Here is a 135,710-nt window from a genome sequence, read left to right as displayed (position 1 = left end):
CTTTACTGCTGATAGACTCTGTTTTCCTGTGATGGTCACAAAGTCATGTTGCAAGTAAATCTACTTAGCTTTTAAACGTTCCTTGTCTTGACTTTCATTGCGCATCCATAACGGTGTCTCAGTGAGCTGAAGTCAATACCTGGAAAAGAGGAAGAGTACACCCTGCTCACACAGCTAACTAAGTGTTAAATGTATTCACACTCATGCTCATCAACAGTTACATAATTGATTAATAATGCCTAGTCTGTGGAATAACACCTATAAGAACAAGGTAAGATAAAGCCAAAGAGAGGGATCAACCAGTTACTACTGTAGAATCCCCATGAGCCCACAGTCAACATGTCTTAGCTTTACATCTATAATGTGTATTTGGGACAATAGACGAGTAAATCTTTTGGCTTTTTTTCAAACATCTAAGGCTGGGGGATCCTTTCAATACTTAATATATTACTTCATAATTATTTAAACAAAGCAACAATTGCATATATCATGTATTATATGTAGGCTATTATTAACCTATTCCCATTGGAGAACCGAGGACCCGCTGTCCGGAAGTATTTTCCTCACATGTCTTTTTATGATATCCTCCACATACCTCAACACAAAAACACTAAAGTGTCCTTGATTATTAAACAATGCGATGGGTTAATGTTATTGCCATCACTTTTAATTATTTCTCCTTCGATTATGAGAAATCAGTTATTTTTGTCAGTTTTGGTTAGGGAAGGCTACATTACCCATGATCCTCAGCCACCGTTGCTATGGAGACGAAGCCAGTCGGCGACTCCGCTATGCTATGCTACCATAGACTGTATAAAATAGTGCCTTAACTGTTACAAAACCATTGCCTGATATCAGTCTGGACCCAGGCAAACAAAACCGTCATTTATTTAATGATTTCATGAAGTCGCCCCCTTCACACACACGCGCGCGCACATGTAGAAGGCTCCACGCCCAGGGGTGTCTGGACACTAGAGGACAGCCGACAGCGGGCACTTGGCCGTAGGCCCGGATCCCACAGACCTCCCGCCCCCGCCCACTTTCGATTACTGTTTTGGCTTAAATATCTGAAATAAAACAACATATTCCCTTTTTGTTAACGTGTATCATCTAGATGCAGTGTAATTACTAGTTCGGCTGTACTAGATATTTCATATAGTCGGTAGATTTATCATTATACGACCCTATCTACAACCCTACTTCAGAAACCGGAAGTACTACAACAATGATGTTGATTTGTATCAAGCTACATGGCGTGCCTCTAGGGAATTGTAGTTTTTTTTTTTTTTAAAAATTAGCGTTTTCCCTAGAATTTGAAGTTGTAAATACTGAATTGAGAGTACACTTAGCAGTTTACACATATGTGTTTACCATCACCTTAATCAGATTTTAAATATCTAATTGTTAAATGGGTGAAAATTAATTTTAACCATATTTGACAGCGCCCCCAGTTGGTGACTATACTCACATGATAGCTGAGGTCAAGAGCTCTCTAGAACAGTTTCTGCTATGCCTGTAGCCCCTTTTTTTTTTGCTGAATTATAAACCTTCCAACTTGCACTGGGGTCAAGGTTCAAAGGTCAGCATTTCAAAGCAGGAGCCATGTAGAATGTTCATACTGACATAATGTTACTCTCCAGGTCGAGACCTTTCCAGTGATGTATTTGGTTTAGCTCCACAGCAAAGTTTTAATTTTCTCGTTTCATGGACGCACACCATCCCAGGCCTAGTTTCAGAGAGCACTTTGAAGGCCCAGTATATTAAATGAAGCTGTTTGTTTATTGATTTTTTTTAGTGGAAATAGTGACCAACATGAGTCACTTTAAGAGTTTACAATACTGCTGAGAATCTAGGGCCTTACTACAGGCTTGGAGGAAGGCCTGGGTTAGGGTTAGGGTTACGACTGAAAAGACCAACCTGTTTTCATTCCCAGGTCATCAAATAGCGATGCATGCATAGGCTACTATTTACACAACCCTGGAGATTTAATGTATCTTTATGATTCTTGGTTTTGGGAATTCATGTCAGTGTGACATAGCAATTTAATCAGAATCCGTTTTATTAGCCAATGCAAGCATACAGAATGTGTCTTCATGTTTGCTCCCAAAAAAAAAACTCCATGAACCAGGTGCACACAAAATCTTAATTAGTTTGAAAAACATTGAGCATCATTTCCAAAAATAATTACAGAAAGTGTCTTATATTGCCACAGGTGGGTTTAAAACACAACATACACAGTAGCTGTGGGTTATCACAAAATACTGCCTACAATTCCAATTACTGTACTATCTGGACTGAGCTTCTGTAAGAATGGTCAAATTCCCATAAACACGCTCCTAAACCTTGTGGAAAGCCTTCCCAGAAGAGTTGAAGCTGTTATAGCTGCAAAGGGTGAACCGCCGTCATATTAAACCCTATGGATTAAGAATGGGATGTCACTTAAGTCCAAATGTGAGTCAAGGCAGGTGAGCGAATACTTTTGGCAATATAGTGTATACAGTGACGTGCGGTCAGGAGAGGCAGGGGAGGCAGAGCCTCACCTGTCATCATGGAAAAAATAAAATATATAATAAACAAATTAAATTGTTATATTTATCAAATGGTTTGAACTATAAACTAATTTTCCATTTAACTTAAACAATTTGGATTGTTTTTTATTAAAAATCGCTGAATTTTCGCATTCCCGTTCAAATACGGGGAAGAGACGCACGGTGAGGCAGCAGCAAGCTGAGCCTCACCTTGGATTGCGCAATCCCTCACAAACTGCTCTGCCATCCAATGAGAGCGTGTTAATATCTCTCTGTATGTCGCCAATCAAATGTTTTAAACACTTTTAATATATGCCCCCCCTGACTTCCCATAGTTTAGCTGATGTATATAATATATGTGTATAACCTGTTGTGTGCTCAGCGATCTTACAACGGCAGTGAAGAGGCACTGGGTGAGGCAGGCAGTTCTCTTGCCTCAAGGTAGGGGGCACTCGTGAGCCCAGAACTTCTAAATGCTACTCCGCCGCTGCAGAGTAAGTGACAGCGAGCTAGCAACAGTCTCCATGGTTAGGAGCGAGTCAAGTGCAGGGATATGTTTCCCCCTCTCGCCCCGCCTGGATTTATAATGGAGGATTTTATATCCAAGCTCAAACAATTTTCTAAAATGCACTTTCAATCGAAACAGGAGGTAATAAATAAAGGAAGACCAACACCTGAGCTGAGTTATGCTAACTCATAGTTAGCATGCTTGGAGAATTGTTTTGATCTGAATGGTTTTGATCTCTGAAGTCTGAAAACCTTATGTCATGCACATACTGTATGTTGACACAGAGGATGAGAAAATGATTTGTGAAATTTGATACCAATCTGTCTTTGTATGAGGCAAAGAAGATGAAAAAATGGAAAGTACAATCAGTAATCATCATCAATTTAGGAGTGGAATTTGCTGGCCGGCTCCCAGGTCTCCTCCCAGATTTTGTCACTGTAAATAGTGCACAAGTCACCTTACACACAGCATATACAATATAAAAATATGGTATTGTGTTGTACTAAATAGTTTTCTAGGTCATTTCTTTTATAATTTGTTTTCACACTTTGTCCCTTTCAGCTCTCAAAGCGAACTCAAGACCAGTGACTCAGCATTTTGTGCGCATATGTGCCTTCCAACCGAAATCAGACCCCTTCACAGAGAACAGTTAGCATCATAGTCCATGGTACAGTTCGTGTTTTGTGTACTGTTAACAACACAACCCTTCCCATAGGCCGCTGGAACATGCAGACCAGCCAGCAACTTCGGGGTGGGGCTGGTCTTCTGTCTCAAGTTTGAATATAAGTCATCTGAAGCTGATAAATAAAGGTTTGCCCTTTTTCTGTTAGCTAATTTTATTTGGTTTATTTTATGTGGTGTTTGTCAAATAGCAGTCATTTTGTTCCTAGTGAAAACTACTGTACCCATAATGCAGCAGAGATCTCCAGAGGGGAGAAGTGTGAACAGAAAGAGGACTGAAGCCCAATTCATGGTTACATAATGACGCAACACACTGGACACTCAGTCGCTTGGACATAGTCATGACACCTTTGAATTTCTGTGTCGGGTTAACCGTGTCGCTATGCAACTCATCGCCACAACGGTAGGGGGCACGGAAATGTGGTAGGTGGACCCTTACAATAGTGTCTGGCTGGCACCACAGAGCCCTCTGCACTCTGTGTCAACATGTTACCCTGAATTGGGCTTAAGACTCCATCAGAGCTGAAGTGGACTAGCAAGTGATCTGAGTCCTCTTTAAGTCAACTCATTTTGTTAACACAAGGGGACCTGAGTTATTTTGCTTCAGTCCACTTCATGGCCCATTTTAAGAGGACTGAGTTTAGTTAATTATGGGTACAGCAGTTTTCACTTTGAACAAAATGACTGCAGTTTGGCAAACACCATATAAAATAAACCAAATAAACCAAAAACAATTAGCAAATGTAAAGGGCAAAGCTGGTTAGAATGTTAGCTTCAGATGTCATACGACCAAACCTGAGCCAGAAGACTACTTGTAGGCTGGCGTGTACTACATGTTCTCATGTGGTCTCAGTTCGGTTCACTTCAAGAGGGGTCTGAGTATGCTTGGAGTGTTCCTTATGCCCAAAATTGCTGAGTCACTCCTCTTAGTTCACTTTGAGGGCTGAAAGGGACCAAGTGTGAAAACACTAAGACTGTGTGTGCAGCTATGGTATATAATAACAAGTATATTAATATTATACTACCCATTTAAATGTGTAAGTAATACTCCATCATCATCTTTAAGTAAAACCGCAGTTACATTAATTCATAGGGCTAAGGGGATGGATGAATGAATGAATGAATGAATGAATGAATACGTATTACATATACAGAATAAGCCAGCACTTACCATGAAGGGCAAGGCAGCCAGCGCACCTTGACCTCTGCCTTCCCCTGCAGAAACACACACACACACACACACACACACACACTTTATCAGTTTAGTGAAATTACTGTAATGATTTTACCATTCAATTAATGGTGTTCACACTTGTCTCTCTACACTGGCTTGAAAGCTCAATAATAATAATAATAAAAACATCTGTTGTGGCGTCCATTTGCATTGTTGTTCTTGGCTAGTATTTACTGTATGTAACACTTGTGAGAGGGTTGAGACTTGAAAAGGGTTGATAACCTCCTGCTTCAGTGTCACTGTATTGTCACATGTGGAATGACAGATGAGCCAGACAAGGGTCAAGATATTATCAGACAGCCTAATGAAAAATATGGTTCTACATCTTACCCCATTCATCCGTCTTGCGATGATTTCGTCATATGGGAAGACTGTCTGTCGCCTGCATTTTTTGCAACCTTAAATGACAAAAGCAAAAAAAAGTTTGTCAAACAACAGATCAACAAGTAGCAGATGTTAGGTGATCCTGTGGGTATTCAAAGAGTGGTGGAGCAGTGTCATCCTGGGAAGCAGCAGCGCAGGCAGACAGAGCAATACAACAAGAGAGCTCGGGAGCAGCTGGCTACTGGCTACTGGCTAACAAGGGGGAAAGAGGTAAGAAGAAGCTGGCAGAGAAGTTGGATGGGACAATATACGCTGTTGTTTCTGTGAATGACACTACTCACACAAACAAGATCAATAGTCATTCAGGCAACATCAAGACTTAAACAGTCACTTAAACAGTTTCTTAGAGTAGCCTCATGCAGTCTTGTGTACTTTTGTAACACCTTTAATGTAACAATGCCTATGCCATAAAGTGCCCACAGGTACACAGTGAAGTTTGAGTCCAGCCTAAGGTCATTTCACAATCTCAAGTCCCAAGGGGCAAGTACATGCACATTGTCTGTAGTGACTTTAAAATGCTGAGCTGACACAAAAAGCTTAACCTTAAAACTGTAAGCTAGTATTGCTTACTTTATATTTCTTTGCAGCCTTAGTGCATTATCATAAACATTCACCTTTAAGTGAACCGAGCTAAGACCTTTTAAAGTGGACCAAAGCAAAAAGCACTCCATTCTATTTGTGCACACATTATGAGTTAATCTCAAAGAGGAGAACTCAGATCTCTTTCTGGGACACCTAAGCTCTGATGGGGCCTCAGTTCTCTAGTGCTTTGTAGGCCGTGTAGTTGCTCTGCACTGATTGTATCATCAACGTCCTTATATGCATGTTATGAACTCTCTGGTATTAGGCCATCGTCCATTATCAGCTTAATTCTAATGATGACAATATATCATGTTTAGTATTTTTTTTGCTTGTTTCACAAACATAAAAATAAGTATACTATTAATGTCTGGGTGTTTTCACATATAGTCCCCTTTAACTAAACCAAACCTAGTCATTTTAAACTGAACCAAGAAGTGGACCAAAGCAAAAAGAACTCAATAATCTTTATGTTCACATTATGAGTTCTCTGAAAAAGGACTCGGATCTCTTTCTGGTCTACTTCAGCTCTAATGGGATCTCATCCTATGCCTATTCACACTCACCTGCAGCTGGGGCTGGTGTGTCTCCTGAGCATGTGGCTTGGGCTGAGGGTGCAAGGGGAAAAGTTAAAGAATGACATTTTCAGATTCTTGGGAGAGGTGCTGGTCTTGGAAATCAAAACTGAGCTGGAGTGGTACTGCTATTGATAGCTAAAATAACAGTTTTCCCAAACGTTTGAGTGCATAGAGAGATAATAAGAAATGGTGAGCCATGTCACAGTATATAGTGTAGTTCACTGACTTATTTGTTGTTGGCATGATTAAAGTTATTCATTAAAATTAAGCATTTTCTGAAGAACAAACTTGTTGGTTACACAATTACAAAAGTAAACAACTTAAAGGAAAGGCAGCGGATTAGCTGCGTACATCAGACTGGCATGGGTGTATTTGACCATTTATTAACTAATTGGAACAGGTGAAGTTCACCTGGGTTAATTTGTTTTTGGCTAATACAACAATTAAAAAAAAGGGACAAATTTACACATGGGTGCAACAAATGTGTACTTACTCTGTCTTTTCTTTTTCTGTAGCTGCTCATTTTGGGGCTTTGGCTCTGCAGCTGGGGCTGAGGGTGCAAGGGGAAAAGTTAAAGAATGATATATTCAGAGTCTCGGGGGAGCGGCTAAATTAATTGAAAGAGATGGAATTCACCTTGTGTAACTCGTTGATGATTACAAAAAACATGGGACAAATTTACAGATTGGGTGCAACAAATGTGTACTTACTCTTTCTTTTCTTTTGACACTCCTGGGGGCTGTGGCTGGGGCTGAGGGTCCACAGGGTACAGGATTAAATATTCTTCGGGGAGGTGGTGGTCTTCGGGGTGGGGCTGGTCTTCGGGGAGGTGGTGGTCTTCCGGGTGGGGGTGGTCTTCGGGGTGGGGCTGGTCTTCGGGGAGGTGGTGGTCTTCCGGGTGGGGCTGTTCTTCGGGGAGGTGGTGGTCTTCGGGGTGAGTAAGCAAAAATTTCAATTCTGTACATATCGTCAGAAGAATCTACAGAAAACAGTAATTAACTCTGCATAAAACTAATCTTACCTTTTATTTTGAGTATAAACTCATAAGCCGTCTTCATGTTCTTCAGAAAATCGGTTGTGGTTTTATTTTTTGGCAGACTGGTTACTACGTCTGCCACCCACTTGCCCTTGCCATCCTTGTGGCTGGTGAACAAAATCGGCGTATAGCCCAAGGCGTAAAGTTTTTGAACCTGAAATGAAACAAGCACATTACCACTACATCATTAAACGACATTACTACATAAATTGTAGTCCATCTACTATTTAAAGACCCAATCTGGCAAAAAAGAGTTTTTATCACTTTCGATAAGTGTTTTCCATACATACTGTGAAAACTGATACACAGAACTATTCATTCATGAGGATTTTTTATTGCAACTGTCAATGCTCCATTTCGTTTGAAAATAATTGATCAGATGCTGTGACAGTACTAAAGATGGGTCCCACTCCACACTGGAGTGGATCATTATATTACTAGGTACACAATTGACATAATCAACTTCCTTTACAAATAATTTTCTTGTTTTTATCTTACACAAAACATTACCTTTGTACAACCAACATGTACATAGTGTAATGCGATCGGTGATGGTGGTGTAGTGAATAGAGGTCTGGGTTTCTAAACACTGTGAGGCTAGTTTCGCATCGCAAGACTCCCACCCCAGTGTGGAGTGAGGACAGTCTTGAACTGATACCCTAACCCTTTAGCAGTCTCTTTGAAATAAACATGGAGACTAAAGACTGAGTGTTACAAGTTTATGTGTGGGATAGTATGCAGTGGTTTACTAGTTTGCCTGTGTTGTTGGCCATTTACTTGGTGAAAATCTTGAGTAACTAAGAACAGGACTGACATAACTGATGGCTCAAGTGAAAAAATTAGGAAATATTTTTGGTAGAGTATATCAATTTTAGAAATTGTTTCGTGTTGTGTACCAGGATATTGTTAATGTTGCCCACAAAGCCATTTAGAATACATGCCGCATTCATTTAGGACCTCTGCCGCAGAAAAAAAAAGTCCACAGCTTATAAGGCCAACTTAAACTATCAAAGTGTTATATTTAAAAATCCTATATTTAAACCTCAACTTCTGTTAACTCTCAGAAAGAGTCATTGGCCATGGTCTGAAAAACATGATGGTATTGACAGAATTGATGGAATTGACAACCACATTACATACATTGTGGGCGAGTTGGAGCAGCGGTTAGCATCCCCGACTGACACCTGGGAGACTGGGATTCGATCATGTCGCTTTGGATAAAACATCTGCTAAATACCTGTCACCTTTACCTTTACATACATATTAGATGCTAGGTACTACTTGATTCTTGTTTTTTTATTCCCACCCCATATTCCAAAAAGCATGTATATTCCAGATGTTTATCTCAAGTTCATATTTAACAGATGAAACTATTTTTTTCCTTCTGATCTATGCGTCTACAGATGGGGTCCTTGCCCCATCACACATTATTAATGAAAAGTGACAGAAATCATGTTGGGGGGACTGACTTTCTAGAGGGAGAGAGATTTTATTTTCTGGACTGATGGAAATGATCCCCTTAGGACAGACGGATGGATGTGCATGTTAATGTAAATACTGTATGTACTTAGCCCCCACTCACTCGTGTGGTGGTCTCTTGATTTTTGCAGCTTATTGTTTTCGGCAAAGGCTTGCAAAGCAGGCGCTGCAGGATTTGCTGTTGGCCTGATTAGGCACCTGGCAGTAAGGACAAGGCTTATACTTTGGCTTTGTCATTCTGAAATGTACAACAAACACACACACAAAATATCAATATTATACTGTATTACAAACATTGATGCAAACACATGCATGCTCAAAAAAGACAAAGCATTCATGCACCTTCAGGCGGGCAAGTTGGAGCAGTGGTTAGCATCCCCGACTGACATCCAGGAGACCATGTCGCTTTGGATAAAAGCGTATACTACATACCTGTCACCTTCACCTTTACCTAACAAAAACCCTAAACAACTTGGACTCAATTTATGGTGATTATATTGTAAGTCCTGATTGCTCTGTTATATTGAAAAAATCTACTTTTGACACCTGACTCAAATGGCTGTTTGTTGCCCATCTGTGTGTAAAACTGAATATGCCTACAGCTTGGGGATGGGCCTATTGAAATAGCATGTTGAATTTTCAAGCTAACAGCCATATCCTGGCAATAAGTCCCCCTACGTTTTAGATAATAGCTTACTTTAACATCTACACCCAGCAAACAAGAGTAAACAAATGTAAAAGTTACAGTTATTTGGCATGCTACTTTATCCTGAATATTGGCCTAGTTGACATTTTCAAGACAGCAGTATGCTTAATTTAGCACTAATCTAACATTATCAAATGTTTGCTAGCTTAGAAGCACACTTAGCTAGCTAAGAGGCTAGCCTATATTGGTCAGCCTCATGCGCATTTCATTTGGTAGAACAATCTCTACCCCATTAAATTGATATAGTGCACTCAGAACGACAACAACGGTGGTTTAAGATGTAGGCTAAATACAGTACATTTTCAACTTATTGTTTGCATGCATGCTGTACTTCATAGACAGTAAAGTTGTACTTACTGGCAGAGTCGAAAAACGCAATGATGCTTGGGATCGTTGTACACGCTGTGTACACTGACGTGTCACGTGTCACCATCAAAGTAGTTGGCCAACATAATGTAAGAACTTGCGCAAAATAAATCATAATAAAAAATATGCATTCTTCTCAATTTCCTCAGCTCACTCCATCTACACCCGAGCCGAATAAAATTATAGGAAATTAAAATAGTCGATTTAAGGATATTTCATATTGGCCCTCTGCTTCTTAATTATGGAGAAATAATGACTTAAAATCAGCCCAAAATTTAAACACTTTTACAGAGAAATAGCCTATATTCTGTGGCCTGTTGTGACAAAAAATATTGTTCAGTATAGTTATTCACACCATGAAAACGAACGTCTGTAACCGACAGGGGGGATTTACATGCGGGTCTATGAGACAACCCTCTGCGTTGAAGACCAACGCAAAGGGGTACCCTCCTGCGTCAAGTATCGACGCGAGGGGCACTTGACCAAGCGTCAAGCGTCTGACGAATAGGGATGAGACTGTGTTGGTGTATTATTGCTGTGTTTCTGCTTTGTAATTCTACTGTGTTTCTATTTCTACAGTGTATTTGTGCTGTGGATTTCAACTGTATGCTGTGTATTTCTGCTGTGTGTTTCTACTGTGTGCTGTGTATTTTGACTGTCTGCTGTGTATTTCTGCTGTGTATTTCGACTGTGTGCTGTGTATTTCTGCTGTGTATTTCGACTGTGTGCTGTTAATTTCTACAGTGTATTTCTGCTGTGTATTTCGACTGTGTGCTCTTTATTTCTACAGTGTACTGTGTATGTATACCATGTGCTGTGTTTTTATATTGTGAACTGTATATCTATGCTGTTCATTCATACTGTGTGATGTGTATTTCTGCTGTGTATTTCTGTGTGCTGTGTATTTCTGCTGTGTGTTTCTACTGTGTATGTATACTGTGTGTGTGTGTGTGTGTATACTGTATATTTCTGCCGTGTGATGTGTATTTCTACTGTGTGATGTGTATTTCTGCTTTTTAATTCAACTGTGTGTGTTTCTACTGTGTGTTTCTACTGTGTTTCTGTTGTGTATTTCTACTGTGTGCTTGCTGTGTAATTCCACAGTGTTGTGTATTTCTGGCGTGTGATGTGTGTTTCTACTGTGTGTTTCTACTGTGTTTCTGTTGTGTATTTCTACTGTGTGTCTGCTGTGTATTTCCACAGTGTTGTGTATTTCTGGCGTGTGATGTGTGTTTCTACTGTATGTTTTGTGTATTTCTACGGTGTGCTGTGTGTTTCTGTGTTTCTTTTGTGTATTTCTACTGTGCTTCTTTTGTGTATTTCTACTGTATGATGTGTATTTCCATTGCGTGATGTGTATTTCTGCAGTGTATCTCTACTGTGTTTCTTTTGTGTATTTCTACTGTGTGTTTCTTTTGTGTATTTCCATTGTGTGATGTGTGTTTCTACTGTGTGCTGTGTATTTCAACAGTGATGTGTATTTCTACTGTGTGATGTGTATCTCTACTGTGTTTCTTTTGTGTATTTCTACTGCGTGTATTTCTACTGCGTGTATTTCTACTGTTTCTTTTGTGTATTTCCATCGTGTGATGTGTATTTCTACTGTGTGATGTGTGTTTCTGAAGTGTATTTCTGTGTTTCTTTAGTATATTTCTAGTGTGATGTGTGTTTCTTTTGTATATTTCTGTTGTGCGATGTGTATGTCTGTGTATTTCTACTGTGTTTCCACTGTGTATTTCTACTGTATGATGTGTATTTCTACTGTGTGCTGTATTTCTGCAGTGTATCTCTACTGTGTTTTTCTTTTGTGTATTTCTACTGTGTTTCTTTTGTGTATTTCCATTGTGTGATGCGTGTTTCTACTGTGTGCTGTGTATTTCAACAGTGTGATGTGTATTTCTACTGTGTGTGTCTGTTGTGTATTTCTACTGTGTGATGTGTATTTCTACTGTGTGATGTGTGTTTCTGTTTATTTCTGCTGTGCGATGTGAATTTCTGTGTATTTCCATTGTTTCTTTTGTATATTTCTGTTGTGCGATGTGTATGTCTGTGTAATTCTACTGTGTGTTTCTTTTGTGTATTTCTGCTGTGTGTTTCTACTGTTTCTTTTGTGTATTTCTACTGTGTGATGTGTATTTCTGCTGTGTATTTCTACTGTGTGATGTGTGTTTCTGCTGTGTATTTCTACTGTCTGATGTGTGTTTCTGCTGTGCGATGTGTATTTCTACTGTGTTTCTTTTGAGTATTTCTACTGTGTGCTGTGTATTTCTACTGTGTGTATTTCTACTGTTTTGTGTATTTCTACTGTGTGATGTGTGTTTCTGTTGTGTATTTCTGCTGTGCAATGTGTGTTTCTGTGTATTGCTACTGTGTGATGTATGTTTCTGCTGTGCGATGTGTGTTTCTGTGTATTTCTACTGTGTGCTGTGTATTTCTACTGTTTGATGTGTGTTTCTGTTGTGTATTTCTGCTGTGTGATGTGTATTTCTACTATGCAAGTCTACTGTGCTGTGTTTTTTTGTGTGTATTTCTACTGTGTGATGTGTATTTCTGCTGTCCGATGTGTATTTCTGTGTATTTCTGCCGTGTGATGTGTGTTTCTACTGTCTGTTTCTTTTGTGTATTTCTGTGTGCTGTGTGTTTCTCCTGTGTGATGTGTATTTCTACTGTGCAAGTCTACTGTGCTGTGTATTTCTACTGTGTATTTCTACTGTGTTTCTTGTGTATTTCTACTGTGCTTCTTTTGTGTATTTCTACTGTATGATGTGTATTTCCATTGCGTGATGTGTATTTCTGCAGTGTATTTCTACTGTGCTTCTTTTGTGTATTTCTACTGTATGATGTGTATTTCCATTGCGTGATGTGTATTTCTGGAGTGTATCTCTACTGGGTTTCTTTTGTGTATTTCTACTGTGCTTTTCTTTTGTGTATTTCCATTGTGTGATGTGTGTTTCTACTGTGTGCTGTGTATTTCAACAGTGATGTGTATTTCTACTGTGTGATGTGTATCTCTACTGTGTTTCTTTTGTGTATTTCTACTGCGTGTATTTCTACTGCGTGTATTTCTACTGTTTCTTTTGTGTATTTCCATCGTGTGATGTGTATTTCTACTGTGTGATGTGTGTTTCTGCAGTGTATTTCTGTGTTTCTTTAGTATATTTCTAGTGTGATGTGTGTTTCTTTTGTATATTTCTGTTGTGCGATGTGTATGTCTGTGTATTTCTACTGTGTTTCCACTGTGTATTTCTACTGTATGATGTGTATTTCTACTGTGTGCTGTATTTCTGCAGTGTATCTCTACTGTGTTTTTCTTTTGTGTATTTCTACTGTGTTTCTTTTGTGTATTTCTACTGTGTTTCTTTTGTGTATTTCCATTGTGTGATGCGTGTTTCTACTGTGTGCTGTGTATTTCAACAGTGTGATGTGTATTTCTACTGTGTGTGTCTGTTGTGTATTTCTACTGTGTGATGTGTATTTCTACTGTGTGATGTGTGTTTCTGTTTATTTCTGCTGTGCGATGTGAATTTCTGTGTATTTCCATTGTTTCTTTTGTATATTTCTGTTGTGCGATGTGTATGTCTGTGTAATTCTACTGTGTGTTTCTTTTGTGTATTTCTGCTGTGTGTTTCTACTGTTTCTTTTGTGTATTTCTACTGTGTGATGTGTATTTCTGCTGTGTATTTCTACTGTCTGATGTGTGTTTCTGCTGTGTATTTCTACTGTCTGATGTGTGTTTCTGCTGTGCGATGTGTATTTCTACTGTGTTTCTTTTGAGTATTTCTACTGTGTGCTGTGTATTTCTACTGTGTGTATTTCTACTGTTTTGTGTATTTCTACTGTGTGATGTGTGTTTCTGTTGTGTATTTCTGCTGTGCAATGTGTGTTTCTGTGTATTGCTACTGTGTGATGTATGTTTCTGCTGTGCGATGTGTGTTTCTGTGTATTTCTACTGTGTGCTGTGTATTTCTACTGTTTGATGTGTGTTTCTGTTGTGTATTTCTGCTGTGTGATGTGTATTTCTACTGTGCAAGTCTACTGTGCTGTGTTTTTTTGTGTGTATTTCTACTGTGTGATGTGTATTTCTGCTGTCCGATGTGTATTTCTGTGTATTTCTGCCGTGTGATGTGTGTTTCTACTGTCTGTTTCTTTTGTGTATTTCTGTGTGCTGTGTGTTTCTCCTGTGTGATGTGTATTTCTACTGTGCAAGTCTACTGTGCTGTGTATTTCTACTGTGTATTTCTACTGTGTTTCTTGTGTATTTCTACTGTGCTTCTTTTGTGTATTTCTACTGTATGATGTGTATTTCCATTGCGTGATGTGTATTTCTGCAGTGTATTTCTACTGTGCTTCTTTTGTGTATTTCTACTGTATGATGTGTATTTCCATTGCGTGATGTGTATTTCTGGAGTGTATCTCTACTGGGTTTCTTTTGTGTATTTCTACTGTGCTTTTCTTTTGTGTATTTCCATTGTGTGATGTGTGTTTCTACTGTGTGCTGTGTAATTCTACAGTGTGATGTGTGTTTCTTGTGTATTTCTACTGTGTGTTTCTTGTGTATTTCTACTGTGTGATGTGTATTTCTACTGTGTTTCTTTAGTATATTTCTACTGTGTGATGTGTGTTTCTGTTGTGTATTTCTGCTGTGCGATGTGTATTTCTACTGTGTGTTTCTACTGTGTGATGTGTGATGTGTATTTCTGCTGTGTATTTCTACTGTCTGGTGTGTTTCTGCTGTGCGATGTGTATTTCTACTGTGTGCTGTGTATTTCTACAGTATATTTCTGTTGTGCGATGTGTATTTCTGCTGTGTATTTCTACTGTCTGCTGTGTGTTTCTGCTGTGCGATGTGTATTTCTGTGTATTTCTACTGTGTGCTGTGTATTTCTACAGTATATTTCTGTTGTGCGATGTGTATTTCTGTGTATTTCTACTGTGTGATGTGTGTTTCTGTTGTGTATTTCTACTGTGTGATGTGTCTTTCTACTGTGTTTCTTTCGTGTATTTCTACTGTGTGATGTGTGTTTCTACTGTGTGATGTCTGTTTCTACTGTGTGCTGTGTATTTCTACTGTGTGCTGTGTATTTCTACTGTGTGATGTGTGTTTCTGTTGTGTATTTCTACTGTGTGATGTGTTTTTCTGTTTCTTTTGTGTATTTCTACTATGTGATGTGTGTTTCTACTGTGTGCTGTGTATTTCTACAGTGTGATGTGTATTTCTACTGTGTGATGTGTGTTTCTGTTGTGTATTTCTACTGTGTGATGTGTATTTCTACTGTGTGATGTGTTTCTGCAGTGTATTTCTAATGTGTGATGTGTATTTCTACTGTGTTTCTTTAGTATATTTCTACTGTGTGATGTGTGTTTGTTTATTTCTGCTGTGCGATGTGAATTTCTGTGTTTCTGCTGTGTATTTCTACTGTCTGATGTGTGTTTCTACTGTGTTTCTGCTGTGTATTTCTACTGTCTGTGTGTTTCTGCTGTGCGATGTGTATTTCTACTGTGTTTCTTTTGTGTATTTCTGCTGTGTGATGTGTGTTTCTGTTTATTTCTGCTGTGCGATGTGAATTTCTGTTTCTACTGTGTTTCTTTTGTGTATTTCTGTTGTGTATTTCTGCTGTGCGATGTGAATTTCTGTGTGTTTCTACTGTGTATTTCTACTGTCTGATGTGTGTTTCTACTGTGTGCTGTGTATTTCTGCTGTGTTATTCTGCTGTTTGATGTGTGTTTCTGTTGTGTATTTCTGCTGTGCGATGTGTATGTCTGTGTATTTCTACTGTGTTTCTATTGTGTTTCTTTTGTGTATTTCTACTGTATGATGTGTATTTCTGCTGTGTGATGTGTGTTTCTACTGTCTGATGTGTATTTCTGTGTATTTCTACTGTGTGCTGTGTGTTTCTACTGTCTGTTTCTTTTGTGTATTTCTGTGTGCTGTGTTTCTCCTGTGTATTTCTACTGTGTGATGTGTATTTCTACTTTGAAGTCTACTGTGTGCTGTGTATTTCTACTGTGCTTTTGTGTATTTCTACTGTATGATGTGTATTCCCATTGCGTGATGTGCATTTCTGCAGTGTATCTCTACTGGGTTTCTTTTGTGTATTTCTACTGTGTGTTTCTTTTGTTTATTTCCATTGTGTGATGTGTGTTTCTACTGTGTGATGTGTGTTTCTACTGTGATGTGTATTTCTACTGTGTGTTTCTTTTGTGTATTTCTACTGTGTGATGTGTATTTCTACTGTGTGTGTTTTTTGTGTGATGTGTATTTCTGCTGCGTATTTCTACTGTCTGATGTGTATTTCTGCTGTGCGATGTGTATTTCTGTGTATTTCTACTGTGTGATGTGTATTTCTGCTGTGTGCTGTGTGTTTCTACTGTCTGTTTCTTTTGTGTATTTCTGTGTGCTGTGTTTCTCCTGTGTATTTCTACTGTGTGATGTGTATTTCTACTTTGAAGTCTACTGTGTGCTGTGTATTTCTACTGTGCTTTTGTGTATTTCTACTGTATGATGTGTATTTCCATTGCGTGATGTGTATTTCTGCAGTGTATCTCTACTGGGTTTCTTTTGTGTATTTCTACTGTGTGTTTCTTTTGTGTATTTCCATTGTGTGATGTGTGTTTCTACTGTGTGATGTGTGTTTCTACTGTGTGATGTGTATTTCTACTGTGTGTTTCTTTTGTGTATTTCTACTGTGTGATGTGTATTTCTACTGTGTGTGTTTTTTGTGTGATGTGTATTTCTGCTGCGTATTTCTACTGTCTGATGTGTATTTCTGCTGTGCGATGTGTATTTCTGTGTATTTCTACTGTGTGATGTGTATTTCTGCTGTGTGCTGTGTGTTTCTACTGTCTGTTTCTTTTGTGTATTTCTGTGTGCTGTTTCTCCTGTGTATTTCTACTGTGTGATGTGTATTTCTACTGTGCAAGTCTACTGTGTGCTGTGTATTTCTACTGTGTGATGTGTATTTTTGCTGTGTGTTTCTACAGAGTGATTTGTTATTCTACTGTGTGATATGTGTGTCATAAAAAGGGTTCTTTGAAAAATGAAGAATGGATGGCTGGAGTGGCAGATATGCTTTGAGGTGCTTTTATTAAAAAAAATGTGAAAGAAATAATTGCGTCTTCTGCTGCAAACAGGAAAAAGACAAAAATTATATTACCACACAGGTTTTGGTCCAGTAACTTCCTTTTCAGTTTGACTTCCACCTTCAGACTGATTCAGCTCTCTCTCTCGAGGCCAGTGGTGGCCACAGGCTTATATATGCTCAGCCCCTCCCTCCAGACCAACCAACTGTTCTCAGTCAATTAACCCACATTTTAACACCAGAATTCACCATTCATGTACATTAATTTAATCCATGCCAATATACTTTACCATCACCCTGAAATCTCAAAAATAAACTATGTAGTTTTAACAATAAACACAATTTACCTCTCACTCAAACATGGTATCTCCCACAATCATCACACCTGAGTGTGCTCCCCCCTCCCTCCTATAAAGGAAGCACTCAGCTTCAGCTCCGGTTCACACCCTGAAGCTGTGAAAAGGACAAACTCAAAGATTGGTGAGATCCAAACAAACAAATTAAATAAACAAAATAATGAACTAATGTGTCTTTTTCTTTTAAAGCATTGAAATATTGTGAAATTGTAAATGGGGATTGAAACCAATTTTTTTGCAGTGCGTGCACTCACTACAAATACAGAGGGAAGTGTGTGTGTGTGTGTGTGTGTGTGTGTGTGTGTGTGTGTGTGTGTGTGTGTTGATAACCAGGTGTGAGTGTTTTACCAGGTTCTGTCCGTTAGTGACAACATCTTTACTGTGTATTTCTACTGTGTGCTGTGTGTTTCTACTGTGTGTTTCTCTTGTGTATTTCTGCTGTGTTATGTGCATTTCTGCTGTGTGATGTGTATTTCTGCTGTGTGTTTCTACTGTTTCTTTTGTGTATTTCTACAGTGTGATGTGTGTTTCTACTGTGTGTTATTTCTACAGTGTGATGTGTGTTTCTACTGTGTGTGTATTTCTACAGTGTGACGTGTATTTCTACTGTGTGATATGTGTTTCTGTTGTGTATTTCTACTGTGTGATGTGTTTCTACTGTGTTTCTTTTGTGTATTTCTACTGTGTGGTGTGTATTTTTACTGTTTCTTTTGTGTATTTCTACTGTGTTTCTTTTGTGTATTTCCATTGTGTGATGTGTATTTCTACTTTCTACTGTGTTTTTTTGTGTATTTCTAGTGTATTTCTTTTGTGTATTTCTAGTGTATTTCTTTTGTGTATTTCCATTATGTGATGTGTATGTCTACTGTGTGTTTCTTTTGTGTATTTCCCTTGAGTGATGTGTATTTCTACTGTGTGTGTCTGCTGTGTATTTCTGCCGTGTGATGTGTGTTTCTACTGTGTGCTGTTTATTTCTACAGTGTGATGTGTATTTCTACTGTGTGATGTGTGTTTCTGCTGTGTATTTCTACTGTGTGATGTGTATTTCTACTGTTTCTTTTGTGTATTTCTGTGTGATGTGTGTTTCTGTTGTGTATTTTTGCTGTGCAATGTGTGTTTCTGTGTATTGCTAGTGTGTGATGTATGTGTCTGCTGTGCGATGTGTGTTTCTGTGTATTTCTACTGTGTGCTGTGTATTTCTACTGTTTCTTTTGTGTATTTCTGCTGTGTGATGTGCATTTCTGCTGTGTGCTGCTTCTGTTGTGTGTTTCTGCCGTGTGCTGTTTCTACTGTCTGTTTCTTTTGTGTATTTGTACTGTGTGATGTGTATTTCTGCTGCATATTTCTACGGTTTCTTTTGTGTATTTCTACAGTGCGATGTTTATTTCTACTGTGTATTTCTACCGTGTATCTCTATTGTGATGTGTATTTCGACTGTGTGCTATGTATTTCTAGTGTATTTATACTGTGTGCTGTGTATTTCTACTCTGTATTTCTATTGTGATGTGTATTTCTACTGTGATGTGTATTTTTACAGTGTATTTCTACTCTGTATTTCTATTGTGATGTGTATTTCTACTGTGATGTGTATTTTTACAGTGTATTTCTATTGTATGCTTAGTATTTCTACGGTGTATTTCGACTGTGCTATGTATTTCTAGTGAATTTGTACTGTGTGCTGTGTATTTCTACTGTGTATTTCTATTGTGATGTGTTTTCTACTGTGCAATGTTTATTTCTACTGTGAATTTTTACTGTGTATCTCTATTATGATGTGTATTTCTACTGTGATGTGTATTTGTACTGTTTATTTCTATTGTCTGCTCTGTATTTGTACTGTGTATTTCGACTGTGTGCCATGTATTTCTAGTGTATTTGTACTGTGTGCTGTGTATTTCTACTGTGTATTTCTATTGTGATGTGTATTTCTACTGTGATGTGTATTTCTACTGTGTATTTCTATTGTATGCTTAGTATTTCTACTGTGTATTTCTATTGTATGCTTAGTATTTCTACTGTGTATTTCGACTGTGTGCTATGTATTTCTACTGTGTATTTCTATTGTCTGCTCTGTATTTCTAGTGTCTATTTCGACTGTGTGCTGTGTAATCTACTGTGTATTTCTACTGTGTATCTCTATTGTGATGTGTATTTCTACTGTGCGATGTTTATTTCTACTGTGTATTTCTACTGTGTATCTCTATTGTGATGTGTATTTCTACTGTGATGTGTATTTGTACTGTGTATTTCTATTGTCTGCTCTGTATTTGTACTGTGTATTTCGACTGTGTGCTATGTATTTTGTAGTGTATTTATACTGTGTGCTGTGTATTTCTACTGTGTATTTCTATTGTGATGTGTATTTCTACTGTGATGTGTATTTCTACAGTGTATTTCTATTGTATGCTTAGTATTTCTATTGTGTATTTCGACTGTGCTATGTATTTCTAGTGTATTTGTACTGTGTGCTGTGTATTTCTACTGTGTATTTCTATTGTGATGTGTTTTCTACTGTGCGATGTTTATTTCTACTGTGAATTTCTACTGTGTATCTCTATTGTGATGTGTATTTCTACTGTGATGTGTATTTGTACTGTGTATTTCTATTGTCTGCTCTGTATTTGTACTGTGTATTTCGACTGTGTGCTATGTATTTTGTAGTGTATTTATACTGTGTGCTGTGTATTTCTACTGTGTATTTCTATTGTGATGTGTATTTCTACAGTGTATTTCTATTGTATGCTTAGTATTTCTACTGTGTATTTCTATTGTGATGTGTTTTCTACTGTGCGATGTTTATTTCTACTGTGAATTTCTACTGTGTATCTCTATTGTGATGTGTATTTCTACTGTGATGTGTATTTGTACTGTGTATTTCTATTGTCTGCTCTGTATTTCTACTGTGTATTTCGACTGTGTACTATGTATTTCTAGTGTATTTATACTGTGTGCTGTGTATTTCTACTGTGTATTTCTATTGTATACTTAGTATTTCTACGGTGTATTTCAACTGTGTGCTATGTATTTCTAGTGTATTTGTACTGTGTGCTGTGTATTTCTACTGTGTATTTCTATTGTGATGTGTATTTCTACTGTGATGTGTATTTCTACGGTCTATTTCGACTGTGTGATGTTTATTTCTACTGTGTATTTCTACTGTGTATCTCTATTGTGATGTTTATTTCTACTGTAATGTGTATTTCTACTGTGCGATGTTTATTTCTACTGTGTATTTCTACTGTGTATCTCTATTGTGATGTGTATTTCTACTGTGATGTGTATTTGTACTGTGTATTTCTATTGTCTGCTCTGTATTTGTACTGTGTATTTCGACTGTGTGCTATGTATTTCTAGTGTATTTATACTGTGTGCTGTATATTTCTACTGTGTGTGTATTTCTACAGTGTGACGTGTATTTCTACTGTGTGATATGTGTTTCTGTTGTGTATTTCTACTGTGTGATGTGTTTCTACTGTGTTTCTTTTGTGTATTTCTACTGTGTGATGTGTATTTTTACTGTTTCTTTTGTGTATTTCTACTGTGTTTCTTTTGTGTATTTCCATTGTGTGATGTGTATTTCTACTTTCTAGTGTGTTTTTTTGTGTATTTCTAGTGTATTTCTTTTGTGTATTTCCATTATGTGATGTGTATGTCTACTGTGTGTTTCTTTTGTGTATTTCCCTTGAGTGATGTGTATTTCTACTGTGTGTGTCTGCTGTGTATTTCTGCCGTGTGATGTGTGTTTCTACTGTGTGCTGTTTATTTCTACAGTGTGATGTGTATTTCTACTGTGTGATGTGTGTTTCTGCTGTGTATTTCTACTGTGTGATGTGTATTTCTACTGTTTCTTTTGTGTATCTCTATTATGATGTGTATTTCTACTGTGATGTGTATTTGTACTGTTTATTTCTATTGTCTGCTCTGTATTTGTACTGTGTATTTCGACTGTGTGCCATGTATTTCTAGTGTATTTGTACTGTGTGCTGTGTGTTTCTACTGTGTATTTCTATTGTGATGTGTATTTCTACTGTGATGTGTATTTCTACTGTGTATTTCTATTGTATGCTTAGTATTTCTACTGTGTATTTCGACTGTGTGCTATGTATTTCTACTGTGTATTTCTATTGTCTGCTCTGTATTTCTAGTGTCTATTTCGACTGTGTGCTGTGTAATCTACTGTGTATTTCTACTGTGTATCTCTATTGTGATGTGTATTTCTACTGTGCGATGTTTATTTCTACTGTGTATTTCTACTGTGTATCTCTATTGTGATGTGTATTTCTACTGTGATGTGTATTTGTACTGTGTATTTCTATTGTCTGCTCTGTATTTGTACTGTGTATTTCGACTGTGTGCTATGTATTTGTAGTGTATTTATACTGTGTGCTGTGTATTTCTACTGTGTATTTCTATTGTGATGTGTATTTCTACTGTGATGTGTATTTCTACAGTGTATTTCTATTGTATGCTTAGTATTTCTATTGTGCTATGTATTTCTAGTGTATTTGTACTGTGTGCTGTGTATTTCTACTGTGTATTTCTATTGTGATGTGTTTTCTACTGTGCGATGTTTATTTCTACTGTGAATTTCTACTGTGTATCTCTATTGTGATGTGTATTTCTACTGTGATGTGTATTTGTACTGTGTATTTCTATTGTCTGCTCTGTATTTGTACTGTGTATTTCGACTGTGCTATGTATTTTGTAGTGTATTTATACTGTGTGCTGTGTATTTCTACTGTGTATTTCTATTGTGATGTGTATTTCTACAGTGTATTTCTATTGTATGCTTAGTATTTCTACTGTGTATTTCTATTGTGATGTGTTTTCTACTGTGCGATGTTTATTTCTACTGTGAATTTCTACTGTGTATCTCTATTGTGATGTGTATTTCTACTGTGATGTGTATTTGTACTGTGTATTTCTATTGTCTGCTCTGTATTTCTACTGTGTATTTCGACTGTGTGCTATGTATTTCTAGTGTATTTGTACTGTGTGCTGTGTATTTCTACTGTGTATTTCTATTGTGATGTGTATTTCTACTGTGATGTGTATTTCTACGGTCTATTTCGACTGTGTGATGTTTATTTCTACTGTGTATTTTTACTGTGTATCTCTATTGTGATGTTTATTTCTACTGTAATGTGTATTTCTACTGTGCGATGTTTATTTCTACTGTGATGTGTATTTCTACGGTCTATTTCGACTGTGTGATGTTTATTTCTAATGTGTATTTTTACTGTGTATCTCTACTGTGATGTTTATTTCTACTGTAATGTGTATTTCTACTGTGCGATGTTTATTTCTACTGTGTATTTCTACTGTGTATCTCTATTGTGATGTGTATTTCTACTGTGATGTGTATTTGTACTGTGTATTTCTATTGTCTGCTCTGTATTTGTACTGTGTATTTCGACTGTGTGCTATGTATTTCTAGTGTATTTATACTGTGTGCTGTGTATTTCTACTGTGTGTGTATTTCTACAGTGTGACGTGTATTTCTACTGTGTGATATGTGTTTCTGTTGTGTATTTCTACTGTGTGATGTGTTTCTACTGTGTTTCTTTTGTGTATTTCTACTGTGTGATGTGTATTTTTACTGTTTCTTTTGTGTATTTCTACTGTGTTTCTTTTGTGTATTTCCATTGTGTGATGTGTATTTCTACTTTCTACTGTGTTTTTTTGTGTATTTCTAGTGTATTTCTTTTGTGTATTTCCATTATGTGATGTGTATGTCTACTGTGTGTTTCTTTTGTGTATTTCCCTTGAGTGATGTGTATTTCTACTGTGTGTGTCTGCTGTGTATTTCTGCCGTGTGATGTGTGTTTCTACTGTGTGCTGTTTATTTCTACAGTGTGATGTGTATTTCTACTGTGTGATGTGTGTTTCTGCTGTGTATTTCTACTGTGTGATGTGTATTTCTACTGTTTCTTTTGTGTATCTCTATTATGATGTGTATTTCTACTGTGATGTGTATTTGTACTGTTTATTTCTATTGTCTGCTCTGTATTTGTACTGTGTATTTCGACTGTGTGCCATGTATTTCTAGTGTATTTGTACTGTGTGCTGTGTATTTCTACTGTGTATTTCTATTGTGATGTGTATTTCTACTGTGATGTGTATTTCTACTGTGTATTTCTATTGTATGCTTAGTATTTCTACTGTGTATTTCTATTGTATGCTTAGTATTTCTACTGTGTATTTCGACTGTGTGCTATGTATTTCTACTGTGTATTTCTATTGTCTGCTCTGTATTTCTAGTGTCTATTTCGACTGTGTGCTGTGTAATCTACTGTGTATTTCTACTGTGTATCTCTATTGTGATGTGTATTTCTACTGTGCGATGTTTATTTCTACTGTGTATTTCTACTGTGTATCTCTATTGTGATGTGTATTTCTACTGTGATGTGTATTTGTACTGTGTATTTCTATTGTCTGCTCTGTATTTGTACTGTGTATTTCGACTGTGTGCTATGTATTTTGTAGTGTATTTATACTGTGTGCTGTGTATTTCTACTGTGTATTTCTATTGTGATGTGTATTTCTACTGTGATGTGTATTTCTACAGTGTATTTCTATTGTATGCTTAGTATTTCTATTGTGTATTTCGACTGTGCTATGTATTTCTAGTGTATTTGTACTGTGTGCTGTGTATTTCTACTGTGTATTTCTATTGTGATGTGTTTTCTACTGTGCGATGTTTATTTCTACTGTGAATTTCTACTGTGTATCTCTATTGTGATGTGTATTTCTACTGTGATGTGTATTTGTACTGTGTATTTCTATTGTCTGCTCTGTATTTCTACTGTGTATTTCGACTGTGTACTATGTATTTCTAGTGTATTTATACTGTGTGCTGTGTATTTCTACTGTGTATTTCTATTGTATACTTAGTATTTCTACGGTGTATTTCAACTGTGTGCTATGTATTTCTAGTGTATTTGTACTGTGTGCTGTGTATTTCTACTGTGTATTTCTATTGTGATGTGTATTTCTACTGTGATGTGTATTTCTACGGTCTATTTCGACTGTGTGATGTTTATTTCTACTGTGTATTTCTACTGTGTATCTCTATTGTGATGTGTATTTCTACTGTCATGTGTATTTCTACTCTGCGATGTTTATTTCTACAGTGTATTTATATTGTATGCTTAGTATTTCTACTGTGTATTTCGACTGTGCTATGTATTTCTAGTGTATTTGTACTGTGTGCTGTGTATTTCTACTGTGTATTTCTATTGTGATGTGTTTTCTACTGTGCGATGTTTATTTCTACTGTGAATTTCGACTGTGTATCTCTATTGTGATGTGTATTTCTACTGTGATGTGTATTTGTACTGTGTATTTCTATTGTCTGCTCTGTATTTCTACTGTGTATTTCGACTGTGCTATGTATTTCTAGTGTATTTATACTGTGTGCTGTGTATTTCTACTGTGTATTTCTATTGTATGCTTAGTATTTCTATGGTGTATTTCGGCTGTGTGCTATGTATTTCTAGTGTATTTGTACTGTGTGCTGTGTATTTCTACTGTGTATTTCTATTGTCTGCTCTGTATTTCTACCGTCTATTTCGACTGTGTGATGTTTATTTCTACTGTGTATTTCTACTGTGTATCTCTATTGTGATGTGTATTTCTACTGTGCGATGTTTATTTCTACTGTGTATTTCTACTGTGTATCTCTATTGTGATGTGTATTTCTACTGTGCGATGTTTATTTCTACTGTGTATTTCTACTGTGTATCTCTATTGTGATGTGTATTTCTACTGTGATGTGTATTTGTACTGTGTATTTCTATTGTCTGCTCTGTATTTGTACTGTGTATTTCGACTGTGTGCTATGTATTTCTAGTGTATTTATACTGTGTGCTGTGTATTTCTACTGTGTATTTCTATTGTGATGTGTATTTCTACTGTGATGTGTATTTCTACAGTGTATTTCTATTGTATGCTTCTTATTTCTACTGTGTATTTCTACTGTGTGCTGTGTATTTCTACAGTATATTTCTGTTGTGTGATGTGTATTTCTGTGTATTTCTACTGTGTGATGTGTGTTTCTGTTGTGTATTTCTATTGTGTGATGTGTCTTTCTACTGTGTTTCTTTCGTGTATTTCTACTGTGTGATGTGTGTTTCTACTGTGTGATGTCTGTTTCTACTGTGTGCTGTGTATTTCTACTGTGTGATGTGTGTTTCTACTGTGTGATGTGTGTTTCTGCAGTGTATTTTAACTGTGTTTCTTTAATATATTTCTACTGTGTGATGTGTGTTTCTGTTGTGTATTTCTGCTGTGCGATGTGAATTTCTATGTATTTCCATTCTTTCTTTTATATATTTCTGTTGTGCGATGTGTATGTCTGTGTATTTCTACTGTGTGATGTGTATTTCCATTGCGTGATGTGTATTTCTGCAGTGTATTTCTGCTGTGTTTCTTTTGTGTATTTCCATTGTGTGATGTGTGTTTCTACTGTGTGCTGTGTATTTCAACAGTGTGATGTGTATTTCCACTGTGTGTATTTCTACTGTTTCTTTTGTTTATTTCTACTGTGTTTCTTTTGTGTATTGCTGCTGTGTATTTCTACGGTGGGCTGTGTGTTTCTACTGTTTCTTTTGTGTATTTCCACTGTGCTTCTTTTGTGTATTTCTACTGTATGATGTGTATTTCCATTGCGTGATGTGTATTTCTGCAGTGTATCTCTACTGTTTCTTTTGTGTATTTCTACTGTGTTTCTTTTGTGTATTTCTGCTGTGTTTCTTTTGTGTATTTCCATTGTGTGATGTGTGTTTCTACTGTGTGCTGTGTATTTCAACAGTGTGATGTGTATTTCCACTGTGTGTATTTCTACTGTTTCTTTTGTTTATTTCTACTGTGTTTCTTTTGTGTATTTCTGCTGTGTATTTCTACGGTGGGCTGTGTGTTTCTACTGTTTCTTTTGTGTATTTCCACTGTGCTTCTTTTGTGTATTTCTACTGTATGATGTGTATTTCCATTGCGTGATGTGTATTTCTGCAGTGTATCTCTACTGTTTCTTTTGTGTATTTCTACTGTGTTTCTTTTGTGTATTTCCATTGTGTGTTGTGTATTTCTACTGTGTGTTTCTGCAGTGTATTTCTACTGTGTGTTTCTGCAGTGTATTTCTACTGTGTGTTTCTGCAGTGTATTTGTAATGTGTGATGTGTATTTCTACTGTTTCTTTAGTATATTTCTACTGTGTGATGTGTGTTTCTGTTGTGTATTTCTGCTGTGCGATGTGAATTTCTGTGTATTTCTATTGTGTTTCTACTGTTTCTTTTGTGTATTTCTACTGTGTTTCTACTGTTTCTTTTGTGTATTTCTGCTGTGTATTTCTACAGTGTGCTGTGTGTTTCTACTGTTTCTTTTGTGTATTTCCACTGTGCTTCTTTTGTGTATTTCTACTGTATGATGTGTATTTCCATTGCGTGATGTGTTTTTCTGCAGTGTATCTCTACTGTTTCTTTTGTGTATTTCCATTGTGTGATGTGTATTTCTACTGTGTGATGTGTATTTCTACTGTGTGTTTCTTTTGTGTATTTCCATTGTGTGATGTGTCTTTCTACTGTGTGCTGTGTATTTCACCAGTGTGATGTGTATTTCTACTGTGTGTGTTTCTGTTGTGTATTTCTACTGTGTGATGTGTGTTTCTGTTTATTTCTGCTGTGCGATGTGAATTTCTGTGTATTTCCATTGTTTCTTTGTATATTTCTGTTGTGCGATGTGTATGTCTGTGTATTTCTACTGTGTGTTTCGTTTGTGTATTTCTGCTGTGTGTTTCTACTGTTTCTTTTTTGTATTTCTACAGTGTGATGTGTGTTTCTACTGTGTGTGTATTTCTACAGTGTGATGTGTGTTTCTACTGTGTGTGTATTTCTACTGTTTCTTTTGTGTATTTCCATTGTGTGTTGTGTATTTCTACTGTGTGTTTCTGCAGTGTTTTTCTAATGTGTGATGTGTATTTCTACTGTGTTTCTTTAGTATATTTCTACTGTGTGATGTGTGTTTCTGTTGTGTATTTCTGCTGTGCGATGTGAATTTCTGTGTATTTCTACTGTGTGTCTACTGTTTCTTTTGTGTATTTCTGCTGTGTATTTATACAGTGTGCTGTGTGTTTCTACTGTTTCTTTTGTGTATTTCCACTGTGCTTCTTTTGTGTATTTCTACTGTATGATGTGTATTTCCATTGCGTGATGTGTATTTCTGCAGTGTATCTCTACTGTTTCTTTTGTGTATTTCTACTGTGTGATGTGTATTTCTACTGTGTGATGTGTATTTCTACTGTGTTTCTTTTGTGTATTTCCATTGTGTGTTGTATATTTCTACTGTGTGTTTCTGCAGTGTATTTGTAATGTGTGATGTGTATTTCTACTGTGTTTCTTTAGTATATTTCTACTCTGTGATGTGTGTTTCTGTTGTGTATTTCTGCTGTGCGATGTGAATTTCTGTGTATTTCTACTGTGTTTCTACTGTTTCTTTTGTGTATTTCTGCTGTGTATTTCTACGGTGTGCTGTGTGTTTCTACTGTTTCTTTTGTGTATTTCCACTGTGCTTCTTTTGTGTATTTCTACTGTATGGTGTGTATTTCCATTGCGTGATGTGTTTTTCTGCAGTGTATCTCTACTGTTTCTTTTGTGTATTTCTACTGTGTGATGTGTATTTCTACTGTGTGATGTGTATTTCTACTGTGTGTTTCTTTTGTGTATTTCCATTGTGTGATGTGTCTTTCTACTGTGTGCTGTGTATTTCACCAGTGTGATGTGTATTTCTACTGTGTGTGTTTCTGTTGTGTATTTCTACTGTGTGATGTGTGTTTCTGTTTATTTCTGCTGTGCGATGTGAATTTCTGTATATTTCCATTGTTTCTTTTGTATATTTCTGTTGTGCGATGTGTATGTCTGTGTATTTCTACTGTGTGTTTCTTTTGTGTATTTCTGCTGTGTGTTTCTACTGTTTCTTTTGTGTATTTCTACAGTGTGATGTGTGTTTCTACTGTGTGTGTATTTCTACAGTGTGATGTGTGTTTCTACTGTGTGTGTATTTCTACAGTGTGACGTGTATTTCTACTGTGTGATATGTGTTTCTGTTGTGTATTTCTACAGTGTGATGTGTGTTTCTACTGTGTGTATGTGTTTCTGTTGTGTATTTCTACTGTGTGATGTGTTTCTACTGTGTTTCTTTTGTGTATTTCTACTGTGTGATGTGTATTTTTACTGTTTCTTTTGTGTATTTCTACTGTGTTTCTTTTGTGTATTTCCATTGTGTGATGTGTATTTCTACTTTCTACTGTGTTTTTTTGTGTATTTCTAGTGTATTTCTTTTGTGTATTTCCATTATGTGATGTGTATGTCTACTGTGTGTTTCTTTTGTGTATTTCCCTTGAGTGATGTGTATTTCTACTGTGTGTGTCTGCTGTGTATTTCTGCCGTGTGATGTGTGTTTCTACTGTGTGCTGTTTATTTCTACAGTGTGATGTGTATTTCTACTGTGTGCTGTTTATTTCTACAGTGTGATGTGTATTTCTACTGTGTGCTGTTTATTTCTACAGTGTGATGTGTATTTCTACTGTGTGATGTGTGTTTCTGCTGTGTATTTCTACTGTGTGATGTGTATTTCTACTGTTTCTTTTGTGTATTTCTGTGTGATGTGTGTTTCTGTTGTGTATTTTTGCTGTGCAATGTGTGTTTCTGTGTATTGCTAGTGTGTGATGTATGTGTCTGCTGTGCGATGTGTGTTTCTGTGTATTTCTACTGTGTGCTGTGTATTTCTACTGTTTCTTTTGTGTATTTCTGCTGTGTGATGTGTGTTTCTACTGTGTGTGTATTTCTACAGTGTATTTCTACTGTGTGATGTATGTTTCTGCTGTGCGATGTGTGTTTCTGTTGTGTGTTTCTGCCGTGTGCTGTGTTTGTTTGTTTCTTTTGTGTATTTGTCCAGTGTGATGCGTATTTCTGCTGTGCGTTTTTACTGTTTCTTTTGTGTATTTCTACAGTGTGTTGTTTCTACTGTGTGTGTATTTCTACAGTGTGACCTGTATTTCTACAGTGTGATGTGTGTGTATTTCTACAGTGTGATGTGTGTTTCTGTTGTGTATTTCTACTGTGTGCTGTGTATTTCTACTATGTGATGTGTTTTTTTGTGTATTTCTACTGCGTGCTGTGTATTTCTACTGTGTATTTCTACTGTGTGCTGTGTATTTCTACTATGTATTTCTACTGTGTGATGTATCTTTCTACTGTGCGATGTGTGTTTCTGTGTATTTCTACTGTGTGATGTGTGTTTTTGTGTATTTCTACTGCATGCTGTGTATTTCTACTGCGTATTTCTACTGTGTGATGTGTGTTTCTGTTGTGTGTTTCTGCCGTGTGCTGTGTTTCTGTTTGTTTCTTTTGTGTATTTGTACTGTGTGATGCGTATTTCTGCTGTGTATTTCTACTGTTTCTTTTGTGTATTTCTACAGTGTGATGTTGTTTCTACTGTGTGTGTATTTCTACAGTGTGACCTGTATTTCTACTGTGTGGTGTGTGTTTCTGTTGTGTATTTCTACTGTGTGATGTGTGTTTCTGCTGTGTGTTTATTTTGTGTCTTTCTACTGTGTGCTATGTATTTCTGTGTATTTCTGCTGTGTATTTGTGGTATGTTTCTTTTGTGTCTTTCTATTGTGTGCTGCGTCTTTCTACTGTGTGTCTGCTTTGTATTTCTACTGTGTGCTGTGTATTTCTACTGTGTATTTCTGGCGTGTGATCTGTGTTTCTACTGTGTTTCTTTTGTGTGTTTCTACTGTGTGATGTGTATTTCTGCTGTGTATTTCTACTGTGTACTGTGTTTCCACTGTGTTGTGTATTTCCATTGTGTGATGTGTATTTCACCTGTGTATTTCTACTATGTCTGCTGTGTATTTCTACTGTGTGATGTGTTTCTGTTGTGTATTTCTACCGTGTGCTTTGTGTTTCTGTTGTGTATTTATACTGTGTGCTGTGTGTTTCTGTTGTGTATTTCTACTGTGTGACATGTATTTCTATTGTGTGATGTGTATTTCTGTGTATTTCTACTGTGTGATGTGTATTTCTGCTGTGTATTTCTACTGTGCGCTGTGTGTTTCTATGGTGTTTCTTTTGTGTATTTCTACTGTGTGATGTGTGTTTCTGTTGTGTATTTCTACTGTGTGCTTTGTGTTTCTGTTGTGTATTTCTACTGTGTGCTGTTTGTTTCTGTTGTGTATTTCTACAGCGTGGTTTGTGTTTCTGTTGTTTATTTCTACTGTGTGCTTTGTGTTTCTGTTTATTTCTACTGTGTGATATGTGTTTCTGTTTATTTCTACTGTGTGATATGTGTTTCTGTTGTTTATTTCTACTGTGTGATGTGTATTTCTATGGTGTTTCTTTTGTGTATTTGTGTTGTGTGCCTCTGGCATGTGTTGTGTTTCTACTGTGTTTCTTTTGTGTGTTTCTACCGTGTATTTCTACTGCGTGTGTCTGCTGTGTATTTCTACTATGTGTGTCTGCTGTGTATTTCTACTATGTGTGTCTGCTGTGTGTTTCTACTGTGTGTGTGTGTGCTGTGTATTTCTACTGTGTGTATGTGCTGTGTATTTCTACTGTGTGTGTGTGCTGTGTATTTCTACTGTGTCTGCTGTGTGTTTCTACTGTGTGATGTGTGTTTCTCATGTATTTCTACTGTTTGCTGTGTATTTCTACTCTGTTTCTTTTGTGTATTTCTAATGTGTGATGTGTTTTCTGCTGTGTGTTTCTACAGTGTGACTTCTATTTCTGCTGTGTGATGTGTGTTTCCTCTGTGTATTTCTACTGTGTGATGTGTATTTTTGTGTGCTGTGTGTTTCTGTTGTGTATTTCTACAGTGTGTTGTGTATTTCTACTGTGTGCTGTGTATTTCTACTGTGTGTGCTGTGTATTTCTACTGTTTGTGTGCTGTGTATTTCTACTGTGTGTGTGTGCTGTGTATTTCTACTGTGTGTCTGCTGTGTGTTTCTACTGTGTGATGTGTGTTTCTCTCATGTATTTCTACTGTGTGCTGTGTATTTCTACTGTTTCTTTTGTGTATTTCTAATGTGTGCTGTGTGTTTCTGCTGTGTTTCTACTGTGTGTTTCTACAGTGTGACTTCTATTTCTGCTGTGTGATGTGTGTTTCTGCCGTGTATTTCTACTGTGTGATGTGTATTTCTGTGTGCTGTGTGTTTCTGTTGTGTATTTCTACAGTGTGACTTCTATTTCTGCTGTGTGATGTGTGTAATTCAACTGTGCGATGTTTGTTTTCTTTGTGGATTTCTACCGTGTGATGTGTGTTCCTTTTTTTGTATTTCTACTGTGTGATGTGTATTTCTACTGTGTTTCTTTTGTGTATTTCTACTGTATATTTCTGTTGTGTATTTCTATTTTGTCTGCTGCGTATTTCTGCTGTATGTTTTTACTGTTTCTTTTGTGTATTTCTATTGTGTATTTCTACTGCGTGTGTCTGCTGTGTATTTCTACTGTATGTTTCTGTTTCTTTTGTGTATTTCTATTGTGTATTTCTACTGCGTGTGTCTGTGTATTTCTACTGTGTGTCTGCTGTGTATTTCTGCTGTATGTTTCTACTGTTTCTTTTGTGTATTTCTACTGTGTACTTCTACTGCGTGTTTGCTGTGTTTTTCTACTGTGTGTGTCTGTATTTCTACTGTGTTTCTTTTGTGTGTTTCCAATGTGTGATGTGTATTTCTGCTGTGTATTTCTACTGTGTACTGTGTGTCTCTTTTCTGTATTTCTACTGTTCTGTGTATTTCTACCATGTGTGTCTGCTTTGTATTTCTACAGTGTGATGTGTATTTCTGCTGTGTATTTCTACTGTGTACTGTGTCCCTTGTGTATTTCTACCGTGTGTGTCTGCTGTGTATTTCTACAGTGTGATGTGTATTTCTACTGTGTGCTGTGTGTTTGTTTTGTATTTCTACAGTGTGATGTGTATTTCTACAGTGTGATGTGTGTTTCTGTTTTGTATTTCTACAGTGTGATATGTGTTTCTGTTTTGTATTTCTACAGTGTGATGTGTATTTCTACAGTGTGATGTGTGTTTCTGTTTTGTATTTCTACAGTGTGATGTGTATTTCTACAGTGTGATGTGTGTTTCTGTTTTGTATTTCTACAGTGTGATGTGTATTTCTACAGTGTGATGTGTGTTTCTGTTTTGTATTTCTACAGTGTGATGTGTATTTCTACAGTGTGATGTGTGTTTCTGTTTTGTATTTCTACAGTGTGATGTGTATTTCTGTTGTGTATTTCTACAGTGTGATGTGTGTTTCTGTTGTGTATTTCTACTGTGTGATGTGTGTTTCTGTTGTGTATTTCCACAGTGTGATGTGTATTTCTAATGTGTGTGTGTTTCTACTGTCTTTCTTTTGTGCATTTCTGCTGTGTATTTCTGTGTTTTTGTTGTTTCCCTCAGTGCTTCACAGACGAATGTTAATATTATATTGGACTCATGATGATATGATGTTTTGCATGTTAGATCTTCCACGATGAGAGTACAGTTGACTTTGATGATGAGGACACGCCAGAGCGAAGCACATCATCCCGTCAGAGGACGACAGGAGGGCAACCAGCAGTGTCCGAAGAAGTGGAGGCAGAGGCCTTGGACGTGGGAGGGCGACAGGTCAAGGAGCAGATGTTCATACGTCGAGTAGAAGATCTTCAAGCTCAAAGGATTGCACATGAGCATCTAAAGTAGAACATTACTGGTGCTTTTTTTCCTGATAAACACCACCTGCAACTATTTGTGTTTGTACAGTATATTGACCAGGCATGTAACTTAGACACACAAGTGCCCTAATCAGAATCACATTTTTTGCCAAGCAGTTTTCCACCATTTGAATTTGTTTTGGTGCATAACAATAAACACAGTAAGTAGAAAAATGTAAAGAAAGATAAAGGGCTGGTACTTCAAAACAATGTTATATAAACTGGGACATCTGTACAGTTTTGTCCAGGAATGTCTAAAGTATTGACCATTGAAAGTGTATGTTCACAGTATGCTGAGGACAGTCGAGCTCTGTTCCATTAAAATATCTAATCATGTTGCTCATCTGTTGCTTTACAGGCCAGAATTCAAGGACTAGTGTGGAGTAATCACATCAAGTGCTGGAACTCTGCCTGACACCTATGTATTTGTCATTATGTATTTACTCCTTGTTGTGCATTATCTCTAACTTGTTTGAGCAAAGTCTTGAAAATGATAAATAACTTTTCTTTACACTTCAACCATAAACAACCATCCCATTACAGTTCTTTCACTTTACGTGATGCACTAATAATAACAACTGAATTAGGCAAGATTCTTGTTTATTCCATTTTTTGGAACTCGTGTAAATAAATAACACTACAAAAATAGTATGCCTTTTATCGTTTAGACCAGAGGCGTTCAACAGGGGGTCCGCAACCCCTGGGGTGTCTGCGGAGGTACTGCAAGGGGGTCATGAATTTTTTGGTTGATTAAATAATTTTTAATCTTTAATTTTTTTTTTCCCCCCAGTTTTTTCCCCCCACAAATTTAAATGTCTTTAAATACACATAAACATGAAGCCAACATATTGTAGTGACTGGATAAATGGAGTGTTATCTTTCAGTCAGAAATGACAGACACACAGGAGCTCTCTCAAGTTGGGCACCGGTTCACTTACAGCAGGAGACTAGCGCTAAAATGCTGCAGCTCCTATCCACAGCAGACAACTACTGAGGCCAGTATATTATTATGCCAAGTGTATGGACATTTTTATGAGTGAAAATTGATCGTTTTGTAACTCAACCAAAAAACTCCACAAGCACGAGATATAACCTCCAACTCAGAAACCACCGGTGAAAATGCAAGTAGCGAAGCAGCACCTGCTGCTGATGTAGCAGCTGATAAGGGTAAGCGCAAACGAGAGAAGACCCGAAAATATACAGATAATTTTCTGAAGTTGGGATTTACATTCAAGGAGACAGATGGCATCGAATTAATAAAAAAAAAACATGAATCTGTCCATTATTTTAATAGCTCAGTATTGTATGCAAGATAACTGGTATGTTTATGCATGGCAGTGGCACTAATAGGCCATCACTCATTTTTGTTTCCACATTTATGTTTAAAATAAAAACGTCAATTTGAGTAGCATGTATGCATGATTATCATGCAATTGACACAATGTTGATATTGGCATTGGTTGAGAAGGTGTGTTTATAAATGGCAGTGGCACGGTGACCCTACTCACTGTACCTTGCACGTTTAAAATAAAAACATGAATATATGAACCTGTGTATTATTTGAACAGCTTAGTATTGAATGCACAATAACAAGGTACGTTTATACATGACACAAGGCCCAGTTTAATATAAAACACAATTTTATACAATATATATAGTAGGCCCTACTATATATATTATATATAGTAGGGGGTCCCTGCTCCATCTCTCCATCAGTTTGGGGGTCCTTGGCCTGAAAAACATTGATGACCCCTGGTTTAGACAATATATAGTTCAATTAGCATAAACAACTACATACAGGAAGGACATCCAGAGGTTTAAAAAAAACACAGTAAATAAACACAGATCAGTGTTGGCCGACAGGTTAGGGCTGTTGATGCCTGTGCTACCTCAATCCTCTACTGTTTTGGCAGTGACTGTCCTGTAAAAAGAATAGCACAATTACTTATCTGACAGTAAATACAGCTTTTCAAGGACCTTGAAAATATTTTCAATTTATTATAACACCACAACTTGAGTTGCATTTTATGCAAGTTTTATTCATATTTACCAATTCTACTTTTGGGGGGTTAGCAAGATGTCACTTTCAGAGTAATTTACATAGTTTCACATTCTCATTATTTTTTCTATGCATTTTGACAGTAGTGTGTACAAGCTCTACTTGCTAGACTTTTTGTTGTACACCTTGGAGTACTTGGCCTAAGAGAAAGGAGTTCCATCATCTCTGCAAAAGTTCTAATAATTACAGAAAACTGGATAAGGATGGAGAACTAAATGTGTTTACAGGACATAAATGTAGGAACACATGCGTCTCATCTCTGCTATTGATCAAGGCCTTGTTCCCTGCCTTAAAGGAACTTGGGGGCAGGATCTGTGAAAAAATAAACAAGCATTTTAAGTTTTTTAATGCTAATGGGCGATGAAGCGTTTAAAACCAAAAAGAATGAGCCCACCCACATATCTCTCCATTGCCTCGAACAGGCTGTGTGCTGCATAATGTACTGCAATTCGTGGTCCGAATTTCCCGCGCAGTGCAGCGGACGTGACGTCAGATGACGCTGATTGGCGTCCTCGACTGCTTCCGACTTGGATACAGGAAGAAGACGAGCGTGGTGGAGTAGTAGTAGTAATGGAGTCTGCTAGGTCCAGCAAACGACCCACCACCACACAAAGTCCACTAAAAAGTGACACAAAGAAGAAAACGAAAGTTTTATCAGCGGCATCTTGTGAGTCGAAACGACATTACGACCAAAGCCGGGCTGGCACCCGAATAAATATCGCATATGCATTCGACTCATGGAGGCAGCTGCAACTTCAATTGGGACAGAAAACAGATGCTGGCATGGCTTATTTCCTAGTAACCAGGTAAGAAAACATCACAGGTCATGTTAAGAGCTTGATTTTAAAATCATATAAGATCACCGAGGACTCGGAGTGACCTAACATGCAAAGTAGCGTTAGCTGCAAACATGTAACTTAGTCCGCCGCCGTGTAACACTGAGTAGTTACAGACTGCGCATTTTCCACGGTCCTTTAGTCTGAAACCGAATAGTTAGAAATTTGTCCCTTTATATATGGGACCGAAAGCCCAACCTGTTATCCGGGAGGTGACGTTAGCAGCTGGCTGTAGCCACAGGCTAACGGTTTGTTTGTGTCTGTGTAGTAACATTAGCTGCTAACACACAGCAATCCCGTATCAGAGACGATACTGACTTGTGTTGTACCTTCCACACAAGATTGTTCTAGACATTATACATTGCATTGTATGTATAGCAGAAGAAATTGTAAAAGTTACTGAACGACTGAGACACGTATTTTGATATTATTATTGTTGCAGGCAAAAAATAAATGGCCATAGTTTTCTAGCCAAACAGAAAAGAGACCAAGGAAGCAAAGTCACAGCCAGCTTGTTGACATATGCTTGCTGACTCAGACTGCAACTTTTTAAAATATGCTGTTTTCCAGCTACCAGAAGAAGCAAACTCCTGAAGCAGCTACTCAGGGAAGTAAGGAGATGAGAACATCAACACCCAGCAAGCGAACAGCTGCTAAAATTTTTCATCACCAATTGAACCAGTGTCTGAGGGGTTAGTATGGGCGGCAGCAGGGGGCGATGACAAAAAGCTGTAGTCAAGTAGGATAGTTTCCAGCCAGTCAGTCAGTTTCGGAGTGGGGGTGTGTCGGAATGGAGGAGTGTCGCAATGGAGGTGTTATGGAATGGACCAGCCGCCCCGTAGTCTGCAGAACACGGTCGGACAGCTATGGCTGAAGAAATTGCATATGCGTTCTTGATCGCTGAAGAAATTGAAGCAGAAGAGACCCTCCTACTTTTCCATGAAGATGGACTGGAACGGAGAAGGTAATATGTGAGAAGCTGCAGGTGATGGGTGTTGACGACGCATGGATCTCCTGGATTACTGACTACTTGACAGGCAGGCCACAGTTTGTCCGTCTGGGCAGTGTCCTGTCTGATGTGGTGGTCAGTGATACAGGAGCTCCACAGGGAACTGTGCTTTCTCCCTTCCTCTTCACCTTATACACCACTGACTTTCAGTACAACTCTGAGTCGTGTTACCTGCAGAAGTTTTCTGACAACTCAGCTGTTGTAGGGTGTGTAAGAGAGGGAGAGGAGGGGGAGTACAGGACACTGGTAGACAACTTTGTTGAGTGGTCCGAACAGAATCACCTGAGGCTGAATGTCAACAAGACCAGAGAGATGGTGATTGACTTCAGGAGGAGGAAGATGCCTTCACAGCCACTAAGGATCAGGGGGGAGGTGGTGGAAGAGGTGGATGACTACAAGTACCTGGGAGTGGTGATCGACAACAGACTGGACTGGAAAACTAATACCGAGGCTGTGTACAAGAAGGGGATGAGCAGACTCTATTTCCTGAGGAAGCTGAGATCCTTCAACGTGTGCAGCAAGATGTTGGAGATCTTCTACCAGTCTTGTTGCCGGAGCAATTTTCTTTGCTGCTGTGTGTTGGGGCAGCAGCATCAGAGCCAGCGACACAAACAGACTTGATAAAATTATCAAGAAGGCTGGCTCCGTACTCGGTCTCAGGTTGGACTCTTTTGAGACCGTGGTGGAGAGGAGAACGCTGAAGAAACTTTTATCCATCATGGACAATGATCAGCATCCTTTCCATCACACAGTAGACAGACAGTGGAGTACCTTCTCTCACAGGCTGCTTCAGCTCTGCTGTCGAAGGGACAGATACAGGAAATCTTTCCTGCCACATGCCATCACACTGTATAATAACAGCTAAAACTCTGGTCATAACATACAGTCTCTACGCACTTTATATGTTTTTACACTGTTCTGCACCTCATCTGTTCACTGCACCTTATACTTTATTTTGCACTACAATTAATACTGCTTGTGTATACACCAACACTGCTCATTTATACATTTTTATACATATTTTTTGTATATATACATTTTTTTTATTACATTTATATTGTAATGTTAATATGTCTAGGTTGTTCTTTTTATTTCACTGTGTTGTCATTCGTCTCTGTGTGTAATGCTGCTGCTACACCTTAATTTCCCAGCTTGGGATCAATAAAGTATATCTATTCTATTCTATTCTATTCTATTCTATGTGTTACGTAAATATTGGAAATGAACCAGAACATATGGCCACTATCACAGTCCAGTCAGTCCAGTGCCTTGTATTTTTCTCTGATCGACGTCCAGTGAAAACCACGTATCTTCATGTGTGATGATTCTCAAGTTATCTGCCTTTTAACCTTTATTCAGATTTAGTTTTCTAATCTTCTAATGTATTATTTGTATGTCGATAACTAAATCATTTCATTCTCTTTTAGGGTGACTCTTAACATCAGTCCAGGGACAGCAGATGTAAAATAGCCTTTTGGCTAATTCTGGCATGTTTACATTTGTTAAAATGTTTTTATTAATGTGCATTGTCCCTGATTATTAAACCTTTAAATAAATAAATAAATCAGTTAATAATGGGTTTAGAAGTTCTCCTACATCTCAGGCAAATCAAAACACTCTAACAAAACATTTGAACAACCTAGGAATTGTACTCTCACAAAGTTTAAAACAAGGTTGTATTTTTATTATCCCATATAAAGATGACATTGTGGAGATATATGGTTATCACTGGTCAGCAAATGATATTAATTCAACAACTACGCCCTACAAGCCCAATGAGTCCTTTAGAATCCTGTATATAATCAACTTCAATACCATTCTCCTAGGCTGGTTCCAAAAATACCACATTTTGTCGAGGAGGTGGTACCCTTGTACAGTGTCACTGACTTCAAAAGTCATTTCAGACTTTCAAGAGGACAAGTGGAGGTAGGCTCATCTAAAGCATTTCAAGTATTATCACTGATATTTGCATGTTAGTGTGATAATTGTCACACATTAGAGCATTTCGCAACACAGATGTTGCACGACTATTGCAAGAAGATCCCCAGGCCCTGGTCCCAGAGGGAATGCACATCATTGGCGATTCAGCCTATCCTCTGTTGAAACAACTGATGAAGCCCTACAGGGATAATGGGCACCTGACCGCCAGGCAGAGACGCTTCAACCAAAAGCTCAATGCAGCTCGTGTGGCTATCGAGCATGCTTTTGGCATCATGAATTCCAAGTTCAGGAGGCTCAAGTGTCTGCACATGAAAGATGTGGCAAATATCAGTGCAACAGTAACAGCATGTGGCATTCTTGACAACATTTGTTTAGATCCAGGTGACCAGTTTGATGAAGATGAGCAGGTTCTTCATCAACTCGGAGAGGATCCACACCCACCACAGCCCAACAACCAAGACGCATCTCATCACAGAGACATGATTTGTGCCCACATTTAGGGATAGGAAACACCTTCATGCTCATACCATTTCTGTTACATTTCTCCTCTTTACACATTTTGTGAGCTGGTGTGCAGTATGCCACAGGGTGATGTGAGGCACCTCAGGTCAAATGTCAGGTCTATCATTGAAATCAAACACTACCACCTTGTAAAACTTGATAAGTCTGTAAGGCATGAAGTTAATTACCATTTGATTGAAGTGCCTCTACATCATCAAGACTTCTGCTGTGCCTCCAAGTGGCAGTTCATGGCAACTGGGTGGTAAGAACCCAGGCGAAATCAGCAGGGGATCTCGGAGTATCAGTGGTCCCCAGAGGCAGTCATTTCACAGTTGTGAATGTGAACCAGCCAACCACTGCTCCTTTTGTGGAGTTATACAGTTTCTTGATGCAATGTATTAAAAAGACAGACACATCTTGCCAATTCTGGCCTCGTCAGGGATTCCAGAGCAGCTGTCCTCCATTCAGCATGGGTCTGATAGGTATCATGAAATGATTGTCGGCTGTTGCCCTTTGTTGGTGCAGTTGCTCTTTGTCCAGGTGCTTGTGTGGCAGTTGTGGCAGTGGCAGTTGAGGGACCAGGCTGCTGATCATCAATGTCACATGGTTGGTCCACAGATGGTGATTGGGGAGTTTGACTGGGGAAGAGTGGTGTGGAAATGATGGTACCCAGTGGTGCACTCCCCACCCCGGAGCCACCAAATATTTCATTCATTTGCTGTAAGGACACAACAGAATTTCAGTCAAAATCAGACAGGTACAAAGTGGTATTTTCACACTAGTTTGCTGTGATAATTTCCCCCCCTTCACCAATGTTGCAGCTATGAGGCACTGATGAAGCCCCATAGTTAAATTGTGGGTGGCAAAATACTGAACAGGAAAAATGGGAGATTGATACTCTTCAGAAAGTCCCACTAAAATGTAAGATGTACATACAGAGCAAGCACTTACCAAGTAATATTCCCAGGTAATATTGCCTTCTCCTGTTGCCCGAGAACGGTCTTTGGCCCTTTTGAATGTAGTGAGCATGTTACCCAGTTTTTTTCTTATTTTTTCATTTGTGAATGTGTATCCTTTTGCAGTAAAGGCTTGTTCCAATTTCCTGTAAAAGGCTATTTTGTTATGGTAGTAAAGATGTTTGTATGTCCTGGTCAGCTCAAGCAGGAATAATGTGGTCCTGTGTTTGAATTCTGTAAAAACATTGCAGTATTGTTAAAAACATTCATATTGTAATCTAATCCATAGATTACAAACAGACAACCACTGTACCTGTCTCTCGGATTCGTGGCATTCTGGCTGGAAGGATGGCCATGGGACCAAGTTGTCTGAAGAGGATGTGCGTGTTTCAAGAGTGGGGCACTGGGTGAATGTAGCAGCAGGCTGGGTCCGAACCTGAGTGGGGGTGGTGGACACTGTAGGCTGGGGAATGGGAGTGGGGCACCGGGTGAATGTAGCAGCAGGCTGGGTCCGAACCTGAGTGGGGGTGGTGGACACTGTAGGCTGGGGAATGGTAGTGGGGCACCGGGTGAATGTAGCAGCAGGCTGGGTCCGAACCTGAGTGGGGGTGGTGGACACTGTAGGCTGGGGAATGGTAGTGGGGCACCGGGTGAATGTAGCAGCAGGCTGGGTCCGAACCTGAGTGGGGGTGGTGGACACTGTAGGCTGGGGAATGGTAGTGGGGCACCGGGTGAATGTAGCAGCAGGCTGGGTCCGAACCTGAGTGGGGGTGGTGGACACTGTAGGCTGGGGAATGGTAGTGGGGCACCGGGTGAATGTAGCAGCAGGCTGGGTCCGAACCTGAGTGGGGGTGGTGGACACTGTAGGCTGGGGAATGGTAGTGGGGCACCGGGTGAATGTTGGAGGTTGAGGAGTGGGAAAGACAGGAGGTTGGGTGACAACACTGCTTGGGTTTATGCAGAGAAGGAAAGCCAGAAAATTGAAAACTCATCCATATGCATTTAAATATTCATGTTTGGCTTAATAAAAAAAAGAAAACTTACCTTGATTGTGTTCTGCAGCTCTTATTTGCTCCAGTATGTCGGTGGCATACTTGTTATGTGGAAAAACAGATCTCATTCAATAAATGCCATCCACATTTCTAATGGTATTAAGGTATCATACTTTTCTTTTTTACTCACCAGTTCTCAGTCTTTCAACAGTTTCTCTGCTCACTCGTAGTTGAATGGCACCTTTGTCGTCTCTCACGGTAATAATGACCTTCTTCATTGTTGCTGGTCAAAACCGGGTGCTGCAGGTGCCTTATATACCCAGCTGCATTACAAGACCTTCTTACCACACACCTGCTTGAAATTGAGCAGATCTATTGTGTGGGAACCCTCATAATTGGGAACATATTGTGCCCTTCACAGTGATTACTGTTGTATGTTTTGATGATTTTGCCAATGATGTCATTCATTAATGTATTTCTTATGCTTTCTCAATTGTCCAATACATAACCAATATATTTCTCAGAACTGAAGTTTGACTCAGTGTGAATATTTTGTCTTTAGCAGTTACTGTTATGTGATATGTAGCCAGAGAATAATGGTCACTTTGCACATGAATTCCACTGTGTTAATCATCTTAATGGGCATATGGGATGTGGTGTGATTTTTACTATTTAATCTCACAAATGTAACAACTAGGAATACAAACTTTGTACCAATGAATTGATCATACTTTTTAGGTTCATGGTTTTGAGGTCAAACAAAGTGGATTTTTCTACAATGATAACTACTTTTTTCACTGTGGTCTAATTTGTCAATCATAACATTTGATTTGTTTTGTTTTGAGGCCACTGTTATGATTGAGGTGAGAATCAGAATGACTGGGCAGATGTTAGCCCTTGGAAGTCATATTTATTGAATAAGAATTGCCTACAAAGTAGATTTGTGTAAAGGCACTGTCATTCATAAATCATACAATCCCTAAATTTAAGAAATTGAACTACTGAATTAGCAGTCCAAACGTTCTCACAGCTATAGGCTACACATGGGGAGGACAAGCAGCAGAGGTTTCTTGTGATCTTTATTTATTGATGTATTCATCTTTGTAATTATATACAGTATTTCAACCACACAAAATATGTTTGTTAACAGATTGAACCTTCATTGCACATGAGATTCATATGATCTAGCATTGAATATAACAATTACACAGAAAATGAGGATTCAACTGCATGTAGTCCTAACTAAGAGCCAATCAGCTCTTTTATCAGGTGACAGCCAGGCGTTTCCCATCATTCCCTGAGGTCTTGCAGTCGGTGGAGAGCAACTGCAGCGCCTGGCTCTACAAACTGCGGCCGCCTTGGTCTCGCACGGTTATCGTTGCCGGCGCGTGCATGACGTCAGAGCAAGTCGGGATCAAGTCGGACACAAATCTAACCGGCATGCATTGTGCGGTGATCGCCGGTGATCGATTCTGCGCAGGCCTGGCTCATCTCGAACGAGCCTACAATATCCATGGTCACAACTCCAGCAGTGTGTTTCATAGACCCGGTCATGCGCAATGAGTGATGCGCGGAGTCAGCACCACATCCATGGTCAGCACAGGGTGGGAAGGATGGTTAGATAAGGGCAAATTGATTGACAGGTAGTCTGTCCATACAAAATTGACAAGCCAGTAAAATTGATTGACTGAAGTTTTTACAGCCCTGTCGCTGCCAGAGACCATGGATTTTCTTTCGTTTTTTTTTTCAAATCATTTCATATTTTGAATGCTGTCAGGATGTTAAGAAATGTTATACAAATATGATAGAAAATGCTTGTGAACAGAATTACCTACCCAAGCTTTAAATGGGTCAAAAATTAAATAGTATGTTTTATTCACACAACTGAAATTGCAAACATTTGTTTGCTATTTGCAGGCAGCAGTTATTATAATTATTTAAGTTAATTTATCATTTGTTTATTTAATAATTCGTCTTTTGCTGACAGACTGACTTAATGAATGTGAATCACGCGTTCACTTGAAAGTCAGTTTTATTTTGAAATCAGTTCCTACACGCTCTTAAGACAGTGGGGTGGGGCGGACCTGACTGTTTCAAAGCGGAGACGCTTTAATTGCACAGTTAACGCAGGTACGGCGACCTAGCTACACGGTTCGGCACATTTTCTGTCAAGGTAAGTTACTGAGCTCAAACTCAAGCTAGTAGCATTAGCTTGCTGATTAATTTAAGTTTATCCCCATGACTTTGAGTTTACTCCAGCTTGGCAAAAGTACCAAATCTGTGTGACCTGTCATATAACGGTGTTAATTAATTGAAGTGTGTGCTTGGTAAGCTAACTCTGTCCTCATACTGTTGAGTGTTTGCTGTCTATGTGACCGATTTAGCATTTGTTTTATTGTTAATGTGGGGCGGCTGTCACTTAGCTTTTTGCGCACCATTTTTAAGAGACGAGCATTGACAGAAAACGGAAAAGCAGCAGTGACATTACTGTCGCCCAACGAAAAACTTAAATTAAACCTTATAACATTAGGTCAAGATAGTGAATTTTCAGCAATGGGATGCCCCATTTCTTGCTTAAAATGTGTTCAGATTTTGGTTGACTGTTGAGGTAAGGTAAACTTGGTTTGACTAGCGCATTTTTCTCTTCAAAATTGAGGGACGGGACAGTGCAGAGTGAGGGCAGGGTGAAGGTGAAGCAGAGTGAGGGCTCTACGGATAGCACGGTATAGTCAAAATTCATTCCAAAGACAAGTTCATGCATAGATTCGAGTAGACGGTAGACCGACAGCAAAACGAAACACACTTGACATTGTGGTGATGTTATATATATATATTTTTTACAACAAATGTAATAAAATATATGAAATTATTTTCTGTGTATTTTTTATGTAATTACTATAGCAATGTATGTGGCTAATGCTGCTTTCTCTAGACGTATTTCTTAGTCAGAACTACTATGCATTCATTTTTTCTCTATCAGCAGATGTGTGAATTGCTAATGAGGAGGGGTTAGCTGAAAAGGTGAGTGTTGCTCATAACGTTAGCTAAGGATGTGAAAAGATTACACTTGTCATAGCTGTGAGGTTTCTCCTACTACTTCTCATGCATTTCAGTGAGGAAGAGGACCAGATGTTCAGTGGAGTGAAGTGGACCAAACAACCCTGCCCTCCGAAGTAGACTCTACTGACCTTGTATGCCAAGTAGTATGCCATGCATTGTTGTGTGTGGTACGTTGAAATATTTATTCTTCTGTAATAGTTACTGTAATTATTCAATTATAATGTACCATTGGTCTTCAAAGGGGTAGCTTTTGTGCTCTGACATTTGGCATCCGTCATTGACTGCGAGCAAAATTAATGAATGGACATGAGGCTACAGTAATGCAGGTTAGATATCTCAATGAGCCAGCAACAAATGAAAACGCATTAAAAAGTTTTTGTCATAGACAAGAAAATGCAGGATCTTTAGTGCATCACCAATACTGGAGTTTCCTTGCAGACCTTCTGTATCACAGAGCTATTCAACAAACAAAATAGTTTCAGAGAGGTCGAAGTAGAATGAAACATTAGAAATATCCTAGTCTACTATTTATTTAAAACTGTCTTTTGAGTGGAATGTTATGGATCAAATTTGCAGTTGTCATTTGCTGCTGTAGTGGTGTCGTAAAATATGACCTAAAAACTAGCCTATATTGTGGTAATAATCTATACCGTGAAAACAATAATTTCAACAACAATTTTAGTACATCAATGCAAGATAGGTATTGACAGTATGGTCAGTTTAAGATTCTGATAAGGACTTCTGATGTGGACTGTGGTCTAGTTCTTATTAATATTAAGTAATTAAGTAATTTATGGTTTGATGTTTGTGGTTTTAGCGAGTTTCAGTTCAATAGTATGAGATTCAGACAATTTATTTATTACTAATTTGTTTGAATAAAAATTAATTTAAGCTGGTAAGAGATTTCAGAGCTTTACATTAAGCATTTTCAGCCAATTGCCCTCTGGCCTAGTGAAAGACATTTTACTTGCCCAGCAGCCAAACTTAATTGTTCGAAAAGGAAAATGTAGGGCTATTAAAAAACACAATAAATCAGGGATTTGGACAAAAAATATTATAATTTAATAATACATTTAATAATACATTACTGTAGAAAACATAAAACTACCATAAGGGTACCATAACTACCATATGGGGAAACACTGCATAAAGGGTATTCTGGTACAGGGAGAACTTGCAAACTCCCACCACAAACATGCTCTCTGCAATTTCCCACTATTTAACTACTTGTATTTCTAATAAATGAAAGAGTATGTAACGGTAGAGTCCAAGTTTTATTGATGAAGTTGTTCATTATATTTCCTTTTAACAGATGCCTTTTCAAGATAAACCCCGACAAGGGATCCAAAGTGGAGAGGAACGCTTTGAGAAAACAGCTGGCGGTCAGTCCAAAGGTTCTTTCCCTGATAAAAAAAATTGCAGACTATGAATGGAGGGAGTAAAGAAGACACATTCTTCAGAGGAGAAACAATGGGTTCAACCTTGCTCCTTCTTTCACTTGCAGCAAATCAAGTCAATCTCACATTGACTTTTCCAACGCATACTCTTGCCCACTGTATAATTGAGTTCGAGTGTGTATTGAGTGTTGTCGAATAGAACCACTGTAACCCAGAGTTATACTTTATACAAATTCTTTACATATATTAATTATGTAGCAGGTTCACACTGCAAAGTTACTCTAGGGCAGTGATTCTCAACCGGGGGTCCGCGGACCCCTAGTGGTCCGTGGTGTAATTGCAAGGGGTCCGTGAAAATAAAATATCTCTTAAAAAGATCCTGTATTATTGTTAAAGTTACTGCATGACGCTGTTAATACAAACTTAACAGGATCTGCATCCTTTTCAAATTATGAGACCCCTAGTGTTTCACTGGGCATACACCATTCATTTCTTAATAATGCTTTTATTGTGAAATATTTGCAGGAAGCTGGTGTGGTAAAACTCATTAGCTTGTAAGGTTCAGGTTAGCGCTTGAAATTAAGCTAACAAACAAATTAAGGAGATGATAAGCACAGTTACACAAAGAAGAAGAAGAAGAAGAAGAAGAAGAAGAAGAAGAAGAAGAAGAAGACGACGACTTGACAACATGGAGAGATGGCTCAAATTAAAAGAAAGACCGCTTGTTTCGGACGAAGCAGACTCTGGGCTACCGGAAAAGAAAAAGAAAACCGACAGCAAAAAGAGACTTTATAAAGAAGAATACATCATGTTGGGATTTACAGCAACTGATTCGGACCCTCAGCAGCCTCTGTGTTTTTTATTTGGAGAGGTACTTTCAAGCCATGCCATGAAACCGGCACACATGCAGCGGCATCTGAGCACCAGGCATCAACCGTCAGTGGGCAAGACTGCTGACTTTTTCACGTGGAAATTGTCCGAGTTCAGGGGGGCGCAAAATCACATGCGTGCCGCAAGTCAGACTTCAGCAGCTTCCCTTCAAGCTTCTTACCAGGTAGCTTTGCTTGTCGCCAAAGCTAAAAAGCCATATACAATAGCTGAGGAGCTAATTGCACCAGCTGCAGCTATCCTAGCTGAAACCATGGTGGATAAAAAAGCTGCAGATGCAGTCCGATCAGTACCGCTGTCTAACGACACTATATGCCGCAGGGTGGATGAGATGGCTGGTGACATTGTTCAGCAGGTGACCGACAAACTGAAAATAGCGGGATCTTTTGCGGTACAGTTAGACGAGTCTACTGACGTGAATGGAGAAGCCCAGTTGGTCATGGGCATTGCTCGTTTCAAAGATGACACAGTCAACGATATAGTTGATTGTCTTCTGCAAGCCACTACCTGAAAAAACCACGGGTGAGGACATTATTAATTTGATTGACTGTTTTTTCACGGAGCACGAGTTGGACTGGAAGTGCTGCTCGCATGTATGCACAGACGGGGCAGCGTCTATGACAGGTCGGCACTAGGGCTGTAATCTCCTAGTCGACTGGTCGATTTATTGGTCGATACGTTCTGGCTCAACCAAAATTCTGATTGGTTGATTTTTGGCGTGTTAATTACATGCTGCTGTGGCAGTACATAAACACGCAGCGGGTCCTCTCCATCCCAATGCTGTGTGTCCTGCATATGGCATATTTGACTTCATCAGGAGGAAATTACCAAGTGCTAATGTGGGGTGTTTTCAGAGCACCCCTGTTTCACAGGTAACAGTGTGTCTTCAGAACACCCCCCTTGTTTTCACTATTTTGGATTAGCCCAACCCACTACAGACAACAGATTGAAGAACGTACTAGCAGGCCTAGGTCCGGTGGTTTGTTAAATATTTATTTATTTTTAAGCGTTTCATTTACAGTCATTCCTATTCTACCATGTCAAAGACATCAGCAGTGTGGCAGCATTTTATAAAAATAGAAAATGGAAAAAAAAGTCAAATGCAAAGTCTGCAAACAACAGTTTGTATATCACAGCTCGACTACAAACATGGCATATCACCTGTAAACGGTAAACGGTAAGCTGACCTGTCTGCGTTAGGTTGCTCCGTCCGTTTTAAGTATATGAACATATCAGAATTGGCATATTTCAATGTTTTAGTCTAATAATCGTTTTATAACTGCAGGTGCACCCGCCCGCAACGGCAGCATCCCCTAGTTCGTGTCTGAGTCACGAAGCTGAGCTCCTGTGTTCAGTCTCGCTCTGTGCGAGGACACGCGCAGAGCGAAATCATAGCGTCTGTCAATTATTATAACATGACAAAAAGAATTGTCTAAATATTCCTCAACAGTTCTTGTGCTGATATCAATAGTTGACATAGTATATTTTCGGAAATCTTGGGCTATGATATTGCGCAGATGCATGTGATGCAAAACGCTTTCTACCAATGTTCACTTTATTGGCGGGGCGGGTGGGGCGGGTCATTAAGGATTAAATGTCGAATACAGCCTACTTCTTAACAACACTGTTGGGTAAATCACCTGCGACCTGACGTCACAAATGCGGCAAGCAGCAGCCACAACAAACCAGAATCAAAAGAAGCGGGGAAGATGGAAGAAGAAGTGAGGGAAAGATTACGGTCGTGTTTCCAGCTGAGAAGAGAAACACTGTCCATGACCAGGCCAGACGACTTGTCAGGGAATTTGACAGAGCGTTTACACCACCCCCAGCAGGGGAGCCAGATGCCACTGTTCAAGGTAGGTAGCACCAGTGACTATAATAATAGGCCTAATAATAAATACTCTATAGGCCCAATCTTATATCAGTGTATTAATACACTGGTTTATTTATCAACAGTTTCCTACAGCGGAATAATGTCAATCAAAATAGTAAAACTACATTATTCCATTTTATTTTTTAGTTGAGGAACCTGAGAGAGCCAAAAGAAAAAGGGATGAGTTCAGCGAGTGGGAGGATTATGGTGAAGAAGATGGCGAGAAAGACGAGGTTCAGCGCTACATTGACAGCCAGTTCTTGTGGGATGGGGATGATCTTCTAAGTTTCTGGGAGTCGCAGTCAAAGGCCTTCCGTCTGCTTGCCAAGGTGGCAAGGATGATTCTCTGCATCCCAGCAAGAAGTGCATCGAGCGAGCGGACGTTCAGCTCAGCCGGCCGGGTGCTCGAGTCCAGGCGAAACAGACTAAACCCCAGCGCAGTTGATGCCATTCTTTTTTTGCACAGTGCCGCACGTTAAATGCCAATGCCTTCATGAAAATAGCCATATGTGGTACAGTTTATAATTCTATTGTGTGGTATAAGAAACCTTTAGAAAACAGGTGTAGCCTGTAGGTGGATGCTCTGTTTTAGCCTATGTGGTTAATAGGTTCTTTTATTCTTTTTATTGCAAATAATACCTACACAAATGCAAGCCTAATTTTATTTTATTTTATGATTTATTTATTGTTTATTTTTATACGTATATATATTTATTTTTATTAATATTTTAATTTGTTGTTGCCAGTTTCCAGTGCCACTCAAAGGGCTCCGACCAAATAAAAGCCTTATTCAATGACATATTTAACGTGTATTTAATAGCGGCGGGGCAGGGTGGGGCGGGTTGTGAAATAGATGCGGTTGTGCGGGTGGGATGGAGCGGGTCAAATTATTAAATAAATGCGGGACCCGCGGGTTGGAAAAAACCCCGACCCGCGCATCACTAATACAGATGTACGTTGGCTATCAAGGGGGAAAGCACTATTCGAGAGACTATTCGAACTGAGAGAGCAGGTGCACGATTTCCTCTCAGAGCATGGACATCCTCTGGCTGCTAAACTTGAAGATCAGACCTGGTTGGCTCACCTGGCTTACCTCACTGATGTTTTTGGCCATTTGAGAATGAGTTGAACACAAGCTTACAAGGTAATGACAAAACTGTTCTTCAGATGTATGATAAAGTTTCAGCATTCATGAGGAAAACTGACCTCTGGTGGAGAAGGTGTGAAAAGGGGGATGTCAGTAATTTCCCTCAGCTTAACTCGTGGATAGCTGACATGACATAGAACATGAAGCAGAACATTTTGAAAACTGTAAAAATGCACCTGGCCAAACTGACAGCTGAGTTTGAATCCTACTTCCCAGACATTGAGGACAAGTCACCTAGACTTGACTGGATACGCAGGCCATTCATGCACAGCAGCATGGATACAGCACCAGAGCAACTCCATGAGAGCCTCATTGACCTGTCTTCAGACAGTAGCTTCAGACTGAAGTTTTCAGAGACATCACTGACACAGTTTTGGTGCTGTGTGGAGAGGGAGTACCCGGAGCTTGCAAAAGAGGCTCTCTACCAGTTACAGCCATTTGGGTCGACATACTTGTGTGAGGTCACTTTCTCAGCTCTAACACACATAAAGACCAAACAGAGAAACAGACTTCAACCGGAGTGAAGTATCATTACAGCTGTTGCCACTAGGCCTGCACGATATGAGGAAAATCTGCGATGTGCGATAACACTGTTCAATATTGCGATGACGATATAACTTGCGATAAATAAACAAATATTGAAGTTTGCATATTATTAACTATACAGTTAATAATAGTGTTTCCGCATTAATAGGTACACTGCTAACATAGACCCCAAACATTGAATAGCCAATGTCCACTGAATAAAGAATGAAATAAATTATTTCGAACATGCTTTTATTGAACAAACTGCACATGAATACCCAACCAATTAAGCAGAACATTAATTTAAATAAGACATTATACCTATATGAAATTAAAGTTTAATTTCCCCTGCTCCCTTTAAACTATTTTCTTGCAAACTCAACCAAAACATCTCTTACCATGCAGAGTTGAAATAAATAAAACATCCAGGGGGAAACAACTTAAATAATTAAATAAATATAAATTAAACATGGCACTTTAAATTAACTGTAATATCTCTCATCACAATCATCAAGGCCCTTGACTCTGCCTAACAAGGTGCAGAGATCTATAGTATGAGGGACAAAACTGAAATAGAGTAGGGCCAGCCCACTAAATCAAGAGAAAATAAAATCAGGAAAAAATATCTACCCGTTAGGGAAAGTTACAACCTTAGTTATTCCCTTAACACAAGTTCTTGGCCAAGAAAACCAGCATGTTAACTTTGTTAGGTTGTTACCACATTCCCAGATGTGCTGATGTGCTCACACAGTACCTGTCATTGTAACACGTTGTAACAGTCAGTTATTTAATGTAGCGGCACTAGGTGGAGCCTCCTTTTGTTTAGTGGGTAATGTAACCTGTACGATGAAGAAGAGCAGGTGTACTTCTGCTCCTCATGAGAAAGGATACCGCTAACAGAGCAAAGACTTCCCTTTTTATTTTGTCTTTATTTTGCTAAGTGTTGGTAGAAGAACCTCGGCCTGTGTTCATTTGCATGTATGCCTGTAACATTAGTGCCGTAGAGACCTGGCATGGTGCGGTCAGTGTTATGAATAAAAGTGCCGTGTGGAAACCCCCACATGTTGCCTGCCGTCTCTTGAGTAACCAGAGCAACCGCACTAAAGTGGACCATCACCTTCCCCTTCACCAGCCCACGTTACACCGTCGTCTCTCCTGAATCCAAAATAAGTTCATATAGCAGAAGTGCTGTTTCTTTTCACCACAAGGCCTTCGTCGACCATTTTCATCGCTTTTTTCTCCTCCCTTAGCCATCATAACCTGGCAATCAACACCAAACTGATGCCGATTAATTTTGTCAGGGTAGCTAACGGCTAGCTGGGGCTTCATCTGATTGGCCTTTGTATACATGGCTCCGTTGAAATGTTGGCATGCTCACGGTGCATGCATGGCGCATGTAAACAAAATGATTTTTCTTATTCATCGCATGTCAGGCAGTCTTATGCGATGTGTTTATCGCACATGTTCATATCACGATGACGATGAAAATTCGATTTATCGGGCAGCCCTAGTTGCCACTATTCAACCCAGGTTACAGAAACTCATGAGTGGCAGACAAGTGCAAATGTCTCACTAACAGTTACACAGCACACCTTACCACACCACACCCAAGTGACACAAAAAAAGAAGTGAGGATGCTTTGCTTTGATAACACACACACCATCTGCCTCTACCGATAAAACTAAGACTTAATTATATGATATTCATTGAGATTTCATACTTATGTTTGTTTTTTGTTCTTGAAGAGTGCATAAAAAATCTGTTTTATGACATTCATATTTCTGAAAGCTACTGTATAATAATTATGTTTGTTGCATACATATTTCTGAAAGCTACTGTATAAAAATTCTGTTTTGTTCCAACATCTGAAAGCTAAAGTTCAGAAGATGCTGTATAAATGTTTTGTTACATATTTCTGGAAATGGCATAACTATGCTGTTGTGTTACTTTATGCCAAGAAGCTGCATAAGTATGATTTTTTTGTTCTGGAAGTTGCTACTGAAAGCTATTATTTGCCTCAAGGAGTGAATAAATGCCAAAATACAATTTAAAATGCAGTTTCTGCTGTTTCTATCAAATTGCACCCCCACCCCCCCAGATCGGGGGGGTCTAAAATATGCAGGGGAAAGGTTGAGAACCACTGCTGTAGGGTACTGTTTAAAAAGTGTTTTTTTTGTGTGTGTACGAACTAAATGTTGATATTACACTTTTTGTGAGCATACATTTTGAAAGAGGGTCAAATGTTCTGGTCTGTTGCTCATTATTAAATAACGAAATAAATGTTGAGAACAGGTAATTGTGTCCTGATTGTTTAAAAGCTGTTCTATCTTAAAATCTATAAAAAATATTCTCTCTAGCTTTAAAATTTTCCAAGATTTGATGTAAAAATGCATACAAATCTGACACATTACTAAATGTAATCTGCAATTAGCAGTAGAATAGTGTAGATGTATAGGTGGTTGTCTGTATTACAGCAGTAGTATGCTTTTTTGGAAAAAAAAAACTTAAAGCTAATATTGTAATTGTAAATCCTTTTTTAAAACTATATAATATACGTAAAGATTAAATAATGATTGTCAATGGTGTGAACTTTTTCAATGATACACTGCAAAACTGTAATAATTCAGGAAAAATCTGTAAAATAACAGTATTTCACTGCAGCACCTTCATTGTAAATTTCTTCAAGTATATTGTTTTTTACAGAAGCGCACTGCATTCACTGGTTAAAAAAAATTAGACAACTTATCTCATAATTACGAGAAAAGATCTCGTAATTATGAGATGAGGAAAGGTGCCACATTGGCCACTGCTTCACTCAGAACCACTAACTGCACATCCACGAAGAGGTAAATCCATATGAGTAAATTAAAACTTGGTTTATTTACGACCCTGGCTTTGTTATGTTTTGCCATGTGATGTTGTTACCGTGGCAACAGAGAAGCTGACATGGCTGACATGCATGATTGAGTTGTTGTTATTGTTGTTAAGCTAGCATACAGGTAGCATAGCTAACAAGGAGACTGACGATTGTTGATGAAGCAACAAAACATATGTATTTCCAGGAAACCGAGGAAATGGCAGAGCAAACGTCGCATGACATTCGTTTTGTGATTTTCTTCGAAAGCAAGGTGTTGCAGAGGAAAACACTGACCGACTGCAACAAGACAAGGTAATTCCACTTTTCATGGCATGTTGGTGAGTTGTACACAGTGTCAAAATTTGGGATTTTACCGTTCTACCTAAACACAACATGCTTTGTAGACTCATCTGACACAGTGGTGGACAGGGAAAGGAACAAGTGTGGTGTCACTGTAGTAGAGCAGCAGAGACTGACCAATTCTGATGAGCACCAAGAAAAGCCAGCCAGACTGAATGAACCACAAAGAAAACAATCTGGTACAGTTGAAGACTCAAATGTTGTTGATCTCACCTCTGAGTCTGATAATTCAGAGGTGATCATTGGTGGCCTTTTAGGTGTATCCTCTGCAAGCCAGTTGGATGACGCTGTTCCACTTTTCTTTTCCACTGAGGATATTATCAGTGTTGCCTTTACTACAGGCTCTCCTGTCTTAGCAGATGATATTTACCATGCTGTCTATTCAAGTGCACACTGTGACCAACTCTCAGAGGTCCAACTGAATGCCGCTGTTCCAGTCTTCACACCAACAAATGTAGTCTTCAGTGTTGCCCTGTCCACATCCACTCCTGTCTTAGGAGATTGTGTTGACTATGCTGTCCATTCAGGTGGTAATGCACATAATGACCCACTCTCAGAGATTCAGCTGGATGATGCTGTCCCAGTTTTCACTCCAGTCGAGGAAGTCATCAACGGTGCCCCCTCTACATCCACCCCTGTGTCATGGGACCATGATCAACTGACTGACATCTACTCAAGTTTTGATGCAGGCTTTGACCAACATTATGTGAGTCTTAAACTTCACAGAGTAAATCTCTTAGAGGAAATGATTTGTCAGTTCAAAGATGAGTCGATTTTTAAGTACCCTTTAAAGTTTGCTTTTATTAATGAAAGGGGTGCAGTTGCAGATGGTGTGTCCAGAGATGCCTATGCTGCTTTTTGGACAGAGTTTTTGGATTCTGCAGCAGAGGGGGTGGAAATGAGGGTGCCATCCCTGTCACCAAAATGGCAGGAGGAAGAGTGGAAAGCTGTGGGAAGAATATTGGCCAAGGGATTTCTGGATCAGGGATACTTTCCGACACCAGTTTCAGCACAACTCCTGAAGACCACCATAACCACAACAGCAAAAATACAGATCATGTATACAGACAAAAAAACAACTTGTAGGAAAGTCCTGAAGCTAATTGAAGCAAGTCCAGAGACTCCAGCTGAGAGAAAAGCCCTTGGATTTTTACAGCAGTACGTACGAGGACTGGACGAAGTGGGTCTCAGAAGGTTGCTGAGATTTGTGACAGGCTCTGATATCATCTGTGTCACAAAAATAGAAGTCATATTTACAGCTTTGGAGGGACTGCAATGTCGACCAGTTGCACACACCTGTGGATCAGTATTGGAGTTACCCTGTACATATAACTCCTACCCAGAGTTACATGTGGAGATGGAGAATGTACTGATGAGTAACTATTACACTATGGATGTTGTGTAGTGAGAACTGACATGTAATTGGTGTACACACCAGGCAGGGTCCATATTGACATTCTGAATGTAACCGAACTGCACTCTTCAATATTTTAAACTTCAGGCAGAAGAAGATTTGAAGCAATATTTTGTCCTGAAATGCTGAGTCGAATTGCACTTTTTTATACCAGTCTCTTCTAGAAGTTGTACAGTTCATAGCTATTTAACTGTGCATAAGAAGCCATGAGGTAACCTCAAGAGAATCTCTTTTTTTTGCAGTTTTCATGCAGTTCAAATTGTTAAAATAAATTTTGATGTGAAGCTAGTGCAGTAAGTAATGTGCCTGACAGAAAAAAATACTGTAAGTTAAAAACAAACTTGTAGTTATATCACATATCAGCAAATTCATATCTGAGCAATGTAAACATACTGTGTGGCCCAAAGGCTGCTGAGTTTGTTGGCAATGTTATATCTGGTAATGTTATAGTAAATCCAGAGGCCAGTTGTCAGCTATGGTCATGTGTTTGACAATATCATTCAGTGTGAAAGTTTAATACATTAGAAAAGAGCAATAATGTCATGTTAATTGCTGTCTGCTTGTGCTCTTATAAGTGTGCCACAGCCTCTCAGACATTGATATGTTAATGTTCAGTTGAACCAGAGGTACATTTTTTTTCAAAGTGATGGTTTCAAAGGCATGTGGCTGGCCCATCACATCACATAACTTGGAAACTTGAAAGTACCAGTGGTGCATTCTGTGGTTTTAATTCTACTCAGAGTTATTATGAGTTCTATTCAAATTATAAGCAAGAGAAATGTTTTATACAAATAATTAAAAGGGTTGTTCTGGGTGGGGCCAATATTATGTTGGTAGGCTGCCCCAATAAACTTTTGATAAATTAAATGTTAAATTACTATGTTCATAGTAAAGGCAAACCCTGTTAGTGGTTGTTGTAAAATGAGTAACAATGTCCTGACTTTATACTTCCTTAATGTCGATTGACTCAAGTGCCATTAATTAAATGTGTTCTTTACTTCATCTTGTGTGAATTTTCTTTTGTGTTAGGTGCCAGTTATCAATATGTATTCAGTTAATACAACACAAACTACAAAAAAGTTTTTATTTTTTAGAAACTTAATTGCATTCAACAAAATGTCACATTAGTGATATTTGCTGTCTAATGTAATTGTTCAGCATTTTTAAGTGACCAATAATCCTGAAGATGAATTCCAGAGTGTTTGAATTTCAACATTATATCCAAAAGATTATTATTATATGTATACATATATGTATATATATATATATATATATATATATATATATATATATATATATATAAATATGTATGTATATATATATATATATATATATATATATATATGTATGTATATATATATATATATATATATATATATGTATGTATATATATATATATATATATATATATGTATGTATATATATATATATATATATGTTTAAAGTTGGAAAGTGGATGCAGTTTAAGTGAAATGGGACGTAGGGGACGTACGTACCCACACTTGAAGCCGGTTTGTTCACGTGACTTTTGTGTCACATGACAACGCCCTGTTGTAGTTGCAGTGCTAACGCTAACAAAATGGCAGCGTTCTTACAGTGGAGAAAATTTGTCTTCTTTGATAAAGACACCGTAAAGGATCCGGTGGATACTGGGAAAAACTTCGCTCTTCCAAGCGGAATATCGGCTTGTGACTCTGGTCGAGGTCATATTGTTCTGGGAGATATCCTTTAACAGCACTATGCTAACTAGCTAGCTGAGCTAATGTTATTCCAGGTGACTGACAGCTAATGCTAGCCCCGACTCAGCAAATGTGAAAGCAAACCTGATGTAATTCGGTACCTGTAATAACTTTACCTTAACAGTTAATCGAAACAACGAGTTGAAGACTGAACGGTAGCTTCGGGCTATGTTTCGGTTTCTGGTATTGGAAACCGCGTCACTCCAAGCTGTTAAAACAATCTATCAATTAAGTGTGGACTGAGAGTAATTATTTAACGTTTCACTGTGTGTGTGGTTGGGAAGTACTTTCCATTTCCTGTATCTATACACTGAACAGTAAAATAGTAAGCTAAGGGGTGACTATTGGTACTCAAAAGTCCGCTAAGCTGCCTCCATTGTAACGTTAAATTGGCAAACTTTCCAACTCCAGGCAGGCGATCGAAGCGCGTGATCCAGGTTAAAGGTGGACCTTTTATTGAAATGATAGTTCTGCTTTTTGGGTCGGCTGTGTGTTGAGTTTTCCACTTACCAGTCTATGTCCAGGGTTCAGGTGTGGCAGTATTATTACGTGATAAGCAAGCATACGCTAGGTGAATTACCTACTAAGTGTACGGAGCGTATGAACAAGAAATTAATTAATTAACATGGAGATTTATGTTAGAGTGAATATATAAGTTACAGTTTATTCGCAGACGGACTAAATTAAACGAACAGGTCACCCAGAAGTGAAAATTCAGTCATTATACTCAACCCTGAGGAAAATCAAGTGAGGTTTCGTTGTCCACAAAACATTTCTGGAGATTCACAGCAAAACAGCGTTGTAGCATTCTCCAAAACAACTGAAGTAGCTGTGGACTTCTTAAAAATGTAAAACAAACCTAAACATAAAATAGCTGCATACAGCTCGTCCAGCATAATCCAAGTGTTTGAGGGCCCCTAGATCCCAAATTGATTTGAAAAGACAATATTTACACCCTCAACATCACTTCGTATGTGGTGCACGCTAATGCTTTTAGTTTATAGGCTACAGTGAAGATTTTGGATTAAAAAAGGGTGTTAATAACATCTTTTTAAATCTATTTGGTGTCTCACGGCTTCTGGAGACTTAGATTACACAGGACAAGCTGTGTGGAGCCATTTTATATTAAAAAAAAAATCTGTTGTGTTTTATGTTTTAAAACAAGTCCCCAGCTGCTTCAGATGTTAATGAGAATGCTTGCAGCCCTGTTTTGCTGTCAAGCACCAGAAATGTTTTGTGGACTATGAAACTTTACCCTACTCTCCATCAGCCTAGGGGTGAGTAGACAATTCAGACATTTTTGGGTGAACATGCAGGCACAGCTTTTGTATATTTAGAGCACATAAAACACAGCTAAAGACCTTTATACAACACTACCTTACAGAAATACTATTATATAATTGATGAGAACGGTTAGAATTGACTGGAATTTGTTAAAACCATTGAGTGTCCAGTGAATGACAGTCTAGTTTTGATTCCCATATCTAAAACTACTATAGGAATAACCACTCTAGAACTGGCATACATGCCCTGCTTACTCCATCTCTCAACAGCTGTATATAGTTGTTCTTAACTTCCAGAATGTTACATATGGATGGCAGGATCTGGCTTTTGACACGCTCCCTGCAGTTGACATCTTTTCAGGCTTACAAGTTGCGCGTAACACACCTCTACCAGCTGAAGCAGCACAGCATCCTTGTGTCAGTGGGGCAGGATGAACACGGAATAAACCCTTTAGTAAGTGTGCAGCGCCTCTGAAAAGACCAAACAATCACAATTGCGTAAGAGATTTTTAATGGACCATAACTACACTCTTTTCAGGTAAAGGTCTGGAACCTCGACAAAAGAGACAGTGGAAATCCTCTCTGCACTAGGATTTTCCCCGCCATTCCTGGCAACAAACCGACTGAAGTGTCTTGCCTCTGTGTACATGAAAACCTCAATTTCATGGCCATAGGTAAGACACAAAGAAAGGGCTTATTTTCTGCCCATCAGTTAACATAGAGTTTTCTCTTCCCTGTTTATAATAGATGCTGTGTTTCTTGACAGGCTTCACAGATGGCAGTGTGGTTTTGACCAAAGGTGACATCACCAGAGATCGTCACAGTAAAACTCTGACTTTGCATGAGGGAACCAGCCCAGTCACTGGCCTCGCTTTCCGCCAAGTGGCAAAGGTCACACATCTGTTTGTTGCCACTCTGGAGAAAGTCCATGTAAGTCTGGTCACTCCCAGAATATTCGGGTATGTGCAGAAGATAAACCCTCTTAACTGGTGGAGCCTTACTTTCAGCTTAACCGTCATTTGTTAGTTCATCCAGCAAGTTTTAAAGAGAACCTAATGACAGCATTTTCTCAGCATGTAGATGACCATACTGTATAGTATTGGAGCTGAAGTTAGGAGGTCTTTTTATGCCTCTGCACCAGCAACAGCCATGTCCAGAGGCACTAATGTACATCCCGTTCTCATAATTGCAGTATCGCAGGAATGTCTAATGCAGGGGTCTCAAACTCAAATGAGCTCGGGGCCACAGCTGGTATTGTTATCTCGTAGGAGGGCCACTTCAGGGATCTGGTACTACAAGAAAGCGCAATATTTCTGAACATTTTGTGTTATTTCTGTCATTAACAGAATATACTAAAATGTAATCACCATTATATATACTTTTACGGAGGCCACTGTTGAAAGCCCAAGTACAGCTTCAAGATGAGCATCAGTCAGCCTGGACCTGTACTTGTGTTTATTAAAGTTCATAGATGAGAACAGTTTCTCACACAGATATGTGCTTCCAAAAAGGCACATTATCCAACTGAACACTTTGGACAGCTCTGGGGAGGATAGAGGGAGTTCTCTCAGAAATTGTCCAGTCATGTCTGCTTTTACTTGCACCTCTCTGAATTTAGTCTTTAGCTCACAAATTCAGCAGCTTTTCCATCACCTCGTATTGTTGTTAATAACCCTGATGAAAATGGCTAGCTGTACATTTCTGGTCTGGCCTGTGCTTTCATCATGGGACACAGAGTACGCAGTGAAACTTCTGGCTTTGTCACGTAACTGTTCATAAATGTCACTTGATAACAAGTTAATCTGCTCTGCCACTGTGTTTGCCGATGGAGAGATACTGTTAAACAAGTTCTTCTATTTTGGACATAGAATATCAGTGATTGCAACATGCAGTCCTTCTGAAACGGCCCTTCGGTGAATGGCTTTCCCACTTTGGCAATTAATTCACCCACCACATAACTTTGGTTTTTTTTGGGCTCAGGCCCGTTTATAGCTGGAGCAGTGTGAGTACAGGCCAGCGGGGGACGTGGGAGGAGGGCCAATCGTACAAAGCAACTGGGCCAAGCGTGACTGCACCCCAGATTGGTGTTGAACAACTCAAAAAATAATTATATTAAAAAAAAATTCTGTGGGCTGGATTTCAATATATTTTTGACATCAGGTCGCAGGCCAGATGGATGGGGAGGGTGGGCGGGAAATGGCCCGGGGGCTGGGAGTTTGAGACCCTTGGTCTAGTGGGAAGTTTTTTGAATTCTGCGTCAAGTCACAAAACGCATTTCTGGCAGTAAGTCTGGAATTCAAAAGCTAATTATCACAGAAACAAATGTTTAAGGCCCTATTCACCTGGGACTAGTGTTACCCGCGGGAGTAATTTTTAATAATTGCGGACGATGGAGGTCATGTGATGATATTAATCCTGTGTGACTCAGTTGATTTGGGTTGTATTTCTTTCTAAACATCTGTTTTCTGTTGTCGGACAACTCAACAAAATTTGATTGCAGCTTATAATATGATGAACATCAGTCAACTACTGTACTGTGAGATCGGTTATACTGACATTTAAAAGTGATGACAGAGAAGATTAGGAACAACAAAAGGGTGTCATATTCAATTACAGTCACAGAACATCTTTTACATGATCTATATGAGCTGCGAAAATTTACATTTCGCTAAAAATATAGTTAATACCTTTTTGTGAAATTACTCAGTCTGATCTGCATATAATAATTCTAGTAAGATATATTATGTGGTAATTGTAGTCTATGACTGTTCTAGAGGTTGCTGTTTTGTACTCCTATTCACTGCCCTCTTGTCTCCCCTTGCTCAGTGCTACACGCTGTCCATCAAGGAGTATCCTAAAGTAGAGTTGGATACACACGGATGTGCACTGTGCTGCTCCTCCTTGGCAGATCCCTCCCAGGATTCCCAATTCATTGTAGCTGGTGATGAATGCGTGTACCTGTACCAACCTGATGAACGTGGTCCTTGCTTTGCCTTCGAAGGACACAAGCTGTTGGCCCACTGGCACCGTGGATATCTGTTTTTACTCATCAGGGACGCAAAGTCACCCAACAAGTAAGGACAACCATTGGGCTATCCAATTAATGGATGTATTATCGAGATTGCAATATGGTCAAGTGCAATATAAAAATCGAGAAGATGCAATTTTTAGAAAAAGATGAACTGTTTGACAAACAGCATTACAAAGCAGTACTGTAGTGCTGCAGAGATGTCGTGGCTTAAAAGCTTGTTCTCCAAATGTAAGAAAACATGTTTGTTTGTGCTAATGAAAATTGTTATGCAAAATGATCATCCCCACTAACTGCAAATCATATTTCAATATCTTTCAACATAATTGCAATATGACTTTTTTAGCATTTTGTGCAGCCCAAGACAGCATTGAATAAATGAAAAGAGCTCATCATTGGATAAAATAGTGGTGGAGTGAGTTTATTGACAAGATTGAAGCTGTGTCTTTGTCATTTTATATGGTCACATGGTAATATTTTCAGTTAATAGCAAAATATGTACAGATACACATACCATAGGTCAAGGGGGATATTTAGTAAGGATTCGAGTGCTTCTGTAGGTGCTTAACCATCAAAATAAGTTTCTACCTATTTACTATGGGCCCCACCTGAAGATAGCATTAGCACTACATTGCTTTCTAGACATTTTTAATACATGTCAACCGCATCAGAGCTTATTTAGTGTCATTTAATGCTAATCAAATCAACTGCAGCTTGGCTCATTTACATCCATAATCTTAATTAATGATTGCAAAATTGAAAATTTGCGGTGATGCAAGATTCCAGCAAAGGTAATTTGCAGCAGTTTTGGTAAAACATACCCTGACTGTTAGTGGCATAGCACACTGCATTGCAGTGTTGTTAAACGCTGTAAGAGTAAACTTTGGTGTCTTTGGTCAGAACGCTGCAAAGTGGGGCCAGCCATATAAACGCCAAAGACTGTCCGTGAGTTTTACATAGTGGCCAAACCATGTAATTACACATCACATGATGCACAAGGGCCCAAAAAGACTTTTTCCCGTAAGCTTACATTGCAGCTGTAAAAATGTTGGATGACATTTTTTTAGCACTACAACCCCTGTGAAATGACTCTTTTCACTGCCATAACATTTGGAAAGTCCAGAATGATTAAATAATTTTTTCCTCAAATTAGCCGGCTCAGCTGGTGGTCTCTATTGCATACGCTATATGGGCCCCACCGTGTGGAAGATCCATTGATACATCCCATTTCACCTAAAATGCATCCATGTTTCCCTCACTTGCATCTATTCCTTGTGTCTTAGGCTAATTCACACCAAATCTGCCGTTGCGGCAAAAATGCAGGTCTTCATTCATTTGAATGAGGGTAGTGTGTTTGGCTGCTGTGGTGCGTTCTGCAGGGGGCCTGGGGAAAAAAAGGCAGCCAGCTGTGGTGAAAAAGTTGAAATAGACTAAACTTTTGGAGAAACGCAGCCCGGCGTCATGTTGCGGTGGCCAGTCTCCAGCAATTGGACTAGCAGCATGAATGACTAAAACCGCAGTGGAGTTTAACATAATGTGTCACGTGTATTAACTCTTTAGCGTTGTGCACCTTTTTGAAATACTTTTTTTTTGTGGATGCTGTCGATCACTGTAGGTCCAGTATGCTTAACCTACACTGTCACCTCACCGTTTCACTTGTGATCACTAGGCTTGATCTTGTGCCCCATTTTTAAAAAACACACCATAATGATCTGCCTCGCATCCTGGTTGTTTATTTTTATTGTTGATGTGGACAAACTATCACTAGTAGCTAGATCAGCATGCTAGTAGCATAACATCATAGCAGTTTCTCATAAAATCGTATTGCTAAAACACATAATGCCAATGGCGGAAATACTGTCATCATCATTGGAGAAGGAGCCAATACCAATTATTAGAAATCAAGGAGACTGAAAACTTATATTATATTATATTATATCATATTATATTATATTATATTATATTATATTATATTATATTATATTATACTATTTATTCAATATTTGCATCTGTCTTCCTTGATATTCTGATTGTGAAATTATCATTTAATAGCCCAGAATGTAATTATGGTGTCTTTTGAACACTGTAAACTATTTTTGAGCTAAATGTTTCAGGGAAAACTGAATGATGTAACATACCAAACCTGATGCTCAGGAATGATCAGCCTCAGATGTTTAAAACCATGACAAGAAAAATGTTTCTGATGAATGAAGAAAGTTGTTTATGGTCCTTTGGTACAGTCAGGCTGGAACATTAAACTCAGTGGTGAATCAGAAAATAAAGAAAACGTAAAACTCATTTGTCCTCGCTCATTGCTCTTCAGGGTCACTCCTTGCTCTTTGGAGCACAAATAAGAGCTTTGGGACAGCCTGCAAGATGGAGGACAAGAAGGACTAATGGTTCAAGTGAGGAATTAAGAGCGAATAAATGACAAATAAGGGAGAAAGGGATGTACCCCAGGTCATTTTATACCAAGGAAGTGGAGCGTTTTTAGGCCTCATTCGCTTCTGAGCCACTTTCATTGGAATGAATTGGGCTCCACCTCCGAAGCTGTATCCCTTTTTCGATCCATGGCTCTGCTTTACAGCTCCTCAATGCCAAGGAGGAATTGTGATGAATTGTAAAAGCATGTCCGTTCATGAACATACTTTATCACTATTATACAATCCTTGTGAAGAAAGAAGTCAATAATTTGGTCAAAGTCAAACATATTGTAATAAAGAAAAGGTTGAATATCCTGTAAATAATTTGATTCTGCTGGCAAAATATTGTTTACTCAGACATAGGTTTTTTATGATCCGCTCATGTGATTCAAGTATTTACAATGAATTGGCTGGCTTTTTAACATCTTGAGACATGTTTTCTTTTACTTTTTAATGTATTTGCTTGTATCTGTATTTGTGGCAGTCATGTTCTCTGTTGTATTGCAATGACTGATGTCACATTTTGCAAATGCCTGTTACTGATATCTTACTGATACCTTTACATTGGGGACACCGCATCGAGCAGAAAATGTGCTGTGCATCACATTCTGGCCTGTAAACACAAGTGCTTATGGGCTTTAACGTTTTACCCCATTGAGAGCAGTGCAGCAGGTATGGCTGTGCCAGTATTTCTCAAAATCAAGTGTGTTTATCCAAGTAATTAATAGCAGCTTACCAAAGTCTCAGTGAAAAACCAATGTCCTGACTGTTGGTGTTACTTTTCTAATCAGGACGGAGTTTGGCAGCAGGGAGAGCTTTCCATCAGACAAACAGCTTCTGACCATATATGATCTGGACAACAAGTTCATCGCCTACAGTGCCGCTTTTGATGATGTCATCGATGTGGTGGCAGAGTGGGGCTCCTTCTACATCCTGACCAGAGATGGGAAAATGTTTGTTCTTCAGGAGAAAGACACGCAGACCAAACTGGAAGTGAGTCCATAGGCTAACCGCCTTTAACTGCTGATTAGTAACTTTATTAAAGATCAGTTCACTGACTATTATTACTGTGGATCAGGGTCGTCACCTCCTTGTTTATTTTATTTTTTGTTAAGATGCTGTTTAAGAAGAACCTGTTTGTGATGGCGATAAACCTGGCTAAGAGCCAGCACTTGGACAGTGACGGACTGTCTGAGATCTTCAGACAGTACGGTGATCACCTTTACCTGAAGGGAGATCATGATGGCGCCATCCAGCAGTACATTCGGTAATGACATCACTTTAAACATTCAAAACATTTGCCTTATATTGTATATATGCATTATATACAGTAATAGACTGTATTATATTTGCCATATAGTCATGTTGTTGTCTTTGATTGGAGTGTTGTACTGTGAGTGTTTTTATGCCAGAGAAAAGCGAGCTTTGATAGACTTGACTGCTGATCGGTCTCTCCATTAATAACAACTACTCCAAAAATATGACTATATTCTCCCACAGCACCATTGGGAAACTGGAGCCATCGTACGTCATCAGGAAATTCCTGGACGCTCAGAGGATCCACAACCTAACAGCATATCTGCAAGCCCTGCACAGGCAATCACTGGCTAATGCAGACCATACCACACTGCTGCTCAACTGTTACACCAAGCTGAAGGACAGCTCCAAGCTGGAGGAGTTCATTAAGGTGAGTGATGGGTAAAAGTAAGTGCTGATGGATTTTAGTGTTAATTGCAAATAAAATAGTAAAGGGGATCCTACTGTAAAAATACGGAATTATTTATTTATTTTACCATGATGGTAGGGAAACAATTAAGTGGTTTCCATGAAAGAAAGATAAGTCTCAGGAACAGTACAACTGATAATTTAAAGACTAATTTTCATTATGAACAGTTCACCAATGGCTGCCATATTCTAACACCACTCTCCCCCTGCACTGAACAGAGCAGTGAAAGTGAAGTCCACTTTGATGTTGAGATCGCCATCAAGGTTCTTCGACAGGCCGGCTACCACAGCCATGCTGTTTTTTTGGCTGAGAAACACATGCACCATGAATGGTACCTAAAAATCCAGCTGGAAGACCTCAAGGTAAAAGCTGATGTACAGACCTGTGTTAGATGTAGTGTTTCTAGATCATCATTAGAGGAAGATCTGGTCAAAATCAGATCCTAGGGCTGTTGAGAACCTGTTTGTCTGTCCTTGAATAATCTGTTAACTATCTTGACAGGCTGAAAGAAGTTACTGGTGCTCTAGGTGTGCACTTGTTATTCTCCCATACTCTAAAGAATGCACTCACTAGGGTTATAAACAAATACAAATACACTATTTTCCCATGAACAGATAATGCGCTCTGAATCGATACAAATACAGTAGCATCCAACTTTGTGCTGTAAAATTGTTTCTTCCCCCCGTCACAGTATGCCCCCAAATGTCACACCACATAACTCAACCCAAAACTAAACACACAAACGTCATATCTGATATGTATTGGGGACAAACTTTCATAAATCTGTTTAAAATCATGGAGCAAAGGGGCAACTTCTTACACTTCTGTTGTCTCATAATCATCAGGGTATTGTTGTTGATACAGTTTGAACAGGAACAGCTAGTAGACCAAACAGCAGGACTTTCCATGATGCAGGTTCACCAAAATTTAGGCTATAGGTTAAAACATACAGATGCAGATAGCTCAAAGTTTAATATTCAGACACTCGGTGAGTATCATCCTAAAAACCTTCTAAGCAGTTTTCAGCAGATTTGTTGTGCAGGGCAATGCAAATGTATTTTTATTGCACCTTTCAATGACAAGACAATTCAAATGCTTTACATAAAACATAAAAGCATTAACCTCGTGAGACTGGAGCTCTTGTCTTGTATGCATCTTTAATTTCCTTTTTGGAATTAGTAGGGTAAATGTAAGCATCATCCTTAAACAGGAAAGTATGATGTCCTCATATGTTGACAATGGCTTTATTTTACTGTAAAACATAAAGTCTTAAGAATGAGAATAAAAAATGTCCTTTTTGTGTATCGGAACAGTTTGTAACGTCTATTGGCCTGTCTGAAATGCTGCAAAAACAGATGCATTTACATTGCAATGCATAGGAATACATCGCTTTTCAAAGTTACCTGTGTGTAACAGTATAAACAAGTATAAAACTGCTCATTGTCATTTATAATTTTGATCACTTAGTTGTTCCACACCAGGTTCATTAGCATCACCATTACAAATCTCTCACCTCTGAGTTTTGTCCTTCTAATGCATTCAGCTATCTTTCTGCTCTTGACAGAAAAAAATAAATATAAATAAATCACTTAGCAATAAAGAAATACAAATCAATATTTGTACTTCATGCAAAAACTATTTATACTCTTGTAAACTGTTGATTTCTTTACAAATCTTCCCAAGCTATGTTATCTTTCTTTTAATTTCACTTTATGTGAACGATAATAAGATCCCAATGACCTTTAATGAGCACCTTCTATTTAGATCCATCCTAGCTTGCCAATTAATTATCCCATTTTTATCCCACGTAAAGTATTTTTAACCAAAGGTTAAGCAGAATTAAGTATAAGGTGCAGAATACCCAAAATGTAATGTCCCCATATAAGGACACAGGGTTTCAGGGGGTTAAGACAGCCATTAAAGAAAAACAATACAATATAAAAGACAATATAAACAGACATGCATAAAAATGATTTTCAAGGATTAATACAGAGTAAAATGGAAAATAAAAATACGCTTAAATAGAATTAGACAGATTAAACAGTAGAATAAAAGTCCTACAGAGTTACATTGCAGTGATAGATATGAATAAGTCCCAGAAATGATTTCATGAAATGCAGTGGCAAACAAAAGACTCTTCAGGCCAGATTTAAAATAACGGATAGTTGGAGCAGATCTGAAGTTTGTTTCAGAAATGTGTAGCATAAAAACTTGATGCTGCTTCTCCAAGTGTAGTTTTGACTGTGGAGAGTGTAGGAGGTGGCAGATCTGAAATGTATTTTGGCCCTATGCCACTCTGTGCTTTATAAACCAACAGTAGAATTTTAAAGTCAATTCTCTAACATTGGGAGAGTGGGGGGAGAGAGATGGGGGGGAGATAGGCATCAGAGGGCCACAGTTCTGATTCCAACCCTGGGCTGCAGTAGCGAGGACATAGCCTCTGTACATGGGGCATGTGCTCTACCAACTGAGCTACTGGGGCACCTCATGCCTGGTTACTTTTACATAAAAGTCATGGCAATAGCCTTACTAATGTCGGACATGACAAAATGTCTGTAACACGGCACAAGTATGATTGATGCCAGACTAACATGAGAACAATGTTAGAATAACGTAAAGGTTTCTGCAACAAAAGGTAAAACATGCGCACATAGAGTGTGTCTGGTATCATCTTCTAATATCAATGTTATAAATGTAATAAAAATCAGTTTAATAAACTATGAAACACTGTGAAAGTCAATTTTAAGTTGCTGAGGAGCTCATTCTTTTCTGATCAGATCAGTCGATAAGACTGACCTCATGGTGTGACTGAGACAAAAGAGATTAAAGCAACAGTTCATCCAAAAATGAAAATACTGTCATTATCTTCTCACCCCCATGCCAGTGGAAAGTCATGTGAAGTTTCATGCTCCACAAAATATTTCTGGAGCTTCAGGACAAAATAGTGTTGCAGAATTTTCCTAAATAACTGAAGTAGTTGGAGACTTGTTTTAAAACGTAAAAAAAAAAAAACTGCACACAGCTTGTCCAGTGTAATCCAAGTCATTGGATACCCCAACTCATCATCATTTACACTGTTGTTCCAGTTTTTAAGACAACAATAGGTGAAAAAAGGACCTATGTTCATGGGATCTTGACTTTCCAAAGATTTATCCTGATTCCAAGAATCAGACATATCCATATGGACTCATCTCGAGGAGAATCGGCCAAGAACACAGTATTTACAGTTTTTATACAGAAAAACTCTGCAAAAACTTGAATCTTGCAAACCTAAACAATATGGTGTAGTTGTTTATCTATACTGGACATTTCCTTTGCTGTTCCCAGGAACAAACAAAAAGGGATTTATAATACAGAAATGTCGACCTTCTGAAAAGTATGTTCATTTATGCACTCAGTACTTGGTCGGGGCTCCTTTTGCATGAATTACTGCATCAATGCAGTAATTCATGGAGGCCATCAGCCTGTGGCACTGCTGAGGTGTTATGGAAGCCCAGGCTGCTTTGATTTTTTTGTTGGTCTTATGTAATATTCTAATATTTTTAGATAGTGGTTTGATTTTCATGAGCTGTAAGCTGTAATCATCAAAATTAAAACAAAAGAGGCTTGAAATAGTTCACTTTATGTGTGATGAATGTAGAATATATGAAAGTTTCACTTTTGGAATTAGATTAAGAAAAAAAACAAACTTATCCATGATATCAAAATTTTTTGACATGCACCTGTACATTTTCTTTACAAGTGTATGTAAACTTTTGACCTCAACTGTAGGTCAGCTGGGTGGATGAATAATTGAATATCCAGCAAAACGCTTCATATACCCTGTAAGAAAACAGGATGTAAGGAGAGTCCAAACATGGTACCCTGTCATTAAGTGCTTGTGCACTATTGGATATTGTAAAACAGGCAGACAGACAGTATTTGCTCTCTAATAATGTTAAATAACGACGTTGATGTGAAAAATAAATTGGTAGGTTTACTGTAAGAAGTGGTCATTAGTTAGGCTTTGACAGCAGTTTTAAAATCGATCCCTGATGCAGCCTGTTGGAGAACAGACGAAAGTCTTTGTCCACCACTGTTTGTACACACAAAGATGTTTTATTTATATATATATATGCATTTTGTTTGTCAGATTCATAGAGTAGCACATACGCATGGTTCCGTTTGATACGTTTCAGTCACTGTGGATGGAGGCACACATGTACAAGCATCATTACCACTTCCACGGTTAGCCATTAATGAATGATGTCTTACCTTGTCTATGTCTGAAATGGGTTTCACCTTGTTTCTCTCCAAAACCCAGAACTATCAGGAAGGGCTGCGTTACATTGGACGTCTGCCTTTCGAACAAGCTGAGAGCAACATGAAACGTTATGGCAAGACCCTGATGCACCATGTTCCTGAAGGTACCACACTTCTCCTGAAGGGCTTATGCACCAACTACCTACCCAGCAGAGACACTGCTGAAAAAGAGAGCCTGGATAGGGGTCAGATCAATAAGGTCAGTCTTCAGAACATTTCATCTTGTTTCTGTGAAAGACTAACTCATTTTCACATGATGATGTGATAGGCTTTTGATCCTAAAATTACCAGAATAATCAGATTTATAAGATTTCCTTATAAATGACTGTCCATATCTGTTTTGGTTTAAGGCCAACTCTGAGGAATTCATCCCAATTTTTGCCAACAACCCACGGGAGCTGAAAGCCTTCTTGGAACACATGATTGAGGTGGACTCTCATTCTCCTCAGGGTGTATATGACACACTACTGGAGCTCCGGCTGCAAGACTGGGCACATGAACAGGACCCTGAGGTCAGCCACACACAGACTAGCTATGACTCTTTACAGAGTAAATATATAAAATGGTTTGCAGTAGACAAAGATTGCTGTGTGATTTTTGTTTAACAAGGGAAAAATAATTAAGCTTTTTTTTTTCTCTAATTTCTGTTTGGCAGAGAAAAAAGGTCCTGCAGGGCGAGGCTGTGTCGCTGTTGCGGAGTGACAACACTGTGTTTGATAAGGCCCTGGTCCTATGCCAGATGCACAACTTCAAAGAAGGCATTCTCTACCTTTATGAGAAGGGCAAACTGTAAGTGTTGGAGACAAAGAACAGTGTCTGAATATGTACGAAGCCAGTTGATGTGATAAACAAGCAGGGTTCCCATGCATCCTGGAAAACCTGGAAAATAGTAGACAAATTTTCCAGTCATGGAAAACAGAGAAAAAGCAAAATGTCCTGGAAAATCTTGTGCTCCCCAAAACGGATGACATGTCATCTGAAAGGGCTAAATTAAGGATCATATTGAAGTTCAAATGGTAACGTTTGTTTATGGACAAGAGTATTTTGAGTAGGCTGCATGCGTGCTAGCTTGTTTTGCCTGCAAAGGTTTAAGGTTTGATATTCAACTCTGGCTAGGAGCAATGGTTTCAAATATGTTTCGGGCATTGTTCAGAGAGTTTGATGTTGATGAATGGGACGCCGGGGTTAAAGTTATGAATGGCAGTATGTGCATGTCAAACACTGGCATAATACTGGCTAATACTACTTTTTCACTTTGCTAGTATTGTCTCTTCAAATATAATGCTGCACTGTTACGGTAAATGGACCGTAACATGATATGAAATGTTTAACTTTTGTAGCGGTGCCTCATTAAAGGGGTTGAAGTATGTTTTATTAAACTGATCACAGTCAGTTGCAGTTTAGTCTTAGCAAACTCGACTCAAACGTCAGAGTCGAAGTTACGTTTTTTAACCATCATATAGTGAAATACAGTTTTACCATCTTTGTTATTTTTATATTATTGATTTCCTAAATCTCGATGCTGAGCTGCACGGAAAAGATGAGACAGATGTGCTCTGGATTTCACTCTGAAGTGCAACACAGTTTTGACTGATTTAAAAAACGATGCTCTTGCCTTGATTGAGTGGAATTCTGTAGGTTATGACTCTGGGCATTTTCAGTGGTGTCATGAGATTGTGATGTTTATTGTAAGTTCAGCGATGCTCTTCACTGATCTGTCGTACTAGCTAGATTGTCACTGAAAAAGTCCCGGAAAAGTCCTTGAAAATCATCTCATTGAAAGAGTGGGAACCCTGTCATTAGTCTCTATTGATTATTAATGATATTGATTGATCATGATGAGAGATGATTAATATGCATTCTGGTGCAAACTTACAAATAGATAACAGATGATGAATGATCTAGGTTTGTTTAATTAAGACTAAGTCTTTAATTAGTTTCATATACAATGGTCTGGATAAATACTACTCTAATTGGCTACAGGATGTTAAATTAAATCCTGATATGTGGACACCTCAGGAGCGAAACTGTTCACTATTTGAAATCAGTGTGCTTTAATTTAGCCTGTATCTAAAATGGGTGGTATTAGCATCAGCTGGCTGCAGACACCTCATCATTAGAAATAAATTACAACACTCACTGTGGTCCTTCAGTGCATCATCCTCTGAACACCACAGGATGGCGCCTCTAACACACAGCTGCAGGAAGTCGCATAAGAAGTAGAGGGACCCTGATCACAAGTAATCATCTCACATCCTATTCACTATTCAACTCATGACTTCAGGCTGCTGCCGACAGTAAACGTGGACTATCATTTGCTCTTGAAAATATTGATATTGATTTTATGACAATGACATGGCTGGAAAGCTAGACTTAATTTTAAACATACTGTCAAATTATATTTACTCTTCGTCAATTATATTCAGAGTTATTGACTTTGATTCTTTTCATCATAATATTAGCTCTGTGGCTAAAGGCTGAGCCAAAGAGTTCTATGAGCAGAGCTGAATAGTTTATCTTGTGGTGCTAAGTTGTATCTAAAGTTACAGTGGAGTCGTGAAAAACCACAAGAACCTTATGGGATTATAATGATTGTTCCAGCTATTAGTCAAACCAACAGGTGTTGCCAGGGAAATGGAGTTATGGCAAATAAAAACTTTATATTTTGATCACAAAATGCATGAAAATATAAATTAATAGTCTTTTTTTTTTTTTCTGGCAAGTGACCATGGTTGAAGCGGGATAATGCCCTTTGAGGTGTCCATAATCAGGAATTAATGTCATAACTGATAACTTCATTTGATATTGTCCCTTACATTTTTGCTATAAAGGCCTGTGGTGCCCAAGTCAACTCATGAATGTATGTGTGACAGAGAAATATATGAAATTGTTTGTTTTTTCAATTCCTCTACCCGTTGAGCTACAAAATTTGATCCAACATATGTAAAGTTTGAATAACATCACTGTGGATTCAAATTTGACATGATTTGTGTTTGTGGGCAGGTACCAACAGATAATGCACTACCACATGCAGAATGAGGAATATGGGAAAGTGATAGAGGCCTGCAAGCGCTATGGGGACCAAGAGGGTTGTCTTTGGGAGCAGGCGCTGGGATACTTTGCCAGAAAGGAAGAGGACTGCAAGGCCTACATCAGTGAGGTCCTACATCATATTGACCAAAACAACCTCATGCCTCCATTACTTGGTGAGCTATAGGGTATTATATTTAATACTTAATGCATGCTTGTTTGGATTTTAAGCAAGGTTTTTTAAAAAAAAAGCTGCCTTTTAAAGGACCTATAATTTCCAGCCACCTGCTTCAAACAAATGGGCAGCAATATTTCCCCCTTTCTCAAGATTTAGGTCAAACCCTTTTTGCCATTTATGTTATATATTTAATTTGTTTCCATGCAAATTCATTATTGCACACTGTTCAATTTGTAAAGACCAAAATAATTACTACGATGTATGTATTTATTTACCCATATATTCAACATTTCTCAGTTGCATTCTTTTGTTACACAATAAGTGCTAAATAAAACTTGGAGGAATACAGTGATATAAAATTCTGAGATCAGCTCATTCTAATGTAACACATACAGATCTGTGTTGGCAGGTATACTAAACAACTCCTGTAACCCACATTTGTGTAGCTGGCACAGAAGCCTTCCCAGCAGGTTGGAATGTTTCATTTCAGTTATTGTCAACACAAACAACCTTTCATGTTTTGCCATTTATTACAAAGTTAACAAAATTTACAAAAATATCAGTGCAATAGTGGACACTAAAATACTTTAGAGGAAGGAATTTCCCTTTGTGTCTGGTGCATTATAAATGCAAGCCAATTACTGCAACAGTCAAGAACATAAATATAGAGCACAGAAAAATTGCAATAAGAATAAAAGGAAATGCTATAACAAATACTATAGCTAGCGTGTATGTTTTAGACTCACAAAGCTGTACAGTTGTGTGCAAACCTCTTCATCATAGAATGTGCAAAAGTTCACAGTATAGGAAATATATGTCATGGGATGATGGTCAAAGATGTCAGCAGATGTAATGTATGAGACATCCACTCGAGAGACAGACATCCACTGAGACCAGCTGCAGTTGAGAATAAAGGGCAGGGTGGTAATTCATCGCTGGGGGTGGCTGGACTGGAATTCTGGTCCTAAAAAGACAAAGGTGTGGCAGGGCAGTTAATTTAGTTTAGAGACATTGTTTTTATTAGAACATGTCAGGACTGTGTTAGTTATACAGTGTGAACAGTGATATGATGAGGCTCAGACATATACAGTGTGAAAACTGCAGTGTTCTGAATGTGTTTTGTAAAGCCCCCTGTACATGTAGGATATGATTAATAGGATCTATAAAAAAAACGTTTTATTTAAAATTAATTTATATTACAGATGGGATGTATTCATTATTTCACTCAGATGATGTCAGTACTCATAATACATACATCACAGTGCCATCTGTCCTCTTTCAGGAAGAAAGTAGAGAACAGTTGTGTACAAAACTAATGATTTTATAATGTCACATTGCAAAAACATGGACTGCAGAGAAAAAAAAACGTGTTCATAAGGGCACACGGTTTACAAAGTACAGATAAGTGAGATCTTCAGCCACTTTAGACTTATTTGTCACTGTCACTCGGTGCAGTGCCTCTATACAGCAGGATCTTCCAGCTCTGCAGGCCCGGTCGTTTCTTCATGGGGGTAGAAGCCAGAGCTGCTCCTTGTTCTTTCCTGGAGCAAGAATTTGATTTACTGAGTGTACACAATATCTAACAGTGTCACTGCTACAGTGAGACACGCGTAATAAACCTTGTGATGTCCTCATAAATGTATAGTGAAATTATGTTACAGCTTCATAACCATAATGCCAAGTCGTTACAGTGTTATGAATTGAATGACAATATTTGGTCTACTACGAGGTCCATACAATTGCAATTTACAGTCAGCTGTTATAAAGAAAGGTAAGTAATATCTGACAGCAGAGCAAGAATACAGCAGGTCAAAATAAGACTGCTATCTTATGATCTTCACATGTGTTTACATTACTGCTGCCTTAGCTCAGCTTAAGCAACACCACAGCACGTAGAAAACAGTAATGAGAAAAGTCGTTTTACTGGAGGCTCTGCATCTTTGTGTATACTGAATAACTGACTGAGGCTTTCCAACTTCTCTGTGGTTTTTCCCTCCAGCTGGCTAGAGGCCACAGTGACTCACTATCGCCCCCTCAAGCCAAGATGTATTATTACAAGAAGGGACAGTTTGAGAGGCTAGAGAGGCTATAGTGACTCACGTTTAGAACTCTTAGCATCAGTAGGATGATTATTGAAAAGAACCACAGCATTAAATCCTTGATTTTCTTTTTACAATCTGCCATAGTGGTGCAGACACTGGCACACAACTCGACAGCCACTCTGTCCGTCATCAAGGACTACCTCATCAACAAGCTGCAGAGGGAGAGCCAGCAGATTGAGGATGATGAACGCAAAATCCGTCAGTACCGCGAAGAAACTGCCAACCTCCGCTCCGAGATCCAGGAACTCAAAACGAGGTGAGTCGTATGAACTGGGGATTTTCCATGAAATTTATTTAACCACCAGTTTTATTGGTTTCTTACTGCAATTCTGTCATCCTAATTTTTAATGTAATGTTGCTTCTGTCAGTTATAGGCACTGCAGCCCATTGGACGAGGGCTAGCAAACAATTTAAGCTGATGTGACCTGCAGAAGTCATAAATTGCCCATAATGAATATAATTGCTTTTTTGTATGAGTTTAAATCTTTAGCCCAATATTTCCACACAGTGCCAAGATATTCCAGAAGACCAAGTGTAACATGTGCAACAGCCCCCTGGAGTTGCCATCTGTTCATTTCCTGTGCAGCCACTCCTTCCACCAACACTGCTTTGAAAGCTACGCTGAGAGTGAGGCTGAGTGCCCAACTTGCACTCCAGAGAACCGCAAAGTGATGGACATGCTGCGTGCACAGGACCAGAAACGGGACCTACATGACCACTTCAACAGACAGGTAACAGTACTTGAGCTTTAATGAGAAGGAAACAATAGAAGTTATGTATATGTATCGGCGATAGCCACGTCATCGATACCAATAACACAATAGTTTGATAAAATGTTCAGTAGTTGCATGTGTATGCATTAAATGCAAAGCACATACACGCACATAATGAATACACCCTGGATCATAAACAGCCTGTCATAATGGAGCGTGCTACTAGCGACACGTGAGCACCATTTAACAGACAAATCCCACCTGTGCCCTGGCTCATTTAAACAGCCTATCATACTCTGCCTGTAAACTGTTAACTTACACACAGTAGATTTGGTAATGTCTGCTTTTCTTGCGGTCTAACAAGGCAGTTTATGAGCTGTAGTTTCACTGGTAAACACACCTACCTCTTTGGCCTCTGCCCCAGTATTCTACTACTCCTCTTTGGGGTCACTCATCCTCTAGAGCTGCTTTTCGCTGCAGGACTGTCTCTGGGCTCATTAGGGAGAGTGGACAGGCCAGCTGTCTGCAGGGCCCTGTCACTACTCTGCCACCTGGCCTGTTTGCTCTACCTAAGAGCCCAGAGACACTGTACTTGCAACAGCCAAAGTGGTTGGTGTGGTTATCAGGGCAACTATGACTCACTTATATAAGCCAGCCAGTAGTAGAGCTGATACCCCAGACGCTCCACTACTGGCTGGCTAATATAATATAAGCCCTTCAGAAATCTGCTCATGGAGAGTAAATTGTGAATAAAAAAGGACAGGTTAGCTAGCTGGTGGTACTTTTATTTGCTTGCATAATTTATTTGTGATATAAAAAAGCAAAATATAGGACAAAAAAAAAGATCAATAATAACCAATATGAAACTTCACCATTGTGATAAACTTTTCAGCCATATCGCCCAGGCCTGTGTTGAATCATTCAATTTTTTTCATTCATCATGATTTTTCATCATCTGTTTTAATCCAACCAATAGTCTGCTTTACGTACCTCCATGGGCGTAATTAGCTCACACTGTTTTCTTTTACCAGTTGTCTGCTGTGCATGTCACATTCTTAACTCCACAGGTATGTTGGTAAATGCAAGTTCTTGTGTCTTTTCTATGGATTTCAGTTACGCAGCTCGAATGATGGCTTCTCTGTCGTGGCTGACTATTTTGGTCGAGGAGTGTTTAACAAACTGACTCTGGTCACCGACCTGCCTGGCAGCAAAACTGTTGGAAGTCTAGAAGTTAACCTGCAGAGAGACCTTCTAATCCACACCAAGAGAAACTGCTAGAAGCCTCATCTTGCTGAATTCTACCTGAGCAGAAACTTTGTGATCAGCTTCACATCAGCCCTGGCTCTCAAACACATGCTTTGTTGCAGGGGGTGCCACTTTATATAACAGCAAATGCAACTTCATGCTTTTAGAAACTGTGATGGACCTATTTGTGTTCCTATTCGAAGACACAATTCAGTGGGAACTCTATAAATGCACTTAAGCTTAACACATATAATACTTTGTACTAAAACCTTGCTGAATTACACCTTGGAGAATTTCGCTTTAGTGTGTTTGCTTGTACTGTTGATGCGAACTTGCACATATAGTTAAACTGTCTGTCATTAATCAAAGTATTTGATGTCTGTCACTCCACCTTGAGGATTGAAATTATTAATAAAGTCATTAAGTGCATTTTCTTGATGTAGAATTGTCTGTGGACTTGATGGGTTTTGCCTTTTGTGTCTTCTGTCAGTGGGGCCCTTTAAAAATAAACTTAACTTTTCATATGATGACATCATATATTGCATTACTATATGGTTATCATATCAAATCATACAGCATTACATGGTGTCTATTTGTAAAATATAACATTCAGTATATGCACTTTAGTGGAGTGTTATTTACACAGGTGCAATACACTGATCAGCCACTACATTAAAACCACTGACATGTGAAGTGAATAATGTTAATCTTGTTACAATGCAATGTTCTGCTGGGAAATTTTGGGTCCTGACATTCATGTGGATGCCACCTGACACCAGCACTCACCAAAACATTGTTGCAGACCAAGCACACCCCAACATTGCAACAGCACTCCCCGATGGCAGTGACACCCTGAGTTGGACAATGCTTCCTGCCACACCATAAAAAATGCTCAGGAATGGCCAGAGATACTTGACAAAGAGCTCTGTGCTCTAGTCTCCAAATTTGCCAAATGCCGATCCGATTGAACATCTGTGGGTCGTCCCAAAATAAGCCTGATCCATGGAAACCCCATTGTGGATCAGATTTGGTTCTGACCTGTCTAGGCATGGAAACAGGACCTCTGGGGTTGTCCTGTGGTGTCTGGTACCACAGGACAACGCTGGCAGATCATTGTGCCCTTTGGGGTGTGAGGTGGGGCATTCATGCGACTTGTTCCAGGACTTCCTACTGATGCTTGATTGGACTGGAATCTGAGGAAATTGGAGTCAGGGTTAACGTCTTCAGCTCTTTGTCACATTCCTCTGGTCATCCCTGAGCAGTTTTTGCAGTGAGGCAGGACCCAGGGAGTGCCATTACCAATGAGGGATGTACTTGGTCTGCGACAATGTTTGGCTGGGTGGTGCGTGTGGCAACCACATGAATGCCAGGACCCAAGGTTTCTGGGCAGAATGTTGCATTGTAACAAGCTGACCAATGTTATTCACTTTAAGTGTCCGTAGTTTCAGTGTTGTGGCTGATTGCTGTGTATCCTCTGAACACAAATGCCTGTGTCCAGAACCCTATTCACATTTTTCTTCTTCACTGTAATACTGTACTTCATATTAATATGACTTTTTGAAAGGAGAAACGAACTGAATCTAAATGAATCTGAATCTAAATGAAAAGCCTCATGGATATGACTGACCCATTATCAGTCAGTCATAGTTTCTCCTTTCAAAAAGTCATATTAATATGAAGTACAGTTTTGCTGCAAATAACATGCTAACTTTTTAAAAGTGGAACATTAATTTTGCATCGATTTAGAGCTTAAACAAAAGATATTTCTACTTTTCAGCATTTTTTTCACCTCTTAATAATGCAGAAATAGACCTATATAAAAGTCAGGAGAAGTGCTTTATACCGAAAATACAGAGTCAAAGAATTAAAACGACTTTCAGTTTTACAGTAAACAACATACACTGTTAATGGAAGTAACGTTGGGTTCAATCAAAACAAAGTGAGTGAAAAAACAATAACGAAATCATCTCATTCTAGGTAAAACATATGGTTTGCTCAGACTTTACCTGGAAATGTCGTCATTTAATTTACGCCCACTATCTGGACGTGGACCAATTGGATGTAGACAGAAGTCGCTTTCGACGTCACTCACCTCACGTGGACCAATCATGGGGCAGTGCGTGGAGCGGCTTGTAGTTGCACCAGGCGTCACAGCAACCGTAGTTAATTTGCGGAAGCAAGGGAGTCTACCCTTCAAAACAAGAGCACGTATATAGCTAGTAGTTTGGTTGTTGTCGTGTATTGCTAACAGTTTTGCTGTAGTTCTGAAATGGCATATCCAGGACGGCATGCCTTTACCGCACAGTCTTTAACATGTCTGACTGATTAGTGTTTGTTTTTCCTTTGGGCCAGATGAAGTTACTACAGCACAATTCTGATTTTTCATTTTTCATTTGAAATTACAGTCACAGCATTTTATTATTTTTAAGTGCTTTACACATTTTATATTTTAAGAGCCGTATGCACATATTTCTTTATCGTCAATTTGATATACTCAGTCAAAAATAACTGATAGTCTTTCACACCTGTCCTTTTGTCTACGGTATGTTTTGCTCTGAAATGCTAGCCGGAAACAGTATATTTGGTTGTTGCTACCTTGACAATGGTTTCCTCTCCCAGTAGCGGCTTGAGTAGATCCAATGAGGTGACGCCGCGTTCCGGGGCCGACTGCCGAGAGCAAGCCGGTAATAAGGGGAACTAGAAACTACCAAGTGTGACAACAAAGAGGGTTAAGACAATATCAGGGACACTATTCCCACAACTTGACCGGAGAAGCACAGTCGGCTGGTAGCCCCTTCTAAGTTTCATTTGAGCCGGCTGAAGAAAAGGTAAGTTCACCCCACAGCACAGTGTGTCCATCATGCTTCATATTGATGGTTGTCAGTGAGCTAGCAAACAGTAGCTGTCAACTTATAAAGGAGCTTTTTCTTCATAGTGCTAGAATTTGAATTCTAAAGGTCCAAAGATGGAATACATTTCCCAGTTGTTTTGAATTGAACCGTTAATGGTGTAACGCTAAATTATTTGTTGTAGCTAACTTAGCTATATCGCTAATACATGAGCAACGTATCCTTTGACTAGCCAGGTCATCTAAGTGATTTGTGGAGGCTCAAACATCTGTGCTGAATGATGAGGGTTTGAGTTGTGCATCCATTTTGCATTCATGCGTCACTGCCTCAACTGGGGCTAGAGGTCTCTGCGCAGATGCCTGTTGTTCTCTCCCTCAAACACAAACAGTGTTTTGGATTTTTAACGGACTCAATCTGAATTTTAAGGCTACAATATGAGTCTTCCCTGTTCTTAACAAGACGCATTCTCTTGTCTGAGTGCAGGGTGGTTACTTGTAAATGTTAAAGCCTTTAGGCAAATATTAAAGTTTGACAATGGTAGTAACGCCACGTGTTTGCAAACTGTGTGTACCTGTGTGGGTGGGGTCTGGTGTATTAGATGATTTGCATATCCTTGGGCAAATGCCATTACCTGGTAGTGGTAAACTGATTCTACTCTAGGGTAATTGCAGTCACATTAGCACTGAAGAAACATAAATGGTGATTGGACATTTATCAAATGACAGTGTGGAGGTTAAACCTGCTCCCATATGGTGAATGAAGAGAACAAGTAACACCACTGGACAAAAACAGCTTCTTTACAGTGCAGTGCAGGTGGATGGACAAAGATGAGCAGGACATAAAAGCTGTTTGGTATTGATGGTGCTGTGTGCTGAGGTTACTGTAAGAGAAGGCTCAAAGCTGAGGATTTGATATGCTGGCCATATATGAACAAGGTTAGGACAAGGAATGACCCACTCGGACCATTTTAAGTGTTTTTTATTTGTTCGTCTTTACAGCTCATCATGGGGGACAGGAAGCTGGAGCTGATTGCTCTCTTCTGCCTTGTCCTGGCAATGTTGCCTTCTCACACAGGTAATCAACATATACTAACATTTATATTTTTCTAAAATTAAGCTGTAGTTGTTGTGATGAGAAGTCCTGTTAACCAAAAAGATTTATCTGGTAAAGACAGGCTGACTGTTTAGCTATAGCCTAGTTTTAAAGCCATACTGTTAAATACATACGGCTGTTAATGATTGGTGTTTGGAAAAAGATTACCCAGGTCAATAATGGAACACTACTGCCCCTCAGGATCTTACCATACCAGCTTATGTAACACATGTCTTTGTGTTTGCAGTGACTGTAGCTGTCATGTCAGTGGACTTGGGCAGTGAGTGGATGAAAATAGCAATAGTGAAACCTGGTGTGCCAATGGAGATTGTTCTCAACAAGTGAGTATACAAGCAGGTATAATAGTGAGTGTACACAGTTTTTTACTTTAAGAGCATGCTCAATTAATGAACAATCCAAATACAAAAGAAACTGAAATGTATACAACGTGAAACTAATGGGGCTTTTCCATATGTGCTGGTTGGCTTGCTCAACTTGACTCTGTTTGACTTGTCATGTCGGCCCAGCATGGCAGGGATTTGCATCTCCATTACAAGAAAGCTATCTAGTTGAAGGTGTGTCTTTAACAGATGATGTACTTGGTTAGTGGCCACAGGAGCAGCTGTATACACTCTTCCTCCCGGCAGTACATCTCAGAGAATAGCTGCTAACAAAGCTCTGCTAGTTTGGTTGTAAACACATTTAATTTAGGTTTTATAAAAGCTTGTATTATGAAGCAGCAAAATCAGGCGATGTTGTTTTCACCAGCGGTAACTTGACACGACTTTCAAAACAGCTAAAGGTGAAAATGATGAAACAGTAAAATACAGCATATATCTGAAATTAGAAACGGGGACGCAGGAGAGCAATTTAAGATATTAAATTGGAAGCTAGAAGCAGGAGTTGAACACAGACTTTTCAAAACCCCTTTCTCATAAACAGACATGAGTTGAGTATTGTAAAACAAAAGCTTGTTTTAGGGGGACGCGGGCCTTGTCATGGGTTGGCAGACTTTTGCCAGCACTCTGGAAAAGGCCCATTTCGATGTGGTGCGGCTCGGCACGGTAAAACTGGTAGTGGAACAGCAAATCAGCACTGCACGGTATGACTTAGCACGTCTAAAAGCCCCATAGAATGGTACTCAGTAGAGCACACACCTTGTTAAGGCCCAACATTCCCCTTTTCCAGTCAAGCCTAAACTGATATCAAACTTGATACCCCTGTATCACTCAACATTTTAAACCACCCATAACTGCTTAACAATAATTTAAGCTTACCAGATCTAGGATCTGCATCAAATTGTACTCACTCATCGATACCACCTACATACACTTGACTTTTTTCATCAAGATCCATATATTATTCCCTGAGAAATGAATGAAAATGTTGAGAAAAAAATCCTGGATCTGTCCCTTTTTATCTGCATCTACACCAAAAGTCATTGGATCCACATCAAAAGTCAATGGTGTCTATTCTGGTCAGAGACCAATCCTCCATCCAAGTTTGGTGGAAATCTGTTAAGCAGTTTCTTGTGTAATCCTGCTGACAAACCGACAGACAAACCAACAAACAAATGAACACTGGTGAAAACATAACCTCCTTGGTGGAGGTAACTACATTTCAGAATTGAACTATGAACTATGTTTCTATTGTCTTTTTCTTCAGGGAGTCGAGGAGGAAAACACCCACGGCTGTATGTCTCAAAGATAATGAAAGACTTTTTGGAGACGGTGCATTAGGAGTGGTATGACTTCTTTTCAAATACCATCTTAATCTGATGAATATCATTTGCACAGTAAATGGACTATTCAAATATCAAAATGACCTAACAAATAATGTAAATCTTTTACTTGTATGCTATTAACAATCAGATATTGTGTACATTTCAGTCTGTGAAAAACCCCAAGACTGTTTATAGACGCCTCCAAAGCCTCCTGGGTAAAAAGCACAACAATCTCCAGGTGGCACACTACCAGAAACATTTTCCTGAGCATCAGCTTCAGGAGGACCCAGTTAGAGGCACAGTTTCCTTTAAAAACTCAGAGTAAGTCTCTTTATTTGTTCCCTGCCTCATTCTTCCAATTTCCTATCATATGCATAAATATCTGGTGATTTGTAATATTGAGTTGTTTGCATGTGATCTCCCTGACCTCAAAGTCACAAGGAGTTGTTTGTTTATCATTGAGTCTTTAAACAGTATTTACAGTAATATGCTATCTGGTTGTGTTCCTTACCATGCAGATGTGATAATTAAAAAGAAAAGGGTTTTTTTCATTGCTGATCATCACAGATCTTTTCTAATAACGTGTCAAATGATGAGGTGCTGAAGCTTTCCTTTGGGAGCATGCTGTCATGGAAACGTCAGAATCAGAGTACCACCTGCAAAAACAATATCAATAGAATATAGAAAGAAACACTATTGTAGACAGGGACAGCTGACCTGTCTGTCTGCCTTTTTCCTACCAGGGAAATGCAGTACACGCCTGAAGAGCTCCTTGGGATGGTTCTTAATTATTCTTGTGGACTGGCTCAGGACTTTGCAGGTCAGTCTGCTTGTGAAAGAAGGTGCATTGTTGTGTGGCATGTTCGAGTATGTGAAGCATATTAATTTGTTTCTTCCTCCTTCCAATCTTTGCAACTCACAGAACAACCAGTCAAAGATGCAGTGATAACTGTCCCAGCCTTCTTCAACCAGGCAGAGCGCAGGGCAGTCCTACAGGCTGCGCAAATGGCAGGTCTAAAGGTTCTTCAACTCATTAACGACAACACTGCTGTGGCCTTGAACTACGGAGTCTTCAGGAGGAAAGATATAGACAGCACACCTAAGGTGCACATCCAGCATTACTCCCAAATACACATTTAAAAGAATAAGTCTGGTTATATTCTATATTTATTTTATTGTATATCTATATTTTTTATTATTATTATTTATATTTACCTATCTTATTGTCCAGATATCCCATGTGCAGACTTAAGTAAGACCATGTACCATGGTGATTTTGCACTCTAAACAATAAATTGATTGATTGATTGATTGATGATTGTATCGCATGTAGGGGTGGGCTTATGGCCAAAATCTTCCATCATTGGATGTGTAATTTTATATAATGGAAATGGAAGATATCACGCTGCATTAAAAATAACCATCCTGTTCCGTACCTCATCACATTTGATTATTTTCTTCTTATATGTGGAGCTTCCATGCAGACAAAAACATTTGCCTTACATGAGACATTTGACTTGAAAACAAAACTCAGATCAGTAAAACTGACATTCTTTCAAAATAGATGCTTTAATGCCTCCTGTGCTGTATTTAAAATTTCAGTCTCTTCCATGTTACCTTGTCACTCATCATCTGCAGCAGTTGTCAAACCAGCTGAAATGCTCATCACCACCACAACTGTTGCTCTCTCATCATGTAAAAGTTTGGTGGGCAGTCCTACTGCTCAAATCATATTATGAGGCAACTGGATTCGCAAGATCACAAGATCACAAGAGCATATTGCACTGATTTGCTACAAAGCTGCTGTGAATATATTGCACCAAAACAATATGTCATGAGTCATATTTCTGGTAACAATGCACCTCACCTGTCAGTCTGTCTAAGTTTTATTTCAGAATCAGAATTTCCTTTATTAGTGCTGCAAACGGGGAGCTTTGGTCGGTACCCTTAAAAGTACACAGTTGGGTAACCAACCCTAGTCATGTCCCCATTCCTGCTAACAAGTATTTTGTGTTTATTTAAAGGCTGATGTATCTTTTTCCTCTGTGCCAAAGAGCTCTTTTGTGGTCCCAAAATGATTTCCTGTCTGTTATTATCATGACCCTACACACGCTGTAGTTTGTTTTGACTCAATCCTGCGTAAACCACGTTGATAGCTTAAATACTTACTAAAGCATCAAATGTGGATGTGCTATTTCCTCCCGTTTGAGTTACGTTTGTTTACAAATTACAGTAACCAGCTCTTTTAGGAAATCAAATGAAATCCTTTTCAGAATCACATCTTCACCTTAGAGTTGGATTCCACAGACAAGTTAGGGAAATCAGAGTGTTCAGAGGTGGACTAACACATTGTTGGGTGTGGTCTTTTCAAAAGATAAGTTGACTATAACAGATGTATAGAAGATCGACAGCTCTGTCCTCAAATGTATTGTACCATGTACTATTTGAGCACTTGGTAAGAATCTTGTATTTGATGTTGTTCAGACTGTTTAAAGCCACATTATATTTAGACTATATGAATGATCGATTAACATGATTAATGATTCACTAATAAGTGACTACAATTTCCTCAAATTGTGATCTTGTTCCCTTTCAGAATGTGATGTTTTATGACATGGGGTCCGGCAGCACGACTGCCACCATCGTCTCTTATCAGACAGTCAAAACCAAGGAATCTGGCACCCAGCCCCAGTTGCAGATAAGAGGTGTTGGGTGAGTCCACTGATACATGAAGTGACTTTGCCACGGAGAATGGTTCTATCAGCAAACTGTTGATTCTGTCTGATGGTACAGAGAGACCAGCCTCTCACTAACAGGTTTCAGAAAGACATTCTAAAATATGTCAAAACTTGATGATGTGCACATAAAAGAGGTCAGTTTTAGGTGTGCACATTTGTATAATGTATTTTAAAGGTGCAGTATACTGACGTTTGCATTCTAACCAGCTAGCCCCGGCCACTGTTAGTCCAATAAATCACCTCAGTAAGCTAACAGGGGATCGGTAGCAGCTGGGGTGGGGGGGGCGGCTGTGTTTGGTCCCAGTCTGGCTGCATTCATAGGGAGAGGGCTCGTTTACCTGTTGGCTCTGTTGCCAATTATGGTGCCATTCCCTGCCGTGTCTGTCTGGCACGAACCAGAAAACCACTTCCTACTGGTGGCCCAAACCTTGTGTGCTTGCAGTGTAAAAACCAACACAGGTACTTGAGCTCCTAATCAGAGCCAAGTCATATAGGACCGCTAGCTGCATGGCTAACTGAATAGCTAGTTAATTCAGTTAGACCAGTACAGCAGCTACAGGTTACTTCGTAATATGCTGTCCTCAATTTGTTTAGAGTATGAATTTGAAAGGGAGCCAATTCTCACATATAGCACCTTTTTTAAAGTTACCTTTGTCTTGTCTTTAGTATACTAACTCCTGAAGTGTTATTTATTCAATGAATTTGATATGATGAAATAACAAAAAGTTGTAAGAATTAATAGTGCAATATATATATATGAACGAATAAACAAGAAAATAGCTGGTCTAGCCAATGCGGTAATTTAATGCCCTTAGCATAGTTCTAAGTAAAGGTGTAAAAGTGTAATGGAATGATTGTCAGGTTTTAATGATAAAACCTGTTTTGTTTGTAATTTCCTCCATTTCTTTTTCATGATAGGTGAGAGTTTTAATGGCTCTTCCTGCCTGAGGCGTTAAAGCTCGTAATATCCACGGATAAAGTGTTAAATACACTTCATGTGGGGCTTTTATCACCCTGAAGTGTTTGAATATAAAATGTATTAAATGCTTCCTGCTTTTGATTGTAAGATGATTTAAAACACCAAACCACATTTTAAAATAGTAAAATCTGTCCTCAGAGTAAGTTGTCCTTCTCTTGTTTTGGCTGTAGGTTTGACCGTGGTTTGGGGGGCTTTGAGATGGACCTGCGGCTCCGGGACCACCTGGCCAAACTGTTCAATGAGCAGAAGAAGAGCAAGAAGGATGTGAGGGAGAACCACCGGGCCATGGCCAAGCTCCTCAAAGAGGCTCAGAGGCTCAAGACAGTGCTTAGTGCAAACATGGAGTTCATGGCTCAGGTGAGTCCAGGGACGTGAACCTGAAGCCCTCAGTCTATCCTGCTGGTTGTACGTCTAACAGTAATGATGTACAGTCCTGCTCACCATTATTGGCACCCCTTCATTTTTTGCATAACCTCTACAGTATCGTCAGAAATAAATGGAAATGTACCAAATTTATATCATCAGGATCTTTTAATCGGAGGTCCAAAGTAATTTAACAAAGAAAATTGTTTTTTCAACTTACATATTGTAATTTCAAAGAAGAAACAGAAAAAACAGCATGTGCAGCAATAATGGCACCCCTCTTTAATATCTGGTTGCACACCCTTTGGCAGTGATGACAGCCTCCAAACGTTTCTTATACGCTTCTATAAGCTTCTTGCACTTCTCAGCTGGTATTTTCTCCCACTCTGTCTTTGCAAATTGTTCAAGCTCTTGAACGTTTGCAGGTTTCTTTTCCCCAATGGCAGATTTCAGCTCATACCAAAGATTTTCAATCGGATTGAGATCAGGACTCATGGCTGGCCATTTTAAAACAGTCCATTTTTTCCTTTTCAACCATTCCTGCGTGCTTTTGGATGTGTGCTTTGGGTCTTTGTCTTGCTGGAGGACCCATGATCTTCGACTCAAACCAAGTTTTCTTACACTGGGTAGGACATTTCGCTCTAAAATCTCTTGATAATTCTCTGATTTCATGATTCCTGTGATACGGTCAAGGCCTCCAGTACCAGATGCAGCAAAGCAGCCCCACAGCATTATGGATCCTCCACCATGCTTAACTGTTGGTAGGGTGTTCTTTTCCTTGTAGGCTTCATTGCGTTGTCTATAAAAAAAACTGTTGGTGTGCTCTATTTTTGTTTCATCTGTCCACAGAACATTTTCCCAGAAGGATTGTGGTTTGTCCAGGTACTCTTTGGCAAAGATTAGTTGTTCCTTTTTATGTCTTTTCCTCAGCAGTGATGTCTTCCTTGGCCTTCGCCCATGAAGCCCTGTTTGGTTTAGTGTGCGGCGTATGGTACTTGTTGAAACCATGACTCCAGACTGTTCCAGGTTGGCCTTCAGGTCTTTGGATGTTTGACGTGGTGTTTTTTCCACCATTCGCACCAACTTTCGAAGACTTCTCTCATCAATTTTTCTCTTCCCCCCACGCCCAGGGAGGTTCTTGACAGTTCCATGCTTGGCAAACTTCTTAATAACATTACGCACTGTTGAAACAGGGACACCAAGGTCTTTGGAGATGGCCTTATACCCTTTGGAGGTCTTGTGTTTGCCAATTATCGCACTTCTGATGTCCTCAGGCAGCTCCTTTGTCTTCACCATTGTGACAAAGGAACAGGGGATAACAGATGGCTTTTTAAAACAGGGAAGTCATCATTCATTGGCTAATTCATGTCACATGGGCACAGACAATTTATCACAGATGATTCTCATTTGTGATTTACCACAGGTGAGTCACAATGTGTTTCCATACTGATTTACAGCAAAGGGTGCCAATACCAGTGACACAGCAAGCTTTAAGTTTTTCTATTTTTTCCTCCCATTGTTAATTGTTTTATATTGTTGTTTATCATTTGCTCTTTTGTATCAAACACGAGTTCTCTATAGAAAAAAAATGTTTCACTTGATTCATTTTTTTCAATATATATTCCACATTATGTACTTAAACTTCATGGGTGCCAATAATGGTGAGCAGGACTGTATGTCACAACTAAAACCAAAGTGATAAACCATCTGCAGCACCATGAAAATGACTTCAAATGTTAAGATTGTTTTTTCAAATTTAAAATTCTTAGAAATGTTGCAGTTCACATCACATCAGGAATACAGACCCCTGTGCAGATAATATTGGATGCAGTACCATTGCAGTGATAAATGTGTTTTTTGATTTTCTTTTTCAGGTGGAAGGTTTGATGGATGACATTGACTTTAAATCTAAGGTGACCAGGACTGAGTTTGAAGAGCTGTGTGCTGATCTTTTCCAAAGAGTGCCTCGCCCTGTGCAGGATGCCCTCACTGCCGCAGAAATGAAGCTGGTCAGTATTCTTATTGTGAGACTCAAGGATACCCTGAAACTTTAATGATCCCTGTGGAGAAGTTTGGCTGTAGGTCTCTGCAGATGCAGGACACATAAAAGCTGGATAGAATAAGAACAAGAAAAGCAAGTCAAATCAACAGTAAACTAGAAGTCCATTCTCAGTGTATGTGCACTGAAAGTTTCGTGTTTTTTTGGCTTCCAGACTGATGTACCAACAGATTTTGTGAATCACAACCAAAGTGTTAGACTGGGGTTTAAGATGAGGACAGAATAACTGCACACCTGTCATCCTGCACAGGCTCAAACATCACAGTGACCAAACAATCAGCAAAACACTTTTGTGAATGTAGGAGGTCTTAGAATTGGAAATCATATCTAAAATCTTGAATTACAGCAAGAATACACTGCGCTAACATGCCCAATATCAAAGCAGCAAAATTAAAGTTAAAAAGTCAAAGTTAATTGTTGAGTCTCATCCCCATCTTGACAAATATTGTCTCTATGGGTTAGTGTCAGACCCGAACTGCCAACCAAGAGTGTCGGTAAATGACAACCTGGGGTCGAGATTCCACAATTAGGGGCCCTGTCCACATTGCATTTTTTCCGTGTGGAAAAGCACACTCAGGAGCGCTGGGATAAAATGCTTGTATGCTGAAAGAAAAAACAGCACAAGTTGGTCTGATTGACAGCTGCTAACGCTATGGTAACATAGAGCTGACCACTCGAGCTTAGAACGCGTAGGGTGACAAAAGCACAGCACTCAACAGCAACATTCTGCTTCCACAAATGGATTGTTTTGTCTCTGTCTATCCTGAGCTTAATCAGACGAAAGAACTCTCATAATAGACACAGCCAGAACAAACTTCTTCCATTTTCTGGACTACCAGGGCAACGGGTCACAAGTCCAGAATGCCGTTTGCCTGAAAAAATGCAGCGGTGACGCCACCAGTGACTTTCTGAAAAGTTGAGAGGTTTTCAATTTGAAGCCCTCGGAGCTGCCACACAAAAAAGGAACTAGGAGTTGCTCTTTTTCTCTAGGCGGCTGCATGGTGCCACATCCGCCCACTCCTCATTAGAAACTATTTAAAGGGCAGTTCCACCAATATTGCACAGTTAAAGTGTGTTTATAGGTCTTGGGTAGTACTACTGTATATGTGAAAAAAGTAGTATAAATTCTTCTGTGGCTCCAGAGGAAGCTGCATGTAATCTGATAGCATTGTACTCCTATAACAGTGTTGGACTCATTTGTTTAAAAAAAAAAAAAAAAAAAGAACAAATTGATACAGCAGAACCAGAGATGTCACCTTTTTTATTCAACACATTTTTCTTCCTTTTTAAAACATTGTTCCTACATTACCCACAATACAATAACACCAATTGAGTGACAAAGCTGGAGGAAATGTATCACTTTACATGCAGCTTCCTTTGAAGCTATACCGAAAATTGGTATTGTTATCATTGTTATTTTTGATAGTATGTGCAGTGACTATACATAAATCATCACGACAGTGAATCTGAGTTCTTATATTTCTGCCAACAGGATGAAATTGAACAGGTGATTTTGGTTGGTGGCTCCATCCGTGTCCCCAAGGTTCAGGAAGTGCTGCTCAAAGCTGTTGGGAAGTAAGTGTCAACCACAGAGATGTCGCTGTCATTTGAATATGTCTCAATTTAAAAAAAATGAACCACATTCTTCCACAATTTGTACTTTGATTCCACATTGTCACTAGAGAAATTTGAGTTTTAGTTCAGTGGGTTTGGCTGGACTGAGAAGACCTGCAGTTGTAATTTTCACATTTTTTTTTCTCGATGCAGAGAGGAGCTGGGGAAGAACATCAATGCAGATGAGGCAGCAGCCATGGGCGCCGTGTACCAGGCTGCTGCCCTCAGTAAGGCCTTTAAGGTCAAACCTTTCCTGGTCCGAGATGCAGCCGTCTTCCCCATTCAGGTCAGTGCAGGTCATTTTACTGCTTTATGTATGGAGGACCACAAGTGTCATGGAAATAGTAATGAAGGGAAAGCAGCGGCTAAATGGAAATGCAGACAGAAAAGGAAATTGCCCTTTTAAATGCCTGATTAAAATCCTTATTCTTAATTCAATTTGTGAATCCAGCCATTTATTTGTCTTTTTAAACTGCAGTTTCAAATAGATTTTTAAATTCCATTTTTTATCTATGAATTCATTATTGTATTTTTAAATGATGTACATATTGACTGTTTAATGTTGTTTTTGTAAATCCCTTTTTAATTTGAACTATTTATTGATGGATATATATTTAATTTGTTAATTGTATTTATAATTCCTCTTTTTATTGGCCATTAAAATATCAAATAATGAATTACTTAGCAATTTAGTCTATTTATTAATAGATTAATACTTTAATTTGTAAACTAATTTATTAATGCCTATATTTACTGTAAAACAAGTTCAAGGTTTTGTTACTATTTCTGTGACACTTGTGGTCCTCCATACTTAACTTACTACTTACTTATACTTACTTACTTAAATAACATCACTGTAGAAAATCATTGGCCAAAATGGATATAAGGTGTTTTCCATTTAGTGTCCCTAATTTTTACTCTGTTGTGAAGAATTTTTGAGCAGGACTAAAATCAAAATAGGATGCCATTGTTAACTGTTGCAAAATTAGATGTAAAAATAAAGCCTGCACATAATAATATGATAACACTAGCTACATGTTCTTTCAATCCATAAGGTGGAGTTCACCCGTGAGGCGGAGGAAGAGGGGTTGAAGACCCTGAAACACAACAAGCGTATCCTCTTCCAGAGGATGGCGCCCTACCCCCAACGCAAGGTCATTACATTCAACCGCTACAATGCTGACTTTGCTTTCGACATCAACTACGGTGACCTCAGCTTCCTGAGTCAGGATGAGATCAGGTTAGACAGCAGCTTGCTTTTTTTTCTTTTCTTTTTTTTTTTTTGTGCTTGCTGGAGTTCTTGAGAAAGATTTTCTGTGCAGAAATTAAATCACTAGAACAGTGTTAATGATATTTCTGGACTGATAATAAAATGTTAAGTAGGAGAAACCAAAGTTTACAGAAAATTTGCATTATGGCATTTGAGTTAAATGTGATGGCTTTCAATTAATTTGTGTAAATGTGGACACATTCACACTCCAGTTATTCTAATCTTTATTATTAATGTGAATGCTGATCACACTATTCTTCTGGAATGTATTATTTGTTCTGCACTTTTCAACGCCCTCAGGCTACAGAAACCATTTAAATATCAAAATGTTCAGCTCTTTAAAGAGAGGATGGCTATTACTTTTCACTAACAGTTTCTACATTTCATACTTTTCAAAATATGAAGCTTTTTAACAATGAATGTACAATGGAAGTAAATGGAAAAAATCTTCAAATCCTCTTCAAACCCACCCCACTTTGAGGTACTACTGCTTTAACATAGTTTGAGCTACATAGGTCACACGACTTTAAACTATTAAACTTGTATTCAGCTTTCTCAAATCTTTTACAGTTTTTGAAATATTACTGTTTTAGTTTTATGCTTTTTTTTTTAAAGCTCCTTTTCAGATTTCATAATGGGTGTGTATTGCTTTCGTTAAGGGGATTTACAACACCTGTGATGCTGCACACTGAAACTTTCTTTTTTCAATTTTTTTTTTACTTTGTCCATTCCTCAATTTTTAGTTCTTGTACACATTTAAACATACAACTGTTGGAAAATCTTTTAGCAAATGTACTTGTTATAGAAAAAGGACTGACACTTTTGGCTGTATAAGCCTTCAAGCGTCAGGGACTCCAGTCAACTCCCTCATAAGGTCCATGGTTAATTTTGAGCTTACATTTCATTTGGAAAGCAGACAGCACCAGTTTTCTAACTCTCTGTCATTCCCTCATTTTTTACTCACAAAAATAAAATATACATCAACACGTTCAGCAGGTTCTCCTTTCACTCATGATGTGAGTAATAGGCAATAGGCATTACAGTATTTTCAACACAAGCAGGAGTTTGGAAGGTGTTTTTCTGTATATTATATTTATTACTCCTACTACTACTACTGGTCCCACTACTACTACTATAACTATTACACATTTTCTTCCTTTTATTCTTTTTAAAATATTAAGCTTTGTTGAACTTATTCTTCTTTCCTTCAGTTTTGGCGTTTTCAGGTATCTCATTTGAATTTCCAGCTTTGACATTATTACAGTTACCTCCCAGCTTCAAGCAATGCTTTTTCATCTCTTACCTTCTTCAGCTAAAGCAGTTTGACTTGAGGGTTATTCAGCAGTGTAGTGCAATGCACATTAGTTTTATGATGTTTCTAGCAATTCATTTCACATTTCTGGCTTTTTAGCTATATTTTCAGACTCAGATCGGCTGTCAGCATTCACACTGTATTTTCGCAGTTATTATTCCAATTCGGTAGGTTTTTGGCAGTTTTCAACTACTGCGTGCTTTCAGCTACAGAAACCATTGAAATATCAAAATGTTCAGCTCTTTAAGGAGTTGTGTACTTTACACTTAACTTTTTACCTAATATACTTTTTGAAATATTACGATTTTTTCAACAAAATTTTGCCATAGAGAATGAGGAGAGGCACATGATCACAAGGCTGGCTGTTCGAATCCTGCCTCTGGCTATTACTACAACCTTAACTATGACTACTGCTACTGCGACTACTACTAGTACAGCCTTGAAACTACTACTGCTACTACTTGTACTACTACTGCTATGGCTACTGCTACTGGTGCTACTAAAACTACTACTACTGCTTCTACAGCTACTGCTAAACTACTGCTACTGTTACTACCACTACTACAGATTTCACAAGAACTGAATATTAACATGTTTGGTGGAGCTGTGCCGTATTATTAGTAGTGGAGCAGCCCTGTTTCAGACCCTGATCAGACTGTGATCACACCTGTTGCCCCGTGGCTCATGAAGCCATGGCCGTGGGTTCGAGTACCCTTTTTCCTGCTTTAAGCATAATTTCCAACATATTTGCAAACTTGCACATGCATACACATGGTTGATTATATGACTACACCTGATTACACCTACCTAAGTTTCTTCTGCTACTCTCTGGCAAAAATGGGTAAAGCACATGGCTCATAATCACATGGTCAGGGGTTTGATTCCTCAGCCCCTCATTTTAAGAAGAAATTCTAAAGTAGTTACAAACTTCACACCTGCATGCAGGTTGTTGATTGAATGATTGGTTGTGATTGGTCACTTCTTCGGTGTCTCTGTGGTAGAATTGGTAAAGCACATAGCTCATGGTCAGTGGTTCGAATCCTCAGTCTCTCACAACATTTCGAACGTAGTCAAAAACTTTACACTTGCATTTACTTGGTTGATCGGATAATTGTTTATGCTGGAAAGGTTTCAAGATTATGTTGACAAAATATCCTACATCCCTGGCACTGCTACTGCGACTAGTTGTTTATTGATGTGTCACTGTATTCCCTCATGATTTAAATGTATTTGACTTCAAGTCCTCTTCTCTTTTCAGTGTGTTTGGCTCTTTGAACCTGACCACAGTCAAACTGTCTGGAGTAGACAGAAGCTTTGAGAAGCATGCAGACGCAGAGTCAAAAGGCATCAAAGCCCATTTCAACATGGATGAAAGTGGAGTCCTCCTCCTGGATCGTGTCAGTTCTACTTTACCTATTCAACTTTCTTATTGAATATTCACACAATCAAACTCGATCAAACTCGGCGAGGCTTACCGAAATCAAGCTAAAAACACTGCAAGAAAATGTGCTTAAGTGTAAAGAGATTAATTTAGGCAAAACACAATCATTTAAGGATTTAATGGTACCTAATCACAAAATAACCTGCACAATTTTCAAATTTATGGAACATTTGCCATACAGCTTTTTTATCTTTTGGCTCAAACATAAAATGATGCTTAAGCGAATAAACTCTGCTAAGCAATACATGAATGCTGCACAATGAGGCAGTCAGACTGTCAGTACATTCAACACATACTTGCAGACACTCAGCAGAAAATAATGACATATATAGAAGCATTGGGCTGTAGTTCAAATAAAAAGGAGGCTACATTTCAAATCAACTGATCTTTGTTTTATTGATTTACTTGAGTAGCAGATTTACTTTTCGTCAGTCAAATTAATCCATTGTTGTAATTTTCATCCACAGGTGGAGTCTGTCTTTGAAACTATTGTAGAGGAGAAAGAAGAGGAATCAACATTAACAAGTAGGTTTTGCAAACATATGTCTGTAACCTCTGTAAAATCTGTGATTGGTGTTAGAAGAGTGAACTTCAGAAAAGGGCAGAAGTCAAATGCATCCTGCTACAACTATTTTGCTGCTTGATACAAAAAGGAAAAAATGCATGGGTCTGATTTTCTGAGTAATAGAGGAGAAGTCTGTCATAATTTAATCTGATTTAATGGAATTATTGTGTTTGTTCCTAATGAGTGGCATGCTGATACTGCATGCACAACAAGTGCTTCGTCTTTTTGGAACTGAACTGTATAGGGTATTACAAAAATCCCAGTGGAAAATTTGTTTGGCAAGTCTGTTATCAGGCATGTTCATCAGCCTATTCCACAGTCGGACCATATCATCCTTATGTCACACTTCAAATGGCTCCCATCCCATGTCACCACATACTGCAAGTTTTGGGGAAAGTTTATACAACTCCCAGAAAACAGCGTATAGCTCTGTTCTAAACAGCGTATAGCTCTGTTCTAAACAGCGTATAGCTCTGTTCTGAACAGCGTATAGCTCTGTTCTAAACAGCATATAGCTCTGTTCTAAACAGTGTATAGCTCTGTTCTGAACAGCTTACAATAACCCCACATCCCTGCAGCATAATCAGAAATGGGACAGACACAAGATTTATAATACTGTGCATGTTTTATAACCAAGATCCCTACTTAACTTAACCTTATTAAGAATAGCTCCCAGTGCTCTACCTACGAGGGTTGGGTACCTTTCCCGTTTGAACAAATAAAGGTTCTGGTTACTGTACCTGGAATACCGGAATACCGGAATAACGGTACTTTAGTCTCTCCATAATAACAAAAAATGTAATTTGAGTTCTAACCAGTTAAATCATTTGCTTCTAGAACAATGCACATCACATGTCAGTCCGTCTTTCTAAGTTTTATTTCACTAGCATCTGGCTATACTGCATATAAAATACTTTTTGAAGTAAACTGGAACTTAGCTGTTCCTGCTCATCAACCTAGTGCTATAAGAATAAATACAGTAGGAAACATAAAGATGTATATGTGCTGCCCTCTCCTGGCAAGCAACATCTCCACTAGCTTGAACCACGAGCTTCCAATGGGTGGAAGACCGCTCTACCTCCTGAGCCACATTGCTACTTGCAGTTTGCTTCATTGTTTTGGAGCTATTGTATTTCTGCTTGATAATATCTTATAATTCCTGTATTTTTTCCATTTCACAATATATATTGAAAAAGAAAACGGTAATGTCAGTTTTTCCCAATGACGTGCAGCTTCTTCAGGCTGTGCTTTTGTTAAGGCGCAACAACCAGTGCTCTGACCATTTCTTCTATCTCTACCTTGAACTTGGCTTTACCTGTCTGTGTGATATTTTGGTGTGCAGCGCATGGTGCACATGTGGGAAGAGAGGAAGAAACCGGTGGGGAGGTTCATTCAAATGAGGCAGCACAAAGCGAGTTGTCTGTATTTTGTTTGAAAATGGGCATTTTTCTTAGACATCTTCTCAAAACAAAGTCACGTGTTCAGCAAGAGCTACTTAATACTTGGAGCAGATGCTCAGCAACTTTTAGTAATGCTCGAACTGTAAATGAACCAGTAGATGCGAAGGTCCAGTGTGTGGGATTTAGCTCAATCTATTGGCACCTGAAACTAAGAAGGTTGGTTTTGTTACCTTAGAATGAGCCATTTATATCTACAGAGTGAGCAGGTCCTCTCCCACAGAGTTTGCCATGTTGCACTGCCATATTTCTATAGTAGCCCTAAATGGGAATACGAAAAACTGGCTCTGGAGAGGGCCTGTCGGGTTCTTCATGTCCTATCAGCAGGTGACATGAAGGGTATGTCATTTTTATTTATTTAGCCTTTATTTGACCAGGTTAGTCCTGTTGAGATCAAATTGAGATGAAACTATCTTACAATGTTAAAGAAAGTTGAAAATTCCTGCAGCTGCACCAAAAGTTAACTGGGTCTGTTCTGGGGTGAGACCCATCCTCCAACTGAGTTTTGTGGATATTTGTTCAGTAGTTTTTGTTTAATCCTGCTAACAAACCAACCAACCAGCAAACAAATAGGGTAAAAAACATGACCTCCTTAGCAGAAGTAATAATAAGAATGTATAATGTGGTCTGCATTTGTCTATAGTTGGATAACTCTGTGAAAGTACTGCATGTTAAACATGTAACGTGAATTGCAACACTACAAACTGTACTATAGTGTAAGGTATTCATTGTTACACAATTAAGCCAACACTTTGCTGTCTTTCAGAGCTGGGTAACACCATTTCCACCTTGTTTGGTGGCGGATCATCAGAACCCACCCCGAATGTAACTGAACCTGTCCAGGTACTTGCAGTTTAATTAGGGATATGTTTATTAAGAAAACACAGTAACTGAATGAATGTTGGGATAAACTGCTGTACCTTCATGCCGTAGCTTTTCTGTAACAGAAAGTAATTGATGAAACTAAATGTGCACACACAAGTGTCAGGCAGTATTGGCCATGCATGCCTGGCCTGAGATCATAGCCCTCACTGTTCCCTGATTTTTCATTTCCAGGATGAGGAGGAAGTGCCTCCAGAGACTGGAAAGGACACCAAGGATGAGAGCAAGGATGGTAAGGAAGAGGCCCAGAATGATGAAGCTGCCAAGAACAAGCAAGGCGATTCAGAGAAAAGTGCAGGTGAAGAGAAAAGCCAGGAGAAGACAGAGGAGGAAGACAGCAAGACTGACGCCAAGGTAAGATCTGTCATAGTAATCTCTGTGAGAAACACTGTTATATGAATTTAAAGCTGATGTAGGAAGTCTGTTGGTGGAGCGGTTCAAATTATATCAACATCATATGTCTACTGGTAAAGGAGGAAAAGGATGGAGAAAAATCTGGAAACGCTGAGTCTGAGAAAGATGTGGAGAAGAAGGCGAAACCTCAGAAAAAGAGCAAGATCTCTGAAGACATCGCAGTGACTCTTGTCATCAATGACATCCTGGATCCCACTGCAGATGATGTCACTTCCTCTAAGAAGAAGTAAAGCAGCAATTTTCGTTTCTCTTCAGCCCATTTGGTGTTTGGTTCTCAGTTTTATTGTCTAAAACAACTTTGTATCTTCTCAGGTTGCAGGATTTGACAGACAGAGATCTGGCCAAACAGGAAAGGGAAAAGACACTTAACAGTTTGGAAGCTTTTATTTTTGAGACACAGGTAAGCAACAGAGGCTTCTGAAGTTTTTATATTTTCAGTTTTATCTTTTTTTCTGTCCTTGTTTTAACGTAAGCAAACTGGAGTTGCAAATGCAGCTTAGAGGGAATAGAAGCCAACATTAATCCTGTAACGATCCGACCACTGTAATCAGAAAGAATGCTGCAAGACAGAAAAGAGTGAGTAAGAGTAAAACACACTTTGGCTCTTTCTCCAGGACAAGCTGTACCAGGAGGATTACCAGCTGGTGGTGTCGGAGGAGGAGAAGGAGCAGATCTCCGCCAAGCTGAAAGAGGTATCGGAGTGGATGGACGAAGATGGTTATGGGGCCACCACGAAGCAGCTGAGAGAGAAGCTGTCTCAGCTGAAGAGCCTCTGCAAGGACATGTTTTTCAGGGTGGAGGAGAGACGCAAGTGGCCGGACCGCCTGGCTGCTCTGGACAGTATGCTCAACACCTCCAGCTTCTTCTTGAGGTGGGTGTTGAGAAGAAGGTGTAAAGAAGTTGGAGAGAAAAGGGTTCTGTGATGGGTTAGTAGTTGTGTATCGACTAATTGTTATTTTTTCTTTTAAAGGAGTGCCAAAATGATTCCAGAGGATGACCAAATCTTCACTGAAGTTGAGCTGAATATGTTAGAAAAAGTGATCAATGAAACAATGGTAGGTGATCATTGTAGTAAGTAGGGATGAGCAGGTACACTATTGTCTGTTTGTTTTCTAAATGTCCAACTACTTAAATAATGTGTATCCGTACTCTGAGTGGCCAGGCGGAAATGTGTGTAGCTTAAGTTTGGACTAACTAGAAGTTTAAATTGATATGGGTTGATCAAAAGTAGCGTACTTATTTTTTATTACAAAACTATTTGCACAACAGGCTCAGAATTGAGCTTCTAGTCAGTATTTTTGATCACAAGTGGAAGAGAATTATTTTATAAATTTGAATGAATAATCTTCAGTCAGCTACCCATTGAAGAGTTTCCTTCACCATGAGTTCAGATATTAACACGTTTACTTAGATGATACTTGTAAAATAAATGATCTGTACCAGTTACTCGTTTCAGCAGAGTACTCATTAAACCCTAGTATTAACATTGTCTCGCTGTCATCACACCACTGAAGACTACTTTGCATGACGGTTGTTATCTTAAAGGGAAACTTACTAAAGACAGATTAAAAATTAGAGTTGTCAAAATGAATGAGCAGAAACCTAGACATCCTGACTTTTAGTCTCTAGTATGGGTCAAATTCCAAAAATCTGGATTGTGCATTTCCCAACTGGGTAGTGATCGTCTATAGATGAGTCTGATGACATTACTTTGACATCATCAGGGTTATTTTCTCAGGCTTTAGAAAGTTCCTTTCAGAGTTCATAAAGAGATGTTTATAACTGTCTTAATAGGCTGAGTAGTGGGGCTGGGTTTAAAAAACCAATCAATTTTCATTTGAATGATCTGATATTGATTCTGAAACCCCCAAGATCAGTCTTTCAATATGCCTTTTCCTGTAGATGAGGGTCTGATATCAATACTTAGCAAGCACCAAATGTGGGTAGATGTTCCAAGTTATTCTGTGAAGGCTGTCTGCCACACTGGTGCATAAAGGTTTTTACCAAAACAGTCATGTAAGTAAAAACTATGCTAGGAGTCTCTACCATGTTTTGATTTTATGTATGCAGGCACTGCTATGCTGTCTACTGTCTGTGTCGAAATGTCATTCACACAGCACAGGGACAAGGGCTGCATGGACTGAGCCATTCAAGTGCACCTAGTGAACTCAGAAATGTATACTCGAATGGCCACGAAGGATGTTTAAAACAGGAGAATTTCAATTTTTCTTTCTTATTTTCCTTTACTTATTTTTAATAATCAAAAGCTAAAATCATGACTTATTACTTATATACTTGTTCAATTCTTTATGCAAACATTCATATTTTTCATAATGCATCAGCATCCTTGTAAAATGTACAGTGTCTGTTTTCTCTTTCATTAATAATGTCATTATTTGATTGATAGTCAATAATGAATAGAAAATCTAATTAAATTAGGCCCTCTTGAATTGGAATCAAATCAATTTGGGGAATCAGTGGCGATACCCAGCACGAGTAGTTCTCCTTAAATTAGATTTAAACTTTGTTAATCCAAGTGGAAATTTCTTTTCACAGCATCATACCCATCAGACAGATGGTATAAAACAGCACACAGTAAGAACAAACGCTACCAAACAGCAATTACAATGCACACTCTGGCCTGTTCTGCCAGGCCTATTGCATAGGGCAGCTATGGCTACAGGGATCAGGCTTTTTCCCAAAGTGAGCCCTTCTGCACTTCAGTGGTCCATACCTCGGCCCTGAGGGCAGTGGGGTGAGGTGGATGTTGAGTGGATATGTGATGACGTTTCCTATTGAGGTTGCAATATGTGTAATGGCCATGTTGTTCAAGATTCAAGATGTTAATTGTCACTCCGGTTGTACAAGTACACTTGTGTGAAAGTCTTTTGCTTCAAGACTCCACTACAGTAATGGTAAATAGTAATTTGTAAATAAATTGTATATATCACAATAAAATTAAACAAATTGATTGATTATTATTATAATTAATATGTATGCAGAATAAAAATATAGACGGCAAGGATAAGGTGCATGTGTATATTATATACTACTACTAGTTTACTTTGAGTAAACAGACAGTTTACATGAGACACAAACGTAATTACAGATTGAAAAGCAACTAGGATGTATTGTTGTGCAAAGATAATAAGTATAAAATAAAGCAAAAATAATTGTAAAATGAAGCAAAACGGTATAAAAACAGCAATAAAAGTGATCAAGTGTACTGATTGATTGACTGAAGGTGCAGCAGCGATGGTGGCAGTAAGGCACATGATGTACAGTCATTGGTCAGATATTGCACTGATAGTTGGATTGTGTTATTTGTTGAGGAGTCTTGGCTGTTGTGGGGGTGAGTGAGGTCCTTGATGATGTTCAACTGTGTAAGGTTGGGTGTGGGGTGACCAGTTATTATCAAATTGAGTTAACTGAAGTTCATGTGTTAAATTGTCTCTGTTTGCTCCAGACATGGAAGAATGAGACTGTAGCAGAGCAGGAGAAACGCTCTCTGAAGGAGCGACCTATCCTACTCTCCAAAGATCTCGAGTCCAAGCTGGCTCTGCTGGATCGCGAGGTCAACTACCTGCTCAATAAAGCCAAGTTTGCCAAGCCGAAGGCCAAAGCCAAAGCGAAGAATAGCACCAGCTCTGATAAAAGCAGCAAGGCCAACAGCACAGCAGAGGAGAAAGTCATTCCTCCCACAACGGAGAGCAAGGACACAAAGAGTGGTGCGTCAAACTGCAAAACTCATATGTGACTGTTATTGTTTCCTTGTGAATATGAAAAAGAATTAGAACTGTAAGGCTTAAATAAACTTGTCATGTGTATTTTGATTCAAACACAGAAACCCCAGAGGAAGTGCAGCCGGGTGAAGCCCCGCCCACCGACCAGAGCACTGAACACACAGAGAGCTCTGACAGCCAATCACAGTCCACAGAAGAAAGAACAACTACAGGTCTGTCTGACATACCTGTTGTTGATGCTGGAGAACTTTAGGGGGTGGACAAAATAATTGGAACACATTAAATACAACACTAAACTACATGCTCAGAAATGTCCACTGAACTGAGTGAACTCCTTGCTGACACAGTGTCTCAACAGAAATTGAACATTATATTACTGCCAGACCATTGTAATGGATCGCATTCAATTGTCAGTCATTCTGTTACTTTGTCCAGAAACAATGTTAAGTCCAGTTGAGGTATGAGTATGTGTGAAATCTAGCCTTGTGTACAGCTACAGTATAAGCTCATTCATCCTCTAGGGTGCCATTTTTGTCACATGATGTGTTATAACTTCAGCTGCTACATTAAGCATTAAAAGCTTTGCACCTTTTACCAAGTCCTGGGCCAACCTGAGGAGGTTTTTAATTATCTGCAAACTACTGTAAATAGATGATGGTAATTTGCACATGAAAAAAGTAAATTAATTTTGTTAAGGAACTTAAAATTGTAATTATAAAACTGATAGTTCCGGTCCTTGATTATGATTGGCTGAGCAAACCGCTTTCAAAGCCACATTAAAATATTCACCTGTAACCACGTTACATCATTATTACTGCAAGATAATAGGGCCACTTAGCTCCGTGGATAATTGAGCTAACTTAATTGGCAGCTAGACGCTCATCAAAGTGTATAGTGAGCAGCAGTAAGTGGTAATGCTGCCCCCATAGTTTTGAAGCTACCTTTGAATTCTGGTAATGTTTACAAAAGTACACCTTTTATTAATCACCCTAATCTTCAACATGCTTACTACTACACCTGTGTGTTGTTGCTGCATCTGTTTGTTGCTTGGCAACCTTACTGCAAAATGTCGCTGAAAAAAAATATTGCTTGGCAGAAGATTGATTATTTGTTTAAAATAAATTATTGCATTTTTGTTGCTGTGTGTAAGTTTATGAATCTTTTCCATGTGTAGGCTGTAACCATTCTATAAAAGCAATACACCCACGTGGCTGTTGGCACAGTGATTTTAGAACAGCCGAGGGGCTGATTTTTACATTGAAAATTGATCAAAATTAGCCTTCGCTTTCGATAATCGAAATCAAAAGCAGGATCTAGGATATGGTTAACCCTGCCCCTAACTCTAATCCTTATACATTACTGTTAATATATGCTGTTAGCAGTGTTGGGTAACGTTGCGTTAAAAGATTACTGCCATTAAAAAGTAACTTTTTATGTTACTGTGTTATCTACTGATAAAAGTAACGTGTTAGAGTACTTTAGATTTACCAAAAGTTATGGTAAAATGACTTTGTGACTCATTGCGCATGTCGGTTATATTGTCCTGACAGCATTTAGCCAAGTGAACATGTAGCTTTTATTGTATTGACTCCGTCATTACCGTCATTTTGTAGTGTTAACTACCCACATCTGTAACTCCGCAGCCTAATGGGAATGACAGATACAATATAACATTTACATCTCTTTATTTAGCTAACAATCTGACAGTGAACTGTGTATTAGGCACAGCTGTTCACATGAAAACACTACAACACGGGCTCTTTAGCTTAGTATATGATGATTAAAAATGCAACTAATGAACCCGTAAACTATGAGTGCTTACATAGAAACGATAAAAGCACAAATCTGATGAAAGCACTTCGGCTTTTTTGTTTCCAAAACACATACCCACATACAAACAATTAAACTTGCATTTCACCGTGTTGTTGTTGTTGTTGTTCTAGTCCCTCTAGGCCCAAAAATTCGAAATAATGGGAATATTTGCACAAAGTCCTCTCTCTGCCATCTCGCTACATTGAATTAACTGACACAAGTGTAGGTTTACCTTCCTCTGGCATGCAGCAAATTCTTCAGGGATTCTCTTCTATTTTTGTGGTGACAAAAGGAAAGGAAAAGACAGCATTTTTTTCCAGTAATGGATAACTTGGGAAAAAATCCTAAATAACGGATTACTTCTTAACAAGTTACCCCCAAAACTGGCCATGAGTGTGGTTTAAAAAAATAAATAAAATAAAAATGGGACGGTATATCACACTTGACACCATGTAACATATCTTTTGAAGAAGTATTAGAAAATGTGCATAACAGTTTTCAGTTAGTAAGGCAAAGTAGTCAAAAAACGACATAGCTTTAAGTGCTGAAGATAAAAAGTTTAAATTGCAAATTTTATTAATCTTGACCTTAAATTCAAAAGTAAGATTTAATCTTGGATTTTGACAATCGCAAGACCTACCCAAAGCATCAAGTAAGTAATTACATAGTTTGTTTTTACTGGGTGAATTCTGTAATAGAAGGAGAAGGCAGCAGTCTTCTACTTTGCTGGTGCTGAAACTGATAAACGCAAAGTTGAACCTCAGTTTTCTCTCATTGATATTTCAAATGTGAAATGTAACTGCCCAAGCTTTAAAATAGAAAATACAAATATTCAGATTTCAAGAATGATTCTAATACTTTTTTAAAATGGCAACAAAAGTATTTCTCAAAGGGACAATCAAACATGGCATGATGTGAGTATTTTAACGTCAGCAGAGTGGGTGAGATGACGAGCCAGGTCTGGATTTTTCCCCTGTCCTTCCAGCCAAGGCTTTTTCAAATGTCACAGCCATTCAGTCTCAGCTAACAGGCTTTGCCATAGCAACAGCTTTTCGTGTTTCTCATTAAATCAGTGAACATGGGCTTGAGTTACTCAGCAATTGTAGCTGTAGACTGGCGAGGACACATGCTTGCTATAGAGCTTGTTCTTTTTTTGTACTAATGAACTTGAAAATCATCCCACATACACAAAGTATTCATGTTTTTCCCCTCTCTATCTTCATTTCCAGAGCCAACAGACAAGGCCCAACCCGAAAACCACATAGGGGATGAATTATAACAGCTGGAACTGGGAAAAATCACTATTTATTGACAGTGTATAAATGTTCAAGTTTCTTCTCACCCTGTTTTTTTCTGTTCTTTTTTTTTTTTTCTCTTTTTCTACCTGTTCATTGAACTGCTGGAAGCAGATTGGATAACAATTCAAGACCACTCATTTTGCCCCTTTTCTTCGTCTTTGCTATTTATCACTTCTGACTGTCATGGATTCTGTAAGCAACAGAAACTGAAATACCAATAAGAGAAGCAGTTCAAGAAAATTAAAGCCCCTGACTGCATGGTGCTGTGACACACCGACACAGTGCAAACAAAACTGGATGTTTGACAAGGATGAATGCTGTTTTACCATGGTTTGTCATTCATGAAAATGTAATTTCCTTCTTTGTCCTCTGCACTGTATCCTCAGTCATGGTGTGCTGTTGTATAGTCACTGTTTGTCTAACACTTGCAGTTTTACTGACTTCCCATGGCCACTGAGTAAGTGCACTACCTAATGGTGTTGGCCTCAGCATATGGTAGGGCTGGGCAATATGGCCTCAAAATAATGGTGATATCACGTGTATCACGGTACACAATATCCATCTCATTATTTTTGAAATATTTTTCAAAAGCACTTCATAAATGCTAGGACTTGGCAACAAATTAAAACATCACAATATTGCAACAATGTTGTAAGGATGAGTATTATTACTGTAACAAAATATGTACACAATTAGTTTTTTGATTAAAAATGTCATCAGTAATATGAATAAAGTATTTTAGAACAGTCTGGTTAGTTAGGAAATGACATCTTTACTGTAAAGCAGCCTTAGAAACCAGGAAAAGACAAAACATATGCCATATAACAATATCAAAAATCTAACACCAAATGTAGTCGCATGTCATGATAATGATATAATACTGATATATTGCCCAGCCCTTGCAGAAGGTATGGTTAGGTTTATAGTCCCTCGAAGACAAGGCTATCCATGGAGAGTCCTCCAATCTCCAATCCAGATTTTATTGGCCATAAAATTTGCTGCTATATTTGCAGAAAACATTACAAAAAGACATTATGCACCCCTTGAAGTTTTTTTATTATTTTTTTTTATTTTATAATTACTGGCTTTATAGAAACTTGAGTACCTCTCCTGACAGCTTAAAAAAGAAATGCTTGGGTCTATCATGTAGAAATTCATGCTGGTGATAGAGTGCTCAGGTGCTCTTGTATGTGCAGACTGAGAACTAGTTATAAAACTGAGCTGTCACATAGGGATACTTCAATATTGCATCTCCACGTATCTGCTTCCCTTCATCCTTCTGATACAGCTGGATGATCTAAAGTGGCCCATGAATAATTTTTTTCTACTGACTGACTGACGTTTTAGTGAAAGTGGTCAAACTCCATCATTTTGTGTCATAAGCTGCTAAACATCATAGAAGAGGCGGTGTATTAGTGTTGTCACTGCTCTTTACCTCAACATGCCTGTGATGCTTGCTCAGATGTTGGCTCAATTTTTCTGCTTGAAATGGGGATTGGGGGGGCAGCTGTGTGCTTCTGTGTTTGCATCACTGCACTCGGGATTATTTGGAGGGGGGAACTGATGAAGACAAAAGTCAGGAATGGGAGATGAAAACAATGTGTTTTTAAACTGTTAATAAAAATTGTTCTTTTTGTTTTTAATTTATAAATTCTGTTTATGTAACAACATGGTTAATAGATTATACATTGGTGTTGGTGCCTTGAAGCACACAACCCAGGATCAAGCATTTGTGCTTAGATACTGCTCTTGCCCGAGATGCTGCTCTTCACTCGCCAGAAAAAAATGTTGGCAATTAACGTTTCTGCAAACCACTGGTTTGTGGCTTGACATTTCTACAAAATGCGTCATATCATATTTACATTACATGTTTATGACCTGACTTTTATATCAGGAGGTTGAGGGGATAGTGGTGGGGTTTGGCATCAAGGTTGCCAAGCCACAGACCACAGTTTGACACTATGTTTCAACATTTGTACGTATTACACCACTGGATATTCTTAAAGAGACTTCAGGATAATGTCCAGCTGTGTTTGTTGCAGCAAAACAGGTATTTTGAGTCTTAACCTTAACCAAGTGCTTTGCCCAAACACAACCAGACCATGAGCACAACATACAATGTAAAACTTGCAACTAAAAGGAATGTAAAGTTTCAAAATATCCATGGTTTTTGCAGAAACATACATTGCCAACATTTAGTCTGGCGATCGGATTGTCTGTAGATGTACAGTACCCAACCCCTGGCATGGCTTTAAACGGGGCTAACAGAGAGGTAAATTGCTAGCTTTAAGTTAGTATTGCTCAGCTTTATATTTGTACTTTGTAAGTTGAGGTTTCCCTGTAGTTCCGTATGCCCAGGAATGACATATTTAAAGTAAATACATTGAATTTTACACACACTTAAATACATGACCAAATGTCAGATGATAAAGAAAAAAACATTGTAACTATATGCTTTTGGCCAGGTGTAAGGGAAATTCTCCTTGTTGAGGTAGAGAGTTGCTAATTCTCTGAAGAATTACAATCCCAGCGTGATGAACCAGATCTCTTCTTAAATAGATGCTGCATGGAGAGAAGACCCACAGTGTTCTCTGCAGTCTTCCAAATGTTTCCGACTTAAATACAACAGAGTAGGGGTCACATACTTTTATGACAGTTGGTAATTACTCCTTCCCCAAACAATGACCCCCTGATGTTTGGGTTGATCATGCCTTTCCCAGGACAGTGACCCTTTGATGTTTTATTAGGACAGTAAATGTCATCCTATCTACCTTCCTGTAACACCTCAGGCAGAGAGAATTGTCCCTCATGACTTCCTAACCTGTTCTAATACTAACAAACCCCCACAACTTAGGTGAAGGGGAATCTCCCCTCTTCTCACATCCTGATATGTTCTCTACCATACATTGATTTCTGAATTCAAAACTATTTAATTCCCACATTCCTCCCTTTTTACACAAAGTTTCAACACAACATTTCTGGGAATTACATTCAGAATTCCAATAAAACAAAACCATTAACAACAACAAAAAATCAAAAAATTCATTTGACCTCAAAATTCTGACTCTTTGTTACAGTAAAAAGAAAAATACAACAAACCACACTAAAACCAGGTTCCTCCATATATGCCTTTATCCATTGCTGCCTCAAGATGATGTGGTTAGCACTGACTCTCATGTGGGTAAGGACGCCTTGAGTCTGGTGCTTTTTCTGTTGAGGCTCTGCTCTCTCGGCAGTGGCTGCCAGGCTTCCTTCACCACCTTCTCCACCAAGATCCTCTGCACTGGACAGTGATCCTAGGAGCCAGAGGCATTCCTTGGCACAGTTGACCATGGCCCAGCAGCATATTTGGCTGAGCCAGTCTGGATTGGCAGATGCAGACCAGGCTGCTGTCTTGGAGGCCGCAATAGACCTCCTGGTGAGGTGTTTGGGCCAACAGTGGAGGGTCAGGGACCTCCAGAGAGTCAGGCAGTCTCCAGCAACCTCACTTTGTGGAACAGGGCTCATTTTGGAGTTCAGGGAACATAAGGCAGGGGTTTCCCCCACAGCAGGTGCAGGGCCACCAGCTTTTCTGCCCCCGCCCTCAGGGGCACACCAAATGTGGCTCTGTTTGGTGTCAGTGCACCTCTTACACATGGGTGATCAGTACTCTGCAGTTTGGGTACCGCCTGCAGTTCAGGTTCCACCCCCCTTGCATTCGAGGAGTTCTTGAGACAAGAGTACAGGACAAATGTCGTTCTGCCGTTCTTGGGAAGGGGCAATACAACCTCTGGTTCGCCACCCGGGGGAGGGCTTTCAATTGCAAGGTCTCTGTCAACCTGAAGGTTCACAAATGCATAGATACTGCACTTATTCCTCTGCAGAGGAAAGGCATTCAGGTGTTCAACTATCTGGATGACTGGCTGGTGTGTGTACCATCAGAGAGCCTGGCACAAGGCCACACAGATTTCCCTGGGGTTGCATCTAAATGCAGAGAGGAGCCACCTGGTCCTAGCCAGGTCAATCAAGTATTTGGGGCTCACTCTGGACTTGACCACCATGGACAGCCTGTTTCAAGGTGGGCAATCATGGAGTGCATCATGGACTAAATTTCACACAAGACGGTGTCAGTAATGCAGTGCCAGAGGATGTTGGGCCTCTTTGCTGCAGCTGCAACCAAAAGGTCTGCCTGCCAAGGGAAGGTTGAAAACACTTACCTTGTCCCAGGGAGGCCTCAGGGCCCTCACATGGTGGAGGCGGTTACATGATGTCTGAGAGGGTGTTTCCCTGAGCCAGGGGGGCTGCAGGGTTGCCATAACAACTGATGCCTCCCAGTCAGGCTAGGGCACAGTCTAGGAGGGCAGGTATGTTCAGGGTCACTTGTGTCCTGCATAGCAGGTTGGCATGTTAAACTCCTTGAGATGGAGGCAGTTTACTTAAAACTTAAAGCCCTAAACCACGTCCTCCCACTTAGTCTGGGGAGGGACCTGTGACCTGCTGTGCTGTCTGGGATGGAGACCTCAACCATGGGTGAGTTGAGGTCACATTCCCTGCATGCAAAAGTCAGTTACATGCTTTTGTGGGCTCAGTCCAAGGGTATGGTCCTTAGGAAATTCTATTTTCCGGAGCCCCCGAATGCAGAGCAGATCTGCTGTCATGGGCAGGTCCCCATCCTGGCACGTGTTGGTTGTACCCAGATAGTGGGCCAGATATACCTTTGTGAAACGCTCACTGTCCTCTGTGGTCGTCTATGCACGGCCTGTCAGGACCACTGGGGATGAACGCCCTGAGCCTTTTGCCACAGAGACCAGGGATGGCAGAGTTCCACGAAATGCTGGAGGGCCACCTGTGGCGTCTTCCAGTCAGACACAATATGCTGTTACAGATGCAGGGCAGGCTTTGGAGCCCCAGACCCAAAGACTTCACATATGGCTCTTGAGCAGCAGCGTTTGCACTCACCTGGCCAAGACGGGGCTGTGGTGGATACCTTGCAGGCCTTGTGGGCCCCCTCCACTTGGCTGCAGTACAGTGAAATCAAGTGGAAAGTGAAGAAGTCAAGTATAGGGTGTCTAGCAATTGATGTCGTGCTAAGGGGGAGGATCCCTTGGCTTGTCACATCTCTGTAATTCTCTTCCTCCTCCAGCACCTCTTTGCCCTGGGTTTGGCAGAATCAACTACCAGGGGTTACCTTGCAACAGTTTCTGCTGTTCATGAGAAGTGCGATGGCTCCAGGAGCACATCCCCTGGCTGCACAATTTCAAATATGGATGAGGCAGAGTCACCCATCCCGAAAGCCTCTGCTGCCCTCCAAGGACCTCCAGGTGGTTCTAAGAGCCCTTTGTCTGCCCCCATTTGAGCCGATGTCCGGTCTTGACCATCAACTTCTTTGTTGGAAGACTGTTTTCCTATTGGCTTTTGCTTCAGCCAAGCAGGTGAGTGAGGTGGGTGCTCTTTCTGTGGATGCTGCACATCTCAGGTTTGTGGAAGGGGACAGAATGGACCGTGTTCTACCAAACCCCACTTTCCAGTCTAAGGCAAGCCTATTCAACTGGCAGCCCAATGATCTGATTAAATCAGTCTGGCCCGCTGATCAATTCTATTTACAATTATATAAAATTTTAAACTTGAAAAAAAAAATATTTTGAATGATTGGCATTTTTGCCCCAATAAATCCTCAAACCAGCAACACACTCCTGTCATATAGAAGATCTATGGTCCTGTGCTATAATCAGAAGCCTATCAAAAATGTGCATTGTTGATGACGAAAGACCGCCTTTGTGCACTGTGCTATTGTCACAGAATTGAAGCTAGCTAGCAGGAGTATCCAGAAAACCAATATGGCACATTGTCACTGTCCGTGCTAAGGAAGGGTGATGCCGAAAATCAGAAATTCAACAGTGACTAGGCTGAGAAATATTTGTACATCTAAGCTGCTGAGGGCAAGCCAATGTGTTTGCTCTGCAATGAGTGCACCTCCGTTGGATTATAACCTGCCACGGGCACTTCAAAACAAAACACCCCAGCTTTGATTAAATTTATCCGGCAGGTTCATAAATTCGCCAGCAGAAAATCCAAACTCTGATGGTACGTTCAGACCAAAGGCAAAGAAAATGCCAGGTAGTCCAACTTCCTCGCTCACTTTCTGCCACACAAGCTCCTTTTTTGTCCTGTCTCCGTATGAGTAGACGTGTAACTAAGTGTGTAGCATCAAATACACTGACAAGTTCAGTTACTCTTTTTTGTGATGTAGCTAGGTAAGAAATGTCAGCCTTAAACAATTTTAGCAATTGGCTGACACGATGTGGTGTAGAATACATTTGTTTTAGATATGTGTTTACTTTTGGGGCTATATCACAGCTTTTATTTTTACAAAGAAAAATAAGTACTTGATGTAATTACTAAAAAGAAAGCCTATTTATGTTATTCTTTAACCTATGATTGCACTAGCTCTGCAATATAGCAAAATAAAAGTTTTAAAAATGTGGTGGTGCATTGTGTCAAGTGTACATACATAATAAGAATAATTGCTCAGGGAAATATCCGGCCCCCGGCCCTTAGCTTTCTGAAAATGTGGCCCCTGAACAATATAGTTGACACAGTTGCCACACCTTTCTGCAGAGGCTGAGAGACTTCACAACTTGTGTAGTGTGGGGGCCTCCAGGTTCTATGTTGACCGCAAAATGTAATTTCACACTTCAGATGAGTCATATGGAGGATCCACATTGGGCAGGCCTATTTCAAAGCAGCATCTGGCCCATTGGATAGTGGATCAAATTGCCCTGGCTTATGTGCATGTGGGGGTGGATCCCCCTTCATGTATTGTGGCGTGTTCTACAAGGGGAAGGGGACTTGCTTTATGCAAATGTATGTTTATAATTATTGCAACAATCCAATACAATGACAAATACTGTCCAGAATATTCTCCAGAATATAGTCTATAGTAACAACCCAGACATCTGGGATCACAATAAGTTTTACAACTATATTGTTTATTTTTATGTAGAATCTTAATCTGAAAAATAGCCAATAACTACAGCTGAAGGAACATTTTTATGAAATTATCTGAAATGTACTAAGTATAAAGTGGAATGTAATGGAAGTTTTCAAGTATTCAAGAAAAGCACAGTGCTTGAGTAGTTACTTTTTACCACTGCAGTAATGTAGAAACACTTTGTTACAGACATGATGCCTTTAGAAACCTCCTTTTTAAAAACTGGAGCTGTGAAGATACAAACTTTGATATATTTCAAATCCATATGTGGCTGTGGACTTCTAACAACAAACAGACTTCTGAAATGTGACTATAGCCCACAAGTAGACAGGGCTTAGGGGGGTCATAAGCTGAAAAGGTTTGGAATCAGTTTTGGAATCGATTATTTCTTAACAGTATTTTATAAACTTATGATTTTTTTTTTTAATGTAAAAGCTTCTGAAGCTTCTCACTATAGAAATGCAAGTCCATTAACCAAATGTAGGTTAATAAGTATGAGTAAATTACATCTAAAAGTACGTCAAAATTACACTTAAGTACTAGGGAATAGGTAATTTTCACAACTGGGCAGGTCACCTGCACCCCTGAACCAGGCACCCAGCTAATGTATGTACAGCAGACTGTGTATCATGGATTTCTAAACACATCCACTTGACAAAATAGGACTTTCCCCAGGCTTTACAGCGGTGCCGGCCCTGACAAATTTGGTCCTTAGGCAAGATTTTAGCTGGCGCCCCCTTGCATCGCAGTCAATTTCACAATCAATTTTCATACACTCACACAGAAACTGCATGTATGTATTAAATATTTTAAAAGTGCATCTAAAGAGAGATGAGAAGTATATGTGACCACTGGATGTTACATTTTAATAAAAAAAAACAGATGCTTGGTGTGTGCTATACATAAGACTAATATAGACTAATAATGAAAAAACAATGAGATTCATTCAATTTAATCGTCTTTGCAATGCAATTCAGTCTAACCAGAGTGCAAAAAGCAGCAAAGTGCAGTGAAATTAATATATCTATATCTATCTATACATATATATATGTATGTATATATGTATATATGTATATATATATATATATATATATATATATATATATATATATATATATATGTACACACACACACACATATATATAGCCTATGAATGATATGGGAAAGCTAAGGTATGGAGTATTAAGGTGGGAGTAACATTAACTTACGCCGACTCAGCTATTTACTGATTATTAAACAATGCTACTATCGTCCAAAGTAAGCTAGCAACTTAACACTCTGCTCCAACAACGGTAACTACGATGCATTAAACTATTAATTTCATTTACTTCATCACATTGACGTTACTGTTACTCGACCCCACCCCCCACCCTCACAGACAGAGGGCAGGTACAGTGCAACGAGCCAGCCAGGAACCCAGAAAAAAGGCCTCTCTATTATTTAATAAGGCTTTGCTATGAAGTTATGTTGCTGTGGGCTTATATAATATTTCGAAATAATAGTAGTAATAGCACTGGTAAAATGTTTTTTTTTTTCTCCCCCCATTTGCGGCACCCCCCGTGGATGACGGCACCCTTAGCATTCACCTATACAGCCTATGCCAAGGGCCAGCTCTGCTTTACAGAGAACCTCAGTTCCTTGTACAGCAACAAGCACTGAAGGAATTTAAACGTTTTTCTTAAATAATTATGTCAAATGCAGCTGTACGCACTTAGTACAAAAAGTATGAAACATGCAGACAAAATAACATACTTTTATTTGAAAAAACAATATAAAAGTCCAGTACCATAGCTTTATACATCAGTTTTGTGACATATTCTTAAAGAAAAAAAAGAAAGAAGCACCATAACACTTATAAACCATAAATAATAACCATATATGTTTTTGTTTAATGCCTTCATAATCAATAGAAATATAAAAAGTTCTGAACCTTCAATAGATATAGAATTATAAAAAAAACAACAAAAAAAACCCAACCTGAATTTAAGTTACAAATGATCAATGCCCTCAGTTCCAAGGCTTTATGAGTGCATGTACAGTGTTGTTGTTTCTGTATGACTTATGTGGGAAAAGTTTTTAGATTTAGAAATCAATGTATGGATTAGAACATATCAGGATGTGAGAGGTCAGGTCCCCTTTGCCTGAGGTGTGAGGAGTTTTCAGGGTTAGAACAGGTCAGGAATTCATATGAGGGGCAATTCTGCTTGCCTACAGTATTAGTATTAATTTCATATTAATGGTTAATCATGAACCAGTTACTCAAAATAATCCACAGACCTTTGCTTTGTTTCTTGTAGGAACTATTTTCTTTCTTTCTTTTTTTTCTTTCCTATTTTCTAGCTTACCTTACAGCTGAGGAGGATGCCTTGATGTTCACATCGCTCACTGTCAAGAGCATGAGCCTCTCGTCCATGTGTAGTTAAGTAAAAAGAAAATAGTTCCTTTGTGAAACTGCTCACAACAAGGTCTGTGGATTATCTTGAGTAACTGGGACATGATTTCTGGAAAGAGACATTGCTGTTTTTCAAAACTGTGTATTTTGCACAGTGGTTAGTGCTGTTGCCCCACAGCAAGAAGGTCCTTGGTTTGAGACCTAGCTGAGGCAGGGCCATTCTGTGCAGAGTTTGCATGGTCTCCCTGTGTCTGCGTAGGTTTACTCTGGCTTCCTCCCACAACCCAAAGACATGCAAATTAATCGGTTACTCTAAATTGTCCGTAGGTGTGATTTTGAGCGTGAATGGTTGTTTGTCCTAATATGTCAGCCCTGTGATGAACTGGCAACTTATCCAGGGTGTACCCTGCCGCCCGCCCAATGTCAGCTGGGATCGGCTCCAGCCGCCCTGTGACCCTGAAAAGGATAAGCAGTCACAGACAATGGATGGATGGATGGATGGATGAAATGTATTTTTGATGGCACCACAAGCTGAGTGTCATCAAGTTCCATCATAGTGGAGAGAAAGCAGACATCTCAACAAATAATATCTCCAAAGCTCAGCAATTCACAACAAAACAATCTAAACCAATATTGGCACTACAGGAGAAACATTTGAGTTGGGGGTCAAGTGTCCCTTTAAGGTTGTATTGATAGATTAAAAGACACAACTTACTGATATTTTCCCTCTCTTATGCCTTATTTAGAAACTAGTATTGTACAATATCAATAGTTAATGCAAAGGTCAGAGCTCTGACTCATTTATTACAATACTCCCCTGGTCTTGTAAACTGTATGAGTGGATGAAACAGGACAGAATCAGGACAGAGTTGTCTTGTTGACACTGATCTTAGAGTTGTACCTATGGTGCACAATGAAAGCCACCAGAGTAAGGCAGATGGACCCAACAATGCCTGCCACAACAGAAACAGCCACCACGCTGCTGTTCATTTGAGTCTGCTGAACACCTGGAAAGGAAAGAGATATCAAGTATTAAACCATAAAAAGCAGTATTATACTGATGAGCATGATGAAAGCTATATATGTATAACATTTATGTATTTTACTGTGTTTCCTGACCAAGCTGTCTGCAAATAGACAGATAACAGAATCTGTCAATCAGGAGGTCCATGTGGGTGTGATTGCATTGAATAGGACCAATCATATGAGGGCCTGTACTACCAGTGGTTTCCTCACCAGATTGTCAAAAGTCAGGTTGAGTCCTGCAAGCAGAACTCAAGTTACGAGGGTAGAGTTACTGCAGCACTCGGTGCTTTTTAAACATGCACAATGCTTGCTACTTAGTTCTGTACACACCTGTGCCATTTTTTGCCTCCTTCTATGCTTTGTTTTTAGCTTGCAGCTGAATTTGTGCATGAAGACCTATGTTGTGCGAGTGGCAGGCTTGGGGAGTAATGGAATACATGTAACATGATTACCTTCGCAGGATACAAAAAAAGGTATCTGTATTCCAGTCAAGTTACAGAAAAAAAGATGTAAGTAGATTTCAGATACATTCAGTAAAAAAGAGGATTACTTACAGGATTCCAATTTTGAAATAAAGAATGGTATGTAAGTCTGTAAACATGCACATGTGCACACATTACAACACTTCATGAGTCCCACACAACATCGCACTGGTCTACCAAATACACAGATTTGTATTTTTACAGAATACATATTTGTTATTAATATGAATTGAAAATGATCTTATTGATACTTCTCTTCACTAGTCTTTATTTGCATATGTTTGGTATTGAAGTAATCCAAAAGTAAATGAAAGTAATCAAGTTGCATTACTTTCATATTGTGATACTTGCATTATGTTACTGACTACTACTTTTTCAAATAAGCTCTTTTATAAAGCTTGTGACATCAGTCCAAGTTATTCCTGCTTCAGAGGTGTACAGAAGTTGGTCCAGCCTATTCTACATCCGTGATTGCTAAACAAATTCCTAAATATATATGAATTCAAAATGTTAACACTCCAGCAGCTATGGGGGATTTGTTGACAACAATCAATCTCATAGATGCTTAGTTTCATGTAGCAATACATGTGAAACACAGGTTGTTTCTGAGGTTTGCATTTGAGGGCACAGCCTTCAGATACCAGGTGCTGCCATTCGGCCTGTCACTCACTCCCTGCACCTTAAGCAGAAAGCAGCCAGTGGCACAGTGCTAGTTCTGTTGCACTCCCTCCCTTGAAGGGACCCTGGTTTGCTAAGCCAGGCTTCCCTATCGGAAGAGTGTCTTTTCTCTAGTTGGTGTAAACAGATGTGGGGGCTCTGTATGATGGCTGGAGGGGTCTGGACGTCTGCACAATGTAACCTTAACATCAACTACACTACCAGTCAAAAGTTTGGACACACCTTCTCATTCAATGCTTTCTCTTTATTTTTATTATTTTCTACATTGTAGATCAACATGAAGACATCCAAACTAAGAAAGAACACATATCGAATTATGTAGTAAACAAAAAAGTGTTAAACAAACCGGAATATGTTTTATATTTTATATTCTTCAAAGTGTTGCGCAGAGGTAGAGCTGGTACACGGTTCTATACAGTGAATAGCCCTATTTGACTACTGTTCTAATCCATATTATGGCAAGAACCACTCAGCTAAGTAAAGAGAAACGACAGCCCATCATTACTTTAAGACATGAAGGTCAGTCAATCCAGAAAATTTCAAGAACTTTGAATGTATCCTCACGTGCAGTTGCAAAAACCATCAAACACATGATGAAACTGTCTCTCATGAGGACCGCCCCAGGAAAGGAAGACCAAGAGTTACCTCCGCTGCAGAGGATAAATTCATTCGAGTTACCAGCCTCAGAGACCACAAATTAACAGCACCTCAGATTAGAGCCCACATAAATTCTTCACAGAGTTCAAGTAGCAGACACATCTCATCATCAACTGTTCAGAGGAGACTGCGTGAATCAGGCCTTCATGGTTGAATTGCTGCAAAGAAGCCACTACTGAGGAAAAACAAGAAGAAGAAGAGAGGTGTTTGGGCCAAGAAACTCAAGGAATGGACATTAGAACAGTGGAAATCTGTACTTTGGTCTGATGTGTCCAAATTTGAGATTTTTGGTTCCACCCACCATGTCTTTGTGAGACGCAGAAAAGGTGAGCGGATGGTTTCTACATGTGTGGTTCCCACCGTGAAGCATGGAGGAGGAGGTGATGACACTGTTGCTGATTTATTCAAAATTCAAGGCGCAGTTAACCAGCATGGCTACCACAGCATTCTGCAGCAACATGCCATCCCATCTGGTTTGCACTTAGTGGGACCATCATTTGTTTTTCAACAGGACAACGACCCCAAACACACCTCCAGGCTTTGTAATGGCTATCTGACCAAGAAGGAGAGTGAAGGAGTGCTGCGTCAGATGACCTGGCCTCCACAATCACCCGACCTAATACCAATTGAGATGATTTGGGATCAGTTGGACCGCAGAGTGTGCAAAGCTGTTATCAAAGCAAAAGGTGGCTACTTTGAAAAATATAAAATATAAAACATATTCTGGTTTGTTTAACACTTTTTTGTTTACTACATAATTCCATATGTGTTCCTTCATATTTTGATGTCTTTAGTATTAATTTACAATGTAGAAAATAATCCAAATAAAGAAAAAACACTGAATGAGAAGGTGTGTCCAAACTTTTGACTGGTACTGTACGTGGAGCTGCCAGTGACATTCTTAGCTCTGAGACATTTTGGTCCAGTTCTGAAAAGTCATGTTCTGGCTAGTACGACACGACATTTAACACTTGGTTGCCTTGCTGTGCAACTTGAGAGCAGCAGCTATTGTGACCTGAGAGCTAACCGGAATGATTGAAGTATAAATGTGCAGTCAGGGCCTCACAGATGACACAGCGGGTCATCTGCCTGAAAATGTGAATAGACATTTTCACGATCAACAGGGGCATGATATCCCATACTGTATGTGTACCTCATTTCTTTATAACAGAAATTATAGTCAATACATTTTGTTTCCATGTACCAGGTAAGTATTCTTTTTCCGACCCTTCACTTTGGACAGTTTCACACATGCTTCACCTATTATTCGCTGGGAGCCTTAGTAACTTTTACATTGTTGTCCCATATTCTTGTCATCTGTTTTGTTCAAAAAATAGAGGAATACAGGGAATTAACTCATGTTGGCAGTATATGCATACCTCTAGATGCCATCAGTTACCATGTGAGAGAGCAAGAGAAACCCAGCATACTCAGCAAATACACTGCTAAAACAAATTAAGGGAACACTTTAATCACACATCAGATCTTGATGAGTGAATGGTGTCCTGGGGGATCTCCTCCCAGACCTGGATCAGGGCATCAGTGAGCACCTGTGACTGTATTTGGCGGTGTCAGATGCACCGCTACATAATGTCCCATAGGTGCTTAAATGGATTTAAGTCAGGGGAATGGGAGGGCCAGTCAATGGCATCAATGCCTTCGTCATCCAGGAGCTGCCTACACACTATGGCCAAATGAGGCCGGGCATTGTCCTGCACTAGGAGGAACCCTGGGTCCACTGCAGCAGTGTAAGGTCTGACAATAACTCTGAGGATTTCATCACAGTACCTAACAGCAGTCAGGGTACCGTTGGCTATGACATGGAGGTCTGTGCGACCCTCCAAGGATATGCCTCCCCAGACCATCACTGACCTACCGCCAAACCGGTCATGCTGGATGATGTTACAGGCAGCATAACATACAGCATGGCGTCTCCAGACTCGTTCACGTCTGTCAGTGTGAACCTGTGGTCAGTGTGAACCTACTCTCATATGTGAAGAGAACGGGGCGCCAATGGAGGACCTGCCAATTCTGGTGGCACCCACATGGAGTCTGTTTCCGATAGTTTGGTCAGAAACACGCACACCAGTAGCCTGCTAGAGGTCATTTTGTAAGGCTCTGGCAGTGTTCCTCCTGCTTCTCCTTGCACAAAGGAGCAGATACTGGTCCTACTGCTGGGTTGATGCCCTACTATGGCCCTGTCCAGCTCTCCTTGTATAACGGCCGGTCTCCTGGTATCCCCTCCATGCTCTTGAGACTGTGCTGGGAGAGACAACAAACCATTTTGCGACCGCATGTATGGATGTGCCATCCTGGAGGAACTGGACTACCTGTGCAACCTGATTGGGCTGCAGCTACCGCCTCATGCTACCAGTAGTGACAAGGACTCTAGCAGAACACAGAACCACAGAAGAATCAGTCAGGAAGGATCAGGAGAGAGCAATTGTCTGTGGCCACCACATCCAAAACCATTCCCTTTTTGGGGGTTGTCCTGCTTTGTCTCTCCATTTCACCTGTTGTCACTTTCATTTGCACCAAAGCAGATGATTGATTCACAATCACTTGTGCTTCCTAAATGGACAGATTGATATCCCTGAAGTTTAACTGACTTGGTGTTAAACTATGACTTAATTTTTTTGAGCAGTGTATAAAAATGTTGTCTTCATTACTTGAGTATCTCAGAATTCTGAAATGTCAACCTATAAAGACTAATCACGTTCTCACCGTTATCTTGGCGAGTAATGATGGGACCTGAGCTGATGGTGGCTATGTCGCTCACTGTGGTGTCTTGGTTGTTGTTGATGCTGCGGCGTCTTCTTGAGCCAGTGGTGCAGTTCTGCATATGAATTGGGTCATGTCATTTTGGTTAAGACAGTTTCCAAGAAAAAATAAAACACCCTAGTTACAATTACAAATAAAGTGTTACCACTAGTTAAAATTACATTTTTATTTGAGAAGTAGCAGTAAAAATGAAGAACTCTTCTAATTTCCATCACAGTTTTCCACAAAATTGCTCCTCGCTGTACAATAAAAATGTATCCCTATATTCATAGCATGAAATAATTTGTACAGATTGTTATCCCAAGCAATTATGTCCAGAATGTATTGATGTGCACCTCACTGTTTACATCCAGTGCAAAGACCCAGTGGCATTGCATGTTGGGCAAAAGGATTGCATTTATGATGTGTGTTGCCACTGGAGGCAGATTCTGACCTGAGTGAGGGTGGGGCAGAAGGAGTTCACACAGAGTCTGGTGGCACAGTGAACATAGTAGGTGGAGAGAGTTGATCCTGTGTACTGGACAAAGCGGAAAGCCTCAAAGGAGAAGCGAGCTTTCTGCTGCTGTCCGTTGATTCCCATTACTGTCTGGCCATCACGGTTACACCTTGAAGAAAACAGATGGGGATTGTTTTGTCCTGTTCGTCAGAGTATTCTACCAGGTTTTAGTCTGACAACAGCTCAGAGATTCTGACCAAGAGACAGGACACTTATAGGCCTGGTTCACAGGCGCTTTTACCACTTGATAACATGACCCTCTTCCTTTTAAAAGTTGATCATGCATAATCTAATTACACGGGGAACTTCATGTTTGGATAATGACAAACGGGGCAGCTACCTGTAATGGTAGTTGACCTATTACATTTTATTTCCTAAACTTCAAATCCAATTCCTGTGGATGAAAATATCATAAAGAATCAACACCTGAGCCAGCTCAATTCATCATTGAAGACCATGAGATGTGGCTGAATACTCAGTTTAAAGCTATTGAGTGCATCCATATTATCTCTGTGTCAAAAAGCTTTGTATTTTTAGCTAAAACTGAGTCAAGTTGTTTCAATTTTAGTTACTGTAAGCTGATAACTCACCCAACAAAGAGATCATGAAATGTGGTGTTGATGGGAAAAGGGGAGGCTGTTGCGTAACATCGGTCCAGGAGTACATTGAATCTGCAAGAAGGAGTTTTTTTTATATATCAGTGTTGTAAAAAGTACCCAAAAGTCATACTCAAGTAAAAGTAAAGATATCATGTTATAAAATTACTTTGGTAAAAGTGAAAGTCACCTATACGAATAGTACTAGAGTAAAAGTACCTTCAGGTAAAGTGAAGTACTTCAAGTATGAATGTACCTGAAAGTAATTTTCTGTCAATAAATATACTTAAAGAAACAGTTCACTCTAAAATGAAATTCAGTCATTATCGACTCACCCTCATGCTGATGAGAAGTCTGGTGTAGTTTCTTATTCCTCAAAGTGCAGCTGGAGACCCACGGGGGTACCCTCCTGTAACAAAAATCCATATAACGGGCGTAAATGGTGCCCGAGATGAAAAGGTCCATAAAACTACACAAAAACTTTGTAATATTCCTCCATACTGCTCGTTTGCTGCAATCCAAGTGTCCTGAAGTGGCGACATCCAGAGTTTACTCAAAACGACGTCATTTAGTACATTTTTACAGCCTAAACAGTCACTATGCTATATCTGCCTGGAGGCACGCTCCCACGTGCATACAAGTCTCCCTCACACCCGCATGCATTAAAGAAGCTGCGCCGGACAAGATCAACAGAACTCGCAATAGATACACACCGGTATTTAGATCCTGCTGTGAGCGGCCGAGCGACACACAAACACAAGAGGGATCTGCCTGCACTAGTGATTAGAAACTTTGAAACTCACAGCAGGATGTAAATACCGGTGTGTATCTATCGCGAGTCTCGTTCATCTTGTCCGGCGCGGCTTCTGTAGTGCAATCAGCTGTGAGAAAGACTCGCGTGCACGCGGGAGCGTGCCTCCAGGCAGATATAGTATAGTGACTGTTTAGGCTAGAAAAATTTACTAAATGACGTAGTTTCGAGTAAACTCTGGATGTCACCACTTCAGGACACTTGGATTGCAGCGGACGGACAGTATGGAGGAATATTACAAAGTTTTTGTGTAGTTTTATGGACCTTTTCGTCTCGGGCACATTTACGCCTGTTATATGGATTATTGCTGCAGGAGGGTACCCCCGCGGGTTTCCAGCTGTACTTTGAGGAACAAGAAACTACACTGGACATCAGCATGAGGGTGAGTCGATAATGACTGAATATCATTTTAGAGTGAACTATTCCTTTAAGTATCCAAAGTATAAGTAAAAGTAAATTATACATATATTTACTTGTGTGTTCAGTACAGACTGTATACTATGGTTTGACTGATTATTGGTTTGGGTGATCATTTCATATACCAGTGTTGTTGTTGTTTTTTTTTACAATTGCAGATAAAATAAAGTCATTTAAATGCATTTAAAAATGCATTACTTTGGCTCTGATGCAGCATGTAATCTACAAAGTAAATAGTAACTACAGTTTTCAAATAAATGTAGTGACTGAATAATCTTTGCTACGTTTATTGGCACAGATGGGGTTTTGTACCTGTTTAGAATTTTGATTAGGTATGCCTGAGCCCATCCTCATCAGAAAAATGAGAACAAACATATACAGTAGGTAGGCTATGTTTGTTAAGTGATAACCTCTAGTGGCTGTTGTAATTATTACAGCTGCAAAGGACGAAGTGAGACAAGTGTTATATATTGAAAAATTTAAAAAAATTTAAAAATCATATGGTTTTTATACTTGTAGTGCTAAAACTTGGTGGAGTACCTGTTAGTGAGGTTGGATGCCTTCACTTCTACAAAGATCCTTGTCTTTAGCTCCAGGCCTCCTGCTGGGATCTGCATTGCGGTGGAGTAATCATTATCCTTTCAGAAAGAGAAAGAATGTTTAGTTTAATACTCATATTGAAATGAAGACTCATTGAAAGAATCTCAGCCTAGTTTCTTTATTGAATAATTACTAATTACTGAATTACAAAATAAAGACAATTTCAAAGCAGTGATTTTTATGATCATTTCATGGCTGAAATTATCGCTAATGGCAGGGTTAGCTAAAAATTGCTGAAAATTCATATTATACTAACAGAGAAAGTAATTTCTGAGAACAAAATAGCATTTCTGGCCTGAAAGATTGTTTGATGTATTTGAAAATATGCTCATTCATTTTCATACCAGGAGCTCAATGAGAAGATTCCAAAGACACAAGCAAGTAACTATGCTCTCCAAGAAATAGTTCAGCACATCACTCCCTGTTAAACCACAACTGAGTTGTTCTTTTTACACCTTGAGGTTTGTACAGATTAAACAAATGAGATAGAATGTGTTAATAAGTGAGCTTCAAATCTGCTGGCAGGTGGATTTTGTTACCTTCGGACAGAGTCAGGCTAGCAAGTCTTTAATCTAAAATAAGCTTACTCCAGCTTCATATTCAGCTTGAAGACAGGATGGATGGTATCCATCTCTCAAGTAACTCTCAGCAAGAAAGTCCTAACATTTTGAACCATTCCTTTGATCAAGTAATTGCTGACGTCTTCAGATTCAAAATATATTCCTGACAAAATCCACTAAAGAAGCCATTTTGACTGAAAAAAACCCAACATCTAATGAAGATTAGATATTCATTGGCCTTTTTCTGGTCAAACATTTTGACCTGTCAGAGTAGGAAAAGCACAGGTGCTACTAATAACAGTAACAATGGCTCCCTAATGTCCCAATAGGTCATGACAGCGTGACAACCAGCCAGCACACACAATATCAGGACCCTGAAACTAAAGCAGCTAAATGGAATTCTGGCATGCATCATTAAGGTTATACATGTAAATTCCCACTGTGACATGTCAAAATATAATTCATAAAAAAAGGCCATTTGTCTCTGGGCAATATTCAGATGATGACCTTTTCGATGTAAATAATAGTTCCTTGTTTTTCTGTGCCTTGGAGACTACAATACATTTAAAACAGAGCTGTGAGTATCTCAAAGACCAGACCACCTTTGTAGGGGTGGGAGAATTCACGAGAGTAGGTGTACTCTCTCAAACTGAGCGCTTGCTTCTGTGGTACCAGGACGTGGAATGTGTATCCTTTACACATTTAAACAATAACCACCAACATTTAAAAAAGAAGGTCAGTGAATGGCTTAGGGGAAACTTGGAAGCACAAATGTACCATCCTAGTGTATACAGTATAATATTTTTTGTTGCATATTAGAGTTATTTCATTGCTGTTAATAAGTGGGATATATTGTGCTGGTTTGATTAAGCTGCATTTTTGCATCCTTTCTCCAGTGATTTGAACCCCCCCCCCCTTTCATACCGAGTACAGCCGCATGCTCAGTGTGCTGATAAAACTGCCATTATTGTCTCTGACTGCCAGGCTGACACCGGACCTGTTGGAGAGACAAAATATTCATTCAGTAAATGTACGAACACTCGTAACGGGAAAAACCCAAGTCATCAAGAAACAGGTCATCTTTTATCTGATACATGAGGGAACAACACAGCAAGGTGAGATTCAAGCCCTTCTAAAACTATTCACAAGAGTAACAGACACCTCTGACGACACTGGCTACATGAGAGAGAACCAAATATGGTAACTTGATGCTTTCTTTAAAACTAACAAACAAACAAAAAATATTGAAATATGACAAGTGTGACACTGAAGAATATGACAGGAAAAACATGATGCATGATGTTGATAAGAAAAAAATGTTGACATCAAGCCAACCCCTAGAACGTTAGCTGTTGCCCACAGAGGGAACGTCAAATGAAAATTGAAATACAGTGCACACAGACATATAAACTCTTGCATACTGTATTGAAATGTAAATAGAGAAAGAAATACAATTTCACCAACAAACAAAGGACCAAACCAAATGTATCTTAGCAATGCAAGAGCACAGTTTTGGAGCATACCATGGGGAGAACAGAAAAACTGAGAATAGTAATTAAGTATACACTTTTAAACCATGAATGACACTTACACGCTCATCTGAGTATTGTTGACCAGGTACTGCAGTGGGTAACGGCAGGAGAACCTGTACATAACCTCTTGGTGATAGGTGATGGCTCCTGTGGTGGGATCCTCAGAGCACACCATGCCTGAGATGGTGACGTGCTGGACGTTGGAGTAATCTGCAAACTGTCCAGTTCCTGCCTCCTGAGTGACCTTTGAGGAAAAGATTTTTTGTGGAAGAATCTGTTATGTTAGTGGCATCTCCCGGGTGTCTTTAATAGGGCTGTCAAAGTTAACATGATAGTAACGTGTTAACACAAATTCCTCTTAACGTCGTTAATTCTTTTGACATGCGATTAACGCACACACACGTTATGTGTGTGCGTTAATTGGCCTGCCACATAGTTTGAGAAATCAGGAAGTGACACAGCAGTAACGTTGTGGATGGCAGCAGAAACAAACCTCCTTGAGCAGAAATGGATAAAGAAAAGTTTTTTTTGCATTTACTGTCAATGTTGAACATTGCTTAGTTAACCTTTACAAGTGTAAAGTTGGACACTACATTGTGTTAATATTACTAAGGAATGTTACATTCAGGTCAGCATGCCCATCTGTTGTTGCTTGTTGGGCTTGAGTTTGCCATGTTTTGATTTCAGCATATTTTTTGGAGCATGCAGTACCTTTGAGGTTATTCTGGAGAATATTCTGGACAGTATTTGTCATTGTTTTGGATTGTTGCAATAATAACAAACAAACATTTGCATAAAGCAAACAGATTTGTCCACTCTCATGTTGATCACAGTATTAAGAACTTGAATTAAATTAAATTAAATATTTTTAATCGATTGATTAGTTTTTAAGTTCAGATGACCTACTGTCAGCAGGTTGGAGCAGGTAGAGATTGCCTCCTCTGTGATGGAGAAATTGAATTTAACAACAGGCGGGTCCGCCATCCAGTCAGTAGTCCCTTTACACTGGTGTTTGGAGTGCTCTGAGTTGAGGGCCAGCAGTGACTCGTTGTATCCATTGAAATAGATGGGACACAGGAGGATCTCCAGGTCCACTGTCTGAGATCCACAGTGCACCTCAATGTCTGAAGGAGCTAAACAGAGTGAGGATGAGACCAGAGTCACATTTTAGAATTTTCATGACTGCTGCTGAGGGACAGATTACTCCAAAACTAAAAACACTTATATGATGTCTTAAAGTGCTCAGAAAGAGCTAAAATCTGAGTAAAAAAAAGAAGAAAAAAATTGGATCGGGCACAAGACATATTTTGAACAAAAAGCCATTACAAACTGGAGGTGAGGAGTTGAGGTGAGAGAAGTGGGCTTACTGAGTTATGAAGGAGGATCAATTTTTGGAAGTAAAAGTAACTGATCTCATAGACAATGTTTTGTGACTGATGTGACTAACGATTACTACAAAAGAGTGTGTTAGAAAATATCAGGTTCTTTGAAACTAAAGACTACACTTTTTATGAAAAGCTGGCAATAGAATCTGCAGTTTATATTCATTTGATTTTGGAATCTGACTCAAATTTAGTGGTGGGTTTAATTCAGCAAAAAAGTTTTGATTTAATTATCGCTTGATTCACGTTTTTGACTGGCATCCTCCATAGCAACAGCTGCAGAGGCTCATGGTTATTGTAGTATTTAGACCAGTCTGCCAAAATCAAACATTATTTTTCAAAACAAAATAAGTTGAACTGATTGTCATAACTAATTCTATAAGACTGTTGCATCATCCAGGAGAGTCCTGTTTCTACCAAAGATATGAAATGAGAGTATTGATGGGCCAAACACTTCAACCAGGAACCAACCAACACACTTTATGACTTTGCAACTTTATAAAAGACATGGTTGCTTTACAGGTCACAAGGTACAAGGTTATTATTATTTATCCTTGTACAGTTGTCCATGTATGCTTCTCAGAAGACAGAGGGTGTGTTTGGCAGTCTCACAGCCCGGGGAAGGAAGCTGTTCTGTAGTCTAGTGCTAGGCAGCAGATACAGTACTTCTGTTGCTGCGGCGGATGTTGTCAATACATGTGTTGTGGTTTTGTTTTTTAGTATCCTTTGGGCTCTGCGTGGGCAAATCATCTCACTGACATCACTGATGCTTGGTAGACAGATGCCAATGACGACCTGTGGGGTTTTAATTATCCAGTCAGGATGCTTTCTATTGCTCCTCTGTAATAGTTCAATTAGATTTACTTTAGGTTGAGGAGTGCAAATTACACAGCATCTACAATGTAAAAGGAGCTGTGTTCTCCCACATTTTAAATGCTTTGTTTTGGTGGTAGTGTACTATTACTTATAGTAACAGTCATTACCTCAGCTGATTATGATATGATTAGACACAAAAGCTGTTCTAGGTACTGCTATAACATGAGTGTTAATTATCAGATGGATCCTACATTAGATGCCAGAAGCACATTAATGTTTCCCAGGATTTGATCATCATTTTGAAAAACATGCACATAATATTTTATAGCTATAGCAACATAGCTCCACCGCTTAAAATACTATATCCCTGGAGTATCCCTTTAATGACATTTGTTCTGTTTATCACCTGCTTTATGTGTACCATTTAATACGAATATGTGTTAAAAAAGTTGAAATGTTTATATATTTTCAGATAAACTTCATGACATTAAAATTAACTCAAAACATCTACATTTCTTTGGGTTGAAGGTTGTCCCATCTTGCTGTGATTTCTATCTTCACATTATAACTTCAGTTATGCAAAACAGTGAGAAAACATCCAGCTGCAGTAGCATGCAGTTAGAGTATTAGTTACATTTCCAACCACTTTGTGTTTTTTTGTTTGAGGAATCCACCTGCAGGAAAATAATACCTTAAGTTAGCTTCTTTAACCCTCTACTGTTAAGCTTTGTCAACACCAAACCATAACAAACCTCAGTGATAAAGACACTTTCCTCAGAGAGCTAGGTTGCAATTGTGAAGGTGCTAACTGGGTTGCAGGGGAAAGAGTGTTGAAAGGAAGAAGAGTGGTGGGAGGAGGGGAATTTAAAGCAGCAGGTGGATGAAAAGGAAGAGAGTGAGCACTGATAGTTTCACTGACCTGGACTTCTGAATGTGGAGTGTCCCAGGCAGGCATTTTGACCTTGGGCAAGAAGGAGTTTGGCAAGTTGAAACGTAAGAAGGGCGAGCCACATTGTCTTCAAACTGCTGAAAAAAACAACAACAAATGACAGAAATCAACAGTGTTCATGATCTTCTCTGAATTGTATAAGACCTCCAACTCCATTACTGATCACCCCAGAGATGCAGTGGTGGAAGAGGTACTCAAATCCTTTTAATAAGGTACCAATGCAACAATGTAAAAATAATCCACGACAATATCACAGTATTATCAACAAAATGTACTTATACTATATACTAGTATAGCTGTAGTTAGTTTATAAAGTAGAAGTACTTGTTCAGCAGTAAAATCTATTCTGTGACTGATTAATGTATAATGATATAATCATTTGTTAATTCTGATGCATCTTTGTTAGAGCAGCATTTTACTGTTGAGTCTGCTCAAGGTGGAACTATTCTTAACTAATTTGTATACAGTTAGCTAGTTTGGTACCCAGTTTAGTTTCCAACCTATGGGTTTGGCACCTCCATAGGGTCACAAGATAAATATGAGTTGTGAGATGATTAAAGTACTGATACACAAGTACATATTTATTTTTAGGTCCTTTTGTCTATTCTTTTTTTTTGTGAAGTACAGGATAATTTACCTCTTCAGGACTCAAACTGTTGTTTCAGTCAATTCAAACCATACGAGAAGTGTAGACTTACTTGATTCAACTGACAACAAGCTGTATTGTTCTGTCCTTTGTAAGCCAAAACCACAACCACAAGCAAAGGGCAAAAATGTTGGCAACCACAGATTTCATATTTACTAATACGTTATACTGTATTTTATAACCTAATGTAAAAAAGGACTGCATTACAGACATGAGTAATGCCAAACTGATACAATACCTCAGAAAACACCCTTTTAAAACTGTACTTCAAACACTCAAATTGTGAACACTTTCATACATTTCAAATCCTATATCAGCTCCTTCATCATAGATTACTGAGGAAACCATCAGCCAGAAGAATAAACATGATGAAATAAATATTACATTAATCAGTAGCAAGTGTAATTATATCTGAATGAGTCCTACAAGTGATTTAAATTGACAGTCTCAAAAGCTTGTAGCATCTTATTGCAAAGGATCCATTCATTGCCCTGAATGTTTTACACTAACTCACCCTGAAAGGAGAATCTGATGCATCACTGGAATCAAAATGATCTCTTAGGTTTATTTTTAGCTTGACATAGGATGAGATATTTACGAAAGAAAATGAAACAATAGTTGTCAGCACTATGGACTTTTGCAGGTTGGCTGTGTAATATATCAAATTCCAACTAGAGTTATAACTGGCCGTTAAAACATTATAACCAATTAAAAACATGATATTGCTTGCTATGAGATTTCTCTCTGTGCCCAAAGCTTAACAGAGTTCTTTCTTACCTTGGACCACCACAGTGTGTTGCCGTACCTCAGTGTGTCTTTTCTGTGTCTGCTCGTACTTTCATGACTTCACGATTTATACTGACCTCCTTTCATGCTCAAAAGAGTTCACAGGAAGCCAACTAAGAAGAAAGGGAAGGGTAAGAGAGCAAGACAGCTGGATCATCTGACAGACGTGGAACAATAGGTGAACCTATACGGAGTGTCTTTGGTTTGTTGGAAGATTATGTGAAGTAGCTATTAATTTAACTTTTCAGCAATGAGCTCAACTGTTTTTTAAAGAACGAGTCATAATAAAAAGGAAATCTGGAGGACAACATTGGGTTTAGACAAGATTATTGTTGCTAGTCTTTTATGTCTTGTGGACTGATTGACTATGACTATTATTTTATATTGACTAGAAAATACAGTTATTTGAAGGTTTTTATACAACACAGTATTTTGTAGACATAATAAGAAAATAAACAGAACAACAACCAGGCAAATACAATCACAACAAAATCCACAGGAAACTATGAAACCCCCAAATATCAGCAGGAAGCTCAGACAACCTATCCTGAAGACATTACTTAACCAATGTTTTAATACCTGCTGAATGGTTTCAGTCATATTGACGTAAGAACATCTAAAAAAAAGCCTGCTCCATTTAAGTGCTGTTTTTTTGTCCCCCATCCCCACTTCTGCCAGGGGCTACCATTCTTTGTTGAGAAATTAGGTCTCTTGCACACCACCTTACATTGAGAAGAAAAGCTACGCCCTGACAAACAACACCTCAGACAGCTGTCACCTGAACCACGAATCCCCCCATATCCCATTCAGGAACCATGAGACCCACTCAGAACAATGGATTAGAGATGAGCTTACACATAGCTGCTGAATGTAAAGGATAGGTATCACATCTACTTACTGCTAATCTAAGTGTATCTGAGTTGGTTATTAGCCACAGGTATCCTCCGACATCTACTTTTTCTTAATCCTGGGTGCTAAAGCTTGAGGGGGAAAATGATGTTGCATAAACACAACATATTGATGTTTGTATGTCACAAGAAATTCCTCTGTCATGAATCATGTTTGGTTCACTCAGATCTGGAGCAACTGCTACATTCATCAGTAAAAACAAACTCCTGATCTGAGCTGCTCCGTTGATTGTACACCACAGTAGCAAGGTCTACATGATATCACAAAAATGCTGTTCTGCTTTTGCTGAATAGTAGCCATCAATTAATGTCACCCATGTCCTTAATCAAATGGCCAACATCTATTCAATGTATTAAGAATTGAATTGTCAGTGTCTGCTTCACTGTAATTTAATGTGCATACGACAAAAAAAGAACTTATCGAATGCAAATTACAGTACTTGAATAATCCTTCCATATTCTGCTCCTTTGCTGGCCAAGTAAGGACAATATGGATATACAACGCTAGTACATTTTATTGAGCAGAATAAGGTAGATGTGGATTTTTCCTTTACTCTGTTAGCTGCAACAACTGCTTATAAACCACACATAGCTTACAAAACTCTAACTAAAGTAAGGTTTTCAGAATTTTGTCCAAAATGATGGACCCTCAAAGAAAGCTTTATTTTATTTCTCAACAGGAGCTGAGTTGGGCAGTACGGCAGTGCAGTGGTTAGCGCAAGAAGTGCCTGGGTTCGGAACCTGGTGCGGAGTTTGCATGTTCTCCCTGTGTTTACGTGGGTTCTCTCTGGGTATTCCGGCTTCCTCCCATAATCCAAAGACATGCAAAAAAGTTAGGTTACTCTAAATTGTCCGTGGATGTGAGCGTGAATGGTTGTTTGTCCCTATATGTCAGCCATGTGATGCACTGGCAACTTATCCAGGGTCTATCCTGCCATCCCCCAATGTCAGCTGGGATCAGCTCCAGCCCCCCTGTGACCTTTAAAAATGATAAGCTGTTTCAGATGATGGATGGTTGGCAGGACCTTGGCGGAACGAGGAGAGGTGGACATCGATGATACTGGGTGCTCACACACAGTCAAAGTGGATGGACAGTGTTTACCTGATGTTGAGCCTTGAATGTGAGGATGAAAACCATATTATGTCACCATATTGTTGGTGCTGTTTACAGTCATAGAGATGCAAATTTAAAACAATGCACTTCAAAACTACTTCCTGGATGTATATGTGTGTATATATACTGTGTACAGAAATAATTGTAGATAGACTTATGTGCTATGTTTGTGTAACATGAAGGAGTTACTATGGGTTGCATAATGACGTGAAGGTTTGTAGCTCCTGTCATTATGCAACCCATTTGTCATCATACAACACAGGGTTGCATAATGACATGAAAGGTTTGTAACGCCTTCATGTTACACAAACATAGCACATAAGTCTATCTTACAAGGGCTGTCTCACAGGGCGGACATATAGGGACAAACAACCGTTCACACTCACATCCACACCTACGGACACTTTAGAGTACCGATTAACCTAACTTTTTTGCATGTCTTTGGATCATTATGTCATTACACAACATAGGGTTACATAATGACAAATAAACCACACTGAACCTTGAAATAATATTTTACAGCCCTACTCACACAGAAATTGAATTCTGGTGGAGAAATACTTTATCTGGTATTTGTTTATTGTGCTCGCCTAAAAGTAGCCACATTTAAGTCTAACTAGGGAGCATCTTGCCAGACAGACACCAAACCAGTGTGTATGGTGCTATAGAACACATGTCATGAGAGAGAAGTGACTTTGGAGAAACAGGTAAACTGTGGCAGATATATTCAATATGCCCAACAATCCTCATATGGTTCACTTTTAAGTGTTCACATTTATGTGTTTTCTGAAATGTTCCCCTTATTTGACACAAGGTATGGACATTAAGCATGTACAGTTGACCTGTTTTACCAAACTCACTTCTCTCTTGTTATTTCTCCAATTGCACCACACACCATACACACTGATATGATGAAAAGTTTGTGTTGCCAAATGGTCTCTTGTTTTACCTAATGTCTGGACAAACAAGGTTTTACTGCCATACCACCACATGACAGAGCAGCTGTGATTCTCCTCAATTAATCAGCACTTAACCATTAAAAAACTTTCAATCTTATGATTTATCTCAGATTAATTCTTACATAGTTTATATGCTAGGAAGCATTGTTGCACTTAATTTGTTGTGTTATTTATCACAATTTAATGTTTTTATGGTTTTCCATTTTTTATGATTGGTATCTAATTTATAAATATTTATTCCTATTTATTTTAATCTCTCAGGACGTGTAGGATGTGCAATATGTTTACATCTGTTTATTTAAGTGTATGTAACTTATCATTGTGTTTCTGGTGTTTCCATTGTCTTGGATACTACTGTCTTGTCAGTTCCGTATTGTGTTTTGAAGTTAATTGTAGCTGTATACACTGTGTCACCAGATGCAAAATGTACCTTTGGGATCATAAAGTATATCTTTTCTATCAAGCTTTCGTATTTGGAACTTGGAAACCAGACTTTTTCATGTTTGATGTTGGGTCGTCTATCACTGAATCTCTACAGTATCACTATAGTCACTGTACCTTATTATACACAAACATAAGGCTACGATGATTGTACCATCATAAGAATTGCACACACCTGTTATGTTGTTTTTTGGTGGAAGGTAACTAAATTGCCAACACGAGTACTAAATCATCATACGTGACTGAACTTTACTTTGATACTTCCAACTGACACTATTTTAGAATTTAAATTTACTAGATTTCAAAGGGAAAGACTCTTTATGTATATTATTTACAAGTAGTACCTCTGTACTTACCCCAAATTAATTGTCTAATAATCAACCTAGCCCCCCTTCTAGTATGTACTGTACTGCAGCTGCCCTTACAAAGTACATACTCTTGCCTGCAGTATGCATACTGACATACTACTTCGTCATGACAGTGTGCCTTGAGCTTTGACCCTCTGTCATTGTGGTGTCTGTCATCTGTCAGAAAGCTGTCATATCTTTGTTCTTCTTCTTTTGATTTGAATGGCTGTTTGCAAATCAGCTTAAGGTGCATTACAGCCACCTACCAGACTGGAGTGTGGAGCAGTCGATTGGCAGACAAAGAAAGAAAGAAAAAAAGACAAAATAAAAAGACAACTACATCCGTTCAGTCAGTCCTGTTTCCTTTTATCAAGTGAAAAGTTTATCAGGTGTTTGTATGTTCCTCTGTAATGCGTCTCCAATCAGATTTTCTATAGTGAAACTGACTTTAGCTCCCTTTAATGCTGACACCAGTACCCTCCTTCTCCATCATAGCCCCTGGATTCAAACAGGAGATGCTCTACAGATTCAACGTCTACTTGCATGGCTGCTACTGGTGATGATTTAAATGCTCCACCTGCACCTTGTGCTTGCTCCACATCTAAACGCTTGAGATGGCTCACTGCTGCTGATGAGTAAGCTACACATCCATAGTCTAGCGTGGCTCTCATAAAGGCCTGATAAATATTGAGCAATGATCCTCTGTCACTCCACAGTCTCATCCTGACAAGCATCTTAATAGGTTATTATTACAATTGTCTTTGATTTTGTCAACATGATGCTTCCAAGTCAGGTTTTCATCAAATAAAACGCCAAGAAACCTAATCACAATGACTTGCTCAAGTGTTTGACCATATAGTTTTAAATGCATTTCCTTGTGACATTTAGAAAAGCATATAACTTGTGACTTTGCAACAGATAGTTTAAAAGCCAATTCATTTGCCCACTCCTCCACCTTATCAACTGCAGCCTACATTTTGTTTTGTAAATACTTTAAATTACACCCCCTTATCATAAGGCCCCGTCATCCGCATATAGCCATTTCCCTATCCCTCTTTCAACCTGCTCAAACACATCATTAATCATAATATTAAACAACACTGGACTGCAGACACTACCCTGTGTGGTTGCATTCTCTACTTGATGAACTTTACAATGCTCTGTCCCTACCCTTACCTCTGTCCTTCCAAATAAGAAGTCCAACACCCAGATATATAACCTGCCACCAACTCCTAACTCATCTAATTTAATCAACAGAACTTCCTTCCATAACATGTCATATGCTTTTTCAATATCAAAGAACACAGCTACAACTATTTCTTTGTTGACTTGAGCTTTCCTTATATCAGAATCTAAGCATAAGATGGGGTCCATTGTACTTCTTCCTTTTTGAAATACGCTCTGAAAAGGAGAGAAAAGCTCTTTGCTTTTGAGATAATGTGTTATTCTTTCAGTTATCATTCATTCCATAGTTTTTCCTAATTGTGAGGTAAGTGCTATTGGTCTATAACTTGAAGGATCTGATGGATCTTTACCGGGTTTTGAGATAATGATTGATTGTTCCCTAACTGCTGGAATTTTCTGTGTCCCAGATTTTACTGAATAATGCTAATACTGTAAGTCTTGTGTCTTCCATGTGCACTAACATACTATAACAAATACTGTCTTTCCCTGGTGATGATGGTCATGAATTTATTATTGCCCTCTTCAATTCTGTCAAACTGCTAACAAGCTTTGTGTTGTGGCTTTTCTTACATTCACACCTGGATTCTGCAAGAGTGTTGTCCCTACACAGCCTGGCATTAGCTGACAGATTTGATGAGCTATTAACCTTCACCAATGTTTCCACCAGGTTTTTCTGCCTCATCTTTGTTGCTGATTGCTCCTTGATTATTGCTTGTTAGTACTGGGATTGATGTTCCTTCTAATTCCACTAATCCTTCTGATCATTCCCCATATGTCCGACAATCGAGTCTCTCTCCCATAGTATCACAATATTGTCTCCAAAATGCTCGTGTAGCTTTCCTTATAATTTTCAATTAGAGTTTCTAATAAATAATGCTTTTTTAACTGTGTAACAACTCTGTTCCTTCTTTTAACAGCATCCCTACAAATCCCATCCCACCATGGTGCACCTTTTCACTTCTGCATCCTACACCCATTGGTATTGCTTCTTCAGCTGACTGTATTACGGCTGCAACCAACCTTTCACTGAACTCATCCCCATCTACTATGTCTTCTGTCATATGTTTGTGCTATCTTGGCTTTGCTTATATTGCGCTACACACCATGACGTATCTTCCACTGCGCAGAGGATTGTGGGTCAGAATAGCCAGAAAAGCAAGCTTGCTTGCATACTGCAAAATGCGACCGAATGAAGTAGGACATCCTGGTATTTTAAGCATATCGCATACTGGCATACTAAATAGTATGGTTGTATGGGTATTGGTGCGTTCCATTGTACTCGGAAAAAAAAAACGCGCTCTAACACAGAAAAGTGCAATGGAACGGCCATCCAAGTCAGAAAACTCGGGCAAGATCCGTGTATCACAGCAGTAAGGAGGTGCAAATAGTGTACGATTACTTTTTACCTCTTCAAGTTTGAATTGTAGTTATAACTATATAGCGCTGTAAATACAACTTTGTAGTTGTCCTTTTCACTTTCATCAGTTGGTCTGGGCTCAATAGAAGTCTTTGAGAGTGTGGGTTAGGAGCGCTTTTAAATTGGAAGATGGAAATACCGACTGGCAAGGGATGCACCATACATTTGAGAAGTAAGAAGACGTTTGAATTAGTTTGATAAACCATATTATCATGTTTAAAATATCAATTTACAGAAAAACGAGCATTAGCTTCCACACAGAAGCGTTGTAAAGCACACTGGACAAAATATTAGCTTTTGAGTTTATTTG

General features: G+C 39.0%; 3 protein-coding genes across 4 annotated transcripts; 2 read left to right on the top strand and 1 right to left on the bottom strand.

Annotated features, from left to right (window-relative positions):
- Positions 1-56,609: 56,609 nt before the first annotated feature.
- Positions 56,610-77,270, top strand: vps11 (VPS11 core subunit of CORVET and HOPS complexes). Of its 2 annotated transcripts, XM_073479185.1 has the most exons (16): positions 56,610-56,793; positions 58,400-58,548; positions 58,633-58,768; positions 58,861-59,024; positions 60,921-61,168; positions 64,337-64,538; positions 64,661-64,812; positions 65,046-65,232; positions 65,490-65,633; positions 69,575-69,772; positions 69,924-70,085; positions 70,229-70,362; positions 72,577-72,779; positions 74,968-75,139; positions 75,392-75,614; positions 76,710-77,270. In XM_073479185.1, the coding sequence occupies exons 1-16, from the start codon at positions 56,610-56,612 to the stop codon at positions 76,872-76,874; spliced, it is 2,823 nt and encodes a 940-aa protein (XP_073335286.1). In that variant the 3' UTR covers positions 76,875-77,270. The 2 variants fall into 2 exon arrangements, with proteins under 2 accessions (XP_073335286.1, XP_073335287.1); XM_073479186.1 differs by lacking the exon at positions 56,610-56,793 and having other exon boundaries at positions 58,378-58,548.
- A 2,188-nt stretch (positions 77,271-79,458) lies between these two features.
- On the top strand, positions 79,459-104,876 carry hyou1 (hypoxia up-regulated 1). Its single transcript, XM_073479077.1, has 24 exons — positions 79,459-79,669; positions 80,689-80,764; positions 81,030-81,123; positions 82,448-82,526; positions 82,672-82,826; positions 83,249-83,325; positions 83,428-83,609; positions 85,102-85,217; positions 86,393-86,579; positions 88,460-88,594; positions 90,137-90,219; positions 90,412-90,544; positions 91,314-91,498; positions 94,099-94,237; positions 94,749-94,806; positions 97,070-97,146; positions 97,360-97,539; positions 97,659-97,825; positions 97,912-97,999; positions 98,214-98,470; positions 98,570-98,654; positions 101,066-101,327; positions 101,444-101,554; positions 104,384-104,876. The coding sequence occupies exons 2-24, from the start codon at positions 80,695-80,697 to the stop codon at positions 104,431-104,433; spliced, it is 2,970 nt and encodes a 989-aa protein (XP_073335178.1). The 5' UTR covers positions 79,459-79,669; positions 80,689-80,694; the 3' UTR covers positions 104,434-104,876.
- A 9,796-nt stretch (positions 104,877-114,672) lies between these two features.
- LOC141007336 (zona pellucida-like domain-containing protein 1) lies at positions 114,673-127,661 on the bottom strand. Its single transcript, XM_073479692.1, has 9 exons — positions 127,568-127,661; positions 125,357-125,583; positions 124,510-124,694; positions 123,843-123,915; positions 122,299-122,396; positions 120,525-120,605; positions 119,872-120,043; positions 119,382-119,493; positions 114,673-114,821 (listed from the first exon to the last, which is right to left on the bottom strand). Exons 1-9 carry the CDS (start codon positions 127,659-127,661, stop codon positions 114,673-114,675), a joined length of 1,191 nt encoding a protein of 396 aa, XP_073335793.1.
- Between the last annotated feature and the right edge of the window lie 8,049 nt (positions 127,662-135,710).

This window comes from Pagrus major, chromosome 13 (assembly GCF_040436345.1).
Source record: "Pagrus major chromosome 13, Pma_NU_1.0".
NCBI classification, from domain to species: Eukaryota; Metazoa; Chordata; class Actinopteri; order Spariformes; family Sparidae; genus Pagrus; species Pagrus major.
This window is presented reverse-complemented; position numbering and strand designations above follow the sequence as displayed.

Coding starts and splice junctions, on each gene's coding strand:
- LOC141007336 (XM_073479692.1), bottom strand. CDS start 127,661: ATGTGGCTCGCCCTTCTTACGTTTCAACTTGCCAAACTCCTTCTTGCC. Junction 125,584..127,567: donor CTCCACATTCAGAAGTCCAG/GTCAGTGAAACT, acceptor CACTCTGTTTAG/CTCCTTCAGACATTGAGGTG. Junction 123,916..124,509: donor AACAATACTCAGATGAGCGT/GTAAGTGTCATT, acceptor TCTCTCCAACAG/GTCCGGTGTCAGCCTGGCAG.
- vps11 (XM_073479185.1), top strand. CDS start 56,610: ATGACAACGCCCTGTTGTAGTTGCAGTGCTAACGCTAACAAAATGGCA. Junction 70,086..70,228: donor CACATGAACAGGACCCTGAG/GTCAGCCACACA, acceptor TCTGTTTGGCAG/AGAAAAAAGGTCCTGCAGGG. Junction 75,615..76,709: donor ATGACCACTTCAACAGACAG/GTAACAGTACTT, acceptor TATGGATTTCAG/TTACGCAGCTCGAATGATGG.
- hyou1 (XM_073479077.1), top strand. CDS start 80,695: ATGGGGGACAGGAAGCTGGAGCTGATTGCTCTCTTCTGCCTTGTCCTG. Junction 94,238..94,748: donor GAGTCCTCCTCCTGGATCGT/GTCAGTTCTACT, acceptor TTTCATCCACAG/GTGGAGTCTGTCTTTGAAAC. Junction 97,147..97,359: donor ATGTAACTGAACCTGTCCAG/GTACTTGCAGTT, acceptor TTTCATTTCCAG/GATGAGGAGGAAGTGCCTCC.